This window comes from Lynx rufus, unplaced genomic scaffold (genome assembly GCF_022079265.1).
Source record: "Lynx rufus isolate CCGP_SWC_20201006 ecotype Redwood Valley unplaced genomic scaffold, mLynRuf1.p SCAF_4, whole genome shotgun sequence".
NCBI classification, from domain to species: Eukaryota; Metazoa; Chordata; class Mammalia; order Carnivora; family Felidae; genus Lynx; species Lynx rufus.
Window position 1 is genome coordinate 110,667,546 of NW_025814856.1, and position 144,179 is coordinate 110,811,724.

Here is a 144,179-nt window from a genome sequence, read left to right on the forward strand (position 1 = left end):
TTAGTTATGGATGTCCTTTGGGCATTGCACTACTCTGGAGAGGGAACTCAGACCATCTTCCCCAGAGTCTAAGCTCTGTCTTCCTCTCCTCGGTTCCCCTGTTAGCACAGTGCCTTAAAAAGAGTGGATGTTTGATGAAAGGTGAAAATTGATTCAGAGAGAATTAAATTTTTTTAGTATATGTTACTCCTCTTTTCTGCTAATATTCATATACTGGAAGTCTCCTTTTCTAATCTCCCCACCCAAAAGTGCTCCTTCCTCCTCTGATTTCACCAAATTTTTTTCCTCTCACAACATGTATCATGATCTGCTTTGGTTTGGGTATCTTATCTCCTTTGCTGTCCATGACTTGTGAGAACAGTGACCATACCCTTTCCTCCTGCTACTCTCTACAGAACGTGCTCAGGGTTTGGTTCCTAAGTATATTTGAAAGATTTGTCGAATTAGATATTTAAGTAGAAAAGACCTGGGAAAAGTCTTGGTTTTGTACTTGAGATCAGCTGAACTGACTATCTGATGTCCCTCACTTGCTTAAATAATTTCATGAGCTTCATTATTTATAGAAGGAATAAAAAACAGCCCCAATTCACAAGACTCAATCATTCTTTAAGGCTTCCAGAATGATGCAGCATATGCCACCCATTGAATCAGTTGCTGCTCATAAAAGCACAACAGTGGAGGGTTTGCATCGCCACTTCAGAGTTGAGCAAACTGAAGCTACGTGAGCGACAGGTTCAAGAATAGAGCTCAGAGTTTGATTCCAAGACTTTTAAATCCGACTCCAGTGTCCTTCCTATCCATACCACAGGTTCCTGAGTGTAAATGATAGCAGATTGAGTTCCTCTAATATGTCTTACCCATTACAGGTCTTTTGAGAAGCATTACAACATAGAGAGCTAGGAGGAAACCTCTGTTGCCAGGCTGTGTTTCCATCCTGGCTCTACTGAGCCACATGACCTTGGGCCAGCCAGCAGTCACTCTGGAAAGGGAAAAATGTGCTTTATAAAGTGGAGCACTGTGCTTAGTGAGGGAAACGCAGATGCGCTGCTGTAGATGCTTCTTTCCTTCTAATATGCTTACTCTCTGCCTCAGTTTCCACATCAGTAAATTAAGGAGGCTAATAATCCCTATGTGATAAGGTTATGCAGAAGATTAGAGGAGTTAATAATTCACATAAAGCATGTAAAAAAACAGTTCCTGGCACATAGAAAGCACTATATGTAATGGTTTGTTTTGTCACTACTTTGATCACTTATTTTAAAATACAGCATGTGCAATACATTTTGTACAGTATGAAAGGCAAAAATATTAAGTGACTTTTTGGGGTCAAGTTTTGAGACCAGTCCCAAGATATTTGTGGCATTAGCATCTAAAATCTCTTTCATATTCTCTACAACTTTTCCAAACATACTTAGTTTGCAAAATCAGATTGGACATTGTACAGGAATAGCTTTTCTCATAATATTCCAGTACTTTTAGTTCTATTCCAGCTGGAGCTGGAAATACTGTTGCATGCAGAAATTTAAAAGTATGTGAAAACAACACGATCCCAATCTTATTTTTTTTTACTCATTTTCAGGAAAATTGATGGTTCACATGTGAAATATAAGCAAAATTGCTAGTTATTTGCTATCACCAGAGTAAAAATTAGTCACCTTCTCACCATCTTGGGAGCTATTCTGGTGTGTGGTTGTAAAAGAAAAACTAGAAAAATTATTAAAAATATGATGTATTTAATCATTGACCCTTTAAATATCAGTTGTGTACTCTCTTATGTCAGGCAGTATTCTAGAAAAAGGACTCACAGCCTATGTCCTGCAGAGGAAGCTTACTTACAGGTGTGAAGGAGACAGAAAAATAAGTAAACAAATAAAATAATTACAGATTTTATGGTGGGAATTATGGAAGAAATGTACAGGGTGATAGCTACTAGATTAGTAGACATGTGGAGAGAGAGCATTAGGGTGATATGTGAAGGTTTGAGCAGAAACCAGAAAGACCAGAAGGCACAGAATTTGGTGACATGATATTATGAAAAGCAGAGTATAGAAATATCAACCATAGAGAGTTAAATTACCAACAGTATTTTTTTGTGTGTGTGGCTCACCTTACATATATACATTTTTCCCACCAGTAAATGTGATTTGGTTTAAAGGTAGTTAAAATAGCTTAGACAAAGGTCAGCTGTTACCCACAATGCATATTTCTTTCTGTCTTCCCTTTTAATATACAAGTAATACTCATTATAAAAAAATTTGGAAAATAAAAATTATAAATAAAATTTACCCACAATTCAAAAACTTAAATGTAAATGTTACAAATATGTTAGTCCATTCCTAAAGCAGAGTTTTAAAAAAATTCTGTTTGTGGTTATCTAACCTTTGTGAAATGAGGTTAAATAAAGTAGGTAGCCCACTCTGATTAGAAAAAAGAGAAGCAGAAGCAGAGGTCATGTTGATATTCACATGGTAATAAGCATGTTTTGGTTTAAAAATTAGAATTGACCACAAAAAAATGTTGTAGTGGTCAGATCAATAGGGACAGGTCAATGTTTTGATTTCAAATATTGTCAAATCTTATCTCCCTAAGCAACTGAGCAAACAAACAAACAAACCAAAAAGGCTATAGTCCCACCCCATTTTGGAAGTAGTAGCCTTGAAGGTAAGGGACCATTGAGAAACTAGCCTCATTCTCATAAACAGAAGCTGGAGTGGGAGGTGACAGTGGTGGCAGTGAAATTGGTGGCCTGGACCTGCCATAGTCCCAGCTGAGCCCCAGTCAATGAGAAGACCACACTGGTGAATATCTTACTCATTCCACACCATTTGAGACTGAGTTTCTTCTTACCTGTCAATATATTTTCTTCCTTCTCCTCTCTCTCCTTCTCGCAGATGGATGAGCCTAGAGGTCACAGCCTGCTTTTCAAGGTGATAATGAACTCACAGACTTCAGTACCACCTTCTGCTGGACAGTGTCAGGTTTGTGCTTTAGGGGAAGAGTACACGATACTTTCTCCACTTATAATAAACAAAGAAATAGAAAATAAAGGTGCAGCAGCAGTGAAGTCTTCAAACAAGAAGAGCCCATGCATACCCACTGAAAAAAGAATATACTGATTTAGAGAATCTTCCCCTGGGAACCAGGGATGGGAAACTAGAAGAGAAATGATTGGGCTATTGTTAATTTTTTTCTTATTTTTCACTTTACACAATAAGGAGATTTTCACTTTTTCAGTACCTACTGTCAAAAAAACAAATTAGGCTGAAGCATTGATACAGGCTAGAGAAGATTAAAGTACATTGTTTTACCTCCATTGCCAGGAGTCACTGGCAATTATTTCCTTCCTTTCAAATATAGGTCAGTAGGTAAGTAGGTAGTAGGCAGATAGATAGATACAAGTATTTATATATATATATACACACACATACATACTGCATGTGTGTGTATTCATTATTATAAATAAAATTCTGTATCTTTTTTGATAAATATAAGCATCTTCTCATGTCATGAATTCATCTTCAAAGATATTTTATTGCATAGATAATAATCTATTATCATACAGATGTATCATAGTTTGTTTATCCAAAAGTACCCTATTGCTGGCCCTATTGCTGGAATTTTAGTTTGCCTGTGATGTTGTAAATGATCCTATGATGAATATAATAGGATATTAATTTTCATCTAGCTGCAGTTTTTTTTAGGATAAATGCCTAGACATAGATCCAGTGTGAGCAATTATATGAATATTTGTCAAGGTTCTTGCCCCACATTGTTAAATTGCTCTCCCCATAGCAGTATTTAGGAAGACCCTTCTCACTTCCCACCAGTATTAACTATCTCCCAAAAAATCTTTACTGGCATTAATTTTAATACAATTTAAGCTCTGAGTCACAGTTGTTTTTTATTTTCCTTTCTATTTTTCCTTATTTCTATCTTTTTTGGGCATGAGGAGATCAAAATAGGATTCCTGGTAGAGCTCAAACATACACAAAATGACCAGGAACAGTTAAAAAAGAACATGTAGTTCTAAAAATGTGCATAAGATTGGTCTATATGTTTACACTTAGGAAAATTGTTTTCTTAGGGCCATTTCAGTGACCTTGGGTTAATATTGCTTTTGAATCCCTCATGGTCAACATTGGCTAATTTTGAGCAGAGAAATTCCTAGAACTTATTTAGGCACTAAATACACTTAAAATAATATGGACCATGGGTTAACATTATGTTTTAAGCTACAAAGAAGAACATTTGGATAAAAAGTTTGCCTCCAGCGATACCACAGAAATGGCATGATTTAAATATTTTGATTTGCACTATAAATCATGCTTATTTCATTTAACTATTTTGAAATGAAATCATTTACCCTTTGGAGTATTTTGAAAACATTTTATTTTACTAAAACAGAAAAAATTAAAACTGCTTGAGTCTGTAGGATTTTAGCTGAACTCGTAAAACAAACTCATCCCCACAGTTGTCAAATCAGATAGCTGTTTTATTTCCAATAACATTTGATCTTCATATTTGTCATTTCCTTTGTAGAAATTGTGGATTTATCACCTTTTCCCCACAATGATTTTTTTTTTTACTTATCTACCTACTTATAACCTATCCATTTTTAGATATCGTTATTTCAACTTTAAGTATTATCTACAGTGCTAAAATACCTATGATAGTAATATTAAATTCTAGTCCCCCTCTACACGGCCCACGATTGCCATCAGGTTAATGTGGGTATTTTAGACTTTGTTTTATGCATTTGTAAAAATTGATAATTGTAGAGAAAATGTATTGTTTTGGTCTTTTTTTAAATAAAAATTGTATCATAATATACCTACCATGATACCAAAACCTGATTTTTTTTCCCTTTATCAGTGCCTCTTTCCTTTAAATTGATGTCTTATTTTCCATACCACAGATTAGGAGTCCCTCTATACAGAGACGTTGAGTTCACTTCCAATTCTTCCCTGTTAGAAATTTTTTATTTAAGAATACTTTCCAGGGGCACCTCGGCGGCTCACTCAGTTGAGCATCTGACTTCAGCTCACATCATGAATTCACAGTTCATAAGATCGAGTCCCACATTGGGCTCTCTGCTGTCAGCATGGAACCCGCTTCAGATCCTTTGCTCCGCTCTTGCTGCCCCTCTCCTGCTTGTGCTCTCTCTCTTTCAAAAATAAATAAACATTAAGAAAAATAAAAGAATACCTTCCATATCCAAACAGGAAAAAAAATTACACTATTAGTGTAATACTCTTATAATGTTATGCTTAGATTATAATCATTTGAAATTTGTCTTTATGAATATGAGATATGAGCTAACTTTCTAAACATCTTTCTAAATAAGTAGATAATTCTCCCAAGAACTCATATTAAAAAATGAACCTCTTACTCCATTTATTTAAAATGCCACTTCTATGGTATCTTAAATTAGCATATGCTTTTCTCTATTTTTAAACTCCTCTTCCACTGATGTAGTTATCAATTCCTATCCCACTAATATAATATTTTTTAAAGGTTTTTTTTTTTAATTTTTTAAATGTTCATCCATTTTTGAGAGAGAGAGCATGAGCAGAGGAGGGGCAGAGAGAGGGAGACACAGAATCCAAAGAAGGCTCCAGGGTCTTAGCTGTCAGCACAGAGCTCGACGTGGGACTCTAACTCAAAAACCACGAGATCATTGCCTGAACTGAAGTCAGACACTCAACCGACTGAGCCACCCAGGCACCCCTATAATATTTTTATTACTATAATCCTATAATATGTTTTATATGTAGCAGTCAAGGCCATCCCTTCATTTTCTTTTATACATTTATCTTGTTTTTTTTTTTTTTTCCTCAGAGGCCATACTCATCTTCTCTGTATAGTTCTAATTTTAGTATATGTGCTGCCCAAGCAAGCACTTGGTGATTTTTAAATATTCAATCTTCTTTGTGGATTTTAGAACAGGTTTTACATTTTGGTTAAAAAAATTCTCTTTTTTATTAGTCTTATGCTAAATTCATAGTTTGTTTTGAGAGAACAGACATCATTAAATATTAAACCTTCTCATTCATGAACAAAATATTTTTCCCCTTTTATGCCTTCCAGTAAAGTCATCGTAGGATTATTCCCAAGTATTTGATGTGATTATTATATTATAAATAGACCTCTTGTTCTCTTTTATTTTCTCATTGGCTTACTGTTATGAATAAAAGCTACAGGTTATCATATGGTGAACTTGTATTTGGCCATCTTGATTAAATTCCCTTATCTACCCCACTGAGGTTTTCATAATAATGCTTGTATTATCTGCATATTGTCACAGTTTTATAACTTCCTTTCCAATATATGAGTTGTTTTCTCTGTTTTGTTACACTGGCTGGGACCTCAAGTTAAAAGTTGAACAGTTTTCTTCTTCTTGTCCATATAAACCTATTTCATCACTAGGGATAGGGCTTGATGAGGGACTTGGGTAGATCCTTTTATAAATCAAGGAAATTACTTTACATATTTTTTTATTTTACAAAAAGCTTTTAAAAATTGTTGTAAACATCTTGAATTAATTTAGAATAACTTTTCAAAATCAAATGTGATGATCCAATGATTTTTCCTCCTTTAATATACTAATAGAGTACATTCCACTGAACGAGTTTAGTGGTAAGCCATTTTTGTATTCCCAAGAGAAAGCCCTACTTGGTCATGCTGCGTTATTTTTACAGTGCATTGTTGGATTCAATGTGTTACCACTTGATTATTTTTTAAGTTTCTTTGAGAGGGAGAATGAGGCACGCCTGAGTTGGGGAGAGGCAGAGAGAGAGAATCCCAAATAAGCTCAACCTGGAGAATGTGGAGCCCAAGGCAGGGCTCTACTTCATGAACCGCAGGATCATGACCTGAGCTGAGATCAAGAGTTGGGCGCGTAATGAACTGAACCACACACACACACCCATTTTATTATTTATTTATTATTTATTATGATCTGCTTGTTTAAAAAAGAAATTTCCTGTTTCAAGAAGATTTGTCCATGTTCGCTTATAAAATAACCTGTGTCTGGAGCTATTAGTGAGGACCAGTAGGGAGCAAGTCATTATTTCATTACCATTTCAATATCTGTTACTGTTTTTTGTCTTTTTAGATTTCCAGGTCTTCTTTTGCCAATTTTAGTAATTTTTAAATCTTGTGTAGATATAATTGAATATAGTCTTATTTTTAAAATCTATGCCTTTTTTCTTAATTGTAATTGTCAAAGGTTTGCCTGTTTCATATGACCTTTCATGGAATTATTTTTAGTTTTTGAATTATGTCAATTATTTCAGTTTGCTTGATGCATCAATTATATGTATCTTAAATCCTTTCTTGGCTTTATTTTTGTTCTTCTTTTAGATTGTTGGACTGATTGCTTAGTTCTTTGATTTTAAATATAATTTTCTAATAAATACATTTAAGATGAAAAAGTTTTCTCTAAATACAGCTTTAGCTACATATCACAGGTTTTGATATGTTAGGCTCTAATTTGAATCAATTCTAAACATACTTGTTTCAGACTTCGCTAATGTTACAACTTTCATTTTCTTCACTTATTTACTTTGCTGATTAGTTACCCTTTTATTCCTTTGATACTCAGGAGAGGTAGAATATTTATTCCCTGAAAATAGAAAAGCCTTGAAGACTAACTAGAGTGATCACACAATGACTAGAGACTGAACAATACACAGCACCTCATTCTTATGAATATGAATCCTTAACCTATTACCTGGAACAAATGTTATACATTTAATGGCCTCTCTTCTTTGAAAAAGACTTAACACACTCCTTTGAGAAAGAAAAGAATAAGAGTCACTTGACACTGGAATTGAATTCAAAGGGGTGACACTAAGCAAGGTCACATTACTATTATTATTATTAATTATTATTATTATTAATTATTTTCATTTATAGGCTTTAGAAAAAGGCTGTTCTGGGGCTTGTGGGTGACTCAGTTCAGCTCAGGTCATGATCTCACAGTTTGTGAGTTAGAGCCCCGTGTCAGGCTCTGTGCTGACAGCTCAGAGCCTGGAAACAGCTTCACATTCTGTGTCTCCCTTTCTCTCTGCCCCTCCCCCATTCATGCTCCTTCTCTGCCTCTTAAAAATAAAAATGTTAAAAAATGAAAAAAAAGAAAGAAAAAGACTGTTTCTAATTATCTCCAAAGTCCAGTATCATCCATCCGTTTCACTGATTTTTTTGTTTTGTTTTGTTTTGTTTTGTTTTGTTTTGTTTTAGGATATTAATTGTTCCCTCCCATAGCCCTGAATGAATACAAAGCCCTAAATTGGTAAGGAAGTCTATTGGACTGGTAGGAAATATTTCTCATTGCCTGGGAAAGGAAGAATTGGTTAGATGGTGTGAAATTCAACCGTGGGACTCATATCTCTGGTAGGTTATGCTGTTTCTAACAAAACCATTGTGCACACTCATATCCTCTTTTACACCACCTTAACACAGAATTCTGCTAATGTAACTTACTAAGGTAAATGTTTCACACAAAACCCAGTTTTGCAGACATTTTATTTTTTGATGTTTTGATTATCACCTTTCACCTCACAGGGTTTTAGAGAGCTAGAAACTCTTTTTTTTTTTCTTTTTTTTGCAGTGCACAGACTTTCTGTTTCCCTCACTTTTCATATACATTTTTGAAGATGATTGGCTATGAATCTAATCTTGTTAGTACCATGACCTTTCCACCACCAAGTTGTAAGAACTACCTGTTAGACCACTGCATAATACCATTAGGAAGTAAAAGGCATGGGGTATATGAAGTTATCAGGCAAAATAGTATTTGTTCCCTTTTGATATATATCTAACAAAACATTATATAAAATACTTTCTACCTGCTTTAAACAGTTTGTATTCTCCTTTTCATTTTAAGATAAATAATATTTACACTTCAATTAAAATTTAACTAAATTTGGCAAGCTGTGGAGGTTCAAAAGTTCGTGAAAGTCCAGAAACCTTCATATTTTACTTGAACACTCATTTTTTAACCTTAGCTGTAAAGCTACTTTGGTCTGGTTATTTCCTACTTAAAATTGCTAATCCTTGTGCATTATAAAGGAATTGATAAAGTAAATATGACATTGGAGTTGTTGATATGGCATTTCCCTAAATAAAGAGAAAGTATGGTTTTTTGCTGGCTTATAAGAATTGAGCAGGCTTAATTTGTAACCTTTAGTGGCCAGTAAAAATTTAAACAAAAAAATGTTCAATGTAAGAGTAAATTCTAGATAAGAAGTAATAGCCATCATTTGACAAATAATAAAGCTCTGACAATGAAATACGAAGAAGTCTAAGGAAAGATATCTATAAGAATTTTTACTATAAATTATATATTTGTATCTACTTTTATTTTATCAGAAAAACAGAGATTCCTGTATTTGATTCTTAATTAGTAATCATTATGGAATATTAAGTTAAAGAGGTATTTTTTTTTATTTCCACTTCTATAAAACATTTTGCTCACTTAAATCAAGACAGTAAGTAAAGATCAAAATCCAAATACAGTTTTTGCCATTTCTTGGTCCAAGTTAGAGAACATGATCTTCTTTATCTTAAGGGGAATTTTCAATGTGAAAGCAAATTATCTTCAGCACAATCATGTCCTCTTATCATGGTAAGATTAGCCTTGTTCCGAGGAGAAAGGTTTCTGTGGTATCTTAGGAAACTTTTAAGTATGGATTAAAAAGTCTTAACTTCTTTAATTTAAATACTTCCTCATATTTTTCTATTGTCAACTTACTAATAGAAGTAGTATTTTTCAAAAACTAATTTTATAATTAAAATTTTAGTTAGTCCATCTGATCTCTCAACTTGTTTGTTTTTAAGAGATAACTAAAACCCCACCATGGAAAATAAAATGTGAAAAAGACTTTATTTCTATCCCTGGCACGATGAAATTGGGCTTACGTACAGAAAGTAGTTCAGTTACTTTGGTTAAAAAAAGTTTAGGTCTCGCCATGAAGATAGTGCTGTGTCAGTTGAAAAGGTGGTGCTGTTGATGATGGATATCATCTGTACAAGCAGGTGTCACAGGAAAGATGAATGTGGTCATAACAGTCCTTTCCATGATCTTTGTGCATATAGATTGTCCTTTGATTGTTGTGGTTATTATTCACAGTGCCTGGAGCTACTTGTAACCCAGTCCTGGAAATGCGCAATGGCTCCAGTCTTCCCTCTTTTCCTATGGCTGCCTGCCAGCTGGTCTGTAGGCTGCAGTGGTTTCTCCCAGAACTGCATTTCTCTTAAAGCTCACCCCAGAGCAGCAAAAAAAAGTGTATTTTTTCTACCTCCAAACTTACGTCTTTTCCTCTTGAGTTCACTAAGCAACCATCTGGACAGCCTGTTGCTATGCATTTACTGCTTTTAGCCATTAAATCAAAAGTGAAGTATTTAGCATTCTTTCACTGATAAATCTAACTTCTTCACAGTGAGTAAATCATGGGATAGATCACCAATTAATGACAAGCCATTCACTCACTCTGGTAACCTTAAAATCATTCAGTCAACATTTCTGTTTTGTGTTCTTTTTGGATTTAAGTTACTATCTGTGGGAAACCCTCATTCAGGATTGCTAGAATGCAGGAAATTTAGGTTATAGTTTTCTTCCCCCTCCCTTTTTTTCTTACTTTATTTTGGAATAGACCATAAATAATTTGTGATCCATTTACATGATTCCATCTACTTTTTTGAAAATACCTCACCACCAATCCTAAAAGAAAAGCTAGTATTGATTGTATGTGCTAATTGCTTCATATACACTATTTCATGGCAACTCTATGAGGAATGAGTGCTATTATTATGAGTCCTGTTTTGCTAATAGACATGAAGAGGTTAATTAACTACACCAGGTCATATAAATAGTAAGTAGTAAAACCAGGCTTCAAACCTACTCATCTAACCCCAGAGCTTCAGCTCCTTCTCTCTCTTTTTCTCTCTGTCTCTGCCTCTGTCTCTCTCTCTCTCTCTCTCTCATTCTGTGTGTGTGTGTGTGTGTATATATATATATATATATATATATATATATATATATATATACAAGCAACTATCTACAAGCAACTCTTCTAATGTTCTATACATATTAACTCAATCTTCATAATAACTTTAAAGTAAGTACAAGTATTATATGTTCTGTATAGATAAGAAAATTGAGGCCTAGAGAGGTTAACTTACTCATGTCAACACAACTGGTAGGTAGACAAACTAGGAGCCCAAGCATTTTAGTTCCAGAATCTGTGTTCTCAACCTCTGTGAAAAATGCTCATGGTAAAAACATGCAAAAATCTCTAGTAATAGAAGTCTACCTGTATGAGGATATACTTGCTGAAATAGAATATGTTATTTTTATTCAAGCATATCTTTGTTTTCCACATCTATTGTCAATATTTATTAATTATCAATTTCCCACAAGTGACAATCTCATGAATATTTATATTTTACAAAAACCACATTATGTTTCAGATTCATCTCAGTTAATCATGATTAATGTTTTTCTAGGCCTTGTATTTATATTTGGCTTATTAATTCTAAACAGGGATCAAGTAAAAAGAGGGGAGATACATGAGAATGGAATTAAGGTGGATAGTAACTTCAGTTTGGGGAAGGATAAAGAAATCTCAGCTGGAAACATAAAGATGAGTTAAAAAACCCAAGGCCTATCCATACCCAGGGTCACATTCACAGTATTAGGTTCTAACTGATATAAACAAGCCACTGATGACCAAAGAGTTATTCCAAACATAGTCCTCACAATGCTATGATTAATAATACCTCATAATAGTAGGATTAATAATAAACTTGTCATTGTTACTGTGCAGTAGAAAGAAACATCATAGTTTCGCCCAGTGTGACCATTTGATTAATGCTTTTCATCTCCTCTCTTAGATAAATTCTGTAATTTCAGACATGGCCTGTTTTAAATGACTAGTATATATTAATCATGAGTATGTGCTCAATGTTGAGCCCAGAGATGCCTCTCAGTAACTACTGAAGGAGTGAATGTATGAATGCAGATACAATAATGACTGATGTTAAAGTGCCCATAAGCCTGAATATAACCCCTTGTGTACCAGATACAAAGCCTACAGTACCAAGAGTGAGTTTGTCTCACCAGATAATGGGCCAGGGATGCCATTGTGTTTCCTACATTGGTGGAATGGCTGAGTCATGAGTAGGACAAACTGACCATATAGAGTCTGGGGACATTTGTCTGTGTGTACTCCTTGATTCGAACTAAACCAATCACTCTCCCTTAGTATATTTGACCCAGTGGATCGCCCCTTCCTTCTTGATACCATTTCTTTACTTCCTTTTCAGGACACTCTCCTGAGTTTTCCTATTGCATTAGCCATTTGTAAGTAGACTCCTTGGCTGATTCTGTCTCTTCTTCTCAGCTTCATATATATATATATATATATATATATATATATATATATATATATGTATGTATATGTATATGTATGTATGTATATGTACATATATGTATATATGTATATGTACATATATGTATATGTATGTGTATATGTATGTATATGTGTGTATATATGTATGTATATATGTATGTATATATATGTGTGTGTGTATATATATATATTTTTTAAAGTGTTTTTCTTTAGAAGAGCAGACTTGTAAATTTTTGATCAGATCCAGTTTATCAGTTTTTTAACAGAGTATGCTTTTAGTGTCTCATCTAAGAAGTCTTTACCTAATGTCAGATCACACACATTTTCTCCATTGTTGTCTTCAATATGTTTATAGTTTCAATTTAGCAGTTAGGTTTCTGATGTCTTTTGAGTTAACTTTTGTACATGGGTTGAGATAGGAATCAAAGTTCATTTTTGCATGTGGGTGTCCATTTACTCCAGGGCTGTTTCTTGAGAAGATTGTCTTTTCTCTACTACATTGCCTTTGAATCTGTCAGAAATCAGTTAACTAATAGAATGAAAGGACAAGATACCAAGTGAGAGAAAATGTTTGAAAATCACATATTTGACAAGGACTTGCCCCACAGTAAAAAAAGGAACTCTCAAAATACCACAGTAAGAAAACAACCCAATTAAAACATGGTAAAAAAAAAAAAAAAAAAAAAAAAAAAGAAAAGAAAGAAAAGAAAGAAAAAACAACAACCTACCAGAGACTTCAGCAGACAGAATATTTGGAAGGCAAAGAAACACAGGAAAAGATGTTCAACATCATTAACCACTGGGGAAATGCAAATTAAAACCATGCTGAGTTACCATCACACCCAAGTTAAAATGGCTAACACTGGTGAAGATGTGGAATAACCCATACGTTGCTGGTGGGAATACAAAGATAAAAATAAATGGTTGGTTGGTTACTGGTTTCTGTCCAATTGAATCCTGTAACATTAGACTTGCATGTTTGTATGACCTGGAAATTCCCAAGTAATCACTTTTGAGTAGCAGATGTTTAGATAAGTTAACAAGTTCTTAAGGAAATAAATCCTTTTATGATTATTTCAGAAAAGAAAAAGGATATTGAGACCAAGATAAAATTTTCCTGCTTTAATTTCCTAAGACAACAAGGATCTATCATTTTCAAAACAACTTTAACTTTATAGCCTGTATTGCCTTATTTGCAGGATTAGGTTATGAAGATAATCTTTTAAATAGATATAACACATATTAAGATGTATATAAAAAACAATATTTTGGATGTGATGTAAAATATAATAATATAAGGGGAGGTATCTAGAAAAAATGAGATTGATTTTTTTTCTTTGTGCCTTACTTACTGGAATTATTGAGGAATAAATAGTTCTTTAGAACTAGCAAGACAAACAAGATCCCCCTCACTGCCAAATCATTGAGCTTCTCAAGTTCAAAAGCACTTTTCAGCTATTGCCTAGAGCCATTTCCTTGTTGTTGATGACAGCAAAAGAGTGGTTCATTTTCTCTTTTACAGTGTTATGCCCTTTAGCTAATTCTGATTAAAACTGCTACACTTGTTTGGTGAGAATTTTTTCAACATTCCGTGCTGAACATATCCACTGTTCACACCCAGACCACATAAGTTCAGAGCCTAGAGACAGCTTCCAAAACACAAATGCAAAAGAAAAAGAAAACACGATGATGTGAGACCTTAACATTAATTTGCCAATCTGTCTTGAGTTGTTTATAAACCTGACTTTAACTTTCAAGTTCCAGCTCAGGCTTTGTAATGAGACATTTAGGGTGACGACTCTGAACAGTTCACTTGTTTCTCAGGCCAAAGGTCAACTCATAGTTGAAAACTTTTACCTGAGACCTCAGAGAATTAAGTAATGCTTTTCACAGGTCAAAACATCTACTGGCTGTGCTGTTCACTTTCTGGTAAACATTGGCCTAATGTGTGAAGAAAAAGGTATATAACACAAGAGTCATGACATAACGTTCAGCACTGTGAGCATGAATAGTCAACAGTCACCGTTTCGCCTCACTGTACTTGGTGCTGTTTCTGTTAAACAAAATACTTTCCAGACATAAAGCCCTGCTACTTAAAATTCAGGCATAAAAACATTTTCCTGAGACTGGTTTATATCTAAACTTTCTACAAATGCCCATGTGTCAGTGCCCAACCATGACTTCAGTTTAATGTCAACACACAGATAGGAAAACTCATGCATAGACCATATTTATTGAATTATTTCCTATCATAGCCTCATTGAAATGCAAAATGCCTACTGCTTAGAAAAACATATAAATCAATTACCCTAATCTGGAACTTGCAGGCAGGATATCAAATGAAATTTTAGGGCCTTATTTCATCTGTATATGAAATTGATAGCTGAGAAATACGAGTTTATCAAGGACATTTTTAGCTTGTTATAGAAACCATTGCACGCTCATGTCAAAAAATTTCATATTTTTTTAGGGATAAGTAACTTCTGTAGGCTTTCTCCTTTTAGCTCATTTACAGTGACTCTTAATTCCTGACTCAGAGCATAAAGTAGGAAAGAAGGTGTGGGAAAAGAGTAGAACATTTCAGGTTTGAAGAGTCTCAGTGTGAGATGCTGTAGGGACTTTAATCAGAAGGACTTGAGCCTGTGGATATGGCAGTATTGCAGAGAAACCTGAGCTAAAAATGCAGATTTGTGTCAAAGCATATTGGTGCTACAAGAAGCTACATAAATGAGGAGACAAAACCCACTGAGTTTGAGTTGTGAGGAAGGCCACCTTGGGTACTGCAACATTTATGGGATGGGTAGAAGAAAACTCCATGAATAGAAGGGAAAGTAGAGGGCAAAAATAAGATACGGTGCAAATAAAAGCCAAAGGAGGAGAGAGCTCAAGGACGAATGAATTGCCCATAGTATCATTAGACAATGCTGAGACATCAGGTAAGATAAGCATCCCAAAGTCATCTGTTTTAGAAATTAAGAGATCATGTGTGCAGTAGACTGGTAGATTTCAGCAGCATGGTGTGACTGGGCCATGAGCAATAGGAGGCAGTTTTTCAGTTAGCCTGGCGGTGTAGAGAAAGTAATGCCATAATCACAAGGGATAAAATGCAGGGGGGAGGATTTTTTTTTTCCTTTTAAGAACAGAGAACCCTAAGCTTATTCTCTTAGCAAGAGTCAAAGGTAAGGGAACAGTGATATCCCAGGTTCTTTCCTTGTGATCAAAGAGTAACATCTTTTGTCCAGGAAAACAACTCAGGCCCCCCTTAAGAAAGCTTCTATAGATAATACAGGAGGAATCAAACTAAAAGAAGGCATAAAAGAGCAACCTATAGTCTCTCCCTAAGAAAGTGGTGTGACCTTACTGGAAAGGGGGAAATTCTGTCAGAGGCCTAATTTGGAAAGGCAAAATGGTGAGAAAGGCCAGCTTGGAAATATTCCACGCAGATCTTCGTTGTCAGTGTTGAGTAACATCTAAATGTGGTGGCCACGAGAAGCCCAAGAATAGGCAAAAACTCCACAAAGTAAAGTAAATAAACCTGACATAAGTCAATATTTCTTCCCTAATTTTTACCACTGCCTCCACTAACAAAAAATACTTTCATCTATTCTTATATTTTTATTTGACATAGTTTTCAACTGGATTTATGCTCAACATACCATATTTCCCAAAAGTTTTTTAAAAATATTTAAATTTAAAGTAGATACCCATCAAAAAAAAAATACTCCTGACTCAGGTAATTTAGGTCCCTGTGATATGGCACAGTATTTGATAATATTCATGTTGTAAAAACAGATCATTGACAAAAATAATTTTTCCTTTGAGCAGTTGCAGTATAAACATAATGTTTAAAAGACTATAATTTTATATTATTTTATCTTATCGTATGTTCAGTTGCTTGAATTACTGATAGATATCTTCTAAATTAGTTGTTGCTCCAAATGCTCAGCTACAGTTTCAAATGCCCAAATTTATGATATGCTTGTTTAGAATATATGTATATCAATAACTATAATCCAACAGAAATCGAAGTCATCACAATAAAATATATAGTGAGTCTTTGTTATTTGTTGTGCCTTTTGTTTTTAAAAGCCTTTTGTATTTGTTATGCCTTTTGTTTTTAAAAGCAGAAAGAGTTGAGTTTTCTTTGTCAGGAGTGGTGTACATTCGGAATAATTTTCAGTAGTTAGAAGGTGCTACAAGATATGTTCTTTCTTAACAGACAGCCATTTAGATGTTTTCATAATGGCAAAGAAAGATAGAGAAGGTTAGGATGTGCCCATCTCTTGCTCAAGAGGACAGTTTTAAAACAGGAGTCCCCATTAAGCAGAAGACTTAAACCTTGTAAGGAAAGCTGGTTTTCCCCAGGTGAGCTGACCCTTATCAGTAAACGTAGGGTGTTCCTGATGGCGAGATTGATTTCTCGGATTTTTCTGTGCTTCTGACTTGAAACTGTAAATATAACCATGAACATGACAGGTCTATAGCACAATAAGGACATTTACCCTAGTGTTTTCTCATGGCAGTAGGAAAGTTTGTTTATTCATTGCCTCTTAGTGGGGTAACGTATCTCTGATCAACTAGAAAATATTTTTTTTTTAATTTTTATTTTTTAAATCGTGGTGAAATACAGGGGCGCCTGGGTGGCTCAGTCAGTTAAGCGGCCGACTTCAGCTCAGGTCATGATCTCACAGTCCGTGAGTTCGAGCCTCGCGTCGGGCTCTGTGCTGACAGCTCAGAGCCTGGAGCCTGTTTCAGATTCTGTGTCTCCCTCTCTCTGACCCTCCCCCATTCATGCTCTCTCTCTCTCTGTCTCAAAAATAAATAAATATTAAAAAAATAAATAAATAAATTGTGGTAAAATACACATAACATAAAATTTGCCATTTCAACTATTTTAAAGTGTACAATTCATTGGCATTAAGTATGTTCATATTGTGCAGCTAGCATCATCATTTATCTCTAGAACTTTTTTATCTTCCCAAACTGAAACTCTGTACATATTAAATAAAAATTCCCCTCCCCACCTTCTCCCAGACCCAGGCAATCACCCTTCTATTTCTTGTCTCTATGAATTTGACTAAGTACCTCACAGAAGTGAAATCAGACAATATTTGTCCTTTTGTGACCGGCTTATTTCTCTTAGCCTAATATCCTCAAGATTCATCCATGTTGTAGCATTTGTCAGGATATCTTTCCCTTTAAAGGCTGAATGATATTCCATATACATATATGCCATGAATAAAAATGTTCATGTGCACCTTATAACCTAAGCTATATGGACATAATGTCTAAAAAATTATTAAAAACTGAAAATTGAATTGATGAATTGTGTGAAACAATCTGAAGGTATGGAGTCCCAAAAATACAGATTTAATTTAAATAAGGCAAATTGAATTTCTAACAAATAAAATTAGACATTTCTTTAGCATGGACCAATTAATAGGACAGACAGATGATAATGACTTTAAACTTTATATGATCACTCAGGTAATTTTAATCTTTCCTATAATGGCTTTGAAATGAGAAAGATAGCTGATGGTTGCACAGCATTGTGAATGAACTGTGTGCAGCTAAATGGTACATTTTATTTATTTATTTATTTTAATCTTAAATATTTTGAGAGAGAGCAAATGAGCAGGGGAGGGGCAGAGAGAGAGGGAGAGAGAGAATCCCAAGCAGACTCCGCACTGTTACCACAGAGCCCTATGTTGAGCTCCATCTCACAAACCGAACCTTAAGATCATGATATGAGCCGAAATCAAGAGTCAGATGCTTAACCAATGGAGCCACCCAGGCACCTCTAAATGGTATAATTTAAAATGGTCAATTATATGTTAAATTTACCTCAGTAAAGAAAAATGCTATAATGATGGAAATTTCCTTTAACTTTCTACTGTGATTGCATTTTTAATATAAATACACATGTTGGTAGACAGTGTTGATACACATTTGTATTACAATTTAGAGGATTAACTTAATATTAAAAAGCAAAGAGGCAGGAAAAAGCTCTATGGAAATGCCTTTGTACATAGGATTCTCTCTGCTCAGAATATTTCTCAAGGTCTGCCCATCTGCAGAGTCCAACTCATTGGCCATTTCCTCAGAGAAACTTTCCCCATTTCCTAAAAATAAAGTTTCCCCCTTTTTGTACTTCTGTATAGCCTTAGGTTCTGCCTAATTCCCCCTGCTAAACTTAAAGTTCTTTGAGGCCAGAATCATGCTTTCTTCTTCTTCGTATTTACCAATCATACAGTACATGCCCAGTCAATGCTGGTTATGTGGAAACTCTTTGAGTTGAATTAATTAAAATTGATTTTCTAGCTCACTGGGTTTTACAAGCCATTGTTTTACTTTAATTGTTTTCTCAACTGCTCTATCCATTTGAAAGAAAGAACATGAACAAAGAAACTTACAATTAGACCTGACTACTTCATGAGGTCATATGCAACTTAAGTGGTTAAACAGGTATTTGCCCATTCTCTTTAAGAAGCATGCATTTCTTATTGCTTTACTTTTAAATTAGTTGCTACCCATGTGTTTTGTTTCTATTTTAAAACAAAATGTTTCTTGACTTCTCTTATATGTCTCCTTGGTCTACTCATCATAACCAAAGCAGTTCAGTTTTCTAATAAATACCTATGCTATGTAAAGCACTGCACAATATCCTGTTGATGACAGTCACTGTTCTTGAAAGACTGAAATAGCGTCAGTATAGATAAGCCATATACACATGAACTCATTTAAAGACGAGGGTGAAACAATTATCCAATACAAATCTATAGACGATAGAACAAATTGATCATAACACAGTTATTTATAAAATACTTTCCTCCATGCTGGATATGAAACTATTTCCCATGAAACAAAAGATCAAACAGAATGAATCAGTATGTGATACTGAAACATGAGCCTTGAGAAGTGGCTAAGTTTTAAAGATCTGCAGATAAAGACATACAAAACAAGGCATCCTAGATAGACAGGAAAAGACAAAGAAGGTCAATGTCATGATAGCCAAGGAAGGAGATTCTTGTTTGGAAAATGGGCAGTGATAATCTAGGTCTCCAGGAAAAGATTAGAAAGCTCTGAAGGAGTAAATAATAATAAGATGGTTGTAATGGAGTTGCAAATTTACTCACATCCTCAGATTTGAAAAGAAACCATGGCCTGTTTATTTCTTGGTGACACCTGGATTGTTTTCATCATATGCACCTACAAGGTAGGAAGAACTAAAAGAAAAAGTAACAGTTTAGTCTCAGCCCCAAACTAAATCCTCTATAATAATAATCTATGGTAAGATGAACAGTATCTTAGATAAGGCTTTCTCCTGAGCCCTTTTCTAACAAGGCTTCTACAGTTTGGAAGTGTGTGGTTTAGTTGATCATTGTAGAAGCTGTGGGAAGGGGTCACCTCTGGTGTGAAGTATCTGGTTTAGTTTGCTGCCTCAGCCCAGTGGCAATGGAAGGTCTTCCAGAGCATCTGAGCAGTGTTCAGGCATCTGCTATGGAAACGTGAGCTAATGAAACTCACATCTGGACACCCTGGATTTGCTCGGGGCACAGTCCACTTCCTGCTGACTCAGCCCCTCTGTAACCTTCACAGGCACTTGATTACTCATCCACTGAGCCTTGACTTCTGAGCTTCCCTGGGGCAGCCCCCAACCTGACTCTCAACTTACTTGTGCATGTCCTCGTCAGGGAACACAGGCACTGTAGATCCTATCTGTGACACAGAAGAATCAGGTGAAAGAGGAAGCCAGACTCAGGTTGTCTCTCCAACACCAAGTTCACCTGATCCATCTGGCCCGGATTAATGAGAGACTTTGGGGCATCTTGTTTTATTTCACACACTTTCCCCATTAGGACTTCAGCCTGGAAAAGAGATATCTAGCCATGTGTGTCTCTGCCTTCTTCTACCTGCCCCTCCTTTTCTCTTCCCATCAACCCTTGGCACCACAGGGTAAGATTTTCTTTCTTCTTCTTTCTTTATGGCTAAAACCTTTTTTTCCCCCCAAAACTCTATGATCAATCTTGCTAAGCCAGTTTCTAGAAATTTTAAAGGGAGATACGAGGGATTTTAGGAAATCCTCTCAAAGTCTGGCTGTCAAGACTACTGTCTGTCTGCATACTGCCTTTGGGAAGTTCTCACTCTTTCTTGACTTCTCTGCTGTGGCTTTCATAATCACCCCCAAGATCCCAAGTCTGCCTAAGGAAACAACTATTCACAAGGAAATGCGAAGACATAAGCATATTACATTTCTCAAAATAGTATATTTGTTTACTTTCTTATAATGCTATTCTTTCTCTAACAGGAAAATACTTAAATGATACTTCTGTGCTCTTTCAAATTTTCCTGAAGAGAAAACTGAAGCTTGTTTCATTTCTGAACTTCTAATGCCCCCCCTTTTTAAAAGACTTTGTATTTTTAGAGCAGTTTTAGCTTTACACAAATAATGAAAGGGAGGTAATCACATTTTCCAAATACTCCTGGCTCCCACACATGCAGAGCTTCCCCCATTATCAATGTCACTCACCACAATGGTGCATTTTCTACCAGGATGAACCTTTACTGACACAGTTACCCAAATTCCACAGTTTACCTTCGGATTCACACTTGGTGTTGGACATTCTAAGGGTTTGATAAATGTACAATGACCCGTATGATCACAATCACCTCACAGAGTATTTTCGCTGCCCTAAAATGCCCTTTTTAAAAAACATGTTTTCCATGTTTACATATATATTTTTTCTTGGTAACTATTGTTACATTCCCTAGCTTTCTAATGTTCTAAAAACATAATGTTTACATTTACTTATTAATTTGTTCAGATTAATTTCTGCATCTTAAAACCTAATTCAGTTTGTGTAAATTTTGAACCAAATGCATTAGCACCACTGTGTACCATACCTCTTCAGAGAACAGTGCTTGCTGTTCTCTGCAAACTTCAAAAGGATTCCTTATATTTTCCAGTGGTGGTTGATTATACTTGCCTGTTAACCTTTTGAGTGTGAGACAAATTCCATGAATGTAGATAGTAATGTGTGTTTCATTTTTCTGAACTTTTAGTAGAGTTGGTAGTTCTTTTCTAGCTGTTTTTAAACGTCTCAATTGTAGATGCATTTTGACAGAAAAATTAAATCTGAGGATATATATATTTGCAAGCTTCAGAGTAAGTGAAATTCAGAGGTGTGATTTAATCAGTGAAAAAGTGGTAGACACTATTTTGACCACAAGTACCAATCATATCAGTGGGAAAGGATGTTTGCACTAGAAGGGTAGAGACATAAACTCATTTTAATTTCTCTCCATCTTCCTTGAGTATTTTATCAGATTACCATGCATAGAAACTTGCTATTCTGTGGTTACTCACTTCTAACATTGTAAATGTCGAGAAATGCCAGACTATCACCGTGGACTAAAGTGTGATTGTTTGGTGTGCATGTGGTTTCATACCCAAGTGAGTCATTCTGCCAAGAACCTTGAGAATATCAGTCCAGTCTAGACATTTCAATCTTAATGATTGACACACCAGCACTGGCATAAGATCATGTATCATCAGAAGGAGGATGTAGGTGTAAAACGATTCTGTGCAAATACAAACATCATATATTTAAACCCACAAAATCTTGACTAGTCATTTCCTCTACTAAACCTTTCCATTCCCGCCACTTCCATTTATTATCACTTGTATCAACAACTGTTCATCAGGAAACCTCATATCTGTAGAATAATCTCTTCCTGTCCTACTTGTATTTCCAGCCTGCCTTAGTAGCTTCAGTAAAAATCTGTTGAATGAATCCTGACTTCAAGGGACTTACAGGAAAGCCACTGCAAAATATGCACCTCTGATGCTCGTATCCAACTGTTTGTCTCCTCAGTTTCTTCCCTAAGTATTTCTTAATGGCTTGCAGAAATTCTTCACTGATTTTCATAGTGTTCTCTTATTTTTACCAACTAGCAGATATGACTATACCTATGAATGATCATATAAATGTGACTGTTACCAGATATTGTTTTATAGAAGAATCTAATTTAATTGCAAGATATTATTTAAGTTGAGAGAGTATCTATGGGAACATCAGTCACTTTAGCATGAATAAATATGCTAGTGATAGTCATAGCAATTAAAGTGGAAGTTTGGAAAACTGGATCTTAATTTCATCCCACACTATTCCTTTGGGCCTCAATCTTTAAAAGGTTTTAAGATGTTGGAATCAACTGGTAAATATATTATGAATCCTATAAATCTCTTATGAAATATTTTGATAAGCATGATATAAACGGATATATACTGAAGGCATAGCCTACCAAATATTATCAGTATGTATTGTTTTCTTTATTGAGAAAAGGCATAATTCTTCATGGTATAAAAACAGAATATTCTTTTAGAATTACCAAGGATAGCATGCTTTAGAAGGATAGACATGATGAGAAGTTCCCATTTGTCTAGGGAGGGTACCCTTTAGGTTTTAAAAATTGAAGAGAAAACTACCCAGTGTTTTGGCTGAATCCAGATCAGGGCTGCTGTTCAGATGATATGCCCACATCAGTTGCTAAATTATAAATATTTCTGTACTAGTTGGTATACAGCTTCCTCCCTGATTTATTTGCCCTATTCCTTTCCAGAAACAGTGGACCTCCTTACAAACAAGCCACTGCCTGATGAATGATCTCCAGGATCCTTCTTGGGTTCTAGGGCCAGCTTCAGTCATAATTCCCCTGAATTCATACAACATCACCTGCTGGGTCATTGTGAGTTTAGGCCCACCGTACATGATGCATTGGAATCTCCATAGCAAACCTGAATGAATGTTCAGGCAGCACTGAAGATAACAGGCAGAGCAGAGGACATACTACAAGCCACTCTGCCAAAGGCCATGCCTGAGGTACAGCTACACCTCTCACAACTCAAATGCTCCACTAGAGAGGTTCCACTGCTACCCAGCTATTCAGACCTAACTGCCATCATGCTGTAAAGCTGCCTGCTCCCAGAAAGCAGCACCTTGCCCATGGTATTCGCCTACCACATACAAATCCAATAGATTATGTTCTATTTTTCTCATCCATGAGCAACAGGAAGTAGCAAAATCTTCAACCTGAATAGTTGTGGTAATGTTGGGGAATGTTCCAGCATGCATAATGCTAGGGAGATATCTGCCCCAACCAAGAGTAAGTAGTGCTGATAACTTGGCCCACAATTTGCTAAGGCCAATATTTTTTCTCCCACCAGAGCATCTCTTTAGCAGACAGGCTACTGACGCAGGAACAAGCTAATCTGGATTGCCCAGTGAAATATACAAAAGCAGCAGATACTGTGGACAATAAAGGCAAATTCTTTTTTCCTGAACTGAACTTAAATAAAATACTGAAAAATAAACATGCTCTCATTTGGGAGAAATGTTTTTACACTCTACTCTAACATTGTACCAACTTTCCTTTTGATTAATGGTATCAAGAACCTGTTGCCTTTTTTGGGCAGGGATGGGGCGCTTTTTTGGTCCAGTTTTCACTATAATGCCTATGTCTTCCTGATTTTAGCTCCTTGTCTTTAACCAACCATAGTAGACACAACAATGACTCCCAAAGATGTCCTAGTCCTAATTCCTGGAAGCTATGAATATATTATGTTACAAGGTAGAAGGGAATTATGGTTACAGAGGGAATTAAGGTCACTTCTCAGCTGATTTTAAAATAGGGAGATTATTTTGGATTGTTTGGGTAGACCCAGTCTAATTATAGTCCTTAGCAGAGAACCTTTCCTGGCTTTAAATCACAAAGAGAGAAATGATGATGAAAGAAGTGCTAGAAAGATTCTACTTCAAAAGGGGTTGACCTGCCATTGCTGGCCTTAGTGATGGAGACAGGGGCCATGAACTAAAGAACGTGAACAGCCTCCAGAAATTCCAGAAATGAATATGGCCCTGCTGATGCCTTCATTTTTAGCCCCGTGAAACCCAAGGTGCACTTCTAACCTATAGAACTATACGTTATTATGTTTGTATTTTTTAAGCTATTGGAAGTGGTAATTTGATACAGAAGCAGTAGAAAACTAGTACACCAACCTTCCCCACACCCCACATTAAAAAAAGAGAAAATAAAACTACATAAGAGAAGTTTACGATAATGACACAACTCTCTTGGGCCACATGCTCTTGGAGCCAAGAAAGGAGAAAACTCCTCCTCAATTTCCTTTCATTTTGACAGACTTTTTCTCAGTTACTGGCATCTGTCTGGGCTTTCATGTACACTTTTCTGAAGTTACTGAGAAAACTGTCAGGGTGAGGCATGCTTTGGCACACAGCAGAAAAATAGGAGACCTTTTGATGTTTTACAAGTCATAGGGCGAAAGCCAAACTTCTTAAAAGATAAATTCACACGCTTTATCTCCCTGTTCCTGTTCTAAACATCTGTCAGTTTGAATTTGTCCCATCATTAGTGAAACTCATCTGGGGCCTTCCTAGAAGTGGGGTGAACTGTGTTTGTAATGGAGTCTGGACCTGATGGGTACCTGAGCAAGGCTATGTATGGAAGCAATAGTTATAAAGTATACATTTTTCTCTCCCATCATCTCTGATCCTTTTTGCTCAGCATCTCAGTCTTGTGTCAGGTGTCAGAAGAGGGCCAGTCTGGCCATCTTCACAGAAAGCCAAAAGGAGAGTACCAGCCAAGACTAGAGTGATGGTAGCTGCAACCAGTGAAGGACATTTTCACTAGGAGAAAGTTCAGGGTGGGAGAAGATGAAGGATAATTTTTAGTACATATAAATGTATCCTTGGGATTTGGGGAAATACTTGGGAATGGGGTGTCAGGGTTGGGGCTGCTAACTTCCTACATTCAACCAACGGACATTTATTTAAGCAACTCTTGTCCAGGTGTTTAAGGAAAATCTAAATTTATTTTGTGGTCCACAATGTAGGAAAGTGTAGATATTGGTTATAGTGTCTGAGACACAGGAGGGTTACTTTGCCTGGTAAAATGTGCATCCTTATTACAAACTCTGGAATGGAATATTTGGAATGTTGTACTGATATGGATAGAGGACATCATATGGATAGTGGATTCTCAAATACCACTTCTGCTTTCAAGGAACCAGAAAACTGTGATGAGATTGCAATTATAGAAATCTAAAGCGTTTGATCCACCATCACTGGCTTTAATGATGGAGGAAGGGGGCCATGAACTGCAGAATGTGGACAGCCTCCAGAAGTTCCAGAAATGAGTGCAGCCCTGCTGATGTCTTGATTTTTAGTTTAGTGAAACTCACGATGCACCAGCCAAAACGCTGGTTTCATACCCTGACTTGGTATAGAGAGAGCTTAGGAAGATTGTCAGAGGAAGAAAATTAAGACTGCAGTCGTACTAAAGCTTGCTGAACAAATTAATTACTTGAAATCATTAGGAAGATGCTAGCAACAGTGATCTGTAAGTGCCCTACCATATACATTAATATTTTAAAGGACTAAATATTTTTTTAGAGACTGGAAAGTGGGTACTATGATGTATGACATGAATCTAGACCTAATAGTATCCCTGTAAATCCAAAGTTGAGCATGCCTTCTATTACAGAAACCATGCTAAAATCATTAACCTCCTTTTCATCCCCGCTGCCTCTGCACTGGTCACAGACCTCCTAGGCCCCCTCCTGGATCAAGTGGTGAGAGCTGCCGCCTGGTTTCAATGCTTTCATACCTCTCAGTAGCCTACCTGTGGCCATCAAGCTCTTTTCCTAAACAGAGATCTGACCTTGTCTTTCCCCTGCTCAAAATCCTTCAGTTAGCTCCCAATACATAAATAACAACACTTAACATCTTAGGATTGAGATGTAAAGTCCTCTAATAAGTGGTTCCTGCCTAGCTTTCTGGCATTATATCCTTCAGTAATGCCCCCTGCTGTTTCACCCCCATAAATCTAGTCCAAACATTTTTTGTATCCAACTGCTTTCATATACAGGAGAAAGAGCTTGATATTTTGAAAGGGAAGATGTAGGTTTCAATCCGTCAGTCACTAATGTCATTGACTTGGGGCAAGTTCCTTTCACTCTTTTCCTTGATGCATCAACTGTAAGATAGGAAACTAAGATGGATGCTTACCTTACAGAGTGGTCAGGGTAATACAAGAATAACGGTGAAAGCACATTTTAATCTGTAAGATGGCATCTGGATGTAAGTAATAAAGATGGCCATTCTTTCCTGTTAGATACTTAGCTCCTATACCTAACTACCCCAACTTCATTTTGATATCTCCAAAATCTCATGGCATTAGGCCCTTAACAAATGTGCCATGAATTGAAAAATGGCATATTTTAGGCTCCAACATTTATAATATGCATCCTTAGAAGTTTGCACAATACAGGGATCCCCTGGGGTGGAGGGGGGAAGTAGAATTCTCCGTGAGTGAGTAAGTTAGAAGCCTACAGATGAGAAAATATATTTTAATAATACACATTCTGTTCTCAGAATTTAATTAGGACAAAGAAATTAACATCACAAGGGCAAGTTTTATTATTACAACTTTTCTGACATACGGCTGATAGTAATACTATTTACAAGAATTCTAGGAGCCACATGATAGGTAAAATGTATAAAGTCAATGATGGCTTTGTAGAAATTTTCATTCCTTTTAATATTTATAAGATCCATAATGCATGGCGCTTTCAGGATGCACTTTTTTAAGTCGAAGGGGGCAAAATGAAAGGGAAATGGAGATAAGAGAAAAAGAAGAGAGAAGCTTCCTGTGTTCTTTCTTAATTATGGCATTTTGCATTATGGATACCCTTTCTTTCCTTATAGGTAATGGTGTCTGAGGAGGAAATGAATTAAAGAACATAGAATTTGAAAGCCAGAAGTTTGTTGTTGTTTTTTTAAGTAGATTATCAACTCCAAATTCCTTGTTTTATAGGTGAAGAAACTGGGCATGACGATGACACAGGAGTAGTCTAGTGTTATAAAACCTGATAGTGGTAGACTAATTTTTTGCTAAAGGATTTGACAGTTATCTTTAAATTTATCTTCCTTCTAGAAAAGCAGACACTGCTGCTTCTGTTTCTTATAATGGTATCTTTATTTCGTAGGGAGTCTCTCCAGTGTGACAGGAAGTGCTTGTCCTAAAGCTATGAATAATAACCTCTCTGCTTTGTCAGGCACTGCAATACAATGCAGGGAACAATACCCTGGTGCCCTCACAAAGTTAATGAGCCTCTCAAGGCTACTAATTTACTTTGAGGGAGTAGCTTAGAATTCAGGAAGATTAGATTCGTCTTTATTATATCAGTGCCCTTTTATTTTGTTAACCTAATGCCCTTAACATTTCCCACCATTATACTTCTTTCCTTCCTTTTATACCCAAAGCCCTTACATGAGTAGTGTGTGCGGACCATCTCCCTTTACCTCTCACCCCTTAATTTGCTTTTTGGCAGCTTTCCATAAACCAATACACATTCGGTGTTTCAGGGACTTTGCTTCTCAACAAATTGAAATGTCTTTTCTTAATCTTCTCCTTCTTGATTCCTTTGTCATATTAAACAAGTTTGACTATCGCCCTTCTTAAAACTCTTTCATCACTGGAATCCATAATCCTAAAACAACAAACTTCCTGACCACCCCTGACCACCCCTCTAATTACACTTCATCCTTTGGTCCATTTTCAGTGGGTATTCCTAAGGCTAACTGGTTTTCTTGCTCTCCTCCTGAGACCAATTTACCTAAGTGGATGGACTCATGGTCACATCCATGTGATAACCCCACATCTTGGTCTCTAATGAGCATTCTAATCTTGTGATTCCAGCCGTTCTTCTCTGAGATCTTGCCACATCCTAATTTATTATATCTAAAACCAAACTCATCATCCCCCTAACTAAATTGCAGCCCTTTCCAACACACCATTCAAAAGAAATAAAACTAAAATTGTCTAAGCTTTTGCACTTCAAACATAGTTATTTTTGTTCCTCCATTAAAAACATATTTGCAGAATTACGGAATTGCTTTGATTATTGTGTTTTCTTTTTTAAAAACTACTTTTTTTGAAAAATATTTATTTTGAGAGACAGAGAGAGTGAGCAGGGGAAGGGCAGAGAGAGAGAGGGAATCAGGAGCAGTGCAGAGCCTGATGTGGGGCTCCAACCCAGAACCCTGAGATCATGACCTGAGTCGAAACCACAAGTCGATCACTTAACAGACTGAGCCACCCAGGCGACTCTTTTGTGTTTTCTTAGCGAATGCTTTCATTTCTCTACCTGCTGTCATCACCTGAATCCATCCATCCACCTACCCGCCATCACATCTCGGTTAACCTTGTTCGTGACAAACCTAATTTTAAATGGTCTGTACGAAGAAACCTCAGTGCCACTTTTCGCTGAACTAAGTGTATTAAGTGTTCCTGAGGCTATGGAACAGCTCCACTTGGTAGAACTGCTGGTCCTCACCTGCCTTTAGCCAGACTTCGCTCTAATTAAGCACCAGGAACCTAACTTCTCTGTTACAAAAGGGTGGGATCAGTACAGCAGAAATCAGCCTATCCTTTGTTCTTATTTGGGTGGGAAGAAACTCCACGAGGACTGGGTGGGGAAAAACATCTCCCACCATGATAGTTTATTTAATAAGGTCCTGATGCCAAGGTCATCTTCGCTTATAAGAACTATTACCTCAACATCTCTAGTTGTCATTTTTAGCTTTTGCCAGCTACTTGCCTTCATGCTCTAACAGCATAGCCCTTGGCTGCTCTACTTAGCGAGGCCATTTGCTGTGCCATATATACATATCACTCTGGATTTTACAGCTGAGATCTTTTTTAAATGCCAAGTGTGGGTAACCGTCTCAGGGAATAGGCATCTAAACTGTAACCCTTGAAGAATGTTAGTAATCTATTGTTTTTCTCTATAATTTTTAAGTCCTCTTGTTCCAGAAGTTTGTTGATTCTTCAACTATGGTTTCATTCATTTGACTTATAGGATGGGGCCCACTGCTACTGGGTGTCAGGTTCTTTGGTTCTGAGAAGAAAATGTTTAGTATCATAGACCAGACTCTGCCTTCACAGAGTGGGGAAGACAGATACAAACTAGGCAGTTATGAAGAAATTTCTGGAGTATCATGATAAAGGAAGTCCAACATTCTGTGGAAGCATGTGGTATTAATATTACCACCTCAGTTCCACTACCTGTTGGCAATGAGATCATAAGAAAGTTACTTAAGCTCTCAAAGGCTCATTTCCTCATAGGTAAAATTGCGGCCAATAATAACAGCTGCTTCACAGATTTGTTATGAGGATTAAATTTTTAAAAACACTCAGTACAGTGTTTGGCACATAGTAAGCACCCAATAAATGTTAACTGCAATAATAACATTAATTTTATGTTACAACACTATTTTACTATGTTCACTTTTATTTCTACAACTTAAGATTCTTTTTTTTTCCCTTCTCAGCAGCCCTATTTTTCATTTCTGACTCAAAGCTTATAAAGCTTCTATATGTTTGTCCATTTATTCAGTTTCTCAGGCATTCTGTTATTCAACCCATATTTATTGGGAGCCCAGTCTAAAAAAAAAATGTTAATGTTGATTTATTTTTGAGACAGAGGGAGAGAGAGCACAAGTGGGGGAGGGGCAGAGAGAGAGGGAGACACAGAATCTGAAACAGGCTCCAGGCTCTGAGCTGTCAGCACAGAGCCCGATGTGGGGCTCGAACCCATGAACTGTGAGATCATGACCTGAGCCGAAGTCGGACGCTTAACGAACTGAGCCACCCAGGTGCCCCAGGAGCCCAGTCTAAACTAAACTCTGTGCTAGACACTGATAGTAACATACTGAGCACAGCATATAGGATCCTCTCCCTGAGGGAGTTTACAGTCTCGATGAACAGATCACCCCTTCAAGAAGTACAGGATGGCAAGCTGTCTCAGTATGTGCAAAATACATTTAAAGGTATAAGATAATCGTCTTTTATCTGAGCAAAAGCAAACAAGATTCAAGCTATAAGATTAGAACAAACTAGTCCCAATATGGAAATGATTGCTTCCTTCTAGAACCTTAGATCCTAACAGAAGCAAAGATTATTATTATTAAAACCCAGAACATTGTATTTTGAGTAATTTTTTGTTTCCTTGTTCTATGAGATAGCTGGAATAATAATACTTATTATAGCTTAAAAATGGGCTATATTAAACAAATAATGAAAATTTAGATATGGTCATTTTCCTGAGAATGTTACTTATGCTAAATACTCTGTTAGCCTTAGAAAAGCACATTCTATTTCAGTCTAACAGCACAATACCCAGCATACATTTTTGTTTGGCCGGTGAAAAAAATAGGCATACCAAGGAATATACTGATATTCCTTTGCTTGTTTAATTTGTGTCTAGGCCCTAGAATTGCTTAAGGATGTAAGCACTGGAATTTATCTTAGTCGGGAGACCTGGACCAGTTACTTAAATTCTCAATGCATAGTTTCTTCATTAGTAAAGTGGGGTTAATAATAGTATCTTCCTCAAACGGTTACACTCTGGCACCTACGAGAACCCAGTAATACTGTGATTGGATGTTAGTTGCAGGTTTTGGCTGAGTTAAAAAAAAATGAATTATTTGGGGCCATTTAGGACAGGATTTAGAGTGCCCCGCTTTCCTGCTTTGCCAGAGAGTTAGTTTCACCTGACACAGGACTTGCAGTGCTAGTGGGACAGTCCAAGGCAAAAAGGGACAGTTGGTTATACTACTCTAAATTCACATGTGTGGAAGGCAGAGTTCAAACCCACAGGGGCCGTCCCCTGTTTATATGACACCATTGATCTGACAGAGGAATGACCAATACTTTTTCTATCAACTAAATTGCAAGGACTGATGAAGAAAGCATCAAGAAAGTGAATCAAGGATCATGATAAATCTAATATGGGGTACCTGGTTCTTGAATTTTAGTTCTTGAATTTTGATTGGTTAGCATGCTTCAATGTTTTCCATATCCCACAGCTGAAAGCCAGGGGAAAATGAATGGTTCTTCAAGCAGACCTGAGCTAGTTAGGAAGGAGAATTGTTACTTGCAAGTTTTGTTAAGTATGTTGCCTTCTGCTTCCTACAATAGATTATAAAGGTCAGAATTTAGCACCTGTGCCTTAACAGGTGCTTAAATAATAACAATAATCTTAGCCCAGGACAGTTGAAACTGAGAGAAGGACCACAGGTCTGACCCTTAGGTATGTCCTAAGGGCAGCAGCATCACAGTATGTTGAGGAACAACGCTCACATAAGCGCCTGAATTCTGGCATTCTGCTGATCTTTCTCCTTATTTTTTTTTTCTTATTCTTCCCATGGAAGGTCTACATGTTATCTTAAATGTCCTACTTCTCTCGTAAACCTGAATGTCTTAATATGGTGTCTAGCCACAGTTAGGTTTTCAACAACAAAAAAAGTTTAATTGAATTTTCATTAAGGCTGGAGAATTGTTTTTGCATATTTTTCCCTCAGTACCTATTGCAGTACCTATTGCAAATCAGTACCTCCTGCAAATTTACAGACCTTTTTAAGGAGAATAGGAAAGTTGCAGATTTGATTGTCATACAGATGAATTTCCAGGTTGGCATTTATTTGCTCTGACACCACTTTGGCGCCCTTTAAAAATCTAGCTTTGGAACATGACATTGGCAGTTTCCTGAGCTCATGCTTCACTGTGAACCCAGTTATTACCAATTGTTATGATGTTGATATGGAAAAGGCGGTACTGTATTTAGCAACTGTTACAGTGAATCATTCTCCAGCTGTATGAGAGTCACAATCCATAGTCTTAAATAGATATAGCTGTTGTCAGTTTTATGAGCTTCAGGTTATATGAATCATTTCTTGGTTTTGAGTATAGTAACTGGTGTGGGCAAATGTTTTTCTCAAAATGATTTTTTTTTAAAGACACACAATTACCAATTCAGTTTTGTTTGACAAATACAGAATTCACAAACAGTTTTGTATTTTAACTATATAATCCATCACTATATTTTCATTTTGGATCTCAGAGTCCAACTGAAACTATTAGAGATGTATTGAGGTCTGTTTATCCTAAATCATCATCTACTGACTTCCTACCATATGCTCTATGGAAACCTGCTATGGAGGATGAGAAAGACTCTAAAGTTGGGGAAACTAACTCAGAGTCTATTTCCATCAAGTTGAGAAATTAAATACTGGGCTTATGTATATACAATCAATCTAATGGAATTAAAGTGTTTTCACAGCACCTTCAAGCACAGATATACTAACTTTAAATAATTACAGAGAACAAAGGAGAGAGGGGAAATGGTGTATTAAGATATTTCACTCTAGGAAATACATAAGAAAAGACAAATCTTGGTTCTGAGCCTCCCACTTCACAAGGGAAAAAGGGAAACATGATGATTACTTCACTTTCATGGTTTGGAGCAATGAATATCAAATTAGTACTCCCTAAGGAAGGTTAAAGACAAGTGTTAGGACCTAGGCCTCTTAGGTCTGAGTTGATCACAGTAGTTCAATGTTCATCTGTTTTCCATATTGGGATAAAGCACAGGCTTTAGATTGACCACAGTTTGTATGTTTTTTTTTTTTTAATGTGATAAATGACTCATATAACTTGAGCAACCATATAGTTCAGAAGGAGAAATATATTTTTTTTTCAGAGTTGTGGGAGTAATTTCCTTTCTTCCTCTTTTTTTTTTTTTTTTTTTAAATTCTGTTTTGAGAGACAGGGACAGTACAAGTAGGCAAGGACCAGAGGTAGAGGGAGAGAGAGAATCTTAAGCAGGCTCCACACTCAGTTCAGAGCCCAATGCTGGGCTTGATCCCACAATCCTGAGATCATGACCTGAACTAAAATCAAGAGTGAAGAGCTTAACCAACTGAGCCACCGAGGTGTCCCTATGAGTAATTTTCAAGCTATGGACTATTAAAAAAGTACCAGTTCTTCAGAAAAATACAGAGGCATATACAGTAACTAATGTTCATTTTTAAAATTGTTTCTCAGTAAAAGTCCAAGGCATAATAAAGTATGGTCCCATAAGACAATTCCAAATGGAGTTGGGTTGATATTATACAGGTATGCAGTTTCTAATGATCAAACAATAGCTTGTAGAAGATTGTAATAAAGTTTTATTTTACATTTTTTATTAGTCTGAGAGTTTATTCTCTTAATACATTTGTTTTTGAAAAGATAATATGTCAGACAACTCCAGAATCTTTAAAAGGCATACTGAAGTCTCTCTCTTACCACCATGTTCTTTAGCCTCTTGTGACAGAACCACTCTTACTAGTTATTTGTGTACCCTTCTAGAGGCATGAGAAGAAACAATGGATCCATTTCTACTTAAGGGGTTAGATGTATGCATGCATAAATAAAGTAGTATATTGTAAGTTCTGGGTGAGTTATTCAAAATGAACTCTTCAACAGTTGAACAGGAAGAGAAAAGATTTGGCTGGTCTGCCTAGGGAAGTCTTCACACAGAGGAAGTGATAGTGGGGCAGTCTCAAAGTATGTACAAGTTGTTGGACTTTTAGGGGGTTATTTAAAGTTTTAAATTCTTTCCTTCCTCTGTTGATAATGAAGATGTCAGAGACAGACAAATATCTAAGTGTCAGTTATATGCTTGATAAATCAATTGGAGAACTTGGCTTTAGGTCTGCAGCAAAACAGCTTGCACACTCACTTCCCTCCAAACCGCTTCCCTAGTTTGGTTTTGGGACAGCCCAAGGAGCTTAAGTTTGGGTGTTTAGCACAGACTATCCTAGAAATCCTTCCTCTCATTGGTCCATAGCAGAGAAGCAAGGATAAAAGGGTGAAGTTTCCTAGTACTACGCCTCTTTGAGAAACACGGGTCAACAGATGCTATGTTGTCATATAACTCATTCTCCATCTTTCACTATAAGTGACAAGGAGGCAGAGCAGGAAGCCAGGAGTGTTGCTCAGATGGTGTTCCGTCTTCATGGGAACAGTAAATGAGAAGAAAAAAAGTCTTTTCTCACAAGTCAAAAACAGGAAGAGAAAGGCATCACCATAATCTTTAGTGGTAGTACTACCCAAGGGGGAAAAAATGAATCTAGAGAAAGTATATGGTCAGTTCAGGGGCACAAAGATAAAAGTTTTCTCGTTTGTCCTATATTTCCAGAATTGAGAAGTGATGGCATGAGGAAAGAGAGAAGGAGAGAGAGACAGAGAGGAAGAGAGAAAGAAAAGGAGAGGGAGAAAGGTATTAGTAATTATTTAACAGCTCTGGGGGAAGGAGAGCTCTCATTTGTAGGGCTTGCTGATTTCTATGGTAAAAATACTTCCACTGTGGCTAATTTCAAGCTATCAACATGACATAAATGAACACAAAATTGGGAAGAGGTGCACCACCAGCTCACACAGGTAGGTCCAAGCCAGTTCTCATGCACCCTTGGAGGAGGAAACACTGAAATGTGAAGACGGGAGCAGTTCGGTAATGACAAAGGTGTTTTGGGCAGCAGGGTGGGAATGGTTAACCTCCATATATGTCATTGTTTCCAAAATATGTTCTAGTAAGACCTAAATGTTTATAGAAGACCACTTGATAGCCACATTGGGCAGTCTCAGCCTTCAATGAGCCAGAGAAGCTGCATTTTCATCTGTCTTATACATTGTCTAAAAATGTTCTGAAAACCACAGGTTTTAATTTGTGCTGTTGTAAGAACCTTCCTAGGATATAATGCTCATTGTGTAATGTTTTAAAAAATGATTTGCTTATCATCGCGATTCCAGGTGTGGTAGAGCTGGCGTCTGTACCCCGCAAAGCTGATCTTGTAACTGGCAGACTGTCCAAGGGTATATGAATGAATAAAGTGTGGAAGTATTGCCAGAAAAAATAAAGAAAAATTGTAGTAGTCGAGGCAATCCTAGAAGCTCCCCTGGCCTCTCCAGACTGAGTTTACAGTGTTCATGCATGTAGAGTGTAGCCCTTCCTGGAAAGGACCCTTCTAAATACATTGGGACTGCTAGAGCTGCTGAGGATGAGATAGACCCAGATGAGTCAAAGCCTGGCATGGGGCCTTGAGAAAGTGGGAGAGAACCAGGAGCTTAGCCTCAGGCCACCCTGGAGATCTCCCATAGGAAGAGGAAGTCATATGTTTTAACCCAATCCTGTTTCTCCAATGTACCCACTTTACCATGGAAAATTCCAGGACTTGACCACACCCTCTGGCCAAGCTCCCTCAGGCTGTGTTGTTGTCCGTTCACCCACAGCCCAGTGGTCTATGCCATGGCACAGCATGAAGTCGACCTTCTTGATTCCCTTCCATCTGTATTCCTGTTCATTTCACAGAGTACAATGATATACATGGCATTTTTGTTGGGGGTGGGGGGTGAACCAGTTGATTCTCGGGACTCTGAGGACTGTCACTCAAGTTTCCTGTTCAGTGACCAAGCCCCACCCAGAAATAGAAATGGAATTTGGAACTGGTATCAGAAGAAATCATTCTCAAATGTATTTTAGGTGAATTTTTGCCTCCTCCCCACCACACACACATATGCACACCCCACACCTTTCCCATGGTAAATTTGTGACAATCTTGCCGAAACCAACCCTACCACTGTGAACCTGCTATTGTGACCTTGGTTCTGTTAGGATAGGGCCAAAACTTTACCTGGCCCCTCTACATCCCAGAACATCAAATGCTTTGTTAGGGTCCAAAGATAAAGCCAACTCCAAATAATACCTCTAGGACACCTCCAAGGGCTTAGGCTCTATGGTGGTGTTCTTTCGCCCCCTGAGCTATGATTTCACCAGCCATCCCCAACCTGTGTATAGTCTGTACAGAAGGCATCATTCCTGAAACTACTGGAGGTGAACCATCCAAATTTATATCTCCAAAATATTTAGCTTTTTTACATGCCATGAATTGAGATGACATGCTCAACTTACAAGTAAATCTTTCTATACATTAAAAAGGTAAATATTTAATAAAATCATTCGCTTTTTTTTTTTTTCAACGTTTTTTTATTTTTGGGACAGAGAGAGACAGAGCATGAACGGGGGAGGGGCAGAGAGAGAGGGAGACACAGAATCGGAAACAGGCTCCAGGCTCCGAGCCATCAGCCCAGAGCCTGACGCGGGGCTCGAACTCACGGACCGCGAGATCGTGACCTGGCTGAAGTCGGACGCTCAACCGACTGTGCCACCCAGGCGCCCCCAAAATGGAATGTTTTTAAAGCTCCAGTGAAGAAATCAACTGGCTGCAAAGCAGTACTATTCTTAGTACTTAGTACTTAATTACTCAGTAGTACTATTCTTCCCCTACCCCCGCTCTGTCTTTTTTCTTCCATTTGGAAAATTTTCTTTTTTTTTTTTTTAAATTTTTTTTTTCAACGTTTATTTATTTTTGGGACAGAGAGAGACAGAGCATGAACGGGGGAGGGGCAGAGAGAGAGGGAGACACAGAATCAGAAACAGGCTCCAGGCTCTGAGCCATCAGCCCAGAGCCTGACGCGGGGCTCGAACTCACGGACCGCGAGATCGTGACCTCGCTGAAGTCGGACGCTTAACCGACTGCGCCACCCAGGCGCCCCAAAATCATTTGCTTTTAAGGAGACTTTAATAGGGAAAAATACTCCATGATGATAGGATGCAATTATATCATTTATATAGATTATTTATTCCTGGGGGGGGGTCCTAAAAAACTGTGAAGCAATAACAACTTTTCTGGTTCTTCATAGTTAAAAATAAAACAGGGATCTGTGATGGGGAATATAAAGCCACTCTTTAAATCTTTGTCTTGGTGACCAGTTGGCTTTTTTAGTGTATGCCTTCTGCACAATAGGATAACCTGGTAGCTGTGTTCTAAGGACCCCAAGTATGTATTCCTGGAACTTTCCTCTTAGCCATCAGAATCATTTTTCAGATGCCTATCATATATCTTTCTTTTTATGTCCAACCTGAAATTTATACTCAGGATGTCCAACACCAAACTGATCCACCTCCCACCATATACTCTTTAATTCCCCGTCTCCTTAATGGCATCATTATCTGCCCAATGACTAGGAAGGAAACATGGGAGTCATTCTAGAAAACTTCTCTCTCCACATCTGTCAAGTATCAAATACTATTTACCCAAGAAATACTTGTCAAATCCAGCCTGTTCTCTCCTTTCTCATGCCTTTAGTTCAGGCCTTCATTTTTGTGTTATAATAACCACTTCACTCGTCTTATTTTTTTTCCTGTTGATTTCAAAATTGCTACCAGTAATTTTTCCAAATAAAGTTTGCACAACATCACATTCATTAATAATTACTCAAGGAAAACCTATGGACCTGTGAACGAAAACCGCTCTAAAAATAGCCTTATTAAAACCAAGTCCATGGACCTCTTAGGCACAAAATAGCTTTGCCATAATTTTTAAGGCTCTTTATGCTCTGCTCCGGCCAATTTTTCCAGTTTCCTTTGCCAGTGATTTCCCCAGAACAAGTAAAGATTTTCTTTTCTTTGAGCAAGAATGCCCCTTCTAGACTACAAGCCCAAGGCAGACATCACAAAGTAATCACAGCAAACTTTCACATGAATGAGATACAGCTTCAGAAATTTGATGAATCAACTCTGGCCTTCAAGCAGCTGCTCACTGAAATTTTTTCATAAGATGCAGGATACTTGGCAGCTCATTTATTCTCTCTCCCACCTTTTACATGTAACATAACTGAACACCTTGTAATTCAAGAAACACACTGCTTATTTTTGCCACCCTGCCTTTGAACATGCTGTTCTCCTTCCCTGGAATCTCTTCCCCTTCCCCTTCACCTTTCAGGTAAATTCATATTTCATCTATGAGATTTTTTTCTCAAGTGTCACCTTTTCTTTGTGATTTCCGTGACAAGATCCCATTCTCCCAAACTCCAGGGAAGCTAAATTCATTCTCTGCTGTGCATTATAATTATTTATATGTTGGTTCCTCAAATAGATTAAGAGTGAACTTTTGAAGAAAGGGAAAGTGTCATACTTATCTTTTTTTCTTTAGCACCTAAAATATTTTCTAGGACACAGTAGGTTCTTAATAAATGATTGCATAATTATTGAAATACACAAGGAAATACACACCTGCCTCTAGTCTATCCTCCTACCCCCAGTCTTGCTTCCTAGAATAGTTTTAGTCGTTTATGAAGGATAGAACAAAAATCAGGTCTAGCCTTAATCCTCATGCTTACCACCAGTTAAAATAAGATGACTAATTCTCACAATGGATGAAACGTGTTAATTACTAAAGCATTCTGGTTCAAAGAGATGAGGACACTCCAATTAATCAATAAGAATAACCTCCTTCATCAATAGGACTTGGTTATGAATATAATTCTAAGGACCTTTAAATCTTTATTCCCTTTTTTTTAAGAGATAAAGAAATTGGGACTCTGAAACATGGAAAATGTATTTAAATTAGGAAGAAAAAAACATACACATTTTATGAAGATTTTTCTACCACTCTATCTACATAAACCACTTTGTCTAAATAGGATTTTCCTAAACTTGAGAATTAGAAAACATCATTATCTGGGCATCCTATGGGCTTGTCATTTTGGTGGTGTTAGAAACACACATGTGAAAAACAACATGGATACAGTATACTCTGCCTGATGTCTACCCGCAGTATTTTACTAATGTACTTGGAGGAAATCCATAAAATGTTTAACCATAAAGTTGTCCCACTGCAAGAGGCTTTTCTTTGCCCAGATACTTGGTTTGAACTTGGTTACATGGATAAGTAAGGATCTAATCCTGATGCTAAACAATTGTTGTTCTTGATTTCCTAGCCCATGTCACCAGCAAAGATCCCAGGTTCTTGGAGCATCTGGGTGGCTCAGTCAGTTAAGTGGCCAACTTCAGATCAGGTCATGATCTCACAGTTTGTGGGTTTGAGCCCTGCATTGGGCTCTGTACTGACAGCTCAGAATGTGGAGCCTGCTTTGGATTCTGTGTCTCCCTCTCTCTCTGCTCCTCCCCCACTCCTGCTCTGTCACTATCTCTGAAAATTAAATAAACATTAGAAATAATTAAAAAAAAAGATCCTAGGTTCTTAAATAGTCACCATAGATACAGTCTAAATTTATATGTATTCTTTTATGGATTTTTCTTGATCTTTTTTAGAAGTCTTATGTTTTTATTCTTTATTATTTCCTTATTTTTAGAGGTTCTTGGGATGAGTTCATGATGTCTGTGAATCCCTAAAACTCCATACAAAACATTCTATGTATGTGAATATTCTCTGTGGAAAAGAACTGAGTTCTCATAATTGCACACAGGTTGCGTGCCCCGAAACCATGAGAATATTCTGTCTTTATTTTCTGCTCTCTCTTGTGAAGCTCTACAACTATTCCCCATTCTTTATGTTTGATTCTTTATTTATGTTTGGGTAATAGCCCAATTTATAGCCAATAACAACATGCCTAAACTCATTCTTACACTCTAGACCTATATTTCCAAATGCTGTGGGACTAAACACTTAAATTCATTATGTCATTATAAAATCCTCATTAGAGTCCTACGGACTGCATTGGCACTAGATAGACAAGGAAGCCTTCAAAGATATTTTTATACTAACTATCATTTACTGAGCATGTCATATGTTCCAGGAACAGTGCTAAATATTTTACCTGTATTATCTCATTTAATTCTTACATCTGTGAGGTTTACAGAAAAGGAAACAGAGCCTTAGAGATTATATAACTTACTTAAAACTGCATAAATGTACAGGTCAGATGACTCAGTTTGAACTGACATTTGTGTCTCTGGTGTCCAAGTTTTTGACCACTGTGTTATACTGTCTCTCTTATAGTATAATAGAAAGTTAGAATTGAAAACATGTTGCTACAATAACATATAAACTATGATAAACAATGGATCATCTCCATCTTAAAAACCCTCATGATTTCCAGTGGCCTAGAGGATCAAGTACATACTCTTGAAGCCAATCTATAATCTGGCCTCAACCCACCTCTCAGTCCTCAGTTGCCAGCATATTTCCCATATACATTCTAGTGTCGAGTCACAAAACCACAGTTCGTTTGCTCAATACCTCCTGTTCTCTTCTCATACTTCTCTGCCTTGTATATGTCATCCAGTGGGCTGGAAATCATTTGCCTTCTCCTTTTCTTGGAAGAGTTTATTTGCAAGATCTATTCAATGTGTATCACCTACTAAGTAACTCCCTGAGGCAAAATTAGTTGTTCCCAGTTCTATAATACTTGTGCCCCTACCATAAAGCTTAAATGTGATCACATATTTAGTGATCTTGCTCCATTCCTAGGTAATTACTAGAGGAAAAGCTTTCTAGTTTTCCTAGAATTAGTATTAATGGGAGGTATTCAATCATAAATTACATTCAATCAGTGTAATGGCAGTTATTTAATACATGCCTATATAATGAATTGTATTCAGTCTTTATCTGTCTTTGAAGTTTAGTATCTTTATATAGAGAGACAACCTCAACAGAATATATCTTTGATATGGCCATTTTCCCTACACATTTTAAATTTAAGTGATTTTTAAATATTATGTAAATGCTCCAAAATATATTTAAATTTTTAAAATTTATATTACCTATCTTATTGAAGTTTGTCTTTCACTTTTGACAAGCTAACACAAATCTGAAGGGAAAATTGTTACAAGAAGATATGAATAAAGTGACATTTTCTAACTTGATCCCTTGGTACAAACATCATTTGGGGCAAGAAATGAGATTTAAGAAATGCCAAAATAAAAAGATAAGAGAAGGCTTGGAAGTGATATAAAAAAGTCCATGAAAGTCTGTTTAAAAAGAAGACAATGATTAATATTGGAGGGAAGATGCCCACATAATTCAATAAGAGCAAGAATAGCCATTTTTAATTAAATTAAATTAAATTAAATTAATTGATTAATTAATTTATTTATTTATTTTTGAGAGACAAAGACAGAGCATGATCAGGGGAGGGGCAGAGAGAGGGAGACAGAGTATCCAAAGCAGGCTTCAGGCTCTGAGCTGTCAGCACAGAGCCCGACAGGGGCTCGAACCCACAAACTGTGAGATAATGACCTGAGTCAAAGTCGGATGCTTATCTGACTGAGCCACCCAGGCACCTGCGAATAGTCTTTTAAACAAAAATACTGGGATGCCTGAATATCCAGATGCAAAAGAATGAAGTTAGACTTTACCTCACATTATGTACAAAAATTAACTCAAAGTGGATCAAATTTTAAATGCAATAACTAAAACTATAAAATTCTCAAAACTAATTTTCATTTTCAAAAGTACCTGTTTCATAGGGTTGTAAGTTTGAGAGAAAGTACATAAAATGCACAGGGTCTGTATTCCCTAAACACTAATTTTCATTTTTTTTTATTTAAAAAAAAGGACTGAACGAAAAACTTTAGACTTTATTCACTTTAACTTTAGACTATAGACTTTAGACTTTATTCATTTTGAGAATCGAAAATTTATATAAGTATGTAACTATAAAACTATAAAGCTCTCAAAAAGAAAATCTGCAGGCAAATCTTTTTGACCTCAGATTTGATTATGATTTCTTAGATGTGACACCAAAAGTGCAAGCAGCCAAAAGAAAAAAAGAGACTAACTGGACTTCATTAAAAGTTAAAACTTTGTGTATTAAAGGTCACTACCAAGAAAAAAAGTTGACCCACAGAAGAGAATATTTGCAACTCATATTATTTGTTAAGAGTCTAGAAGTCAGAATATATAAAAAAAAACTCCTATAAGACACTAAGATAAACTAATTAAAAATGGGCAAAGCATTTGAGTAGGTATTTCTCCAAAGAAGATACACGAATGTGTAATAAACACGTTAAAAGATGTACGGCATCATTAGTTATTAGAAAAATGAAAAAAAACCTTAACCAAGTGGCTACCAAGATGGCTATAATAAAAAAAGAACAACAATAACAAGTATGGCAAGGATATGAAGAAATGGGAACCCTCATAGCTTGTCAGTGGGAACGTAAAATGTTGAAGCCACTGGAGAAACAGTTTGGCATTTCCTCAAAAATTTTAATATAAAGTTATCATATGCCCCAGAATTGTACATCTAGATTTATGCCCAAGAGAAATGAAAACATGTCCACACAAAAACTTGGACATGAATGTTCATAATAGTATTATTCAAAATAGCCAACAAGTGGAAACAACCCACTTGTCCATCAACTGATGAACTGGGAGGACAAAATATACTCTGTCAACAGAATGATATGTCATTTAGCCATAAAAAAGAAATACTGATACATACTGCAACATGGGTGAACCTTGAAAACATTATGGGAAATGAAAGTAGCTAATCTCAAAGACTATATATTGTATGATTTGATTTATATTAAATGTCGGGAACAGATAGAGCCCGAGAGACAGAGAGTAGATTAGTGGTTTTCTAAGAGCTGGTAGAAGGGAGAATAGAGAGTGACTGTGAATGACTACAGGGTTTTTTTTGGGGGGGTGGGGTGATGAAAACGTTCTGGAATTATATAATATTGATGGTTTCATAAATTAATGAATACACAAAAAATACGCAATTGTACACCTTAAAGTGGTGAATTTTATAGTTTGTGAATTTATTTCATTTTTTTTAAAGAATTATCTGTTTCATAGCATTGTTGTTAAGATTAAGTTCAAGAAAGTATATAAAATGCACAGGGCCTATATTCGGTAAACACTAATTTTCATTTTTCTTTTTGAAAAAGAACTGAATGGAAAAGGTAGATTTTATTCAGATTGAGAATTGAAAATCTACATAAATAATATGCATTGTACATAACCTATATGGGAATTGAATGCAAATGTGTTAAAACTGTTTGAGAATACTTCTTACAGTGCTTATGAATCAAAAGGAAGACAATGGACTTTATCCACATGATCCCGACTAGTGCAGTTTGTGCTAATATGAGTGCACCAAGCTGTTTGTGCTTCTGCCCAGTGTCACCACAATAATAAGGACAGGTTATTGGCTTAGGGATACACACAGCACCCCTTCCAACAATTGAGTAAACCAATGACTGAACTGCCATTGTGATTAGTATTCTGGTTGCTATGTAGCACAACAGATATTCACAAAATACAGCACAATCACAATTACGTCAGAGTTTCATATCATCATCAACAGAGCCACTAAACCAACAAAGCCATTAAAAAATGCTTTAAATTATTAGTGCTAAATTATGTCAGCCTATAGTCTTGGATTCAGTTAGTTCAATTCCTGGGTGCAGTTAGTTCTGATGCGCATTTAATTTTCAACAGTAACACTGCACATTGTAAAAGTCACCTTATGTCATAACTATATACAACTAATTGTTTATGGTTCTACATTCCTGAAAGTTGTGCATGCTGCACTAAATGTTTACTGTGTCCTTGACCAAAAAATAATGCAATATTAATTATGTTTTAATGACAAGTTGACTTCATACAAACATAGATAAATAACTTAGCTAAGCACAACAGTTTCAGGAAATCCTTGATCCCTGGGTTGCAGGATCTCTCAAGAACTTCTTTCTCAAGAATGTCATTTCAAAGAACATTCTCTAAATTCACCAAAGTTTAATGATGAAGAAATACAATAAATAAATGTTATTTAATTTGTTGGAAGGTGGTTTGGAAGTGAATGTCCAAGACTAAAATTCAGAGATCACAATCATGAAATGGTTCAAAAAGTTTTAAGTGAATTAATAAGAAAAACAAACAAACAAAAACAAGCACATCCAAATTCCTGAAACAATTTGTTTCTTCTCAGCTCCAGGTTGAGCTTTAGTTATCCTATGACAGGAAGTTCACAACACTGGGAAAAGAAAGAAAAAAAAGGGAGGGGTAGAAGGCAGGGAGAGAGAAAAGAGAGGAATGCGAAAAAATAAAAAGAGGGAAAAAAGAACTAAGACGCAAAGAAAAATTGTAGGGAGAAAATTTAAGGAAAGAAATGGAGGCTTTGCCTAAAACAAAACCAGCAAAGCAATAAAACAATAAATCATCATCACAGTGTGACTCTTATTTTCCAAACTGATGGCTAATGTCTGTTTGGGCAGTTTTCTAGTATATGATAAAACTTAGAAGCAATGATCGTAACCTCACTAAGACTGAATTCATCATGTCAGATAGATGTGTCTTAGGCTAAATGTATAGTATATAACTTCTATATTCTCTAAATTACTTACTTTTCTAAAAATCAACAAAGCCAGTTAAGTTTCATTATACATGAAACTATAGTAGACATTTGAACAAACAAGCATTATTTGGTTGGCATTCAAAATCCTGAAAATGGAATAAGCATGCTTTAGGGGGTCCTGTTAGTTTCCCACCCAAATCCCGTTTACCACCTGCTGTGCCCAGCTGCACCCATCCCCCAGATGCTCTGAGTGTTGGCTGACCAGGCTCACTGCTTCCCCTTTTTCCTTAAAATTTCCCTCTGCTCTGTGGAAGTCACTGCATTCTGCATCCAGGAGGTTATCCTCCCTTTCCTCCTCCCTAACACAAGCCAGACCTCTTGCCTCAATGTGGGACCAACTCTGGATTCAGTTGAGCTCCAGAGTCACCCATAGGACCAAACTGAAGCTGGGCCCCATGGTGGCTCACGTGCCTCCTTAACTCCTTCTCCTACCCCATCCTACTTCTCACATGTTCTTCTCTTGAGAACACTCCCTCTGTAAAGCTCTTTAGAAATGTGACCTGAGGGGTGCCTGGGTGACTCAGTTGGTTGAGCCTCTGACTTTGGCTCAGGTCTTGATACTGTGTTTTGTGAGTTTCACTCCTACATCAGGCTCACTGCTGTCAGCCTGTCACGCTGTCAGCCTGTCACACTGTCAGCCTGAGACTGTCAGCTTCAGACTGTGAGTGCAGAGCCTGCTTCAGATCCTCTGTCCTCTTCTGTCTCTCTCTCTCTCTGCCCCTCCCTTGCTTGTGCTCTCTCTCTCTCAAAAAATAAATAAAACTTAAAAAAAGTGTGACCTGAAACAGAAGGAAAAGAATTTTCCCCTTGTAGACATTTTAGGAATAATAATTGTTTATGAAATATTATTTTAAAAAATGTATTATTCCCAGCATGTTCTTGTGACTGGATGTAATTTTGTTAAGTTTCAAGGTAGAAACTAGAGCTCAAATCATGAAATCTGAATCAGAACTAAATATACCAGCAGAAAAATTTAATTAAGTCATTTTTCCTATATCTTAAACCTTCACCTGCCAAGCAAGAATTTCTTTCACTGTCATTAGACCTTGGTCTGGGTTTCCTCTGACTTTCTCAAGCCTGTTTGCTGGAGTAATGCCTACTCCTTGTCACTTCAGAATCCCCGAGGTTAGACGTCTTTTTTTTGGGGGGGGGGTCATTTTTATGTACTTTCAGAGTACATCATAACCATAATCTTCAAGTTCATCATGCTCCATAGTGATATCCTGTTCACACTGCTCGCCCTGTACACCCGGTAAATTTTCTGAAAGCAATGCAAGGGCCGTGTTTTATTCTTTATGCCCTCCCCATTACTGAGTACCTTGCAGATACTTGAACAGTTGTTGAATGAATGCATCCTTTACGCCTATCAAATGAGTATTATACTGTACAAATAGTGAAATTAACTGGCTTCAGCATATAAATTACTATACAGATTCTCTTGAACTACAAGTAATATACCACACTTGTTACTGACATATGAAAAAAAGAGTCACTGTAGATGAGAAAACTTGTGACTAAACCAACAATTAAAAAAACATGAATGTAATTTTTAGGATGTTTAATGTCAACAATAAAATGTCTAGGCTATGTTGTATTAAGTGTATAAATTAAACTCAAACACATACTGATTAAGCACTTGACATTTCACCAGCACAATCATCAATTACATGGGAAATATAGCTTGTTAATGAAAAATATCATAAATAATATAAGATACAGTATAAATTAATGTGAAGAACACATGACACAAGCCAGTAATTTATGAAATTAATGGGTTCAATTTGAGTACATGGGCAGTAGGTTTTCCAACAAACATGATGCTAAAGAGACAAGTATAAATTTGACATATTTAGAAAATCATAAGAAAATTGGTCTGACTGCAATGGAGGACATGTATTAGGGAATGGGGAAGATACAATTAGATAAGAAAGTAAAGTTAGACGCATTGATGAGATTTCTTAGGATGGCTATTTAAAGTTGGTTTGATGGGGACACCTGCGTGGCTCAGTTAGTTGAATATCCAACTCCTGATTTTGGCTCAGGTCATGAGCTCACGGTTCATGGGTTCGAGCCCTGCTTCAGTCTCTGCTCTGACAGTGTGGAGTCTGCTTGGGATTCTCCCTATCCCTCTCTCTCTGCCCCTGCTTGTGCGTACACTCTCTCTCAAAATAAATAAACTTAAAAAAAAAACAGTAAAAAAATAAGTTGACTTGCTGAACAAGGAGAAACTACAGGTTCTTCAGAAGGGAAGTGGAGTATGTATTCAGAACAAAGTATTTTCAGAACAAAGCTCATGACAGTATCTAAGATGAAATAGGTATTTATTAGGTAAATCTAAATATTAGGAACCAATTAAGGTTAAAATTAGAAAGTAAGATTATAATTGGCTTAGAAATGATAGATTTAATCATGAACATAGGGTTGTATGGTGGAATTTTATATATGTGGAAGTAAATAAACTTTTATTCACAGAGCACTAGAAAATTAAATGTAGTTTATTCTGTCTATATTTAAAATTAGATAAGAAAGTAATGAGTACTCACTGTAAATCTCTTATTTTCTGAATTCACCTATTGAGGGGAAATAGAGGGTATTTATCATGAGGTCCAACTGAATTTAAGTCTTGAAAGGACCAAGATCAATATAATAAGACCAGTATAATAAGACTCTCTCCATATTTATCATAAGATAGATATGATACATATTTTCTAAGAAAGTCTCAAGGGGGAAAAAAAAGTCAATGTAATAAGATCTTTTAGAAGAGAGAAAATAACTCATTGGAAGCCTAAGGGGCACAGAATAAGACAAACAGAAATGGAGACAGGGGTCAGGAGCCAAGTTGAAACTGAAGAGCAATGAAGTAACGTCAGTAAATTAATCTGAAGTGGATTGGTGTGTTAATGGTAGTTGGGCATATAAGCTAGTTGAAAGGTAAAATGTGTCTTAGCTCCACATATGCAACTACAAATGTTTCTGAAAAACAAGGATTTTATTTTTATTCTCTTTATTTAGAAAGTATGAGACCCTGAGGCAAAATGTTTCCAAACCTTCTCAACATCTTGACAGACTTGCATGTCTGTCAGTACATTTCCACTTATGGAATTGGCCATAGTGCTTCTAATTACTGCCGTCATAAAAATGAAACATTACCAGGAAAATATAAAATTGAAGTGAAAACTATCCATTCCAGTTACAAGAAAGGTATCATTCAAACACATGGACATTCTTAGGAATCAGAGATTTATAATACCTAGCTACCTATTAAATACACAATTGCTTTTTCTATGATATTCACCCAACAGAACCAATACTTCACAAAACATGTTTAGATAAATATTATCTGAGTAAAATTAATGACATGAAAATACCACAAGACAATTTTAATAGCTGTTTATCATGACTACCCATCTTTCAAAAAAGAGGAAACGATATGGAGTACACTTAGGTGGTACAGTTTGGTCTTCATGACTGCCCTGTGCTGTATGAATGAAATTTGCTTATGTGTGTGTCAGCTAGGGTTCAGTTCAGGAAAATGAATAAGCTCCAGATACTTGAGGTAGACTGAAATTCAATATAGGGAATTAAAAGCTTACAAAGTAATTGGAAAGTCTAGAGATAGAGGCTCCAGGCTAGGCATCAAGAAATGTTTCCAGAACGCAGCAGAACTGACCTATTAGGGGAACTACTACTTCTGCTTCAATCAGAAAGGTGAGGAATCCAGAAGTCACTATGGAATTTATTGAGTTCAAAAACACCCAACTGGAGCTACATGTAAGGGCTCAAGAAATCACCACTGCTGCCACCGCAACAGCGTCTCACAACCCATGAAACAAGAACTTGGACGCTGGAAACTATCACACAAAATCATGTCTTCACAATCTCGCTTATTGGCAGAAAACAATGCAAGCGGCAGGAAGATGACCTTCACTTGACTTCTGCCTTCCAAATCTCAACAAGTACGTTTAATTGGCTGAACCTAATTTGCATCTGCAACCTCAGTTGCCCAGAAATCTGGGGTGACTGCAGTCCAGAAACGCACACTATAAAATGGAGAATGGTTGCCAATTGGCCACATCCACAATACTGCAATTCAAAAACTTTAGAAATTTCTCATCCAAGGTCACAGAACTTGTGAGTGCTAAAGCAACAAACTTGAATTCAAAGATTTTGGCTACTTGCCCAGTGCTCTTTCCACTACATCAGTCTACAGCACTGATTACTCTCTGAAGACATTTGCCAAAGGAGACATATTTTCAAATCTTGTGCTAATTATATTTTTCACTGAAGCATTAATTCAGGCATCTGTGAATATTGTTACCTTTTAGTCTTATGTCAAATCCAGTTCTTCTTCCAAACTCAGACTTAATCTTATTTTACAGTACTTACAGTTAAACCAACACTGCAAGGGTTTAATACCTTTGAGTATTTTTCTCAGCAGGCTTGCTGCTTAATCCATTTAATGTCAGAACAACACAAACCTTCTTATTAAAATGGGGGGAAGGACATTACTAGAGACTACATTCGTGGCTTTCTTTCTGCAGGGTAAAACCTGCCAATATGGTGCTATTTGTACCTTACGTTTATTTGTGTTTTCTGCTAACCATATTAAAAAAAAAAAAAACATTGAAAAAGGAAAGATTTGGGATGTCAAGTCCTCTTGAATTTTAATGATACATAAAAGAAAATTAGAATGAAAATTCTCTTAGAAGAGATCTTCCAGTTTGTATTTTAATATTAAAATTAAAAATACAGTATATGTAAATAAAATATTTGGATAAATGTTAATTTTGTAGTGTATTAGTAATACCTCATTAATATCAATTAGACCATAATTTTCATTCCAAATGATGATTTTTAAAGGAACTTTGGAAACATATTTTTATATGCACATTTAATGATCTAAGCACAGAAATTCCTTAAGTAAACATTAAAAGAATATAAATTATTAGATATGTGTCTATTTAGACCTAACAATACTATATTAAAATGAAAAAAAGGAGTTAAATCTATGTTACTACATAAAAAATTCAGTTCTTGCAAAGTTAACATGTAACTCTGAGATGTTTGAGAATAAAAAGTCAAAGTTTGTACTTTATATCTTTCATCTACTTTCTGTATACAGTGAAAGCACTTTAGGAGATTCAGATTACTGTTTTTACTAATGTGCGTGTTGACTAATTATTTTTGGTGATGGTGGTGATTTGCTTCAAAAATCATGTGAAAAGTTGGTTAGAAAGCTGAGCACTCATAAAATCTTAGTTTAATATGGAAAAACAATAATAAATATTTGAAAATCCTGGTTTCTGAAGAGTTTAGATAAGGATTGTTTACATTATAATCTAGTTGGCATTTCTTTAAATACTAATGTACTCCAAAATAATTGTTTGCTCTCCATGCTCTTTTTTAGAGACACATTTACTTTATGTGATTCTTTATTGATTCAGATAACCAGCAAGGATTCAACCCAAAGCAGGGACTGAAAGAATGTAAGGGATTTATTCAAAACTGGGAATGAATTGAATCCTTCCAATCCATTTCCATCAGGACTCCTCGCCTCTGTAAAGGCATATGGGAAGTCGATCTGTGTTCAGTCAGGAAAGCAACTCAACCTAAATTTTTAGTTTTACAAGGGAAATTCTTCCACCCTGCCTTAGAAGGGAAGGGTGGAGAACCTGGTGTTATACAGGACACTCCACCCTTAGTTATATCCCCTTGATTAATTATGCAACCAGATCTCCATTGTCATTATCAATTTACCAATCAGGTAATGGGATATTTTTACAACACTTGGTGCAGGGTTTGATTGATAGGGTCCTAGGACCCTTATCATTCTTGTTCTGCATAGTACTAATGTGAAAAGATTTAATGTGGTGTGCAAGTTAACATTTTTCCCAAAATATTTTTTTGAAAACCTGTTATTTTAACATGTAAGCCTTACAGATATAAATCCTGACTATTGATGCATTATAAAGTTTTATACAATCCAGGGAGAATATGCAAGAAAATGGATAAAGAAGAAATTTCAAATTTATAGTGTAAGAACAAGTAGAAGAATATTTGTAACGTATTAGAAACTATTAGCATTTTAGTATATATAACTAATGGTAGAATGGTAGAATGAATGATTTGTAGTCAGTATAAACCAGCTAAATTCTTGAAATGTGCAACTAATAACACATATATTCCTCAGCCCACAGATGCTGCAAAATGGGGACCTAGACTTCTCGGTTTGTTCTCATACTACAGAAGTGCAGAAATTTCATGTGAGTCTTTTAAATTATCTTCCATCTGTTTCTTAGAATATCAAGGGTTAGAGAAAGGTCTAAAGCTTTATCTTAGCAAGTGCCGTATGATTAATATATCAGTCCTGGCTTCATCTCTCACTGACACAGTTATTAGGTTTCAAATAATTATTTTGTTTCTAAATTTTAAACTTGAGGGGAAAAGGTTATTTGCTTTTGCTATTAGTTTTTCTTTTTATTGTGAAAATTTCAACATATGGAAAAGTTGAAAGCATAATACAAATACCTATATACTTTTCACAGTGGTATATATGTTTGTACCAACATGCATATATGCGCATGTTGGTGTGTATTTTTTTTTTTTTTGCTAGATCATTCTTAGATTAAGTTACAGACACAAGGCTATTTCACACTTAAATGTGACAGCAAACATTTCCTGAGAATAAGGATCTTCTGCATTACCACCGTACAACTGTTAGTCCTGAAAATGTTTATGCCCAGGCTACAACCTACATCACGAAATCAAAATCTTTGTAAAGAAACCCTAGACATAAGTATTTTTTTTTTTAGCATTTTTTTTTAATTTTTTTTTTCTTCAATGTTTATTTATTTTTGGGACAGAGAGAGACAGAGCATGAACGGGAGAGGGGCAGAGAGAGAGGGAGACACAGAATCGGAAACAGGCTCCAGGCTCCGAGCCATCAGCCCAGAGCCCGACGCGGGGCTCGAACTCACGGACCGCGAGATCGTGACCTGGCTGAAGTCGGACGCTTAACCGACTGCGCCACCCAGGCGCCCCATAAGTATTTTTTAAAGCTCCCAAGTGATTACAATGTACAACAGTAGAGAACCACTGTTTACAGATCTAGTAAATCCAAGTTAAACATTTTCAAGAAAGAAAACATTGTTTTTGCTTTTTAATATGCATAAGAATGTGGTAATCTTTAGCAGGTCTACCTTACAGATTTTAAATCAAAATGTCACAATAATTTACATTTCCTTATGTTTTCTGTACATGTTTAATATGATTTTTAAAAATATCTCTTTCATATAAATATATTTGATCTTCCTTTCAATTTCTTCTATATGATCGTTTAAAGTGCATAAACTATGTATCGTTATGGGAATCTCAAATACATTTATCTTTAAAGTTAAATAACTTTAAACAAAAATATTTATACATGTGTAATTTAATAAATGTTTAATAAATCATATATGAATCTTAGCATGTAAAACATAAAGCTTCTTCATAATCTATCATGTCATAAAATTTCACATTTACAAGAATAAAAGTTCCAGCAAGCAAAAGTCAAAATCTAAATGGAATACATGTTAATATTTTAAGAATGTTCTTTCATGTGTTAAAACTCTTGATGTTTCTTATAACAAAACATTAACCCTAAGTAAACAAATATAATTTTGACTAATAAATTATTCCTACATTTTATTGTAGTTGACTTGTTCATGTTAAGATTAGTATTAGCCTAAGAGATATTTCCAAAAGTTTTCAACACCTATTAATCACTTTTTATTTTTGGCTTCTGCCTATGACATTGTCATAGATTATCCAAGAAGGTAAAAAGGTATTAAGCACTTAGAAATAGCCATTAGATATTTATGTCTGATCTTTAGTGTTAGAGTCAAAGCAAGTGATGTATAAACTGATTATTTTTTAAGAAATGAATCAAACCAGTACACAGATAAATAAAATATTTTTGCCTGGAATAGAAGTCCTAAGACCTGACTTCTAGGCTATCATAAGCAGGCCACTTTATCTCCCTGGGCCTGAAGCTTCTCATCTATTAAAGGAAGGGTTTAGCTATGTCACAGATTCCCAGACTTTCCCAGTTCATGGTACTCTTAGTGTCTCAGTAATTTTTTTCACAACATCACAGGGTAAAAGAAATTACTTTACAATTCCCATTATTAAATAGTTAGGGCCAAAATTACATATGTCTTTTTTAACCACTTTGTAGCTATTTAAAAAAATAATACACATTTAAAAAAATGTATTTCATTCTTAATAAGATGTGCACATCTATTGGCACTTTACAAATTCTCAAATCTTGGAATTGGATTAGAATCACTACCCTCATTTTCCGTTCCACCGTCATTTTCTCATGGTCCTTGTGTTTTATAACTACAACTTAACAAAACCCAGCATCACAAAGGTATGATGTCATCAAAAGGAAGAAGTACGATTTAATGTTGAAGCTCTGAACTACATGGAGCTGGTGGTTTGCATAGTGTCCAACTGATGTCATTGTGTCGGCTAAGTGAAATGGATGAATACATGTACTGTGACAGAATAGGGTTAGTGTTCAATTTAGTTATTTCCCTTTATTCTAAAACAGCTACTATTTATAATAGCATTCCTAAAACCTACTTCTTTTTCTCACAATATGTAGCAGGAAAAAGGAACACACAGACCTATAGCTGCATCTGAAACCTTAAAAAGCCATCCCACATAAATGAAATAAGAAGGTAACATTGCTTTGATAAGGCAGTAATGTATTCATAAACTCCTAAAGGCATTTTTTTATTATAAGAAAGAAAGAATGTTATTACATAAAAATTGCTCACAGAAAAAATTTTAAATTTTAGTGATGGCCAGAAACCACACTTTGAGAATCATGTTCAACAGTGATCATGTTAGAAGTAGCAAGTGATAGTTTTTAGAAAGTGACAACATTTTTTTTTAAGGGCATTATACTACAAAGACTGATTTCATTGACATACTAAGCAAAATTTGTCAGGGAAGTGCACGATGTCACTATTAAAATAAATCCTGGAAATCATATTACTGGTATACAAAAATCAATTACTAAGACTGTAATATAGTATAGCATCATAGGATTTCTGGATAATGAAAATAGTCCTGAAGTCAAGCAGAAAATTAGGGTATGGAAGTAGGAGAAAAGACAGAGAATGACTGTACCAAGTAACTAACAACCTTAAAAAGGGTGGACATTTTGACAAATCAAAACCACACTGAGATACTAGGTCACATTAGAATCAGAGTGGCTAAAACTGACAACTCAGGAAACAACAGATGTTGGCGAGGATGTAGAGAAATGGGAACCCCCTTGTACTGTTGGTGGGAATGCAAATTGGTGCAGTCACTTTGAAAAGCAGTGTGGAGGTCCCTCAGAAAATTAAAAATAGAACTACCCCACAACCCAGCAATAGCACTACTAGGAATTTATCCAAAGGATACAGGAGTGCTGTTTCTAGGGGCACATGTACCCCAATGTTTACAGCAGCACTCTCAACAACAGCCAAATTATGAAAAGAACCCAAATGTCCATCAACTGATGAATGGATAAAGAAGATGTGGTTTATATGTGTACATACAATGGTATACTACTGGGCAATGAGAAAGAATGAAATCTTGCATTTGTAACAACGTGGATGGAACTGGAGGGTACTACGCTAAGTGAAAAAATCAGAGAAAGACAGATGTCATATGTTTTTGCTCTATGTGGAATTTGAAAAACTTAAGACCATGGAGGAAGGGAGTGGGGAAAAATAGTTTCAAACAAAGAGGCAGGCAAACCATAAGAGACTCTTGAGTATGAAGAACAAGCTGAGGGTTGGTGCGAGGGAGTGGGGGAGAGGGGAAAATGGGTGATGGGCATTGAGGAGGCCACTTGTTGGGATGAGCACTGGGTGTTGTATGTAAGCGATGAATCATGAGAATCTACTCCTGAAGCCAAGAACACACTGTATATACTGTATGTTGGCTAACTTGACAAGAAATTATATATTGTTTTTAAAGGTGGACATTTTGTAAAACAAACAAACAAACAAAAAAACCCTAAGATTGCTTCATGGGATTTAATTCATTTCATATACTTCTTTTCTAAAAGGAGCTTCAAGTTACACAATCAATAAATTAAGTTTCAAAATGCATTTTTCACCCCAGAAGTTCCTCTGCTAGGAGGAAATTATTTGTTTACACTTTATACATTTTACATAGAATGGTGATAGACAGGAATGCAGAGATGGAGAAATAAAAGAGAAGGTCAAATAGAGACAGCAAAGTCTGTCATTTTTGGGAACTTGCTCCCTCTTTTGCCTTAAGCTGAAAGCTAGCTTTCCCTGAGGCTGGACATCTCCCAAATGGTGCCTAATTATTTTCTCTCATCACACATCCAGGGCATGGGGTCTGTGTCCACTTCCTTCCCTGTTGTCATTTCCCAGATCACTTTTATTTTTATCAACTTGTAAAACTAAAACAAAATCATCAACCACAAAACAGACCTGGTTTCCTTTTAGGTCATGCTAGAATACCCTCCTCATCACATCTTTATCTTTCTGACCAAAAATTACCAGCTACTGCATCTCACCCATTGTCCTTTCCTCCAGCTTCTGTGGTGTAGTGCTCCTCAAACTTTATGTACACTTCAGTTATCAAAATTCAGAATTCTAATTCTGACTCAAATTCTATTCAAAATTCAGATTCTGATTCTGTAGAGACCCCCAAGTGAACTCTCCATTTCTTATAACTTCCCAAGAAGCCATGGACCACCATGAAGAGTAAAGCACTAGAGGAGATTTTTCTGCCATTACCTAATCTACTATAATCCTAATTCTCCTGTCCTGCTTTGGAACTCATTCTTCCCTGCCCTTACTATTTTTAATATCTATTGTTCCTTCACCGCTCCCTGTCTTTCTTAACTGCTTAAGTAGCACCCATTAAAGCATGCATGCTCACACACACACACTCACACACACACACACACACACACACACACCTACCTCAATTTAACCTTTTACTCCCCACTAGCTACTAGTGGTAGCTACCATCGCAGGTCCCTCCCTTTCACAGCCAAACTTTTTAAAAAAAAGAAATTGTTAGAAAGAAAGAACTGTGTTTGCTTATGCCATTTCTTCACCCCCAATACAGAAGTGGATTGGATTCTGTATCTGCATCAATCTTACTTGCAGGTCATTAGTCCATCAACATAATGTTCACTTAAGTCACCAATGGTTGCATGTTGAGAAGCCAACAAAGACATTTTCAGTTCGCATCTTATTTGAACCTATCAACAGCATTCATTTCTGTGAACCACACCTGATATTTTTCCACATTGTTCCCTATGACATGATGGTCTTATTTTCCTGTTATCCTGTTATTTTCCTGTTTCTAGTGACTTTTTCACTTGGTTTTATAAGACCACAATCTTCTATCCAGCTATTAGATATTATATATTGAAGTTCTTTGGGACATAGTCCTTTTCCAGTATATATTTTCTAGTATATATTTGTACCGTATAAACTCCATGCTCTGTCAACCAAACACTTTTTTTTTTTGAGAGAGAGAGAGAGAGAGAGAGAGAGAGAGAGTGTGCATGCATGAGCAGGGGAGAGGGGCAGAGGGAGAGAGAGAAGAGAATTGCTCTTCTCCATGCTGAGCATGGAGCCTGATGCTGGGCTGGATCCTGCGATCCTAGGACCCTGGCATCATGACCTGAGCTAAAATCAAGAGTCAGACACTCAACTGAATGAGCCACCTAGGTGCCCTTAAATGCAAATGACTTCTAAATTTATGTCTCCAGCTTACACATCTTCTTTGAATTACAAACTTGTATGTCCTATCACCTACTTGACATCTTCTCTTAGATGAATCAAAGGCACTTCAAACATACGAGATCCGAGCTATATTAGTGATTTCCCAAAAGTACATGCCAGTATCACACAGCCAGGTACATAGTCCAGAAAATTATTAAGTTTTTGATACATCCTCTTCTCTGTCATATATCCACTCTATCTTCTGAGGCCTCCCAAATGTCTATAGAATGTAGTCTACTTACTTCATCTCCACCATCATCTCCATCCTAGTATCAATGATTGTCATCTCTGGGCTGGGCTACTACAAATGATTTCCTAAGGAGTATTACTTCCATCCATTCTACTCTGCTCTTCCTTCTTTAATCTATTCTACACCCTGCAGATATGGTATTATTTTTGAAACACAAATTTCACCATTTATGCCCTGAACTTGTTTTGATCCCTTGTATCAGTCAAGCTTTTTCCCACTAAAGCGATGTTGCTTGTACTGTTTCAATGGCTTGGGATGTTCTTCCCTCCTTTCTCCTAGGTAACCCTGCTTATCCTTCAGACCTCAAGTCAATTGCCATTTTTTTTGTTTTTGTTTTTATTTTATTTTATTTTATTTTATTTTATTTTATTTTATTTTATTTTATTTTATTTTATTTTATTTTATTTTATTTATTTATTTATTTATTTTTTTTTTGGAAAGCCTATCTTTGCCTGCATGACTTGGTCAAATTCATTTACTAGATCACCATATTCCCATATTCCTTGACAGGCTGTTATATTTCTGGTTTTGTTCACCATTATCTTCCCAGTACTAGAACAATTCCTGACACATAGGTGTTACTCTCAAAATATCTCTTGATGAATTAATGTATGGAGAAGATAATATCACTTGAAGAATCCCAAATGGTATGGGATTTGAGCTGGGCACTCTCTGTAATTATTGAAGAATAAGGTAGAGGGAGATGAATAGGGATATTGCAAAGAACAAAATGTAATAGCACTTTCTTTAATAATTAGGAAGGAAGTCGAAGAGGAGTTGAAGATATTTCATAAGTTGATCTAGAGAATGGTAAGGCCAATGATAAAGCAGTTTCAGCTAAATAAAATGATAAGCTCAATTTATCCATCAATGACACTTGAGGTAAGAAACTTACCAGTTTGGAAAGGGCTTGAAGACATGTTAAAATGTAGGATAGAATATGGTGTGAGATGTCATCTAGGCATCCTGGTCTAGATGCACTTTGTTGCTGACAAGCAAATAAACTTCTCTGTGTTCACTATCTTGGTTACCAGCACAGAGTAAGAAATCATGGGCCATTTGAGTGTGCTCTCTTCTATTTTCTTATCCCTTTTTATCATCATCTATTTGTTCTTTTCTGTCCCACGGCCACTTCCTTGGACTTTCACCTGAACTATTTCAACAACTCTCTTACTACTCCCCTTGCATCCAGCCTTGCTCTCCTGTAATACAGTTTGCACTTTTCTCACAGAGTGACTTTTCTAGGACACCACAATGTCACTTTCATGCTGCGTATCTTTAAAAGGTTTCCACTGACTACAAAATAAAATCTAGACTCTTCATCAAGGCTTTCTGATTTGATCCTAGAAGTCCTGAAGTTCTCTTCCAATGCGTCTCTCCAATCATACCAGACCACTTCTTATCTCTAAGTGCCTCCTTTCCTTCTTCGTTGTTTCCTTTCCGTCCTATCGAAATCTGGCTGGAGAGTAACAAAGTTATTCTGACTGGTAAGGAAACAACAACAACAAAAGACCAAGGAAACTTAGTCTTCCAGTTCAACTCAGATGTCGCCTCCTGAATGAAGCTTTCCCCTCTAGGAAAATATTTAGAGTCCCATTGGTTATCTGCCAGCTCACTGTAACTCTTAGCCAAAAGTTAGCTGAGTCACTGTCTCTCACATAGGTGAAGTTAAGCTCACTATTTGGCATGTCTCCTTGAGCTAGTCTAGCTACAGAGTTTGGCTCTACGTAATCCGTTGTCACACCTCCCTTCTAGAGGTGTGGAAATGTTTCCACAGAATCCTCCCCTTGACCTAAAGAAGACGGCTACGCGGAGGGGGAGGGCGTCGTTACGTTTTACGTCATCACGCGCAGGGAGGGTGGGGCCCTCAAGGGAATGTAATGAGGGGCGTGGCCAAGTGGCATAGGGCGGGGCTACAACGAGCTGGGCGGGGCCGCAGTGGAGTCGGGGCGCTTCTGCTCTTCAGCCGCTGTGCACTGAGTCCAGAGGCAACGCTGGGAGATTCCCCTCGACGCTCGGTCCCGAAAACGTGATCAGGACCACCGGCTCAAAGCAGAGGGAGCTGCGTAGTCTAGCGGAAGCTGGTGGTACGGGAGTGCGGCCGAAGTCTGAGCTCTGCAGGCGGGAAGCACCCGGGATAGGGGAAGCCCCAGGAGCAGCGGAGCTGCGCCTCCCTTACCCGAGGGGCCGCGGCGACGGTCACGGGGCGCGGCGCCACAGCGCGCGACCCAGGCCGGTATTGCAAACAGGCTGCCCAGGCTCCTCCTCCACCCGGGCCGCCTACCTGCGGACAGCGCTACGCCGCCTCTGCCGGTGTTGAAGGCACCTGCGCCGCCTTGCTCTCCGGTCTCCGCCCCTCGCCCCTCAGCGCCAGGCCCGGGCGGCGCACCTGGACGCGCGGGGCTGCGGGAGCCAGGGTTCGGGGCGCGCGGCGTCCTCGCGAGGACGCAGGTGGAGCGGGCGCGACTTCGTGGAATCCGGCGCCGGCCGCTGCAGTCGTCCGGGTCGCTCCGGGTCCCGGGAACCTGGCCGTCTGCGCCCGCTCCTGGGGAGGAGCCGCCGCCGGCTGGGCACCATGAACAGCAGCAGCTCTCACATCACCTACGCCAGTCGCAAGCGGCGGAAGCCGGTGCAGAAAACGTGAGTGTGCAGAGCTAGTCTTCCGCGCGGAGTGTGCGCCACTGCACCCCGGTGCGGGAGGCGGCCCCACCCCGCCTCCAAATCCTCGCCGTGCAGAGATTAGGTTCATTCGCGATACAGTCCGTGGAATCGAGATTTAGAGGCCGGCCGACAGACCCAGGCCTTGGATTTTTAGTTTTTAATGATCGCGTTTAAAAAAATGCACCCCCTCCCACTTCGCGGTGCACACGCACCCTCCCGCACCCCCACCCATCTGCACCTCTCTTTTCTGTGGTCTTAATTTGTTAACTGGTCTAGCCTGCCCAGTGGGACTGGTGGATTAATTAACACAAAACCGCCTTGAAATACTCTTCGATTTTTAATATTCTCATTGGTTGGGTTAGAGGACGGTTATTATTTTCATCCTGGTAGGGCCAGATGTTTTAAAGAGCTAAACACGTGCCGTCTGCAAAAAAGGGTCTGAGTTCCTCTGAAGGTATTTTTTGGTCTCTGCAACCGGCTTTCTCTTAGCTCTTATTTACTTATTTGGCAGTAATTTTATAGCGCTCAACGTGATCATATCGGTAAAATGTATATACAGGGGAGCAGGGATGAATTGAGTGTAGTGGACAGGATACAGCGGGGGATTTGTATTTTCAGCCACCCTTTTGGGGAATTTTCTTACCACTTTTGAAGTGATTTTAGGGTCTGTAAAGTGAAAGATTTAAAGCTGGAATTACTGAAACACGTTTGCATTCTTAGCATTTTTCTCTTTTTCCCTTCCTTCAAAGTTTTATCGATTCCAATAGATTAATTAGAAACTTAGATATTTGTTTTGGTGATATATATTTGTGTGAGATGGTAAATACATTAAAATAATGTTTCAGGAAAAAAAATGCTTGACACAGATTGCTGAGATCGTTATATTCACGTGTTTATTACTAATTTGATCTTTGAGCTACTTAACATTTTTTCAAATCTTCATAAACCATTTTAAGAACAGAAACGTTTACTCAGAACAAGTCAGAAGTGTACACTTTGCTTAAAACTCAGTTTAGATCACTAATCCAGATCAGAAAAATCACAATTCAGAATTTGTGTTTGGAACCAGTAACAGGTTTAAAAATTTCATTATTCTGAAGTTTTAATTTCCTTTTAGAATTTCAATTATAGTTCTTCAGGTCTAGACTTGGCCTTAAGAGGAGATACTAACCTATAAGTAGACTGATTAAAATTTGGAAGTCTTATCCTGCAGTGTGGCTGGCATTAGGAATACTGCCTAGTCAGCAGTTTTCTGCCTTGCCAATTCTGTGGCATTGGCTTAAAATACTTATATTTTATAAAGGAGTTCCTTATATAAAAATGTATTTGTCTAACTCGGCCTTGTGTTTGGTGGTTATTTAAAATAACCAGAGGCATCCCAAATGCCTCTTCTATGTATTTGTTAATACAGTAGTATACTTAGCCTAATATAAAGGCAGTATCATGGATTTTATGTGTATGGTCAGAAAACTTGAAGATCTCCGTGATGAATTTTTAGGTTTTAATCATTGTCATAGCAAAGCATCTAGATGACTTTTTTTTTTTTTAATCAAAAGCCTTAATGTTGTATTCATTATAAAGTTTAACATCTTTGGCTTTTAGTTAGCATTTTATTTATGTAAGATCTATCTTTCGTTGTTTTAGCGTTTTAATATACTTCAGAAAACTTGTAAATACATTTGTATTTAACAATCTCTTGTAATACACGTTCACGTTCATTTTATTTTAGTATAGATTTTATCAGATCTTTATTGAGCACTTTGTGTTGCTTGTAGTCATATAAATGCCTTAACATGTCACCATATCGCTCCCTTAAGGAAAGCCTAGTGCTGGCATTTGCAGAATCACATGAAATTGATTATAAGTTGTTTTTACCTGAATGAAAAACGGATTACTTTATAATGCAGTTAGTCAAGGTTTATTTTAGGAATGTGGCCATTAAACCTAATGCTACGTTTAACATGCATTTAAATTACTAGTTTTTAGCTAATGAGGTCTAAAATACGCCAGCATTATCAGAAAAACACTAGTCTGAGCTGAAAATGGTATTTAACTTTGATCCCTTAAGTGAGAGTCATTTTATTTTACTTAAAAAAAAAAACATATGTTGTATCTTAATTATAGGACAGTTAACAATACAGTCAATTTAATATTCAGTTTCATAAAATTTTATAATCAAGTATGTGACAACTTTAATCTGAAGCTCTTCCAGTCCCTCTTCAATTGACTGTATTAAACAAGATAATCTCCCCCTAGTGGCAAGTCTAACATTGAAAATTATCTAATTGGCACCAAATACAACTTAAATGTGTTAAATTTAATCCCACTAAAGTATCTTGTACATAGTAGATGCTCAGTAAATGTTTCCCTTCTTTTTGCAATAATTAAGTTAGGAAATTAAAGGATCCTAATCAACCTTGCGCCAGACCCATGTTCCTAAAGGAAATTTCCAAAGATACCCTTAGGAATGGATTCTACCATTGCTTTCCTTTCCTTAAGGTGTTGCTCTATATGTAATCACTCTGCTTAGAACACAAACAAATGAAATTCTTCTTTTTAATTTAAATTATGTTCCTGTTTTATTTTCTTTGGAGATGAAAATATTGTTCATTTGTTTAGTTACTTTGTCTCATGAAGGTAGTTGAAAAGGATACCATTGAATTAAATAGAATCTTTTTTTCCTGTTGATAATAACTTTGTATATATTTTTACATTTTTTAAAGTTTTGTTACTACTGGAAAAGTCCAGCGGTACTTCAATTTACTGTTTTTCTACAAAGTTATTACTGATTGTTGGTAAATAATAGGTGTTGAGTAAATGACATCTACACTTAAAAATGATAGTCACAGCAGTGGTGATCAAGACAGCCATCATGAAATGCCTGTATGGGTAATAACTCCTCAGTATTAGATGATCCTGGCTACCTTAATATACTAGTTATATAATATAAAAGCATGGTCTTTGTTGCTGTATTTGCTAAGTTACTGTTTATTTAAGCTTCATAAGCCTCATTTATATATAGTAGTGGAATACAATTATACATTGTTTTACTGAAAGTATTTCATATAAATGTACTATCGTATCATTTCCCAAATAGCTTTTAAAATAAAGGGATAGGTCTTTTCACTTCCATAATTATTGTTTTATCATATTTTTCAGATAGCTTTCCTTAGTTTATGCATAATGACTACAGAGATCCTTACATATTGGAACTATGAAATGAATAAGTGAAAGTGTTTAGTTATCAGCATTTATGAAAAATAACTGGCAAAAAGAGGGAAAAATGAGAAATAAATGGAAAGAGCATTAGGTCTAAACTAAAGGATGAGGTCTAGTTTCCTTGCTCTTGTAGATCCAAGCAAGTGATTGACCAGTAAAGGAGCACAGTCAATACCTATACAGTCAGTCTCACAACTAAAATGAGAAGAAGAAAACTTTTTATAAACTGTAAAGACTGTAAGTCATTGTTTAATGATATAAATGAAATGGAAAATTCTATTCTATAAATAATTATAGCTTACATTATCACAGAACAATCAGTTCTCCTGTAAGAGGCAGTATATGATTATGTTCTCAATTATGATTATGGCTGAAATGTGGTACTTCACTGACATCTAAACTTATATATTGCATGCTTAGCATTGTATATAATTAGGACAGTTACTTAGAAATAAATACCATGCAAATCTCTAACAACAGTACCTTTCTACTTCCGCAGTTGTTTTTTAAATGGATTTTTTTTGCCCAAAAGTTTATCAAAAAGCTACTGTTCATTAGTACTTATTGTGATAGATATGTGCACAATGTTTTACATTTTATTTTATTTTTATGATGGTAGCATGAAAAGGTATTACTATTTATTTTATAGATAGGGATCTGGGATTCAGATTCAGAATTGTTAGGTAGCAAATGAGAAAGCTGAGTTTGAATATCAGATTTCAGGTCTTATGGCTACAAAGCTTATGTTATTACCAACTTCACAATAATGCTCAGGTAAGTAAGTTTAGTGATTTTTATGGCACACCCATATACTAGGGATTTCCTTAATGCTCCCTGTTTCTCCTTAAATAATTAGTGTTATTTGCAATAATAACATTAATTAGTGTTATATGAAATAAATGATTTACTGTTTGCCAGACTTGTGCTTACCTCCGTACTTGCATTCATGGTCTTTCCTCTTGGTCTTTCTTATGATTTACTACCTGCCTCCCTTCCTTTATAATTCCTATATGGTTTTCAGTGGCTGCATAGTACTCCATTCTGTAAATGTTCCATGGTTTATTTAACTATTTTTGTTTTGGGGAGAAATTCTGTTACTTCCAACTTCTTAATATTTTATCTGGTATTTCAGAGAATATCCTTGAGATACATGAGTTTCTATGCAGATTCTTAGTTGTTTCCTTAGGAAAAATTCCTTTACGTGGAATTTGGAGGTACAAAGGTGTGTATGCATACTTTCAAGGTTGAGCCAAATATACTTTGAAATAGTATCAAATTACTCTACAAAAAAAATTTATTCCTGTGGATAGTATGGGAGAGTGCCTGTGTCCTTGCATTTTTGCTTTAAAATGTGAATTGTCAATTTCATAGGCAAAAAAGAGAGGAGGGGTAGGTAATTCAACTTAAATGTTGGGTTTGTGAGTGTGTGTGTGTGCGCGCACGCGTACGTGTATGAAGTTGTAATACTAGTAGTAATAGTTTATTTGCAGATTTTTCTACTTGAAGTGTATTGTTTGCTTTGTCTTATATTTTTCATTTTGCTCTTTTCCCTTTGATTGAAATACTTTTTTGGGACAGTATTCCTATTAAATAACACATGTATGGTTAAACAAGTCAAGGGTATGTGTATCATGCTATCTTTTCAGCATATTAGGTATTTTCTGTTGATGTTTTATTGTCATAGTTAAAGTGATTGTTACTTCTATCTCCTCCCCCCCCTCACCTTCTTCACTCTCCCAATATAACTTTTTCACTGTTACGGATTAAATTAACTTTGGGTGTTTCCGTATTTTTTAACTGTAAATATTGTTTACTGCTGAGCTAAGTAATATACTGTGAGTACATTTTCCTTCCTGTTCTATGTTATCATTGATTTTGTTTGTACCTATTTTTCATCTCCATATTATTTATATCTGGGTTTAGCTATCTTTTAGGTTTATTGGATACAGATTGTTTCTGTCTGTTGTTTTCCTTTCTAGCATGAATTATCTGAAGAGAAGGATCTTTTTAGAGAGCTGTGTACTTGGCTGTCACAAAACCAGAAGTGACTTACCTGTCTTTTTAGACCTGGTTTAGATGCCAGATCTTCATGAACCTTCCCCTATTGCTCTACCTGCTCTTACTTTCCTGAACTCCTGAGCATCACTTTTATGGCAACTGTAGGGCACATTTGTTTGATATTGCCTTCTTATAATGCATCTCCTCCTAGTAAGAAAGATAAGTTCTTCAAGGTTAGCTCAGGCTTTTATTTGCGTTTGTAGCCACCAGAGCTTCTTAATACCATGCACACGGTCAATATTTACAATTATTTACTAAACAATTGACCACCACTTAAAATTGTCATGTTTTAGTGATTTTAGTATAGGAAATACTTTTTATATGGGTTCAAAGGACATACTGAAAAAAAAATGTACATTCATATAAGAAAGGAAAAAGGAAACACTTTCGGTGACTTTTTTCAGGATTTTGGAAGTAACCGTGATTTCTAGGGCATCTTTCATGTTCCAGGTTTTCACTGTTAAAGTCTTGTGCTAGAGATTATGTGCTGTTTGAACCTTATTGCCTATCCTTAGGTATAGCAAAAAGGGGGAAAGGGAAGGACTCATCACAACTATACAGTGGCAGCAGCAGGTGATTGAAGAATTCTGGCTCATTAAAAGTGACTTTCAGCTAGAATTCTCAGAAGTTTCTGTAGATTTTTTTCCCCCTTCATCTGGGAAAGTAAAATATCCAGCCGTATTCACCCTGCCAATGAAATATGACTTTATTTGTGTCACAGATCACCTGTCCAATGTTACATTAATCATATAATTTATGACTTGAAATATTTAACATTTACTTTCAGAGATAAATAAGTACACACTGAAGCCATTGAGGTGGAAATGGTGAATGAATGGCTTGAGTAAAGTCAGTATGGGGCAGAGATTTATTGAGGATTATTTCAGTTTCATAGCCATTGGCTAAAGTGAAGAGTAGTACCATATCACATGCTAAGAAGGGCGTGCCTAAATTCTGGAAAATATAAATGAGAAGACATCGAGGTACAGGAGCTGGAAATAAAGATTAGCAATTTATTGGTAAATTGACAGAAGCAGTGGGAATAGATTAAATCACTGAGAGGAAAAAGCTGATAGAGCAGACTCAGTACTGCGATAGGTAATCTGTTAGAAAACGTTGCTTTAATCTCATAGGATTACTGAAACTGTGTTTTTGCGTGAGATTTGAGGTTTTATGATAAATGTCATATGAAAACATAAACATTTACAGTTGTAGTAACTTATAGTAACCCAGATTAAACTGGGTTAGACATTTAACTTGTTTTCAACACTGGGCGCAAGTGAGGAGTCTAATAGACACTCTACACTGGGATATTGAAAAGGCTTTAAAGATGGCACTCATACTAGCATTGGATGTGGCGTTGGGCTTGTCAATAGCAGTACTTACAGCATGCAGGGCTTTGAAAACAGAAGCATGGCACACAGTCAGCTAGAGTCTTGATTTCACAACACTTTTGATTTGCAGGTTGGGACAAGGTTTTGAGGTAAGGCTTTAAGAAAATAATAAATTGCTTCTTCGCTTTATCAACATCAGTGGTCTCTCTATGTCAAGAGATATCTTAACTTCAGATCTCCCAAGTCTAAGGTTACAGGGATGTTTGTTTATATTTCAAATATAGCCTCTCATTTAAATAGGTAGTTGGCAGTATATATTTTGGCATAGATTTAAAGGCGATACGAAAGTAAAAGTACTAGCATAACCCAAGTCAGGTGTAACTGATGTAAGTTTACTTTTTCTATCTAATTATTATGCGCATCTTTAAGATGTGTAGATAAGAATGAAATACTTTCACAAAATAGTTGTAAACATTTCTCACAAAATCAGTGACAGAATATGCCATGTCGGTTGCTTTAGTTTTAACAGTAGTGCATTTGAAATGCCACATCCAGTGGGTACTTCTCATTTAATTTTTCTGTGTATTTGATTTTGTTTTGTAATATCCAGAATATTCCAACCTGGTTCTTTTCCTGTCTTCTTGTAATTCCTCCTCTGTTGTCTTTGCCTGTGCCTCTTCCCCAATGTTATGCCTAAATGTCTGTATCATCAAGCTCTGTCCTCTCGTCTTGTTCTCTTTGTTTGGTGTACCTTCCATTAGGAAGTATAGTCCTTACCCCAACCTGCTTCTTCCTCACTCCATGTTTTCCTCTTCCGTACTTCCTGTGCCCCATCAGCAAACATTGGAGTCTTGCTATATAGCAAGCTTTATGATGGGCATAAAGTGCCTGTGTTGAAGTATCTCATACCAGGCCTTACTTACTTTCTTTCCTATCACTGCCTTTGGTCAGGTCCTGATAACTCTTTTTCCAGATACTTTTGATCAGCAAACATTAATTGAAGGTCCACTCTGTGGATAGTACTATGTTGAGCACTGGGGATACAAAAACGATCAAGTTTACAGGCATAAGAGCAATAAACAAGTCTAAGTATTACCAGTTACATAACACTTAAGAAATTTGATCTCATGCTAAATATTCCATAATGTGTATGATAGATAACACATTAGAGCTGTGGAAAGTTTTATGTTGTGCAAAGAAGTAGGTTCATCGAGCTCCTGGTTGAGCACTGCAGAGAGACAGCACAAGATGGACAGCAGGACTTCATGGAGCAATAACTTGAATGATTTTTTTTTCTTTTTTTGTATCGTGATTGTTATTTCTCTGCGTCCTCTTAGTTTGTCTTGGTTCATTGTGTTACTGTCTTGTCCCCAATGTTTTATAATCATTACTGGAAAGCTACCAAGAGTGCGAGACGAAATGCGTTTCCAGTTTATTGGAAATACTATCTGCACAGGATATTCCTTAATGGAATGGTTGTATAAGACATTTGCTTAAGATGCATAAGGTACAGAAGTAGTACAAGAGGGATCCATTGTGAGTAGGTCAGGGAGGACTTTACAGAAGTCATCTAATTGAGCACAGCTTTGTAGCGGATGAGACAGAACAAGAGGATTCCGGAGAGTAACATGTATGAAAGCACCAAAGTATATATTGATAACTAAGTACTTTCTTCTGTCTGGAGTATAATGGACAAGAAAGGCTTTGGCTGCAGGAAATGAGGCCAGAGGAATAGTTAGGGGGCTATAAAAGATCAAGAGGTGTTTTGCTTCTAGGCTAAGGAACATGGACTGTCCAGAGCGACTGAAATTTTTAAATCCGAGGAGTGTTGTAGATTTGTATTTTAGAAACAAGTGCTAGCTTCACTGAGAGTTGCCCTACATTTCATGCTCGTCATCGCCAGAGTCAGCTTAGTAAAACACAAGACTGGTCATGTAAACCCCAGCTCAGAGCTTAAGATGACTCCCAGATACCAGACTCTAATTTTACACCATTTCTGTGAGGAAATTGTCTGTTTGCTCTATCTTGAGCATTTTTTTTTTCATCAGATACCCGCACAGCTCACTCCTTTGTTGTATTTATGTCTGTGCTGAAATGTAACATCAGAGACCCTTCCTGGCTATCAAAACCAGCATGCTTGTCACTCTTTAGTTCCTTATCTTGCTTTATTTTTCTTTTTAACACTTAGCAGCTCTGAAAGTTATATGTTTATTTATTCACTCAACTAGTTATTTATGTTTCCTGCCACTGGAATGTAAGCTTCATGAGAACAGGAACATTAGTACATGTAATATAGTTCACTGCTGAGTCTTCTGTGCCTTGCCCATGGTAGGTGGTTACTATTTGTTGCATGAATGTGGCCACAACCACTTTCCCCTTTCTCTTCTCTCTTGTATTCTATGCTTCACACTCCGGACAGGGGACTTTTCACAGGCCACCGTTTCTCAGCCCTGCCTCCTCCTGAAATCCCGTTCATCTTTAAAGGTCCATATCAGATACTACCTTGTCTATAAAGATCTTAATTCAAGTAGTTAGTTGCTCACATACTTTGCTCCCATAACACTTTTTGAATATGTAGGAGAGGAATGTTTTCCTAGACTACCCTGGACATGATAACTGCAAGTAAATATTTGTGTCAACAAGAGATTAATCAGAATTATTCAGGGAGGTAGACATGCATTATAGGTAACTTTTGAAAATCATTTGATTAATTGAAGAAATTTAGAGATGACTTGAATTTGATTACAAATGCAGTATGATTAAGGAAAAATAGAGAAAGAATCATCTGTTTCTGTTAAGTATGCAATTACACAGTCTGGAGAAAGTACCTGATTTATTTTGTATGTATGCCATATACTTTATCAATTTATTAATTCTTACTTTTGTAGAAATAACATGAACTGGGGGCGCCTGGGTGGCTCAGTTGGTTAAGCGTCCGACTTCGGCTCAGGTCATGATCTCAGTTCGTGAGTTCAAGCCCCGCGTTGGGCTCTGTGATAACAGCTCAGAGCCTGGAGCCTGCTTCGGATTCTGTGTCTCCCTCTGTCTCTGCCCTATCCCCACTTATGCTCTGTCTCTCTCTGTTTTAAAAAGTAAAACATTAAAAAAATAAATAAATAACATGAACTGTAATAAAAACAGAAATAGATAAGTTCTGAAGAAATTACTTGTTGGGAACAATATATAACAAACATTAAAATTTTTATTGACTTTATAAAAAGATTTTTTAATATTTATTAATTTCTGAGAGAGAGAGAGAGAGAGAGAGAGAGAGTGGGGGAGGGGCAGAGGGAGAGGGAGACACAGAATCCGAAGCAGGCTCCAGGCTCCCACCTGTCAGCACAGAGCCCAACATGGGGCTTGAACAAGGGAACCGTGAGATCGTGACCTGAGCCGAAGTCAGATGCTTAACTGACTGAGCCACCCAGGTGCCCCTTTATTGACTTTTTATTAATTTTTAAATAAAGTATTACTTCTCCACATACAACATTGAAAACATAAAGTATCTAGAAATATTTCGATTAAATCAGCACTATATTCAGGCCAATTTCTACTTTTGAAGATGCCATCATTTGAATTGTTGAAAATGCCTTTGTCTTCTCAATAAAGGCTGGAGGGAAATGTCTTTGTTGTAAGAATGCCCTGCATAAGATTTTATTTTTCTGGCAAATGGAAAGGTGAAGAGGCATGATCTTTGTTTTTTTTTTTTTTTTTTAATATCTTGTCTATATTTCATTGTGTGTATGATGATCTGTCAGTTCATTTTAAATAATGAATTTCTGCTGTGAAATCCTGGCTAAGACCTTTCTGTGAAGTTATGCAGTTTCTCATATCTGAACTCAGGTTCTACTCTTAACTATAAATATCTTTTCTCTCAGATGAAAATCATGCTACATGTTGGGGATTCATTGAATTTTCTAAGACATAAGCTATGAAAGCTAATAATTAAGTAGAACTATTGACCAGCCCTAAATGCAAAATTTGCAAGGAATTACAGTTAACCTCTAATATCTGTCACTCAACAAATATAAATAACCAAAGCCAATTTTTTTTAAATATTGGAGGACCCCATTAAATGCCTAGATGACCATATAGAGGTGCCAGAAGGACTTTGAATAGTTGTCACTGACAGGATGAAAGTGTTAAATATAGGAAGCTGGGGTGATTAGGGTAGCTCCTATTTATCTACATCATAAATGATGCCAAGATGCTTCTTGAGGAAGATAGCAAAGGAAGCATAATCTTCACATAATTAATTGCAGATTTCTTTTTCATTTCTTTCTGGAACAGTGTCTGGGTTTGAAAAAATAATCCTAGTGGATTTGTTACTGGGAATCACTGTACCACAAATGTATGAAGTGAAGGAAGTATGAAGTATATAAGATGCACTCAGCATTTTCTTGAGTTCATAAGCTTTTAATAAAACATTATGAAGAATTTTACCAATTTTTTTTGTTTTTCTTAATTACGATACAAAGGAGCCTTTTGAAGGGATTTACGTAAACTTGAGTAGACTTTTTGGTGTGTGTTTCATTAGAGAAATACCTGAAGGGCTATAATGCAATAGAAATTTTTACTTTATCTTATTTTGTGGTATTTTGTTTGTTTTTCAGTGTCAAGCCAATCCCACCTGAAGGAATCAAGTCCAATCCTTCCAAGCGACATAGAGACCGGCTTAATACAGAGTTGGACCGTTTGGCTAGCCTGCTGCCTTTTCCACAAGATGTTATTAATAAGCTGGACAAACTTTCAGTTCTCAGGCTCAGTGTCAGTTACCTAAGAGCCAAGAGCTTCTTTGATGGTAAGAAGAAGTTTTGTTTATTGCTATGTATTAAAATTTAAGTAGCAGAGCCAAACTTGTAGTATTTCTAAAAATACGTGTTCCAGGTTCAATCATCAGAAAGATGCTTCCACTTGCCTGATTTGTAGTGTCATTCTGTGAAAATCATAGGTTTGAAAGTTATGTCCATATAGTTTCCAGTTCCACTACTCCTTCCAATGCAGTTTTTTAAAGTCTCTGTCCCTCCCCGCCCATTCTCTCAATGAAGGGAATAAAACACATACACTATGACATATTTTTGCTTATTTCCTTCAATATGTTTGGGTAGATATTTATTCTTTAAAAAAATTATGTACACTTCTACTACTATATATTAACCATGTGTTTACTCCAGGAAAATGTAAATAATTTTTTTCCACCAGAAGAAGTATTACATTACAGGAGTCAGAATTGGATTTCAATCTCATTGTGCCATGATAAACTATTTGATTTTAACCAAACCATTTAGCATCCCTGTACCTCAGTTTACTCAGCCATGAAGTTACTTACTAATCATATATGATTTCATAGCAATTAAGTATTTTATTGGAAATTTTTGTTGGAAAATAAAGTTTCATTGTATATTCTTATGTAAAATAATTCCTCAGTTTCTCTTTTTATCTGTTTATATGTCAGAAATAGATTTTTTTTTCGGGAAATGTTGATTCTTTTAAATATATCATGCTATTTAACAAATAGTAGTAAAGAATTAGTGATAAAATCTGAGTGCCCTAGTCAGTGCTTCTCAAACTTTGAGTATCTACAAATCACATAGGGATCTTACTAAGATGGGAGTTCTTATTTAGTAGGTTTAGGTGGTAGTCAGAGATTTTGCATTTTTTTTTAACATTTATTTCGTTTTGAGAGACAGAAGTGAGACAGAACACCAGTGGGGGAGGGCAGAGAGAGATAAGGGACACAGCATCTGAAGCAGACTCCAGGCTCTGAGCTGTGAGCATAGAGCCCGATGTGGGGCTCAAACTCACAAGCTGTAAGATCATGACCTGAGCCGAAGTCAGACCCTTAACCGACTGAGCCACCCAAGCGGGCCAAGATTTTGCATTTCTCACAGGATCTCAGATGCTGCTGCTGCTGCTGCCCTAGACCCATTTACAGATACTTGAATTTATAATATGTGTTTAGAATATTGGAAAACAGTTATTCCCCTGCAGGTTTATATTTAAATGGTTTGCTGTGTTTAGTCTGGGCATTTTTTTATTTGCTTGCTGTGTATGATCTTTATTTTGGATAAAAACTATGTAGTTTAACAGTTGTGATTTGAGCAATGCACACTGATTATGAGGATAATCATTTCAGGTCAGATTATATGTTTAAAGGTTGATAGTAGACACTTAAAATTGTTTCTTATCTATAAAGTCTTTGAATTTTCCTTTACACCAGATCCTTCATCTCTAGGATGGGTTATGTGGGATTCGGTGTGTGTGTGTGTGTGTGTGTGTGTGTGTGTGTGTGTGTGTTTATGAACTAAACAGTAATTCTTTGATAGAGTTGGAACTAGAACCCTGGTTTCTGGATGCCCTGTGTTGTTTTTCCTAACCATCTTCCAATTACTTCTCTTTTCTGGGAACCATTTATATAGTACACTCCTGAGGACTTTCCCCTGATCTGTGGTTCTCAAAGCGTAGTCCCCAGATAAGCAGCAGTAGTGTCACCTGGGAACTTGTTACAAATGCCAGATCTTGGGCCCACCCTAGACCTGCAGAATAAAACTCTGGTAGAGTGGTGGGGCTGGATGTACGTGGAAGTTTGGGAGCCCCTATCATAGACTGTAACCACTCCCAGCTTTGTGGAATAGCTGTCCTAATCCTCAGCATTAGTTCACATGCAGTGCTTACTGCTTGACCTTGTGGCAAGGGGTTCTATGACAAACAGGATCTGGTTTCTGCCCTTAGAAAGTTGACTGACTAGAAACCAGAGAGATGTTATTCCTTGACTTTGGTAAAGATGCATTGATGTTAGTCATTTTTGCCTTTTTGTTTCTTGCTCCTATATGATAGGAAATCAAACTATAAATGTTAAAAAGAGAAAAGGGGCACCTGGGTGGCTCAGTTAAGCATCTGCCTCTAGATTACCACTAAGGTTATGATCTCACCGTTCCTGGGATTAAGCCCCATGTAGGGCTCTGCCCTTTAAGCATAGAGCCTGCTTGGGATTCTCTCTCTCTCTCTCTCTCTCTCTGTCTCTGTCTCTGTCTCTCTCCCTCTCTCCCTCTCTCCCTCTCCCCCTCTCCCTCTCCCCCACTCATTTGTGCATGTGTGAGCACAAGTGCCCCCTCTCCCTCTCTCTCTGTCTCTCTCTCTCTCTCAAAATAAATAAATACACTTAAAAAAAAAAAAAAGAAAAAATGTATAGATTGTGCCCTGTTTAGAAGTAGTGGGTAAGGGGCTCTTGGGTGGCTCAGTCAGTTAAGCATTGGACCAATCTCAGTCAGGTCATGATCCCACGGTTCGTCAGTTTGAGCTCTGAATCGGGGTCTGTGCTGAAGGTGCAGAGCCTGCTTGGGATTCTCTCTCTCTCTCTCTCTCTCTCTCTCTCTCTCTCCCTCCCTTCCTCCCTCCCTCTCTCCCTCTCTCCCTCTCCCTCTCCCTTTCTCTGCCCCTTCTACACACTGATTCTCCCTTTCTCTCTCAAAAAAAAATTAAAAGAAAAGAAATAGTGGGTTAGCATTGAACCTACTTAGCGAGTAGCCAGGTACCATTTAAGCGCTAACATAATTACCGTTTTCTAGGCAGTGTGTGTGTTTATATCTATGCACACACACATATGCTAATTAAAGTAATATATGTATGTTTAATGTATAAATTTATATAGATAGATAGATATATTTTTTTCATGAGACACATGTGTCCTGTTGAATACCACAAGTAAGGTAGATTTCAAACCTACCTTACAAAGAATGTTATTATAGCATAGCTGGGCTCCTTTTGGAGATCTTACATATTAACAGTTATTTTCTTAGCTCTTCATTAATGAGTTAATTTTTCATTCTGGTTCAGTGTATTTAACAATAGGATCTTATTATCTTTCATCATTCCTTCATCAGTTACATTACCTTTAATTTTAGGTCCTTTGCATTACAGTTTTTAAACTTCAGTGTGTATCAGAATAATCTGGAAAGGTTATTAAAAGGCACATTCTAGGGCATGCCCCTCTTATTGCTGATTCTGAGTGGCTTCAGTGTAGAACCAAGGAATCTGTATTTTTATTATGGATCCTAGATGAGTCTGAGGCATTGATTTAACTTGGTTTTGATTACGCCTGAATTACTTAAAAAATTTTCTCTTTGCCTTCAGAAAAACAAATCTAAACGTACAAAATTTTAAGAAGAATATAAATGTGTTTGCTTAGGTTTTAGTGGAATGTATACCCTAAGTAGTTTCTTAAGTTGTTCACGGAATTAGATGGAAACTGAGAGATACAATCAGTAGAAAAGATTCCAGTCTTTTCCAGGCCTCCAGTGATGTAGGATGGCAATTCAATATTTTGAAAGGACACAGACAATTCATTTTTCAAGGTAATGTTTAAGATCTGAACAGATGCTAAATGCTACAAACCAGGAGACTTGGAGCATGCGGACAGTTTAGGATTCTAATGTGCAGTAAAACCACTCTCCTACTAGGGAAAACAGTATAGCGAAGTGAGGGGAAGCTCTAAGTGAATAACAGGATGCAAACAGGGGGTGTGTGATTCCTGCGGAAAGAACAATATAAACGAGTAATCATACAATCTTGTTAAAAAGGAAACTCAAGTTTTACTGTAACAATAGATATTTTTCCAAGAAAATACATCTATTTATTGCAAGTTTAAATAATCCAGCTTGGGTGGATCTTCTTAAACTTTGGAGCCATGACTCTAATACTGCTCTGACTGTCTGAAAAGCAGCACTTAGGATTTAAGTACACTACTACTTATCCATTTCTAATTGATCAAAACATTCTGAAATACAACTTTGAACAAAATATTTATTTTTCAAGTATGATAAAGTTAGCACTTTCTTTGACACTATTAGATTAAAATTATTATATAATACATTTGTAATTCAGGATTGCACTTTATTCTAAACCCTGTGCAGGTGCTGAATTCACAAAAAAGAAAAAGAGGTAGAAAAAGATTTCTGCTAATAGCTCAAGGTCTAGTGTTTCAGCAACTGTGACAAATATAGTATGTGAAATCCTTTAAAAATGTACCTATTCAGTATTTATAATGCACTACTTAGGGAATATTTCAAAGGAAGTAAGAAGATTAGAAGTTTTGTTAGTTATTTTGGTTTGAACTGAAGAAATAATTGAGGGAATCTTTGAATACTGAATCCTTGAAAACTTGTAAACTATATTCTAGAAAATAAAGCTCAGACAATTATTTTTCAGTTTGTATTCTGTTTATGCCACAAATGAAGTAATCATTACAAACATTTTCATTTCTATATTATAGTGCTTTGGTTTTTCTGGTACACTTACAATTTCTATATATCGCCTGTTTCACTAACTAGAATGGAAACTCCTTGAGGGTATTATGTGTACTATTGTACCTTAACACACTTAGAACAATGTCCGTCCCATAGTAGGCATTCAGTAAATATTTATTAACTCAGTTTCACTAACTTATACCTGAAAAACAATGTAAATTTCATGTTGAAATTTTAGATTATGGATTTAAGTGTACAGTTGTGGGACTTAGTTTCAGATGTTAATATTTTGCTTTTGCAAATATTATTCTCTCTGCTAGTAGCCAATTACAGTTTTTGGTTCTATCGGTTATTTTATTTTCTATCTATAAATATGCAAATATGGGAAATATTTTATGGAATTGTAGCAGTAAATTTTTTTTACATGGTCTCTGATTGGCCGGGTCATACAGTGAAGTGTGTACAAGAATTTAAAGATGCAAATGTGAAAGCTACATACATCTTTTTAGGATGAACTAGTCTCAACTGTATCCTTCTCCAATCAGTACTTCCCTTTGCATTCCTTGCCTGTCTCTCTGCTCCTTTGCCTTCTCTTTATGAGTATTGTTCCTGATTCGCTGGTTCTTTGCTTCTCTGTTGGATGCTCCTTTTGTACCTGCCAGCAGTCTGGCAGTCTTGGGACTTAAAAAAAAATTTTTTTTGGGGCGCCTGGGTGGCGCAGTCGGTTAAGCGTCCGACTTCAGCCAGGTCACGATCTCGCGGTCCGTGAGTTCGAGCCCCGCGTCAGGCTCTGGGCTGATGGCTCGGAGCCTGGAGCCTGTTTCCGATTCTGTGTCTCCCTCTCTCTCTGCCCCTCCCCTGTTCATGCTCTGTCTCTCTCTGTCCCAAAAATAAATAAAAAACGTTGAAAAAAAATTAAAAAAAAAATTTTTATTAGTGTAGACGGAATGTGCAAATAGAGCTAAGTATTTTAAAAAAAAACTCCCTTTTGTAAATTTGATAAGAATAAGGTGATACTTTATTTTTAATTTATGCACAATGGACACACGTAGACATATTTAAAGGATTAATAACAATATATTAATAATGATAGATTAAAATAGTAAAAGCTGTTGAAGTTCTATTCAGTTTCCTCAGTAACATTGCTCTTCTGGGTTCTCTTTTATTTTTCCGTGCCTATTTCTTTTTATAAAGACTCCTCTAAATTATGTATCTTTGAAGTTTCTTTGTAGAGTCTTTTCTGTCTTTAGAAAATTAATACCCAGGGGCGCCTGGGTGGCTCAGTTGGTTAAGCGTCTGACTTTTGATTTTGGCTCAAGTCATGATCTTGCAGTTCTTGGGATCGAAACCCGCATGGGGCATCTGCTAAACAGCAGATTCTCTCTCTCCCTCTCTCTCTGCTCCTCCCCACTGACTGCACGCACACTCTCTCTCAAATAAATAAACATAAATAAATATTGAAAAAAAGAAAAAAATACCCACAATCCAAAATTGATGTTTTCTGATGTTGGTGATTAAACACAGTAAAGTGCCATTTTTGCCTGTCAAGGCAAATTAAATCAGACCAGAGGGGAGCCTGAGGACAGTTATAGGATCACATAGAGCTGTGACCTGACAAGTCAGTGTGGACTTAGGTCCTGGAAATACAGAATGGAAGACTAAAGTCTTTAACGTTATATTTAAACTTTTTTCACCAAATTCTAGAATGTTAAGATTAAACCATACTTTTTTAATTAAAAAGAAAAGAGGAGCATAAAAGGAAGACCCAAGTTACAAAATGAGTATTAAATATCATGTTACCTCTGAGAGGGAAGATATCTAAGAAGTTTAAATAATTTACTGACTATGACCAGTAATAGTTTATTCAGGGAGACTAGAATTTGGGTGGTTATAACCCAGCCTTTAAAATTGGGTGGTATTAAGGGAAAGGCTTGTTTCCTCTTGTATTGTGTCTATTAGTTCCAAGTCTAACAGTGGACATTGGGTTTGTTGACTGATTGGAATCAGTATGGTTATGTCATATTCTTGGTAAGAGTAATTGTAGCATCTAAAAAATTTGAGTTAGATTTCATTGTCTCTTTTTAAAATATTCATTATTATGTCAGTGTTGCATTTAAATTACTTTACTTTTGGACAGTATTCCCAAAATTACAATTCATATGTCTGCTGAGGCACAAGTATCTAATGAGGTAGAAAAGGCAGAAAAGTTTTCTTTCAGTGAGGCAATAGTACGGATCAGTGGCATGTAGTATTATGTCAATAAAATATTCATAGTATATATTACACCATTAAAATATAATTATTAACTGTGAAGTCTTTTACATACTCCATTATATATGTCATGGGTTATATTTTGTGACATCTTTATAATTGAGATACATAAATTTAACCTGTGGAAAGGAAAACTTAAACACAAGAAAGAGATGATTTTGTCTAGGTTTCAGTAAGCCTGACAAGTTTGAGGACCTGAGATCTAATTCCCAACTCCTGCATAGGCAGCTATTATAGGGAGTAGTTTCTGGTTATTTTAAAAACTAAGTAACATAGGGGAAAATCATTCTGAACCATTACATGTACTTAAAATAATCACCATTTTATAAAGTGTAGTATTATTTACATAGTGGAATGTTCTAAATTCATGAAGTCTAAAAAATGCTCTAAGAGGGGAGGATAACAATAGTTAACTTACATGATGTGGTGATCTAACATTTAGTCAACCTCATTGTCGAATATGGATCTTTGTTGACTTTATTTTAAATTAAAAAATTGCCCGTGCTCTTTTCTTGGTCTTCCTTTTGTCTTTAGTTAACAGTTCATTTCCAGTTCATTAGGTTTTCAAAAGAGAGCTATTGTGTTTATTCATCTTGAGCTTGTGTGTTTCTCTGGATTTCAATCCTGTTTTGGTGTCTGAGTAACCCAGAACACTGTCTTGAGAAACATGTGCAGAGAATGAGCTTGAACAGGCAGAGAAATGAATTAAATAAAAAGCCCTTTCAGGGGTTGAAATTTTATAAAGTTTAAGGGTTTATTATATGTGTGCTTTTCATTCATGGGATTTGTATGCTAATTTCATCTACATTATATAATTTTGAAGTTACTGTATAGCAAGTAGTTTGCAAAAGTTTCAGCAATGTGGTACCACAGCAAATGTGATTTCTTAATTCCAGAAAGTTCTATGGTAGGTTTGCGTAAATGATGAGCATGTTTGAAATCATCATATAGGATTCAGTTTCACTTATGTGTGGTGTTATCTACCTTACTATAATTGAACTATATATTTTTTTTCCAGAATTCATATTCTAAATGTGAAACTAATTATAACATTCATGATAGCTACATAATTAAAGCTATAAAATGTAAAGATTTAAAAATGTAAAGGTTCTTTTAAATTTTAATGTATGGACTTTCTATAATCTAATCGATGTAAACTGAAACAGGGACAAATAAAAGGAATAGTAGAATATTTTTATTGAGTCCAGTTGAAGTTGTATTAAATCCTGGCTCTTACATTTAATAATATGATCTCTTTGGATAAGGAATATACTTTCTCTTTTCTTCAGATATTGTAACTTACAAGATTCATTAGATTCTGTGAATAAATTTAACATTTTATGATATTTTATATAGGATACTTTCATCACTGAGTATTCATTTGCTTTGATAGGTATTTTCAAAAAAGACAACAAGTGCATATTAAAGATTCAGACTGAACCTGAACTTGCTATATCTTTTATTATGTTTTGCTTTTTTTCCTCTTGTAAATTTACTGCTTTTTAAATGGGTTTTCTCTTTGATCATACTTAGCGTTATATGTCTGTAGGATCCTTAATTGCTTGGCCATGAGCAGGTCCAGGTGGTCATAAATTGATGCGTTTAGCTTTTTTTTTTTTTTTTTTTTTAGGAAGATTACCATTGGGGTAATATTAAAAACAATTTTTTAATGTTTATTTTATTTTTGAGAGAGAGAGACAGAACATGAGCAGGGGAAGGGCAGAGAGAGAGGGAGACACAGAATCTGAAGCAGGCTCCAGGCTCCGAGCTGCCAGCACAGAGCCGGATGTGGGGCTCAAACCCACAAATCATGAGATCATGACCTGAGCTGAAGTCAGACGCATAACCTACTGAGGCACCCGGGCACACCCATTGGGGTAATATTAAAGCCCTCCAACTTGCAATTTTTCCTTTTTTCCCCCAAATAAAGATTTTAAATGTCTGTAGTTAATTTGATATTTTTTGTGTGTGTTAATTTGATTTTTGTGTGTGTGTGTGATCTGGTTAATGCAAATCTACAGCATCATCTTGTTGTGGTGTTTTAGAAATTGTATTTATGTATAGTAGAAAATTAATCGCTTTAAGGCCTGATATAGTTACATTATTTAATCGCTTTAAGGCCTGAAATATAGTTACATTACCATTAATCATTTTTAGTTAGTAATCATATTTATGTCGTATTTTGAAATCATGCTTTTACAGCTTTTCTACTTTTTGATCAACGATTTTTTTAAAAAAATTTTAACGTTTATTCATTTTTGAGAGACAAACACAGAACATGAGTGGAGGAGGGGCAGAGAGAGAGGGAGACACAGAATCCGAAGCAGGCTCCAGGCTCCCTGCTCCCAGCTGTCAGCACAGAGCCTGATGCAGGGCTCGAACCCACCAACCGTGAAGTTATGACCTGAGCCAAAGTCAGACACTTAACTGACTGAGCCACCCAGGCACCCCATAGCTCAAATTCTTGTTTGTTCAATAGCTGGTGATTTAGATTTTGGAACCATTATGATACAGTTGAAATAATATTTTAAACCGTGAAAGTGAATAAAATATTCCAGAGGAGAGCATATAGAATAAGACGAAAAATACCAGAGATGAGATGTTTTAAGGAGCAGTGAAGGAGAGCAAATCTGTGTGTACATGGAGTATGAAACTGTGCTGAGGTGAGACTTTGCTTAAAGATGCCTTCATTTGGATGTATTACTTGGCAGTCAAAAAGAATGAAATCTTGCCTTTTGCAACAAGGTGGATGGAACTAGAGTGTATTATGCTAAGCGAGATTAGAGAAGTGTCAGAGAAAGACAAATATCATGACTTCACTCATATGCGGAATTTAAGATATAAAACAGATGAACATAAGGGAAGGGAAGCAAAATAATATAAAAACAGAGGGGGACAAAACATAAGAAACTTAAATATAGAGAACAAACTGAGGGTTGGTGGAGAGGTTGTGGGTGGTGGGATGGGCTCAATGGGAGGAGCATTAAGGAGGATACTGGATGTTATATGTAGGGGACGAATCCCCGGATTCTACTCCTGAAATCATTATAGCATTATATACTAACTAACTTGGATGTAAATTTGAAGATGTATATCCATGAAAAAAAAAAGATACCTTCTTTTGCTATTTCAAGTTCTTAGAGGCTCAAAAGAAAATTGCACATGAAAGTGTAAACTAAAACGACATCAGAGTCCAGAGAGAAAATTATATTACTGCAGGAGATCATTTCTGGTCCCTGACTGTCCATAGAAGCCAGAAAGCCATTCAGGTGCTTGCCGTAGAGGTTGGGAAGGGAAACAAGCAAGTCACTTCAAATCAATCTAACCTAAAATTGTATTGAATTATTCTGCTTTCTTCTAGCCTTAAATTTTCTCATATGATGTGGCGTGCCTCTTATGGTCACTTTTACAGATATTGTTGTCAACTGGAGTGTTAATTGTGTCTAGTGTCATTACGTCTGGTCTCTCTCTTATGGAGTCAGCCTCCTGTCTCTTTATCTTAGGATGGCAGAGGCGGATTGTCACGGAACAAAAGCACTGGCAGGCAGGAGACATAGAGGCTAAGCCTTTGGCCTTAGATAAGACCTTTAACCTCACTGTTGCCCAGAGCCTTCATCGTCTCAGCATGGACAATAAGAATGTTTGCCTCCCTCATGTGCTAAGTTTATGGTGGATTTATCCTAAAAGTATGAGCTGTATGAAGTAAATTTTACAACTAAAATTTTATATAAATTATAATTATTAATTACAGAACACTGATATTTTACTTCTTTTAATGGGCAATTTTGTTGTCATTGTTGGATATGCGTAGAGGCCTTTCAGACCTGGTGTTAATATTCTCTGACAATCTCTTGAGTTAATTTTATATTTTGATTTAGAGATAGAAATTTGCTAGTAAACTTTTTAGCGTTTAAGCATAATATGTAATTATTTATTTCCCCATATTGTTTCCTCTTCAGAAGTGGCACACACTGAAATCTAGACACTTTGTTCAGGGAAAAGTGATATGGCTTGCTTTGGTGAGGAATACACTGTGGGCTATGTGCTACTTGCTGTATTTGTATATATACAGAATTTTTTGTTACTGCTTTATATTTTAGTCTTAAATTATGTGCTTCTGTTTTGATCTTTATAAAAGTGGCATTGAGTCATTTACTGAAGACATTCATATTAATGAAAGCACTCTTTAAGCAGAGGAATAATAATTTTAAAAAAATAATAAGAGAATGAGATTCAGAACATTTAAAAGTTTGTGAATTTCTAGAGTCACTGGTTCTCAAAATGTGGCACCTGGTCCCAGCATCACTTGGGAACTTGTTAGCAACGCAAACTATAAGGCCCCATCCTAGATCTCCTAAATCAGAAATGTTAGAGGGTGAGGTCCCGCAGTGTCTTTTAATAGCCGTAGCCTTGTAAGTAATTGTACTGTCTATGAACGTTTGAGAATCACTGCTTTAATTGGTTAAATTCTGCTACTTGGAATGCAGTTTGAATTCCAGTCTTGAATATGTAGAAAGCTCAGTGCAACTCGTTCCCCACTACAAAGGTAAACTAACTGCTCTTGTTGGTTCCATGACCTCAGGGCCCTAACACAGTTACAGTAGAATTATCACTAAATGGAAAACTGGGGAAACGTTAAATAACATCTAGTCAATTTCCACTTAATTGAGAGCAGGAATAGGTCTAACTTTTAAGGACTTACTTGGCTTTAAAATAATGTGTTTTAGGTTGGCTAAAAAGATAGACTACCAGTCATGCAACCTACATTCATTCTTAAAGATAGAAGCATGCATTTGCATTTTCAAAACCTGAATTTCCTTTTTTCTGCCTTTGGTGATTAGAAATTTCTAGGTAGAAAAAAAAATCTGTCAATATCATAGGGGAAAGTATGGTGTAAACTATATAGACCTAGTCTTTGTGTCCTAGGAACTCAGCATGTAGAATAGTTTTCTTGAATTTCAGTTTCTTCCTTCTTTCCCTCAAAAGAAGAACACTTCATTTACAAACAAAAACTTAGAGTTGAAATATTTCTTTTACCCCAAAGTATGTAGAAGAAGCTCTCCTTAGGTACAGTTAATATATTATTTGGAAATTATTTATAAATACTTATCCATATTGGACTAAACTAGGAATGTTTTGTTTATATTTAAGAATTACTGCATTACTTAACTCTTCCTAATTTATAGAAGTTTATGTGGTTGAATTTTATAGTGATAGCTTTGCTCTCTCTTATGCTTATATCAGTGTGCAAATGGAATTTAACTTTTTCTGCCAGAAGTAATAAAGGGGATAATAATTATTATAAATTGAATTTAAATCAATAAGTAGAGATTTAAAAATCTTATGCTTTTTCCTGGCAAGATACTTACCATGTCATCTTTCTGTTTAATTACAAATACAGTAGCCTACAAAATATAATTTACCATATGCAATATTTCTTCCTCATGAATTTCTCTGTTGAACACTTCAGAGCATGCTTTCAAAGAGGAAATATTTAGTTTATAGGAGAAATGGAAATCCAAGCTTAGATGTATAAGGAAGGAAGGTGTCATATAGGAAATGGATATGGTTAAATACACGTGGGAGTTAAGACTTGAATCACTTGTTTAAATGACCATTTGATAATGCTCCGATGATATTTACCCTCTAGATTCATTCATCCATTAGATTAAATTCTTGTATAATGGCTTCAGTGACTTATCAATGAAGAATTAGGTGAAATATTTTGATGCTATAAAATCTTAATATTCCTCAGACTGTTCAAAGTCACATCTTTATATTTTAGAAAGTGTATTCTTGCAGATGGGGAGGATTTTAACAAGTGTCTGTTTATTATAGCAAATGCTTCTCATGTAACAGAATTGGCTGTGACTTACTTTCAGATGCTACATTTTGTTTCTGTGAAATATTGTATATTTCATTCCAGTGATGTAATGTGTAAGTGTCCTATGCATCTGATTATTCATATAACTTTTATAACAATTCATCATTGTGAAGTGCTTTCAAATCTATAATGTATAGGCATCATAGCAGTCCTAATAGATGATATTCATTAATACTCCCTGTTTAGAAATGAAAATATGCTCAGTTATCTCTGGTGTGCATTAAAAAAATTTTTTTAAGTTTATTTATTTTGAGAGACAGTATGAGTGGTGGAGGGGCAGAAAGAAGGAGAGAGAGAATCCTAAGCAGACTCCATACTGCCAGTGCAGAGCCTGATGTGAGGCTTGAACTCATGAAATCTCGAGATTATGACCTGAGCTGAAACCAAGAGTCAGATGCTTAACCGACTGAACCACCTAGGTGCCCCCCTGATGTGCATTTTCAGTGTCGATTTTCATAATGATTTGAGGGTATATCAATGCAACATATAGCCCATTATCTCAATTATCTCAATCCTGGGCTGTAAATTGTGATTCTAGGTATTACTTAGGTACTCCACATCTTACTTTAGCCCTAACAAGAATTTGTCTCCAGAAGTATCCTTGTCCTCACTTAAAGATGAAGACACTAAAGGTCAAAGGTGGTTGGCGTAGGTGAGGAGTCCAGCATGTGGTTAATAATAGCTTGCACGAGTAGGCTACCTGGGTTTGATCTAGACTTCACTGCTTTAAGCCCTCTGACCTGGAGACGGTTTCCTAACCTCTCTAAGTCTCAGTTTCATTGAAAGGACAAAATAATACCAATCTCCCAGGATACTGTTTGGAAGACTGGTAAGATCTAGTGTATGGAAACTGCTTGGCATACAGTGTGTGCTCAGTTACGTATCACATCTTGTTACTAAGGAAATTATTTTAGGCCACTTCAATGGTAGGAAGTACACTGGTGCCAGTACCCCAAGTCATCTCACTCTTCTGTGGCTTTCTAATCAAGGGGAGAAATGCATACATGAAAATGACTAGTATTAAAGTAGCTCAAGCAGTTTTAAGAGGGAGAGGTGGTAGGTATGAGGTCAGGAAACAGAGGACAAACTTCATGGAGGGGCATAGTTTGGGACTGGAGGCCCAGATGTAAAGTAAGATCTCTAAAAAGTCACATTAGTATATTTGTAAAACGAGAATGCGAAGGGAATGCATCTTTCCTGGACTCATCTTTGCACAGTATTTATTTAAATCCTTATTAGCCTTATTAACTAGTTATTAACTAGTTATTAACCTTAAACCTAAGAGCAACAGAAATATCTTTGGAAGAACTCTCCAGTGATCCTTCCCTAATATGTAGTTGTCACTTTTCCTACTTAAGCAGTTATACGTATTAAACATAAACCTTCCAACATTTAGAATTGTAAGCCCTGTTGTTTAAAAAGGGTTTGTTTTCTTTTTTCTTCCAAGATCCTGTAAAACTTTAATTAAATCCCATTTTGCTACTTAATCATTTCTGACATTCTTAGTTCTTTATTTCTATAACTTCCTTTCCCAGCTAAGGGCAGAGTCTGATTTCTAATTACATCGGCTAATATCCCTAATACAAAGCCAGAAACAAATTGTAACTTGTTCTGAGTTGAATAGTGTCAGTGGTCCAGTAGCTCTGGTTGGAACTGACACCAGTTGTTTTAATTGAAAATTAATTTTAAGAGATTCCTGATAATTTAGACATTTTAAAATTTGATACTAGTAATATCTATCCATTTTTATAATTACATACTTTGCTTTTTGCAATGTGTAGGTTTTGGTTTTGTTGTTTTCTTTTTAACAGTAAACCTTTTTTTCTTTAATATGAAATTTATTGTCAAATTGCTTTCCATACAACACCCATTGCTCATCCCAACAGGTGCCCTCTTCAATGCCCATCACCCATTTTCCCCTCTCCCCCACCCTCCATCAACCCTCAGTTTATTCTCAGTTTTTAACAGTCTCTTATATTTTGGCTCCCTCCCTCTCTAACTTTTTTTTTTTTTTCCCTTCCCCTCCCCCATGGTCTTCTGTTAAGTTTCTCAGGATCCACATAAGAGTGAAAACATATGGTATCTGTCTTTCTCTGTATGGCTTATTTCACTTAGCATAACACTCTCCAGTTCCATCCACGTTGCTACAAAAGGCCATATTTCATTCTTTTTCATTGCCACGTAGTATTCCATTGTGTATATAACCCACAATTTCTTTATCCATTCATCAGTTGATGGACATTCAGGCTCTTTCCATAATTTGGCTGTTGTTGAAAGTGCTGCTATAAACATTGGGGTACAAGTGCCCCTATGCATCAGCACTCCTGTATCTCTTGGGTAAATTCCTAGCACTGTTATTGCTGGGAACCCTCTTGCGATGTTGGTGAGAATGCAAACTGGTGTAGCCACTCTGGAAAACAGTGTGGAGGTTCCTCAAAAAATTAATAATAGATCTACCCTATGACCCAGCACTAGCACCGCTCGGAAGTTAACAGTAAATCTTACTGATTTTTGGTGTAACTCTTTTTTTTTTTTTTTAATGTTTATTTACCTTTGAGAGAGAGAGAGACACAGAGCACAAGTGGGGGAGGGGCAGACAGAGAGGGAGACAGAGAGGGAGACACAGAATCCCAAGCAAGCTCCAGGCTCCAAGCTGTCAGCACAGAGCCTGATGTGGGGCTTGAACTCACAAATGGTGAGATCATGACCTGAGCCGAAGTCAGACGCTCAACCCACTGAGCCACCCAGGCACCCCTGGTGTAACTCTTAAATGGTGCCTTGCACTGGAGCTTTTGGAAAAGTGAGAGTATAGTTAACCCTGACATTGTGAGGTTTTAATGCACTCAGTCAAATTTGACTGTTAGAAAGCAAGCAGCAACAGAACAGGAAAGGAGAAAAAGCCTTTTTCTCTTCTACTTACATTGAGAAAGGTTAACCATTTCCTTTGGTCTTGATTAACTGTTAGATCAATTTATGTACCTCAACCTATTTTTTTGGCCCAAGGAAATATGTTCTTTGGCCTCTTGAAATTGTTACATTCAGAGGCCAAACTTTTGGCCTCTTCTTTCAAAGTGGTATGTTTCAAGTTCTGCAAAAGCAAGAACTTGGCATAAGATTCCAGTGTGACACATGCACTGATTTACCAGAAAATATACTTCAGCGTGAAAATGTTTTATATGTGAGGCTTTGCTCAACTGGAGAGAAAATCTGGTTATTAGTAAATCTTGTTTTTTGCCAAGCCAGATTATCTTTGGTGCAATAAAAATCTAATGAAATGAGTCTTAAAAGGAATGTCAAAGTCAGTTTCACTTAATGATTTCTCTTATTTGACATTGAAGGTTAAAAATAGATCAGAAAAATGGAAATACTGTATTGTAATTGTATCTAAAAGGTTGCATATTATAACAAGATAATCTATAGGATCTGGGAAACACTGCTAATAATTTACCATTTATTGAATTACTATTGAGCTGCTGAATGCCAGGAACTTCACATATATTCTCATTACTCTTCACAATAACCCTGCAAAATTGTTTTTTTGTTTGTTTGTTTTTGATTACCAGTTCACATATTAGGACAGAGGCTCAAAGACCCTACACATTTTAATAAATGGCAAAGCTAAGATTTGAACTTAATTCTGCCAGATACTACTATTAAATAATATTTGAGAGTGCTTGGAAAAATTCTAAGAACATAGCAGCTATTATTAGTACCCTCAGCTGTGGTGCCTCCCAAGCTACACACACACACACACACACACACTATGAAGAAGAGAGATGGGAGGGGAGGAGAGAGAGCATTATAACATGCTACCTCCAGAAGTAAGCATCCCACCATGGCAACAGACTTCCCCTTCAATCCATAATCCACAAGCAGTTAGGAAGGGGAAGGCATTTTACAGGATGGAATACATAGGAATAAACATAAAAATGTACAAATCTTTTTTTGTGGAAACTTTAAAATATTCTAGTGAGACAAAAAAATGCAGATATGAACAAAAGGAAGAAAATGCATGTTCTTGGATAGAATGATTCAAAATCACAACGATGTTAATTCTCCATGAGTTGATTTATAAATTTAGCAAGACTCTGCTAACAATACTAATCCCTTTTTTACCCAAAAGTTAGACAAGAAGATTCTAAACTTTATGGAAATATATTTCTTAATAAAGCATATGGTTGATTCTTTCTCCTCACCACTACTAGTTCACTGTTTAGATAAGTGTATATTAGTATGAAAATCATTTATTTTCATGAGTAAAGAGAAATGGGAGGCATAGTTATAGAGGTACCATGCAGGTCTTTAAAACTCTTAAGTTATGTGCCAGAAATCATAATGAGCTCATCAGAAGTTGTTTCTATTAATTTAAATAAATTATTTATTTGTAATTAATAATTTTTAGCAATCTGTCCATTGACTTGGAAACCGTTCGTTGACAAAGGAATATTTGGTTAGTCGTTATAGTAGCAGTAGACACCGGTATTTCAAATTGTGTCTTTGTTAGGTATATAGAGACTTTTCCATTATAGCCCTTTGAAATCGCTCACTCTATCGTTGCTTTTTCCTTTTCTCCACAGTTGCATTACAGGCCTCCCCAGCTGACAGAAATGGAATTCAGGAAAACTGTAGAACAAAATTCAGAGAAGGCCTGAGTCTGCAAGAAGGAGAATTCTTATTACAGGTGAATTTTAGTAAATATAGCTTCTCCTAATAAAAAACATTGTAAATGGAAGACTAATTGATCAGTCTTTCAGTTACTCCCGTTTACTTAGAACTCACCCAGGGTGCTTCATGCCACGTTTACTGGGACTGCAACAGTGGTATAATGCTACTATATGAAAAAGTGTAATGGTATCGAGTAGATTAGAAGTCTACCTATCAGTTTCCCTATTGTATTTCTTTAAATAGCAAAACTCCTCCATTATTTTAAAGGTTCTCATTTAAGACACCGAATTTATATGTACCTTCTCAGGACTATAGCTTCATTAAAGCAGTTAATTGTATTTACTTAACAGTTCAAAAATGTTCTTACCTGAATTTTATTTTTCACTATGTTCTTAACTCTTAGCTATGGGGTATGTCTTATCAACACGCTACAGATTTTCTTAACAGCTGTAAGTCCTAATTTTTGTTTTAGAACTTAGTTTCTAGATTTATCTGTGAAAATATTTTAATTTAATTTTCTTTTTTTAAACTCTATTTCTTGGAATTGATAGGATGCTTGATTGTCAGCTAAAATTCTCAGGTATTTATTTTGTTAAAAAAAGATAGAATGAGGATGTGTGCTTTGATATGTTATTACTATTAAGTGATCATCTTCAATTCTACCTGGTGAACCGAGTGAAGAACTTAGTTTGCCATTGTAACAGAAAGTAGCCACAACTTTTGATAGCTCCCTTAATTCTTTCTGAAAATGCTTATGTGTAACCCAACAATTTATAACATTTTTTATTATAATTTTGTAATTACGAAAATTAAGTTTTGCACCCATTAGGTTAAACAAATTAAATATATTCAAGCATGAGTACTCAACCTGTCCCTGGCTGAGGATGTTTATGTGTATAATAGCTTGAAACGTAAAGACTCCTTCAGGTTATAGGAAAACATTCTAATAATTGTTGCTTCATGTGATTAAACACACACCATGGGTTATGTAGTAAAGTAATAAGGAAGTCCTTTATTTCAAATTAAAATAATCACATATGGAATGCTTAACATTTGGTAAAACTGTTTAAATTATGGGCCAATGATTTTTTTTTTCCCTCATAGAATATTTAGGCAAATTGTAAACATATTCTATGTCAACGACAAAGAATAAAAATAATACTAATGAAAAACTAGTCTCATTTTTTTAATTATCTGAAAATTGAAAACATTTAGGTCTTTAAAATAAATGCATCTGTTATGAATTATATTGCATATCAGTAGTAGATTTTCCATTTGGAAGCATCACACGTTATCTGATTTGCTAGTATCATGCTTGGCTGTTATCTCTTCTGAAATAGCTGACCAAAAACTTGTAGACACGTGAAAATGGCATACTTCATTATATACAGTTGCCATAAAGGCATCTAACTTTATACTTTCAACATGTGATTATCAACCAATTATCCCTCAGACATAGAGAATGTTTCCAGAGGTAGAGTATACCCTCTGGCATGAAACTTTTTAATGAGAAATCTTTTCCTTTGGTTTTAACTAAGGAGATACATAAAGAAAATGTTACATAATAGTTTATTAGCAAAAATTTTAAATAATTACTTTTAAACTTAGCTTAAATTTATTACTGTTTTACCAGGAATAAAAATGAAGAAAAAATGACTTTTTGTATCTTCTCATTAGCCATTATTTATTTCAGACATTTATTTTCATTTATTTCATCACGTTCTGTCTGGTGCTATTTACTGTGGTGCTGATTATAATCAACAGCTTTGTTGTTGAGTTAAGAGCCATTGAAACAATAATTAACACTACTGATTGCAGTTTATTTGTCTTACGTTAAATAGTAAGTGAACCTCAACATGACTTTCAGATAGGTAGGGCAAATTTTTGTAAGTCTAAAGAATGATAATTTCTTTCATTAATATGTAATTACCATATTTTTATTGACTCTTTCCGTATAATAACTTTCTTCCATATAGTATTTAAGATCATTTGAGATATACATAAAATCAGGATGCATATATTCTTTTTAAAGGTTTTTTATTTCTGACAATTCACCGTCTAAGAGAGTGTGATATTATAACTTAAATTATCTTTGTGTCTTCTGGCATAATGAGCTCATTGGAAAGTACTAAATTCGTTTCACTGTTTGAGAAAGCAGGACACTCTACAAAATAAAATGCATATGATAAGTGGATACTCCTATCTAAAAAGAAGATATTTTTGGAAGGAAAAAATACAAAAACAGTATATCTATTATTACTGCCGACTGAAATTTAAGAATAATTTGTAGGGTGTTAATGAGTAAATATTTAAGTTCCTGGTGGGTGCCAGCCCCATTCCTTCTGGGGAAATCACCAGGCATTGTAGCCATAATCTCTGAAATCAAGAACTTTAGAGCCCAGTTGGGATTAAAAGTGTAACAGCCCTGCCACAGCTGGCGAGCAATACTCCTAGAGGAGGCAGACCATGATAGGTACGTGGACAGACTTCATTGAGCAAGGCTAGTTGTTTCCTGGCTCAGCTTCGCTCTGTGACCTTCAGCAAGTTGTTCTGCAGTTCACCTCGTTTACCTGATTGCAATACTGGAATATGGCACCTACCTCAATGGAATGTTGACGAATAAACAAAAACGTTTAGAAAAGTGGCTGTTAAATAGTAGATGCTGTTTATTGTCTTTGCAGTCAGTTTTGCAGGCGTATATTAGAGATCAAGAATCTTGAAGATGAAAAAATTAGAGTGAAAAGAAAGACAGCTGCTGTTCATCTACTGTATCTAATAATTAAGTTAGATACTTACCTGACTTTGCTAGCATTCTAAGCACAGTGGCAATGTCTTGGTAATTCTCTAGTTCCAGTACTTGATAGCTGTCCTCTTCAGTTTGTCATCATTGATTAAGTGTTGAATTAGCTAATTGTTGTCATTATATACCTCAACAGTTCACAAAGCATGGTCATGTAAATATTTGCTCATTTCCACAACCTTATAGTAATGGTGCCTTATGTTAATTGAGTGCCGACTCTGTGCCAGGCGCTAAGATGAAATAGGCTCTTAACCAAATTGCCTGTTTTTCAAATGATGACACTAAAATTTGAAGGCATAAATAACCAAAGCCGCAGAGATAATAAGAGACTGGGAAAGCAATCCAGTTCAAATCTGACTCCAAACTGTATGGTTCTCACCAAACCACACCATTTCTCCTTTTACATGAAGAAGAGGAGAGTCTCAGAAGGGTTTAGCCATGATAAAATAGCAAAGAACACACTGAACTCTGCTGAGCTGAACTGAAGCAGGAAACAGTGAAGTCTTATAGAGATAAAATATGTGATAACCATAAATGTTTAAAGTGATCCAAATAAATACTCTTTCTTTTATCCAAGAGTATAGAAATATTAACAGTGGACTTGAGTAATGATTGAAAGAATAGAAAAGAATATAAATTTCTAAGCTGAAAGTAGGGGAGCAAAGGGAATAATAAAAATAAAAATTGGCCAAAAGCAGGTAAAATTGAAAGAAAAAGAAGTATAATATAGATGGAAATAATAGAAATAGCACATATAAAATGATAGCTTTAAACTTGACTATATTAGTAATTAGATGGACATTTGTCTTATATAAAATGACAGCTTTAAACTTGAATATATTAGTAATTAAAGTGTATATTTGTATTACATGTATATTATGTGTATTTTATGTGCAGTCCATATATGTGATTATATTGCCAATAAAAGTTTTTAAATTGTTTTAATGCTTTGGGAGTATTCAGATTTCAAATTGCTTCAATGTGTGAATGGTCTGTGCAAAGATGTTCTATCAAATTTCTCTTCAGAAAATAATAAGCATCTTTACAGACTTTCTTTCTCTAAAAAGCAATGTGATAGATTATAATACATGTTTATACAATTTAAAAAACATGTACAGTAAAAATATACAGTATATTTAAAGCAATATCTGAAGCATGAGGAAGACGAAACCAATTTTACTGAAGTTACTGTGACTGAGCATTAAATTTAGCTGTAAGCTTTTCCTTACCTAAATCAAAAGGTATGAATAGATTCCACTCATCCCACAGTATACAGTGTATCTGTGTTTATGAGGTGTGATTTTAGCCATTTAAAAGAGAAAAATTTTCAGCAATAAAGTAACAGTCTTAAGCAACCTCATTATTTATGAGTGACCATATTGTTATTTAGTCACATTACTAATTTTAGAATCTTTTTCTAATTACTAATCTTTTTCTTTGTAGGCTCTGAATGGCTTCGTGCTGGTTGTCACTACAGATGCTTTGGTCTTTTATGCTTCTTCTACTATACAAGATTACTTAGGGTTCCAGCAGGTAAATATTTTTTTCTTGAGTCATTTAAAATCTTTTTAGAAATTAACTCTATGTATCATACATTTTAGGGATGTAATTGATACTTTATATATAGAAAATGTCAATTAAAATATGCTTATAAAATAAAAATCATCTTTTTGCAGCTAATAATTTCTATACTATTAATAATTTACTGCATTATAATTTTCTTAAATGTTTTATGAGATTCATGGATATTGTGTTTCATCTTTCACTTATTAAGGAATCTCTTATATATTAGAAACATTGGATGGGGGGCAGACAGGAGATTATTTGCCATCAAATTAGTTATGGATACTATGGAGGGCATGCGGCAGCTCTGAAATGAATGAGGTGATATGTAAAGGTACAGGCAAAATATCATGGTTTATATCTTTAATTCTGACTTAATGCTGATAATGGAAGCTTTCCTGATGCAAATGGTATTTAAGCATAAGATTCAGAGGGTGGACTTTAGTGTAGGAGGAGCACAGGAAAGAAGAGATAGAAGCACTACTATAAGCAGTAGACTGGAAGTGCTTAAAGAGATGAATGTATTTGGTTTGTTTAATGTTCTTGAATAAATGGTGCATAAATGGAGTGGTGTTTGTCATATTTGAGGGACAAGAGCATCTGATATGATGTGAGAACAGTTTGTAAGTACACTTGACTGCTAGCTTTTCTTATGTATCACTAGGTCTTAAATTCTAATGTGTTAAGACTCACTGGAAGAACTTGATGCAAAACTAAAATCTTTGGTCCCCACTCCGACATACTCTGATTTAGTGCGTCAGAGTGGGGCCTATGAATTTGTATGTCAAACAATCTCACAGGTGATGCTGAGACTGCTGGCTTGAATAACAGTGTCTACACTGTTAAACCGACTGAAGTTTAAACTATGTTAAGTACACAGTGGAAGCCTCTAAGCTTTTTTTGTTAAGGGAACCTGTGCTACAGTCTGTGTTTCCGAGAAGAACTGTGGTAATCGGGTAATGGACTGCATAGAGATGGTTTAATGCTAGTTACGTTCACAAGGAGGTTTAAGTCTAGATAGCTAAACCAGCGGAACCTGGCTCTGCGACAAAGCCTATCTTGTGGAGAGTCAAGTGGTAGAAGAAGGATTCTGACCTGGTAAAGGTATAATCCCTTTTTCTTCCAGAGTGGACCGGAAATAAAAATTTAACATTAAAGAAAGTCATTAGAGGACAGTGAAAGAAATAATTTAATACTCTTAAGCTTAGAAAAGTCTAAGACAACTGGATTTTCAGACAAGCGTTTGTGAAAGAAATAGGATTTAAAAGATCAAGAAGTGGCTAAAAAGACACAGAACTTAATGTGTTGCCATGAAGGAGTGAAGAGTTCACTTGTATAATTGAAGAGCATTCAGCTAGGGAAGTGATGGCAAGGAACTCTTGCTCACCAGTGACAGTGCTCCCCTCTCTCTAGCTTTTCCTATCTTGGATGACTGGACAGCTCTGTGATCATCTGTCTGATTCATGTGCATTCATCACCATTAACGATCACCCCGTAATGTAGCTACATTTTGAAACTAACTTAGTAAGACACATTTTTTTAATCACGGCTTTAAAAAAATTTCCCTGTGTGTTTTTTCTTTAGTCTGATGTCATACACCAGAGTGTGTATGAACTTATTCACACTGAAGATCGACCTGAATTTCAGCGTCAGCTGCACTGGACATTAAACCCTACGCAGTGTGCAGACTCTGGACAAAGAATTGATGGTAAGAATGTTTACCGAAAGATAGTGTTGGGGAGTTTTTAATGTAAGTCTGTGAAAAGAGGCAGAGAACCTTTGGAGGCATATAACTCCTTGGTTAAGGTTGGGAAGAAGTGGAAAGACAGGAGTCTGCAGTTGGATGTCACAGCCAAGTCACAGACTGAAGACCTAAGGAATATTTTGACAAATGACCACCATTGATGAATTTCAAGCAAAGAAGTGTTACCATACTTGGTAATATATTTTATACAAATAACTTTTGAAAGATTGGAAGGAATGTATAAGGTTGATCCTGGAGTGTGTAGAAGTTGTTCTGTCTGTAAAATGCACCAAATAAAAATCCAAAGGTAAAATCTTTTCTCAATCAATGCTTTTAGAAATGTGTGAGGGGGCGCCTGGGTGGCGCAGTCGGTTAAGCGTCCGACTTCAGCCAGGTCACGATCTCGCGGTCCGGGAGTTCGAGCCCCGCGTCAGGCTCTGGGCTGATGGCTCGGAGCCTGGAGCCTGTTTCCGATGCTGTGTGTCTCCCTCTCTCTCTGCCCCTCCCCCGTTCATGCTCTGTCTCTCTCTGTCCCAAAAATAAATAAAAAACGTTGAAAAAAAATTAAAAAAAAAAAAAAAAAAAAAAGAAATGTGTGAAGGTGTTAAGAAGATAAAAAGTGTTAGAGAATATGAAGATTATTGACAATAGAAATAAAAACAAAACTGAGTAGGTGAAGTTCTGTGTAGTAAAAGTGATATTCTGTACGTGTATTTCTTTTCATTAGCTCCTCTTCTGAAAATGATTCTTCATTTCTGTATTCAGAATAGAATCTGGTTAAGAAATTAACACAAATTTTATCTACCCCAAAACACCTGATTGTACAGCAAAATGGGATGTAAATTTGTGTTGCTATTATTTCTCTAGAAGCTAATGGCCTCCCGCAGCCAGCAGTCTGTTATAACCCAGACCAGCTTCCTCCAGAAAACTCTTCCTTTATGGAGAGGAGCTTCGTGTGCCGACTAAGGTGTCTCCTGGATAATTCATCTGGTTTCCTGGTAAGGTGCAAAATCGTATGATACTGGCAATTGCAGTTCAGAAAGTAAGAAATAAATGTCGAAACCATTTTCTTCGGTTAGATTTGAGTTTGATTTTAAAAACCTCCTTTATAAAATAATTGCATGAAGGAAAGTAACTTTTGTTTTTTCAGATTTCTAGTATCTTCCCTAACTCCAAATCTCGATCTTTTAGGATATAGTAACAAAGACTGAGTGAAATAACATGGACTTTGTATCTTGGCAAAATATTTCTGGGACTTTTTTATGTAAAAGAGAACTTAGTAGCCATTTAGCAGCAGACTGCTGCTTTAAACCCTCTTTGCATTTAATTCCTGCTGAACAGAAAATTATCATGTCCTTTGCTACACAGCTACAGTAACTGCCATATAGAAAAATGGTTGTAGGGCCACCTGGGTAAATCAGTTAAGCGTCCGGCTTAGGCTCAGGTTATGGTCTCATGGTTTGTGGGTTTGAACCTCGTGTTGGGCTCTGTGCTGACAGCTTGGAGCCTGGAGCCTGCTCCAGATTGTGTCTCTCTCCAGACTGCTCTCTCTCTGCCCCTCCCCTGCTTGCAGTCTCTCTCTAAAAAATAAATAAAAACATTTAAAAAGAAAGAAAAATGGTTGTATATTCATGATTGCAAAGTAGTCATCTGGTATGAGATGCTGTTGTTCTGAACACCTGAACAGGATAATCAGGGAGCAGCTTTCGCAGGATGCTCAGATTCATACTGTCTTTGTCCTTAAGGAAATGCACTCCACTAGGCACAGAAGACAGTACAAAGCATAGTGCATATTACTCTTGTAAATTAGCAGGAATTTGAAGTAACCAGATCTTAAACATTATTAGCAAACAGTGATTTTTGTTAATGTGTTTATTTCTGAAGATAATTTTGCTGACCCAGAGTTAGAATTGTGCTTTGAGATAGCTTTCCTAGTACTGATGATCAGCTAATATGTATTTCTCAGGTGGAATTTGCATAATTGGGTCTTTGGTTCCTTGTGCTGCTACCATATCATACTGAGGTCAGAATCATCCCTCAGCCTGATTAATACTGTTTTAAGCAACTAAGTTGACCATGTTCACATTTAAATCATCTTTGTTTCCTCAATCTTCTTTCTAAAAGTACCCTTTATTGTTACTTTGAGTTCTGCATTCTTTATGTGATTTTATGATTAATTTTAGCATTTTAATGAAATTGCATTTTATCTGTATATGAAAGATCGCCATGAGTTATGAAATAGAGCATGAGCTGTGGAATATAGCTCATCTCTATTTGAAAATTAATGTGTACTTGATGACTTTAGCATTATTCGTTCATTCAGGAAACATGTATTGAATGCCATGGGGGGAAGGAGCTACCTCCTCTAGGTGTGAATGACAGGGCATTTATGAGCTCAGAAGATGATACGGGTATTTTTGTTGTGACAGTTAAAAAGGAGTACCTTATTGGGCTGCCCCTTTAGCATCTAATTCATATTGCCATTTGGGATAATTATAATGGACTTCTTGTGGAGAAAAGAATGGATGTAACATCAGTCAGCCTCAGGAACTTTTATGGAATTATCAACAACACTGGAAATGGCCATGATTGAGCCTTTGGAAATTAACAGTTTTAAAGGGTTAATTTTAATAAGCCGGTTTTGGTTTTTTAAAGGCAATGAATTTCCAGGGGAGGTTAAAGTATCTTCACGGACAGAACAAGAAAGGCAAAGATGGGTCAATCCTTCCACCTCAGTTGGCTTTGTTTGCAATAGCTACTCCACTGCAGCCACCCTCCATACTTGAAATTCGAACCAAAAATTTCATCTTTAGAACCAAACACAAATTGGACTTTACACCTACTGGTTGTGATGCCAAGTAAGTAAAACTTGTTCAGTTTTCTTTCATTAAATGTATATTTTGTTGTAGCAAATCTCTCTTAGTATGTAAAACATGTAGTGTAAATTATAATGTTTATTAAATTAGCTGTTATTTCATACTCTTTCAGTGTAGCCTTTTTAAATAATTTCATCAGGCTCACAAATCCTCTTGTAATTTTTTTTTACGATACTTGTCACAGTTTCTGTGTCATAAAGATGATTTGCTTGTATTAGTAAGATTCACTATCCTGATGACATTTGTTGGTTTGTTTTACATTTTTTAATGCACAGACTCTATTTGATTTTTAGCCCTAGAAGTTGAGTAACTTCCAGAAAATTATGAGGTAGACTGTGATATTAGCATTCATACTGTGTCAAAACCTATAATTGGTTTTCCCCTAATATGGGAATGCAGACAGATGTGAAAAGCTTTGCCCCTTGAAATGGAGTATATGCTTTCTAGGTTTTTATTAAAGATTCTGTTTTACCTACATAATCTACTCTGTTAGATTCATCTTTAGCCATGCTAATTTTCAACAGTTTTTTTTTTCAGAAGAAGAAAATAAAACTGATATTAACAGTCATAAACAAAAGAGAGCACTTGCATGAATATGGTTTTTTCTACTGCTCATATGAAATTCTGAATCAAGGAAAACAGTGCAGAAAATAGCATATAACTGATCAATTAGGTTGTTTATTTCATTTATGTTAAATTTTAATTTCTTATTTACCTTTTTTTTTTTTTTAAACAGAGGAAGACTTGTTTTAGGCTACACTGAAGCAGAGTTGTGCATGAGAGGATCAGGATATCAATTTATTCATGCTGCTGATATGCTTTATTGTGCAGAGTACCATATCCGGAGTAAGTTGTATTTTGTTATGAATGTGTCCAAAAAAACTGCATATATTCTAGTACATGTTTCCAATTTTACATAAGGTAATGAGTTTAAAGCAACTGGATAAACTTACAGTCGATGTTGAACCATTATGATTAACCTGAATTACACTCAATTTATTAACTGCCTTACACCTACCATGCAAGAGTCTAGTACTTTAATTACTATGAAAATGAACATTTTGCCCAATGTTTTGCTCAATTTTTAATGGCATTTTAAATGGTATCATTAATTTATAAATCTATGCTAATGTAGATTATGCTTTAAAATGGTTAAATAAATTCCTAAGTGGTAGAAACATTCCCTTTTTAAAATGAAATTAATTTTAATCGTTTTGTTTTCCCCAAATTGTGTACCCTCTCTGTAGTTAGATGTATTACCAGAATTTTCTGATTTAATCTTCCCTTTAATCTACTAAACAATAAATTTAGTCTTGGGGCGTCTGGGTGGCTCAGTCGGTTAAGCGACTGACTTCGGCTCAAGCCATGATCTCATGGTTTGGGAGTTCGAGCCCCATGTCGGGCTCTTTGCTGACAGCTCAGAGCCTGGAGCCTCCTTCAGATTCTGTGTCCCCACTCTCTCTCTGCCTCTCCCTACCTCGTGCTCTGTCTCTCTCTCTGAAAAATAAACATTAAGAAAAAAATTTTTTTAAATAATGTTTAGTCTGAAGTAGAAAATAAACAACTCTGAAGAACTGTTTCCATACATTTTAATATATTGTGTTTAAAAGTTATCAAGACATATATCATCTTTGGTGATAAAAGAAATATGTCCAAAAAATATGTCATAGGGGCTTTGTTTCAGAGGTTTTCTTTAAAATGTTGATTTCAGGGGCACTTGGGTGGCTCAGTCAGTTAAGCGACTGACTTCGTCTCAAATCATGATCTTATGGTTCTTGAGTTCGATCCCCACGTGGGGCTCTGTGCTGACAGCTCAGAGCCTGGAGCTTTCTTCAGATTCTGTGTCTTCCTGCCTCTCAGCCCTTCCCTCACTCCTGCTGTGTCTCTGTCTCTCAGAAATAAACAAGCATTAAAAAGAATTAAAATGTTGTTTTCAGGTTTGATTAATTTTTGGATTTTGTTTTAGTGATTAAGACTGGAGAAAGTGGCATGATAGTATTCAGGCTTCTCACCAAAGACAATCGATGGACCTGGGTTCAGTCTAATGCACGCTTAGTGTATAAAAATGGAAGACCAGATTATATCATTGCAACTCAGAGACCACTGACGTAAGTACAAAGACAAAATGTTTCATGTCTTCATTTCTTTTTTTTTTTAATAACACTTTGGTTTATAAATCCTCTTACATGAAAACCTCAAAATAAATTCTATGAGAATTTTCTCTGGAAGTAAAAACTGAAAATATGTAAAGAAACAAGGCATAAATGAAGGACATTGAGAAGACAGAATTGACAAACTTTATTGAACAACTAAATAGGTGGAATTACAGAAAGAGAATAACCAAAGAAAACTCCAGGTTTTTTCTTGATGTATGAAGGAAAGATGAAAAGCTAGTGCCATATATAAAATAAAATAAATGCATAACAGTCCTGTGCTTAGTACATGTTTTCTAAACAAGCAGAGGTTTTTGTGTTTCATATAGATTCTGTAAATAAGCATTTTGTCAGATATTTGTATTAGAAATGTTTTCTACGCTCTAGAGAGCTGATGTTTTGTTTGTATGTGACTTGAGGTAAGATCAACATTAATATTTTCCTTTATATGTATATCCAGTTGATCAGAATCACTTATTGACAAGGCTGCTTTTTTTCCCTGCTCCACTGCATTTTGATCAGGGGATTGTGTCTGTGGTTCTGTTTCTGGATTCCATTAGTCTACTTGTCTGTTTTCACCTCAATAGCACATTATTACTACATCTTTATAATAAATCTTGATATTTGTGTGTCAGCTTTCCATATTAGTTGAGGAATTTTTGTTCTCCTCTAGCATTGTCTCCTCTCTTCTTTATCCTTTGTATTTTAGAAATAAGTTGTCATCTTTCACCGGAGTATCTGTTGTGATTTTGAACGGAATAGCATTGAAACTGTAGCTTATTTTGGGATAATCAGTGTCTTTACAATACTGACTCTTCCAACCCTTGAACATGGTGAATACATGTATGTGCATATGGGTACATGAGTCTGTACCTATGTCTTTGTCTTAATAATGGGTTGTATTTTTCTTACCTGACTCTTACGTATCTTTTTCTTAATTTTATTTCTAGTCGTTTGATGTTTTGTGATGCTGTTTTTAAATGGTGTGCATGGTGTGGTGCCTGGGTGGCTCAGTCGGTTAAGTATCCAGCTCTTGATTTCAGCTCAGGTCATGATCTCATGGTTCATGAGATCGAGCCCCAAGTCAGGCTCTTGTACTGACATCATGGAGCCTACTTGAGATTCTCTGTCTGTCCTCCCCCTTCCACTCTTTTGCTCAAAAAAAAAAAAAAATAAAACATTAAAAAGAATAGTATGCATGTGTACACCAGTTTCTAATCGTTGAATTTTTTAATGCTGGCTTGTATTCAGTGAACTTATTGAAATACACTTATTCTCATAAGTGTCTGGGTCCTTCACAATTTACTACATAACATTTGCAATAATTTTTTTAATCTTTAGACATTTTTTAAAATCCCTTTATTGCACTGGTTAGGCCCTCAGTAAAATGTGAAAGAAATAATGATATCAGGTTTTGTTTTTGTCTTATTACCAGTCTCGGGGGAAATCTTTTAATATTTTACCATCAAGTATGATGTTGTGATAGTGCTTTTGCTATTAAATTTTATATATATACACACACACACACACACACACACGTGTGTGTGTGTATGTATACACACATACATATACAATATCTAGATACTACATGCATACATATATACACATATACATTCTGTACATTTATATACATTATATTCATATATCCATACAGATTATATACATTTTGCTACTAAATATATATTTTTATTTAAGTATATGTACACTCATGTATATATACATATAATATATATATTCATGTGTGTGTGTGTGTATATGTGTGTGTGTGTATATATATATATATATATATATATATATGTTTTTAATTTAAGAGCTTCCCTTCTCTTTAGTTTACTAAATGTTATCATCATGATGGGTGCTGAATTTTGTTAAATACTTCTGGATTCATTAACATGATGATGATTTTTCTCTTTTATGCTGTATTTCCTTTTCATTTTGTAGTATCTGTACTGACTTTTAAAGAAACACTGTTATTAGCAAATCGTGCCTTCTCAAATAATATTGCTACAAAGCCATTAGTTTCTAATCTTCTCAAGGATCCAACTTTTGGTTTGTTGATTTTTCCTATTGTTTGTTTGTTTTCTGCTGCGTTTATATCTGCTTATTACTTCTTTCCTTCTACCCTCTTTGGGTATATTTGCTGTTTTTCCAGCCTTTATCAATTCCCCCTTAAGCACAACTTTAACTACAGTCCTTGTGTTTTGATGTGTCTTGTTTTTTTTCTATTCATGATTTTGAAATATAGTAGTATGTACTTTTTACATTGGGGATTTTCTGGGTTTTTTGTTTTAAAAAAATTTTTCTTAATGTCTTCTAGAGCGAGTGCACTTGAGTGGGGGAGGGGCAGAGAGATAGGGAGACACAGATCCGAAGCAGGCTCCAGGCTCTGTTCTGTCAGCACAGAGCCCAATGCGGGATTTGAACCCATGAACCTTGAGATTGTGATCTGAGCCGAAGTTGGACACTCAACCGACTGAGTCACCCAGGTGCCCCTGGTGTTTTTGTTATTGAATTTTACATCAATTCCACTGAAGTTAGAAAACATTCTGTGTGTGTCAGTGTTTTGAAATTTGTATTTTTTGTATAATTTATGATCAAATGTTTTATGATCAAATATATAGTCAGTGTTAGTAACATATCCCATGTGCTCTGGTCAAGAATCTATGTTCTATTGCAGGTATAGTGCTCTTCATTTATCATTGGTTTCATTTGGGCTGTTCATATTTTTACTATTTGAGTTTGCTTGTTCTGTTAGTTATTAAAAGGTTATTGGTTGCATTTTCTCATTACCAATGAGGCAGGACATCTTTTGTATCTTTCTAGGGCATTTTCCTTCTATGAATTGTCCGTTCATCTTGTCTATTTTCTCCTATGTTGTTTGCCTCTCTCTGGGTCCTCATTGGAGCTCTTTACTTCCTATGGGCGTTAAGTTGGATATATTTTTACACACACATACTATATATAGTATACATGTGAAATTACAGACATGACACGTTTTATCCGTGCATTAACTTGATTTATGAATGCTTGTGCCATGTAAGATTTTTAATTTTTATGTCAATTATGCTAGTATTTTCCTATAGAGATTCTCCATTTTATTTACACATGACTCTTCCCACTCAGATTTCTAAGATTTTTTAAGTATAATTAACATACAATATTTTATTAGTTTCAGATGTACAACATAGTGATTCAACAATGATACACATTATGTAGTGCTTACCGTAAGTGTAGCTGGCATCTGTCAGCATATAAAGTTATTACAGTATTATTGACCATATTCCCTGCGTCGTACTTTTCATCCCCATAGTTTATTATAACTGGGAGTTTATACCTCTTAATCCCATTCATCTATTTAACCCATCCTCCCAGCACCTTCAGTCTGGCAACCACCAATTTGTTCTCTATTTATGAAACTGTATCTGTTTGTGTGTGTGTGTGTGTGTTTTGTTAGTTTTCTAGATTCCATGTAAGTGAAATCATATGGTATTCATCTTTCTCTAACTTTCACTTAGTGTAACACCTTGTAGGTCCATCCATGTTTTTATAGATAGCAGGATTTCATTCTTTTTTATGGCTGAGCAATATACCATATCTTCTTTATCCTCTCTTCTGTTTAATAGACAGGTTGCTTCCATATTTTGGCTATTGTAAGCAGTGTTGTAATAAACATAAGGGTGTCTCTATCCTTTTGAGTTAGTGTTTTCATTTTCTTTGGGTAAACACCCAGCAGTGAAATTACTGAATTGCGTGGTGGTTATTTTTTTAATTTTTTGAGGAGCTTCTATACTGTTTTCCACAGTGGCTGTGCCAGTTTACATTCCCACCAACAGTGCATGAGGGCTCCCTTTCCTCCACACCCTCGCTACCACTTGTTATTTCTTGTTTTTGATGGTAGCCATTCAGACTGGTGTGAGGTGATATCTCATTGTAGTTTTGATGTGCATTTCCCTGATAATTAGTGATGTTGAACATCTTTTCATCTGTTAGTCGTCTGTTATATTCCCTGGGAAAATGTCTGTCAGGTTCTCTTTTTAATCAGATTCTTTTTGGTAAGTTGTAGGAATATATATTTTGGATATTAACCCCTTATTAGATACATCATTTGCAAATATCATCTATTCAGTAAGTTGTCTTTTCATTTTGTTGATTGTTTTTTTCACTTTGCATAAGCTTTTTATTTTGGTGCAGTCCTAATCATTTGGTTTTGTTTTTGTTTTCCAATTTGTTGGCATACAATTTTTCATATAGTCTCTTATATTTCTGTAGGGGTGGTTGTTACTTCTCTTTTATTTCTGATTTTATTTATTTGCATTTTCTCTCTGTTTTTGTTGATCCTCGCTAAAGTTTTATTGATTATCTTTACAAAGGCTGTTTGTTTCATTAATCATTTCTTTGTAGTCTCTATTTCATGTATTTCTGCTCTGATCTTTAGTATTTCCTTCCTTCCAACTTTGTGTTTATTCTTTTTCTAGTTGCTTTAGGTGAAGGGTTAGATTTGTTTCAGATTTTCCTGGTTTCTTGAGATAGGCCTGTATTGGTTTCAACTACTTAGAACTACTTTGGCTGTGTCCCAAAGATTTGGACCGCTGTATTTCCATTTTCATTTGTGTCCAGGTATTTTCTGATTTCCTTTTTCATTTCTTTGTTGTTCCTTTGGTTTTTTAATACCCTGTTGTTCAGCCTCCATGTTTTTTTTTTTTTTTCCTTACAGTTGATTTCTAGTTTCATTTATCTGTGGTCAGAAAAAAATCCTTGTTTGGATTTCAGTCTCAAATTTACTGACACTAGTTTTGTGACTTAACATGATCTGTCTTAGAGAATGTTCTGTGTGCATTTGAATGTGCATTCTACTTCTTTTAGATGGAATTCCCTGTTATAGATTAACTCCATCTGGTCTAATGTATCATTCAAAGCCACTGTTTCCTCATTAATGTTTTGCTCAGATGATCTATCCACTGATGTAAGTGGGGTGCTCAAGTCCCCTACTACTGTTGTGTTACTGTCATTTTGTGTCCCTTTATGTCTTTCATTTAGGCTTCATGTATTTACTGATCCTCTACTAGGTGCATAGATATTTGCATTTGTTATATCCTTTTGTTGGATTGATCCCTTTATCATTATGCAATGCCCTTCCTTGTCTCTTGTTATAGTCTTTGTTTTAAAATGTATTTTGTCTTGTAAATATTGTTACGCCAGCTTATTTTATTTTGCTTTCATTTGCATGGAAAATATTTTCATATCCCTTCACTTTTAGTCTGAATTTGTCTTTAGTCTGAAGTTAGTCCCTTATAGGTAGCATATAGATGGGTCTTGTTTTTTATCCAGTCACCTTGTATCTTTTGATTGAAGCATTTAGACCATTTATATTTAATTAATACATTAATTGCCATTGTGTTCACTGTTCTGATTTTTTTTTTTTGTAGTTCTTCTCTTTTCCCTTATTTTCTTGCTTCCCTTCTGATGGGTATCTTTCTTCAGTGTCATACTTTGATTTCTTTCTCTTTATTTGATATTTTTTAAATCTTTTACATATTTTTGGTCTGCAGTAACCTTAAGGTTCATATATAACATCCCAAGTATATAGCAGTTTATATTAAGTTGATGGTTGCTTAAGTTTGAACACATTTCTAAAAGTACTATGTTTTTGCTGCCCTCTCCATTTTTTATATATTTGATGTTATGTTTTACCTTTGATTCCCTAAACTAATATTTAGATCTAATTCATTTTTACTACTTTTGTCTTTTCATCATCATAAGGTTAAATCATGATTTATAAATGATTGATCTCCTGCCTGTACTCTAAGAAAGGAAAATTGTCACTGGCAAACCTAATTTTCTCACTTCTTGTTGTGACCTATTTTTTCCTGAAAGAAGTCCCTTTACATTTCTTTTAAGTGGTTTAGTGGTGATGAATTCCCTTTAACTTTTGTGTGGGAAAGTTTTCATCTCTTCTTCAATTCTGAGTGATAGCCGTGCTGTAGGTTTGTTTCCTTTCAGTACTTGGAATATCTCATGACAGCCCCTTCTGGCCTGCAGAGTTTGGCTGCTTCCTGGACCAGAAAACCTGTTTCCTTCCCCAGTTTAAGGAATTTTTCAGCCCCTTTCCTTCTGTCTTCTTCTTCTAGGAGCCCTATAATGTGAATGTTTGTGTGTTTGATGTTGTCTCAGAGACCCCTTAACTTATCCTTTTTCTTTTTGCTGTTCTCCTTGCCTACTTTCCATTACCTGTGCTCCAGGTCACTGATCCATTCTTCTGCATTGTCTGACCTGTTGTTGATTCCTTCTGTATTTTTCATTTTAGTTATTGTATTCAACTCTGATTTTTTTTTTTTTATATTTTATGTCTCTTGGCTGAAGCCGTCACTGAGTTTGTCTACTCTTCTCCCAAGTCCAGTGAGCATTTCTTTGAACTCTTTATCAGGTAGATTGTTTATCTCCATTTTGTTTAGTTTTTCTCAAGTTTTGTCTTACTCTTTTGTTGGAAGTGTTATCCTATCTTCTCATTTTGACTTTCTCATTAGGTTTAACAGGTACTCCCAATCTTGAAGGAGCAGACTTGTGTAGAAGGATCTCCTATGTAGGTTGCATGGCTCTGGCACCTTTGGCTGAATGACTAGTGCTGTAGTGGGCAAGGAGTCCCCAGTTGCTCTGCAGAGGGGTTGCCTTGGCTGGGATGGTTAATTCCTAAGTGTTATAGTTTGTTTTTCTAGTTGGATCTTTATTCCACTTTGAATTTATTTTTTTCAGGAGAATTTCAGGGGTGGTAACTGAGAATGGATATAATGACTAAATTCTGGGATAAATTCTAAATCACTTAAATTTTTCTAAGAAGTTTTCTAACACTTGTTATCTGGAACATTTACGTCAAAGTAAAGTTCATGCTCCAGATCAAACTCAGTTACAATGTATTTTGCTTTTATATTGTTTTTCTATTACATTTTTCTAAGTGTTTGATATAACTTTTTTTTCTCATACCCAATTTTAGAGATGAAGAAGGAACAGACCATTTACGAAAACGAACTATGAAGTTTCCTTTTATGTTTACTTCTGGAGAAGCTGTGTTATACCAGGTAAACAACCCTTTTCCTCCCATGATGGATCCCTTACCAGTGAGGACTAAAACTACTGCTTGTGGAAGAGAGTCTGCTACCACATCAACTCTAAATAAGGAATCTTTCAATCCCAATTCCCTCCTGGGTGCCATGATGCAACAAGATGAGTCTATTTATCTCTATCCTGCTTCCAGTAACACAGCTTTTGAAAGGAATCTTTTTAACGAACCTATGAATGAATGCAGTAATTGGCAAGACAGTATGGCACCAGTGGGAAATAACAGTATCCTGAAACACGAGCAAATAGGTCAGTCTCAGGATATGAACTCAGCAATCTCTGGAGGTCAATCAGGGCCCTTTGCAGACAACAGAAATAGTGACTTGTACAGCATTATGAAACACCTAGGCATTGATTTTGAAGATATCAAAGACATGCAACAGAATGAGGAATTTTTCAGAACTGACTTTTCTGGTGAGGATGACTTTAGAGATATTGACCTCACAGATGAAATCCTGACATATGTCCAAGATTCTTTAAGCAAGCCTGCCTTCCAGTGTCCCGGTTACCAGCAGCAACAGGCCATGGCTGTGAACTCAAGTTGTATGGTACAGGAGCACCTGCAGCTAGAACAGCAGCAGCAGCAGCAGCTGCAGCACCAGCAAAACCTCGTAGCATCGGAGCAGCAGCAACAACTGTGTCAGAAAATGCAGCATATGCAAGTTAATGGCATGTTTGCCAATTGGAGCGCTAACCAGTCTGTGCCTTTTGGTTGTCCGCAGCAAGAGCTACAGCAGTATAATGTCCTTTCAGACTTACCTGGGACCAGTCAAGAGTGTCCCTACAAATCTGAGATGGATGCTATGCCTTATACACACAACTTTATCCCCTGTGATCAGTCTGTGCTACCACAACATTCCCAGGGGCCACAGTTAGACTTTCCCTTAGGGACCTTCGAACCATCCCCGTACCCTACTACTTCTAATTTAGAAGATTTCTTCACGTGTTTACAAGCTCCTGAGAACCAAACACACGGACTTACTCCAGAGCCGCCCATAGTAACTCCTCAGACGTGTTATGCCGGGGCTGTGTCCATGTACCAGTGCCAGCCGGAACCTCCGCACGGCCACGAGGCCCAGATGCAGTACAATCCAACCATGCCAGACCCACAGGCATTTTTAAACAAGGTAAGGGTTTTCTCAGGCTGGGTAAACCTTTTTAGTGATTCTTCTTATATTTATAGACATCAGTTATAAAATTTTTATGTGACTGTTTTTTAATAAGCCAGTACTTTTCCAGTAGTAGTGTGTTACTAATAGATCTTTTTTTAACTGAACAGCCAAGGAGAAAAAAAATCAAGGGCTACAGCAACAAGAATATGTCATATATTGTTTAGAATAGATCCTTTGGTCTATCTCCGTTCTTTGTAATTATAGGACCCTTTAAAAATTCAGACTTCAGAGGCGCCTGGCTCTGTTGTTGACCGCTCAGAGCCTGGAGCCTACTTCCAATTCTGTGTCTCCGTCCCCCACTCTCTGTCTCTCTCTCAAAAGTAAATAAACATTAAAAAAAAACTTTTTTTTAAAATATCAGACTTCAAATATATATTTGCATTTTTAAAAGTAATTTCTTAAAGCTCAATCTTTTTTGTATGTGTTAAAATCAGGTTAAAGTCAATACAGTTGTGCTTTTTTCAGACCCTTTGTCCTTGGTGATCCCTGAATTCAGTCTGAGGGTCCTCAGTGTTCTATGGCAATCCCTCCATGTTATCTGCCCAATCCTCATTTTATCCTTCAAGATGGAATGTTTTTTTTCTAGCATCTTGTAAAAAAGCATAACTTACTGGCTTTCTCTCATGTGGTCAAGCTGGGTACTGTGCTAAATTTTCTACTTGTCTAAAAGTTTTGTTTGTTTATTTGAGAGAGAGATCGAGCAGGGGAGGAGCCGAGAAAGAGGGAGAGAGAGAGAATCCCAAGCAGGCTCTGCACTGTCAGCACAGAACCCCATGGCGGGGCTTGTACTCATGAATTGTGAGATCCTGACCTGAGCCAAAATCTAGAGTCGGACACTTAACAGGCTGAGCCACCCAGGACCCCCCAGAATTTTTACTTATTTTTTAAGGGGCTTGAACTCACAACCCTGAGATCAGAACTCACATGCTTTACCAACTGAGCCAGCCAGGAGCCCTTATATTTTTAAACTATGTCATCAGAATACGTCTAGCAGCAAGCACACTTTAAATCTAAAAAAATTATATATATATGTGTATATATATACATATATATTTTTTAGATTTAAACATATATGTGTGTCTGTGTGTGTGTGTGTGTGTGTGTGTGTGTATATATTTTTAGATTTAAACAGTAATGGTAGCTGCTCTCTGTGGCCACTGGGGAATACATCATTTTTTCATTCATGCTTTTCTGTTAGAAAATATTGAGTTCATTTTATAGTATAATTAAATAGGCTTTTGAAGAAAATCTTGATTTAAACTAAGTTCAGTGGTTTCTGTTTTCTGTGTATTATAGATTAGCAACAAAGATTCAAATTAACATTTGTAATTGTCTTACATTTGGCTTGTATATGAGTTTTTTGATAGAAAATGGTAATGAAAGTTTTTCTTATCCTCATTTCTGACATCTTCAATTATATCAGAATTATTCAGTACACTCTCACAACATTGCTATGAAGTACCATGGATAGGTAACTTGAGTAAGTTGTTGACAACTTAATAATTTACATAACCTAAAATTTCATTACCAGGTTCTTTCGAGTTTTTTTTTTTTTTCTCCCCTCCCTGCCACTTTGTATTACTTCTTTATCAACAGTGAGTTAATAGCAAGTCTGTAGACCTATTTCCCCAGGGAGTTACTTTTAAAAATTGCCTATGTGGCTCACAGTATTATTTTATTGAATAGCATTGTTTTTGATAATATACTTCAAGACAATTGCTGACTTGCATTGTGTTAATGACTGGTAAGAGTAACTTACTCAAAGGCTACCATTCTCTGCATAATAACTTCCATTTGAAGCCTCCACAGCTGCCATTCACTGAAGACCTGGATTATATGACTTTCACTATATATTTAATGTGTGTTTTAGAGGATCTTTTAAATCTGTGTTTCAAGGAATTAAGGGTATGATTTTGATCTATATGAAAATTTCCATAACTTTCACTAACTATATCCAATACAAAGGCCCTATAATCTATAAAAGCGTACAGACTATGTATCTGTTTTTTTTTTAGTAGCAGTTATAGACTCATTAGACTATTTGCATTATAAGAGGACAAGAGCAAGCATTTTATTTGATAAAAATCTATAATTAGGATACTTTTTAATAGTACTTACTAAAAGCCTGTAACAAATAAAAATGGTTTAGGAAATCATACCCATGCTGTAATATTTTAGGAATATTAAGATGCTTCTATCAGAAATGACCTCTTATAGAAAAGTTCTACGTCTGCAGTCCAGTCTAGTCATTTTGAATGCAGTCAAGACTTTGGTACCCAGAACTTGCCTGAGATGAAATCTGGTCCAAGCCAACCTATGTATGACGGATATATCTAACTGTGATTCATAACTGGTACTCTCTGATCCATCATTTCCTATCCAGACCAAAGGCAATTTGTTAATCAAATACTCTCCTAATACCACTTCTGAACTGAGACCCATGTATCACACATCTGTACCATCTAATGGAGAAACCAAATTGTTATAAATGCAGCTAATACCTAATATTTGCTGTGTTGGTCTTCATTGAATGATGTAAAGGATCTGAAGTTTAACATGCAAGGCAAAGATTTTAAAAATACTTTTTAATATATCATTTAGTGGCTTAAGATACTTGAAAAATCTAATAAGTTGCATTGCTATTTTTGTTTGCAGTTTCAGAATGGAGGAGTTTTAAATGAAACCTATCCAGCTGAATTAAATAATATAAATAGCACTCAGACTCCCACACACCTTCAGCCCCTTCATCACACGTCAGAAGCCAGACCTTTCCCCGATTTGACATCCAGTGGATTCCTGTAATGCCAAGCCCATTTTCACCATGGATTAAAGAAGATTACAGAATAATTGAACTATCAGTGTTGGACATCAGCAACTTTACATGGAGGCATTGATGTATGTTGTTCGCACTATTATTCCAAACCAAATTTTAATGTTTTTAAGAGTTAAAAAAAATTACCAAAACTACATATACTATAGTCATTAAAAAAGAAAGTGTACTGCCAGAGAGAGGGAGATGCTATCTTTATTTCACTTTATAGTCTGAGTACTAGAGAATATACAAAATTTATTCAGGGGAACTTTATGACACTTTTAAATAAAAAATTTCTGTCAGAAAAAAATGGAATACTTTTGAGTTTTCAACTTATCTATTCTTAGTACACCAAATAAACTATTTCCTTTTATCTTCTGCTTTTATCTCAGATGTTAAAATAAGTGGTTTGGTGCTTTTATAAAAAGATAATCTCAGTGCTTTCCTCCTTTGTTGTGTAAGTGCCTCACAATTTTTTATACCTATAACACTGTAGGATGTATATTTGATAGAAAGTAAACTTTTTAATAACTTTCTGCACACAAATGTTATTTGTATTTCTTAAATTCAGTCATTTGTATTAGTCCAGGCATGTTTTAACTGCACTACTCACCCACTTTCTTCAGGAAAAGGGCAAGTTATGATTGAAAAAATATTTATTACCTAGTTGCTTCTACATATTAAATGTTGCTATGTGCCTTACATTGAAAAATTTTGAAAGTAAAATGTCTTTCCAAATTATTTTTTGATCATCAACTAAAGACTGCAGCACTAAAATGTCAACAGTGTTTTCGGGAGAAAGAGATACACTGCAACTTACCTTTACTGAAATCTCCACCCTGGTGGTTCAGTGTTGCAGGTGTGCAAAGATCTGCTTGAATGGGACCGTGTTTATCAACTTGCAACGAGGAGGAAGTAGCTTTATTTCTAGCTCTTTAATCACCATTTCACTGTGTATAAATTCTTTCAAAACTACTTTAGACCTAGAATGAACTTTAAGGTAGAATATGTTGACTTTATAACTTTCACTTACTAGTACAGTGGAAACTATTTGTTTTTTCTCATATTTGAGGAGCCTGAAGTTTGAACGTGGCAATGTTTGATGCAAAGTATTGTTATGAGTGACACGATTGGTGCATTTATATAGTTTATAATGAACAAAATTATATTTAAAGTATTTTCAAGCTTTCATTTGAAAATAGTCTATACCTTATATATGCACGTAATTTGAGTCTTACATATATTCTTGCATCTTTTCAAAATATCAAATAATGAATCCAACTGCTTTTACTTTGGTCTTAAGACACCCATGCCATTCTCTTAACTTCAAACATTACATTGTTTCTAGGATACAATGGCCTTTATTACTGGGAAGGCAAATGATCCCCCTGCTAACTTTACTGTCCTCAGGTAATTTTTAAAAAAGATGCATTTATTTAAATGTGACATCTGAAGGGCAGGCACATTTTTCATGTATTCTATAAAAAACATGACAGAATCTTAAACCAAGGTATAGTATTAAAGTGCACTATTTTCACTTAATTTTTTTTTTTAGTAAATTAATGTATATCAAAGTGGCTTCAGAAAAAATATGTCAGTTCTATGAATTTTCAGTTCATACTTTGAATCCATAGAATCAATTTAAGGAAAAAAAACAATTTGTCTAAAACATTTCATAATTTGTTTCCAGTATGAGGTATCACTAAAGATTTAGACCAGTGGTCTGGCTTAATATTCCATTTTTACATTTAAGCTTTTCATTAAAAACCTTCACAATAACCATTTTTGTTAGTGTCTTCCACATGCCGTTGGGTGAATTATTTAGTGGAAAAATAGGCTTTTTAAAGTGTGAATAGGATGACAGTTCTACACTTACAAAATTAAAAACTTTTAAAGCAATATTGTATATTTTTATCTATATAAAATAAAATGTATCTAAGAATAATAAAATCACATTAAACCAAATACACATTTGTCTGTATTGCTAAGTGCCAAACAGAGAATGCTCCATGTGCTGGTCTAATGAGGGACTCATGTCTTAGCTAATGTGCACTTCTGAGGATGTGGGTATGTCTAATTTGAACTTTTCCTAAACCAAGTTGTTCTTCCGGTACCAGGAGATTTGCCTGTGTTCCAGTGTATGAGGAAGCTTTCATTCATTACTCCGCACCAACTAGCGTTTTGCAGTATTACTAAATTTTTGGTAGATGTTTTCATGACTTTTTTCTTCAAAATATTACTGCATACCTATGTCATACATACATTTTTTGTTCAAAATATGATTTATAATATCCTTATCAAACAAAATTGTATACAATAATATATGGTAATAAAATAAAGTATAAATAACATGTTTTAATGTAAATTCTTTCTGGTTCATATAGAGGAAAAGAGCATGTTTAGTACAGTGTTTTAACGATATTAAAGGCAATCTATAATATTGAAGGAGACATGAAGCAATAATTTATAAAATTCTGCCCATGGATATTTTAGCCTTTACATGGATATAAAAAAGGCTCTTCAAGTAACGTCGCAGATTAAAATGCTTCTGAAATGGAGTACTCTTTTAAACTTTGTATTGGTGTTACAGATGTAGTGGTGTGTCTCAGATTAAATTTTAAAACTCCGCTTTTAATAATATTTGATGAGTTTTTAAAACAACTCATGTTGTATTTTGTTCTCAGATTAGAAAAACTATTGCTTAAGCCTATCCTCTAACAAATATAAATGATACGTTAGGCCTTTGGCATTAAACTGAGGAAAACATTCACTAAGGATGTTGCAATTAGAATTATTTGAAGAAAAAAATCCTAAAACAACGGTTTTCATTCTATTAACTTTTTTCACATTAGTCTTATGTTTAGCCATTACAATCATTACAATCATTAGATATTTCTTCTCAACACTCGACATATAAGCATGGCAAGTGACCAACACCATACCTAATTTGGACATTTTAGAAATACTGTGTCTTTTGTCTAAGAGTTCCATATTCAGCTTTAACCATTTGATCTGAAAATATCAAGTAAAAAAATCGAGATCATGATAATTGTCTTTGCTTTCACTCCAGTGGCTTCTATCAGCAGGAATGACTTCCAGTTGTGCCCCTTCACCGAGCCTGCCAAATACTGACCAGTGGTGTTAGTTACTCACAGGACTGGATACTACTCTCATGTTTGCCTCCCAGTGTCTGCGGATGACCTTGCTTCTAGTGTTACTAATACAATTGAAATCATCAGAAACCTGTAACGCATCCTTAGTGTGTCTGTACCTTGACCTCAACAGTGCCACTACCCTTGATCTCTTAGGCTCACCTACAGTATGTGAGGAGAGCTTCCCCTAACTTCCAGATGAATACCCTTCCTTTCCAAGTCTTGTGCACATGGTGTCTACGTTGCCCCTGTCCAGTCTTTGTTCTATAAACTTCTCTCTGTGCTGCTTCTCCCTCCAGCCTGGAAAATACTTACTTGACCCTGCATCCTTTTCTTACTAAATTCTTTACCTCCTTTCTCTAAAATAATTTTTTATCTTCTAAAATCTTGTTTTATTTTTCATCTTTCTATTAAAATGCTTTATGGACATTCACTTAACTTCCTTCCCACCAGAGGCTAATTCTCTATCCCTGCAGGCCAAATTGTACCATTAGTACCATCGATGAACTTTTTTCTTCCCTTAGCTTCCGTGACATCCATTGTCCTGAAACCTATTAGTCCTTGTCTTTCCTGTGTTAGCTACTCTCCCTTCTCCCACCTGGTGACAGACTTGGTTCTGACATTTTGTCTTTTTTTTTTTCCTATATACTCTACCTTTGGAAGCTCATCCATTCTGCAACTCCTGCCTTTATGATGAACTGCTGCAAAACCTGTTATCTCTTATCTTACCTCTGCTAATCACTGACTGACATTGTGGAACATCTTCTCCCTCTGAGAGCATAGCAAAGCTTAGCACACAGACTCTGGAGTGTGATTCCTGGCTTTGTACATACATGATATGGATCATTGGGAAGGTCTCTTACTCCGAGTCATAGTTTCTACAAAATAAGGATAACCATAATACCTGCCTCACTGGATTGTTGGAGGATTCAATAAATGATTTATGATAAACTGCTTAGTTCCCAATGGCCAAAACTGGAACAATTTGAATAACGTAATAACAGCATTGGATTAAAACCCAAAAAATAAAATAAATATTCTGAGTCCATCCTGATCTATATAAATGATTAAACACATAAATGAGCAAGAAGGGGTAAATTTTCTTCACAGAAGAATCCTAAGTGTTTGTAGATACTACACTCTCCAATAGATGGAGCTTAGTACCCCTTCCTTTTGAATGTGGGCCGAACTTAGTAACTTGCTTCCCAAGAACAGAGTCCAGAAAAGGGGAAAAAAAAACCATAATGACTTTACACTGTAGCAATCTGGCAAGCACTGCTTTAACCCAGTGATTGGGGTTGACATCACCAAGGGTAAGTCATGGCAGCGTGTTCTCCCTAAGTGATGCTCCGACAAGCACACTTCAGTTCTACTGAATCCCAGTCTAATTGTGTGAAAGTATCAGACAAACCTGAAGTGACAAACAATGCACAAAATTCCTGAGTATTCTGTAAAATGTCAAGGTCAAGAAAAACAGACCAAGACACTGTCACAGACCAAAGGAGACTAAGGAGGTAAATGGGCACTAAATATATTACGGCATCTTGGATTGCATCCTGCCGTTGAGAAAGGACACAGCTGCAAACAAGGGTCCAATTCGACAAAAAACAGCAACAGTTACAGAAATCCCAATAAAGTTTGCTTGACATTAATTTATTTCCTTGTTTCACCAATGTCCCACGGCTATGAAAGACACTGTATGGTGTTAGAGGAACCTGAATGAAGGGGATGAAAACTTGCTCTATTTTTTCGGGGTACTTGGGTGGCTCAGTCTGTTAAGCAGCCAACTTCAGCTCAGGTCATGATCTCGCAGTCTGTAAGTTTGAGCCCCACCTCAGGCTCTGTGCTGACAGCTCAGAGCCTATAGTCTGCTTCCCATTCTGTGTTTCCCTCTCTCCCTTTCCCTCCCCTGCTTGCTCTCCCTCAAAAATAATAAACATTAAAAAAAATGCTCTATTTTTGCATCTCTAATTTAAATCTAAAATTATTCCAAAATAGTTTACTTAAAAATCATTTTCTGGGGCACCTGGGTGGCTCAGTTGGTTAAGCGTCCGACTTTGGCTCAGTCACAGCTCATGATCTCACAGCTCGTGAGTTTGAGCCCCATGTCCAGCTCTGTGCTGACAACTCAGAGCCTAGAGTCTGCTGCAGATTCTGTGTCTCTCTCTCTCTCTACTCTGCTCGCACTCTGTCTCAAAAATAGACATTAACAAAGAAATCATTTTCATATTAAATAAACAGTTTGATGATAGCCACATAGCAACTACTCAATAACTATCTGCTTTTACTATTTCCCTGTGATATCCATGCAACCTCTTCTCAGTTGGAGGTAAATCTATGCCTGACACTAATCCTTTTTTTACATTGTTTTATTTTATATTTGAGAGAGAAAGAGAGAGAGAGAAACAGAGCATGAGCAGGGGAGGGACAGAGATGGAGACAGAATCTGAAGTAGGCTCCAGGCTCCACGCTGTCAGCACAGAGCCCGATGCAAGGCTTGAACCCACCAACTGCGAGATCATGACTCGAGCTGAAGTCAGACTCTTAACCAACTGAGCCACCCGGGCACTCCACGACACTAATCCTTCTCAATCTGTTCACTGTTGGTTTGATGAACATCTCGGTTTTTAGTCTCCAGGTCAATGTCCCTTTCCACTTTTATCTCCTGACATCATCATCCTCAAGGATCCTTCTGTAATTCCTACACATCAACTCTAATCATCTACTTTTCCATTCCAGATGAGTACAGCCACAGCTCAGACTTGGAGCACATGTAAATGCCTTCACTCTGCCAACTTGAAATTTGCTTTTCTAATCACACTATTTTCTCTCCTTTCCCAATCCTGTCTTCTTTGTTCAACCTGCTCTTCACCTTATTGTCCTCTCCAGTTCCTAGCGTGCAGTCCCTTCTTTTTCAGTCCCTCAGCCTGGACCTCAGTATCAGGATTTCAACAGTATTTTTGCTTGTATACTTGAATTGCTCACCACCTCCTTGGCAACTGCCACTCCCATCCATAGCCCAGGCCAAAACACCTTCTTTTCCTGGTCAGCTAGACAAAGTGACAGAACTGATGGCCTCACCAAAAACGTTTACCATGTCTGTGGCAGCGACTGGCAATAACATCTTCCCTTCTTTCGTTGTAGGAGAACTGTGACTTTCCTCTGGTCACAATGAGGGAAAAAGACTACGTTTTTCAGCCTCCTTCATGGATAAGTGTAGCTAATGTGAGTTTTGGCCAAATATATGAAAGGAAAATCTGTGTGGTAACTTCCAGAAAGGATGCCTCAATACACATGATGCAGCGGCACGGAACCTAGTTTGCGTTTGCCCTTTCCTCTGCTAGCCAGCACGTGTGCACATGATGAAGACAGAGCTAGAAGTTCCCTGGAGCCTGTAAAACAGAAGCTAGAAACTAGAAAGGTGAAGCCACAATAGGATGAGCCAAGGTTCCTCAGAACTTAGAGCCAGAAACCCAACCTTTGTCTGCCTACCTCTGTACCTCTTTTATCGAAAAGATAAGACTTCAGTCTCAGTTAACCCATCTAGTATCTATCCCCCACTCATCTAACCCCATCTTTCTAATATCTACCCCCCGGCCCCGTGGCCTCCTCATTTCTGGCTACAATAACATTCTAATTTGACTGGAAACAATCGGACATCAACTTCAGCATTCTACTCTTTGACTTTTACGTTTCTGTCAACCATCCTCTCAGATTTCCCTTACTCCACTTTCTCACATCTTCAGTGCAATGGTTTCTTCAGCATACAAGCATAGTCCATTCCCTTCTAAGGAAAAGAAATCAAACTATATCATTCTTCTGTTTTGTTTTCATTACTGAATAGAGCAGCTGGCGATGACTTGCTTGCTTTACTTCATCACTGGCCTCTTATTTAATCTTCACACTCTGAATTTCACTATTTCCAATTTTATGGGGTGCAAATATGCTATTAAGGGGAAAGTTTTTCTTCCTTAATATTTTCTTTCCTTGGCTTCCATATCATTGTCCTCAAATTTCTTGATCTCGGATCACTCTTTGTCCCTCTGTCCAACCTTCTGTAACTCTACAGATAGACATTTTTATAAGGTTTGGTCTGTCCCTTTTCCTCTTGTCTCTGTATGTTTCTGTCTTCATGATCTCACCTAATTATATCACTTATGTATGACTCTGTGTGTGGTCTAGACCTCTCCTCTGAGTTTCTGGCCCGGACTTCCCATGGTTTATTTTGTACAATATTTAGTACCGTTTTTAAATATCCTACAAGAACCTTAAATGGTCTTTGAACAAAACTGAATGAACCATTTTCCCTCATAAATCTAGTGATTCTCCCATCATTTTTGTCCACACCTCCATCTCTGTGCTTCCCTCTCCATTACCATAGGAGTCACTTCCACTGCACAGTGGCATCTTTTGCTTCTGTACTTCAATGATCTTACAAACTTCAGATTACAATCACAGCTAGAACTCAGCTAGAGTGATGTGCTGACCCACACCTCGGAAAAGGCAAACTAAGGGGCAAAACTCTTCCACATAAGATGGCAAAGGAGTGTGTAGGAGACAAACAATTATAGGGATTGAGAGAAGTTTTAAAATTAAAGACATGTTTTCAACAAGCAAGGATTTGGGAGTGGTTAGAGAGAGGGAGTAGGAAATCATTCATTCCATGAACATTTAGCCAACCAAGTGCAATAGGGTGCGGTTTGAGATTGATGTTCAAGAACCCAGTTGAATAGTTTCTATTTTACTCCCTCCCATCAGGAGGGAGTCCCTCACTAACAGTCCAGGTCCTTAAGGACATGGCGTCCATGAATAAACCAGAAATAGTCTATTTTCCTGGGTGTTCATGGGCCATCTTGCATCCATATCATAGGAGGAATGCTATAAAAGTTAGATTTCTGAAGACACTTCAAGCTCAAAAATCTTGAGAATCTTGTTTTTTTTAATTGTTTTTTTTACATTTATTTATTTTTGAGAGACAGAGAGAGACAGAACACAAGTTGCGGAGGGGCTGAGAGAGAAGGAGACACAGAATCCGAAGCAGGCTCCAGGCTCTGAGCCACCAGCACAGAGCCTGACCCGGGACTCGAACCCACAAACCACGAGATCATGACCTGAGCCGAAGTCGGACGCTCAACCAAGCCACTCAAGTGCCCCGAAAATCTTATTTTTAACAAGCATTTCTGACGATTCATATGTACATTAAAATGTGGAAAACAACACATTCTTATGATTTAATTATTAGAATGTGGAGGCCCGCCCTAGGCTACCCTGTCCTGGGGACCCTCTGACTCCCACCTGAGAAGCAAAATCACCTTCATTAGGTAAACTTGTCTGCTTTCCTAGTATATGATCTTTAAGATATCAACACTTGCTTGGATAGAATTTATGTCTGTCCAGTTTGCTTTCCTGTGCTGTTTCATTGAAACTTTTAAAACTTCACCCTAGGCAGAACAAGTTTTGGCCTCTTTCCCCACCTCCAATCTCACCACCAGCTTGGACAGGATCCACAGCTCCTAAGGATCAGCTTCTGAAACTAGGCCCTAGAAAGGCCCTAGGCCCTAGGCTCCAACGAAATTTTTCAGGAGGATGGATAGACAAAATTATATCTGTGGTATCTGGTGTATACAGCCTGCATGAAGCAACTCACATTTTAAAACCAATGAGAACCATGAGGGAATACAAATTCATACATAGAAGAATTAATAGGAATCAGGAACTAAGACATTGGAAAACAAAAGAATTGTCTGTGACATGATTGCTTCAGATAACTGGCATACTAACACGGGGGAAAAACATTCTTGTTTATGGTACAGAAGTTAATTGAGGATCAATGATAAAAGTTACAAGCTATTAGAGTTTACCTTAATGTAAAGAAGACTATCATTAAAAGATACTTGGAGATGAATTAGGCAGATATGAAATATAATGATCTGTCTTTAGAAATGATCATTTACAATTTATGAGAAAATTCAAAATGTGTATATATATCACATTTTCACTACTCAATTTCCTTCTACTTCTGACAATCTGTGATTACATAATTTCTGTGTTAGATATGATCTTTGGAATGATTTATTTCGTGTCCCCCCATTTTATGTTTGAAAAGAAAACAAAGACTATCCTGTACAAGTCTCTTTAGTTGGTGATACACTGACCTCATATATCTTGAGTTCTGGTCCAGTATATTTTCCCCAATACAAGAAGGTCACATTAGTCTCCACTTAGAAAAATCAAAATACTCAAATACCTTTTTTACCCTTGATACATGAAACTGCTTATTTTCTTTTATTCAGAATTATAGTTTCAGATAATGCTGGATATTGTAATGCTTGCAGAATATCTATACAGTTATTCTCAACTCCATTTTTCCATGATGCTGTATCTTTAAAATGTTTTCTAAACTACCTATTTATTGACATTTTAGGGTATTGACATCCAATTTGAGGACTCTGGCATAAAGACCTAGAAGAGAGACTGTAATCTGTGTTTTAGAATTAGGTTAACATAGTTAGAATTTAACAAATTCTAAGTGGGTATCTATTTTCTAGGGTATTAATTTCTATTCCCTTTCAAGATACTTCCCTTACTCTTAATTGTATCAACTGATTAGCATCTGTGTTGGTTCCCCACAAGGCAAGACAAACATCTTGACATGCACTTAAAAGAAAGGAACCCTAAACTGAGGGAACGCTCATCTTTTTTAATGGTGGTAGGCATGCCTGACCCTTTGCTGTGAAAGGAGACACTACCTGTTCTGAGGCTGTTCACTACGCAAACATCTTGAAAAGATTGTTTCCGAACAAAAGAAATTGGTACCTTCTGCAAAATTTGCAGAAAGCCCACAGAAAATTGCCTCCATCACTTATGACTGTTCTGCTTGCTCTTTCAAGCATACCGCTTTCCTTGCTGGACATGCTCCCCATTCTTGACCACAGAGATAACATGACAAACCAGAAATACTCTCTATCCTCAAAATACATTATTCTAAAGCTCCTTGGAAATTGTTCTGAAACTGTGTCTTTAACACTCTGCCCCAAGTCCTTGTCCCAACGCAACATGCCAGGTACATTATGTTTGAACTCTGGCTGTCCTCTCTTGTTAGACGTGTGATATGAGGATCTGATTTAAATTTTATGTGCCTTTAGTTCCCTTCTATGTAAAAAGAAGATAGGGACACCTGGGTGGCTCAGTCGATTAAGCCTCGGACTTCTGTGCAGGTCATGATGTCAGTTTGTGAGTTGGAGCCCCATGTTGGGCTCTATGCTGACAGCTCAGAGCCTGGAGCCTGCTTCAGGTTCTTTGTCCACCTCTCTCTCTCTGCCCCTCCCCCACTCATGCTGGCTCACTTGCTCTCTCTCTCAAAAATAAATGAAAAACATTTAAAAAAAAAAGAAGATAATATAATGAAGTTTACCTTATAGGATCTTCTGGAAAACTAATAGGATAATACATGTAAAGTGCTCAGCATAGTCACTAGCACGTGATAATAAATGTTAAAATTGCTAGCTCTTAAACTTTTTGTAAACTGTATTAGTTGGGGTAAAGGCCAATCTGGTAATAACGAAGAGACCAAAAGTGCATCGTGTCAAAAATAGACATTGGTCTATTATAAATAGGCTTTACTCCACAAAGCCACCCAGACAGGTCGGGCAACCCTTCCATCCTCAATATGTTCTAGCCACTGTCTTTTCCAACCAGGAGGAAGGAAAGGAAGGAACTCTCCCAGACCATGGATCTTTGAGAAAGTAAGTTAGAAATTACACATACTACACTTCTGCCCACATTCTGTACCCACGAAATTAGTCACGTGGTCACACCTGGTTGCAACCATCGGCCCAGCTAACATTATATTTCTATGGAAGAAGAAGAAATGGATTTTGGTTGATAGCATAAAGCATTTAACAAAAAACAAATAGCACTTCTCTTTTCCATTTGAATTTTGAAGCTATTGAGAAATAAGGAAGAAATATGAAAATTTGTCATCATTACAAATGGTAACTTAGCCCAAAAGTCAAACAGGGATCACCTGCTCTATTCCCCAGTCTTACATCTAGACCTTAGAGTGGACTATTGTGAGATGCTCTGAGCTGGCAGAGCCAGCCTAGTTTTCCATGTCACTGCCTCTTACACTTTCAGCCAAAGGAAAAAAATGGGAAAAAATCTCATCCCTTGTGCCCAGGACCACTGATGGATTTGTTTCCCATATTTGAAGAATGTGGACAGTGGCTGTCACCCACTTGGCCTTTCTCCTATGGAGGGATGAGCAAGATAAAATGTTGGCCAATAAAACTTAGGAGCATTTACAGCAGATAGACTGGCTCAGTGCAGAAGTAGTGCCTTAAGATAATGTGATGATGACTCTGAATACTGGTTTTAATCCTGTCTGCCTTTCCAGAGGCTATGGCAGTGTCTTCATTATCATTCTCTTTGACACTGCTTTTGTAAAATTATTTGCAATGTCCATGAAATTTTTTGTTTGTTGGCCCCTCTCATATTCCCAATCCTAGTTGTCTAACATATTGTACTGTTTCCTATCTTATAGATTCTCAGTTTTCTTGGCTGGACCAGAGAACCAAGAGGGCACCCAGTGTGATGACTTGAGAACTGATGTGTGGACACCAGAGAAACATTGCCCCAAATCTCTTATAAATAAGTGGGTGGGACTGTGGGAAGGTTGTTAAATCCTTTCTTTTGTAGGTGGGGTTATATTGACACTTATGTCAGGGCTACCAATCCTCATAGCCTGATCAGAAAACTCCACTTATGCATAGAGATGAGGAAACAGAGCCAAAAGGCAAAGCTGCCTGTTCAGGTCACAGAGGCAGTAGTGGGTACAGAATCCAAGCTTTGTACTTCTGAATTAACAACACTTTCAACGAGTAAATTTTCCCAAGGCCATCATTCAAGGGCTTTGCCATATTGCTTAATCCAGATTATCTCGCTGACTCATGATACATCCCATAAGGTAAATATAATTGTCCCAATTGACACATGATGAAAGTATTCTAAAAAAGCAATCAAAATGACCAAGATGATTGTGGTAGACAGACTAATGCCTCCCCCGCCCCAACTGCCAAAGATGTTCATATTTGAATCCCCAGACTAGATAGCAAAAGACTTCGTAGATGTTATTAAGATGGAGATAGGAAGGCTATCCTTGATTATCTTGGTGTATACCAAGTTCCTATGAGGAAGGCAGGAATGTCAGGGTCAGATAAAGAGATGTGATGACAGAAGCGTAGGTCAATGAGAGAGAGAGAGACAGAGAGATTTAAAGATACTCTGCTGCTTGCCTTGAAGATGGAGGGCCACAGGCCAAGGAATATAGGCAGCTTCCAGAAGCTGGAAAGGGCAAGGAAACCAAGCCTTCCCTAGTGCTTGAAGGCAGCTCTACCAACACCTTGATTTTAGGATTTCTGACCTGCAGTACTACAAAATTATACATTTGTATTGTTTGAAGCCACAAAATTTGTGGTTATTTGTTACAGCATCAATAGAAAACCAACACCATGGTTATAAATTTTCAGAAGGCAGGGGAGCCATTATGAGGAAAATATTTACTCTGCCATTATAATACTATATAGAGAAGAATAGACAAGCTGTTCTCCATATCTCTTCTTGGCCTTTCTGCAGGGGAGGATCAGGAAGGTCTGGCAGTGTTCCCCATCCTTCCTCTCCACCCTTAGACACATCTGGGCCTGCAAAAGGACCTCCACTTTATGAGGATGATAGTGGTGCCTGATGGGCTTCAGCCTTGCTTTGGCATTGCAAAGAAATGTGCAAGAACACAGCCAACTCACAGCTTCATTACAGCTTTGGCTTTTCCAGATGTTTAGCTCATGTCAGAAGCCAGGAAATACATTGCTTACAGCCCCACATGTGTTTCTGAAGAAGGTCCTGATAAATGTGTCTGATCTTTCCAAATAACCCAAAAAATTGGCTTAATTCCTAGAAGAAAAATTGCTTTATTTCAGTAAGTTAGACATTACACAAGTAGCGTCAGATATGCATCTTTAAGTGTTTGTTCTGCATTTAAAATTAACAAAACTATTTTGCACATCCTTTTACAGCCATGCATTTAAAGTGCTTGAGTATGAAAAGTTTTTGGTTTTGTTTTTTTACTGGTAGGTACCATGATGTGATCATGTACTCATGTCTAATAAAGATCATTAAAAAAGAATAAGTGGCAAGAAGCATATGCTTGAGAAATAGAATTTATAAAAAAGAGAGAGGAAGCCACCCAAAACTATCAGAAAAGCTTTTTTTGTTTTTTTCTGAAGATAGTACAGCATACATTTGTTCAATGCATTATTTGCACAGCAATTTCCTATCCATTTTCAGAATTAATTTTGACTACTCTAGTATAAGGGGAGTTTTTACTGAAAACAATCAAAAAAGATTATTCAGCACACATAGCGACTAACAGGTGGCATCAAAGACTCTGCTCAAGTCATCTGTCTTCCAAGTTCAAATTTTGATTATTTTTTTTCCAAGTTCTAACTTAAAAAAAAATATTTCAAGGTGGTCTCTGATTGGGTACAAGAGTTGAATCGTCGATTCAACTACATGCACCAAGCAGGTACAATTTCTCTTGAAGGTCAAGTGCTCAACTGGGTTAACTCTCAGATAGCAAGGCAGGATTACTACTTTGGAATCTACTGAGGTGTTACTATTGAAAAGTTATTATCACTATAGTTGAGGAAATTGAGGCTAGAATGGGAGATAATTAATGCTTATTCTACCTAAAATGCTCCTCATTTGTCTAGCAAATAAAACCAAATTTAAGATTTGGCCATTTGACTGACCAATCATTCAGAAATTTTCCCTCCTTTATTAAAGTGAAATATAAAATTAAATATCTCCCACTGAACATTCATCAGCTAAGATGTTCATGATGGCTCCTCGCTCTTGACAGAACCGAATCTTTCCTGGAAAATTAACGTGTGCCTCTCTGCACAAAGTCCATTTGTAAAATTTATACTCACATTTGTGTATTTATCAAAGTTCTTAATTGAAAAATAGACATTGCAAGACTTACATCAGTATCTGTTTAAAACAGAAGTATGACAACACTTAGATAATAGACTCCCATGCTTTCTTTGAAATCACAGCTATAGCATTTAAAAATTCATTTAGAAGTCATCTTACCAAACAGATTTAATAGTACAGAAAGGAACTCTGACTTCTGTTTTTCTTCCATGTTCCAAGTGTTCAATATACAATTTTTCACTAGCCTTTCGGTATTTTGAGGAAGCCACACTTTTTTTGAAATAGATTGACCAGAATTGTATTCTGGCTGTGGTATGCAAGAGCTTTGAATTAATGTCTATTGTTTCCTTTGCTAGAACTTTCTTCACGATGACATTTTTAAAGCTATTTTAATCTTAACAGCACATCAAGTCAATGTCTTCTGAAACTACAAAATGTTTTTAAATGCATGGTTTTATAGAATATTAGTCACACAAGATGTCAGCATGTGGATTTGATGATCAAATAAGTTTGGGAAAACTTAGGCAAAGAAAAGTTAATCAGATATCCTTTATTACAGGTCTCTAATGTGTTACTGCGTATCATGATTATCCAAGAGAGGGAACTGGTGTTTAATATTTTCCAAACTTACTTGACAATGGAACCATCTTCAGAGCTCATCCAATGATGTTACTTATTCCAAGGAAAATACTTTGAGAAAATTCTGAACTATGGTAAAAGATCCCAGGATCTTCTCTTGGACTGTTCCAATGGTTCAGAGTCCTATTATTTTATAGGTAAGATTAGAATAGCTATGGTATGCCCTTTTACATTAAACTTATCTGCCATTTCTCTACCTAAGCACATAGATTCCCCAATCCAGCTTTTTAATATGTGGAAGAGTTTAATGTTATTTTCACACCCAAAGTACTCGCTGTATGGTCTCTTAGCTGTATCACATATAAACATACTCGAAATTTTTCTTTTAGTCAAGATTAACCATCACAAAACTCTTTGTGGTTTAGGCATGTTATTTTCACCATCCTCGCAGAGAGTTTCATTGAGTTTTGTTTTGGTGTTTTTGATCTGAATTTTTATTGCGGGGTACTAGGAAAAGCAGTTTTAAGAAATTACGGCATTTACAGTGGGGGATGTATTTAAGTCCCTTAGAAAGGATCCATATGCTTTCTTAGTGTTAGAACTAGGAAAACAGCATGTTTTCTCCTCATCAAACTGTAATTGACTCTCTTTTTATTTTGAACACCAGGCAACTTAAAACCAAATCAGGGAACAACTAGTACAATGATTTATGCCTTTAGAGCTTGCACATTTGGGTTACATTTTTATCTCTCCCTAACTTGCATTAACCTCCTACTCCAGTTTCTATTGTTACTGCTTTATTTTGCATTTATTTTTCTTTTCACGCTATCCTATTTTATTTTATGTGTTCTCATTCTAACCAAATTCATTTTTAGTTCTTGGAATAATTTTTAAGAATGTAAAAAAAGAAAAAGAAAAATAATTCTGGTTCCAACCGTGATTACTACACGCTGTGGTATTGGCTATAACTGATGCTGTGAGATCATTTAACATTCATCGTTTAATTTGGAATACATTGTCAATGATGCTCATGACATGATTGTTTTCCTGGTTTTATAATGGTGCCAGTGTACACGTTAGAAGATTCAAATTCTTTCATCTTCCTTAATTGCTTCAGTTAAAAATCTACAAGTGCCTAAAAATTTGACACAAACCATCAAGATAGTTATGAATGAGGAGCTCAATCAAGCTGGAAATGTAGGAGGTTCCCGAATTCCCCTTCTCCCCCACACACATCAAATCTATAGTTACAAAGCAATTACCAATGAACGAAATCTAGAAACTAATGAACAACTCCTACACATCAGGCAAATGAGAAAATACCAACATCAAAATGGGCAGGAAAGGCTGAGGTACACTTTGCCATAAACCCTACCCCTGGCACAACACCACACATTTGGGAGGGAACTCCCAACTCTCAGCTTCTCCCTGAGGAGCACAGGGTTTGGACCTAACATTTAGTACTTAACTTTTAAGACTCTCAACTGAGGGACAGTCCCCCAAAACATAAAGCTAACAAAGACCGTGTCCATACCAACAGCAAACAAAGGAGCAGGTGTTAACATCGTGGAAGCACTTGCTGTTAAGGCTCTGCCCCTAGGATTCAGTGCAGAGAGAGCAGGCAAAAGTGCCCGTCATTTAGTCTTTGTCTGAAAGCGTACATCTGCAAACTTTGAAAGCTGCTGCCTCAGTCAGGCTTCTAACTTAGCATACATATAGGGGCTGGCTGCACTCATCCCTAAAAACCAAGGAAACTGACCAACACCTCTCCCACTGACTGCTGGTAGTCTTCGCCAAGCCACCAGTATCTCCCTGCAAGGAGCATGTATACATGTCCATGCCCCAGCTTTTGCAGCTTCTGCCCAAAGGGTGAATCCCTGGTATGCCTACTGTAGTAGCTAAGGGGCTTCCACTTACAAATCCAGTAAGACTATAGAAGTCAATCAGGATCACCTTCCTATGGCTATATACCTGAGCCCAGGATAGACAAAGAATGACAGAACATCCAACTCCTTGTTTTTCCCTGAAAGGGACTTAACTGCATACATTTTCAGCTGCTGCCTGAGCTTCCAGCTTCCGTTTAATCTACATCTGGCACTGAAGGCACTCCTTTCCTTTTGGACACTGATAGGTCTTGGCATGCCTTCAACTACTGGGATTCACGAAGAACAAAAAGGCAGCTTGGACAATCACAAAGGTTGAAAGAAAACTGAGAGCCCAGGCCAAACTGATAGATAAGGTTTATCTCCTACTTGAGGCAACTCTGTTAAGACCTAGAAGGTGGATGTTTTATCTAATGCACAGAAACCAACAAAAAGGCAGGCAAAATAAAGAAACAAAAGTATGTTTCAAACAAAAGAACAAGATCAATTTCCAGAAATAGATTTTTAATGAAAAAGATGTACATAATCTACTTGATAAATAACAATCATGAAGATATTCACCGAGATCCAGAGAGCAAAGTATGAACAAAGAATTTCAACAAGAACAAAAAAATAGAAAATATTAAAAATTACCAAACAGCAAGCACCTGAGTGACACAGTTGGTTGAAAGTATGACAGCTCAGGTCATGATCTTGCGATTTCTGAGTTTCAGCACCACCTCGGTTTCACTGCTGTCAGCCTGTGAATGGAGAACCTGTTTCTGATCCTCTGTCCCTCTCTCTCTGCCCCCCTCCCCCTTGCACTCTCTCAAAAATAAATAAATATTTTTAAAAAGTCTACCAAACAGAAACCATAGAATTGGAGAATAAATTAACTGAAAAATTCAATAGAGGGATTCAATAACAAACCCAATCAAATGAAAGAAACGATCAGTAAACTCAAAGACACAGCAGTGGGATTCATCCAATTAGAGTAACATGAAGAAAAATCAAGGAGAAACAGTGAAGATAACTGAAGGCACTTATTGGACACAATCAAGCAGACCAGACCAATATTCACATGATAGAGGCTCTACAAGGAGAAAAGAGAGACAAAGAGGCAAAAAGCTTATTCAAAGAAGTAGTGGCTGAAAACTTCCCTCATCTCAGGAAAGAAATGCACATCCAGGTGCAGATCCAGGAATCCTATAGAATTCCAAACAAGAAGAATCTAAAGATATCTACACCAAGACACATTATAATTAAACTGCCAACAGTTAAAGACAAGGAAATAATCTTAAAAGCAGCAGTAAAGAAGTAAGTTGTTACATACAAGGGAACCCTCAAAAGACTATCAGCAGATTTTTCAGCAGCTACTTTGCAGGCCAGAAGGGAATAATAAGATATATTCAAAATGCTGAAAGAAAAAAAGATACCAACATGAATACTCTACCTTGCAAAGTTGTCCTTAAGAAGTGAAGGATAAATCATTTCCCAAACAAAATCAGAAGGTATTCATCAACATGAGACTAGTCTTACAAGAAAGGTTAAAGAGGGTTCTTCAAGCTGAACCAAAAGGATGCCAATTAGCAAAAGGAAAAAGATGATATAAAATTCACTGGTAAACATAAATATATAATTAAATTCAGAATACTCTAATGTGGTTAATGTGGTAGGTAAATCACTTACAACTCTAGTATAAAGATAAAAATTATTAAAAAGAACCATAACTGTAATCATTTGTTAATGGATACACATGGTAAAAATGTATAAATTGTGACATCAAAACATAAAATGTTGGGAGAGTTAAAATTCAGAGCTTTTGTATACACTCAAAGTTAAGTTGTTACCAGATTAAAATAGACTGACATATATATATATATATATATACACACATGCATACATATATATATATACACATACACACATATATACATATATATGTGTATATATATATATGTATGCATATATGTATATATATGTATGCATATATGTATATATATGTATGCATATATGTGTATATATATATATATGCATATATGTGTATATATATATATATGTATGCATGTGTGTATATATATATATTTTATGTATATAGCATATATGCCTCATGATAACCACAGAGTAAATACACAAAGATAAAGCTAAGCACACCACCATAAAAAAATCTTCAAATCACAAAGGAAAAGAGGAACAATGGAACAAAGGATTTCTAAAATAACCAGGAAACAGTTAACAAAATGGCAATAGTATGATCATACCTATCAATAATTTTTTTTTTATTTTTTTATTTTTTTTTAACGTTTATTCGTTTTTGAGAGACAGAGACAGAGTATGAACAGGGAAGGGGCAGAGAGAGAGAGAGAGAGACAGAATCTGAAGCAGGCTCCAGGCTCTGAGCTGTCAGCACAGAGCCTGACGCGTGGCTCGAACTCACAAACGGTGAGATCATGACCTGAGCCGAAGTCGGACGCTTAACCGACTGAGCCACCCAGGCGCCCCTATCAATAATTACTTTAAATAAAAAGGAAGTAGGGGTGCCTGGGTGGCTCAATCAGTTAAGCATCTGACTCCAGCTCAGGTCACAATCTTGTGGTTTGTGAGTTTGAGCCCCACGTGGGGCTCTGTGCTGGCAGCTCAGAGCCTGAAGCCTGCTTCGGATTCTGTCTCTCCCTCCCTCTCTCTACCCCTCCCCCACCTCCTCTCTCTCTCCATGTATCTCTCAAAAATAAATAAACATTAAAAAAAAGGATTAAAATTCTCCAATCAAAAGACACAGAGTAGCAGAATGGATATAAAAATAAGACTGAATTATATATTGTCTACAAGAGACTCCCTTTAGCTTTAAGGACACACATAGGCTGAAACTAAAGGGAGAAAAAAGCTATCTAATGCAAATAGAAGCCAAAAGCAAGCAGGGGTAACTATACTTAATATCAGACAAAACAGACTTTAAGCCAAAACTGTAATAAGAGACCAAAAAGATCGTTATACAATGATAGAGTGGTCCTTTTATCTGGAGGATATACCACTAGTAAATATTTATGCACTCAGCATACGAGAACCTAAATATGTAAAACAAATTTAACATCTAAAGGAAGAAAAAATAATAATGGAGGGGTACTTTAAAATCTGACTTTCAACAATGGATAGATCATTTAGGCAGAAAACAAATTAAAAAATGAACTCAAACTATACTTTACAAAAGTTATACCTAACATATATTTATAGAAGTTTCCATTCAAAAACAGAACACATTCTTCTCAAATGTACACAGAATATTCTCCGGCCTAGAACTTATGTGAGGTCACAAAACAAGTCTTAATAAATTTAAGAAAATTGAAATATATCAAACATTTTTCCCAACCACAATGTTAAGAAACTAGAAATCAATTAAAAGAAGAAAACTGATGGGGCACCTGCGTGGCTCAGCTGGTTAAATGCCCAACTCTTGATTTCAGCTCACGTGATGATCTCATGGTTTGCAAAATTGAGTCCTGTATTTGCTCAGTGCTCATAGCACAGAAACTGCTTTGGATTCTCTCTCTTGCTCCCTCTCTGCCCCTTCCCCACTTGTGCTCTGCGCTCGCTCGCTCTCTCTCTCTCTCTCTCTCAAAATAAACATTACAAAAGAGAAGAAAACTGAAAAATTTAGAAATATGTATAAATAACAGACTCCTGAAACACCAGTGAGTCAAAGAAGAAATCAAAGTGCAATAAAAAAACATCTTGAGACAAATGTAAATGGAAGCACAGCATGCCAAATTTATGCATTGCAACAAAAGCAATTCTGAGAACAAAGTTAATAGCAATAAACATTTACACTATGAAACAAGAAAGATCTCAAATAAACAACGTAACTTTACAGCTCAAGAACTAGAAAAAGAACAATAAATAAGCTCAAAGTTATAGAGGAAAAGAAATGACAAAGATCAGAGTGGAAATAAATAAGATTGAGACTAAAAAGACCATAGGGAAAATTGATGAAGCCAAGAGCTGGGTTTTGAAAAGATAAACAAAGTAGACAAATCTTTAGCCAGGCTCAAGGAAAAAAAAAAAGAAAGAAATAAAGACAGAGAACAAGAAAGAGAGAGAGAGGATTCAAGTAAATACAATTAGAAATGAAAGAGGAAACACTTCAAACTGCTAAAACAACAAGTACAAAAAACTCTTAAGAGACTACCATGAACAATTGTGTGCCAATAAATTAGACAACATAGAAGAAATGAATAAATTCGTTGAAACATACAACCTACCAAGACTAAATCATGAAGAAATAGAAAATCTAAACAGACCAATTATTAGCAAGGAGACTGAATCAGTAATTAAAAACTCTTCAACAAATACAAGTCCAGGACCAGATGGTTTCACTGGTGAACTCTACCAAACATTCTTAGAAAAATTACTATCAATCTTTCTCAAACTCTTCCAAAAAAAAAAAAAAAACTGAAGAGAGAAAACTTCCAGACCCATTTTATGAGGGTAGCGATACTCTGATTCTGAAGCCAGGTAAGGACACTATGAGAAAAGAACATTACGAGCCAATATCCCTGATGAGCATAGATGCAAAAATCTTTGATAAATATTATCAAACTGAATTCAACAGTACATTAAAAGGATCACACACCAGAATAAAGTGGCATTTATTCCAGGGACGCAAAGACGTTTAACATTTATAAATCAATCAGTGTGAAACACCACATTCATAAAATGATGGCTACAAATTGTATGATCATTTCAATAGATGCAGGAAAAGCATTTTACAAAATAAAATATCCTTTCATGATAAAAATCACTCAACAATCTATGTATAAACAGAACATATCTTGACATAATAAAGGCTATATATGACAAGCCCACAGCCAACATGATACTTCATAGTAAAAAGCCAAAACTTTTCCTATAAGATCAGGAATAAATCAAGAATGCCCACTCTTGGTACTTACATTCATTGTAGCATTGCAAGTCCTAGCCAGAACAATAAGGCAAGAAAAATAAATAAAAGCCATTCAAATTAGAAAATATGAAGTAATAATTTTCTCTATTTTAAGATGACAGGATATTCCATATAGAAAACCCTGAAGATAACACTCAAAAATTGTTAGAATAAATGAATTTAGTAAAGTTGCAGGATACAAAAATAAACAAAAATCAGATGAATTTCTGTATACTAACAATGAATTATCAAAAAAAAAGAAATTAAGAAAACAATACCATTTGCAACTGCATCAAAAAGAGTAAAATACTTAGGAATAAATTTAACTAAGGAAGTGAAATATCTAAGCAGTGAAAACTATATTAATGAAAGAATTGAAAAATGGCATAAATAAATGTAAATCTATTCTATGTTCACGGATTTAAAGAATTAATATTTTAAAATGAAAATACATCCAACACAATCTACAGATTCAGTGCAATCCCCACCAAAATTCAAATGACATCTTTCACAGAAACAGAAAAAAAAACCCTAAAATATGTATGGAATCACAAGAGGTACTGAGTAGCCAAGTCATCTTAAGAAAAAGCTAGAGGCTTTCAAACTACATTACAAAACTATAGCCATTAAAACTGTATGGCATTGGTAAAAGAACAGCCTCATAGATCAATGGAGAAGAGTAAAGAGCCCAGAAATCAGTCTTTGCATAAATGATCAACTAACGTTTGATGAAGGTTCTAAGAATACTGAATGAGGAAAGGATAGTGTCTTCAATAAATGTTACTGGGAAAACTGTATATTCACAAGCAAATTAACGAAACTGTACTCCTATCTTATACTGTACATAAAAATAAAATAAAAGTGGATTAAAGATTAAAAGTGCAACCTGAAACCTTAAAACTCTTAGAAGAAAAACATAGGGAGTAAGCTCCTTAACTTTGGTCTTGGCAATGATTTTTTGGACTTGACACCAAAAGTAAAGGCAACAAAAGTAAAACTAAGCAAGTGGGACTACATTGAACTGAAAACATTCTTCTCAGCAAAGGAAACAATCGACAAAATCCCAAGGCAACCTATACCATGGGAGAAAATATCTGCAAACCCATATCAAATAAGGAGATAACATCCAAAATACACAAGGAACTCATAAAACTCAATAGCAAAAAAGCAAAGAACCAAAATAAAAAATGGACCTGAATAGACTTTTTCCAAAGAAGATATACAGCTGGCCAACAGGTACATGAAAACATGCTTAACATCACTAATCATCAGGAAAATGCACATCAAAAGCATAATGAGCTATCACCTCACACCTGTTAGGATGGTTGTTATCAAAAAGCCAAGAGGTAACAAATGCAGGCAACAATGTGGGAAAAAAAAGTCACCTTTACACACTGTGGGAATATGAATTGGTATAGCCAGTATGGAAAGTAGTATGGAGGTTCCTCAACCAATTAAAAATGGAAATATCCTATGATTCCAAATCCTACTTCTGGGTATATATACAAAAGATATAAAACCATTATCTTGAAGAAGTATCTGTACTCCCTTGTTCATTGCAGAATTGATCACAACAACTAAGGTATGAAAACAACCTAAGTGTTTGCTGAAGGATAAATGGATCAAGAAAATGTGTTATATAAATACAATGGAATATTATTCAACCTTAAAAAAGAAGGAAATCCTGTCATTTGAAACAATTTGGATGACCTGGAAAGCATGACCTGGGGAAAAAAAAGCCAGACAGAGAAAGACAAATATTTCAATATGTTGACTAAAAAAAAAAAAGTCAAACTCAAAAACCAAAGAGTAGAAAAGTAGATGCCAGTGGCTGCAGTGTGGGAGAAATAGGGAGAAGTTGGTAAAAGGGCATAAACTTTCAGCTATAAGATGAATAAGGTCTGAAGATTGAATGTATGACATGCTGACTAGAGGTGATCATACTCTATTTTATAGTTGAAATTTTCTAATAGTAGAACTTAAATGTTCTCATCAAAAAAGGGAGGATTGGGGTCAATGTATGAGGTCACATATGTGTTAATTAAGTCAATGAGGGGAATCCTTTCACAATCCATCCGTCCTTCAAATCCTAACATTGTACACTTGAAATATAATTTTATTGGTAAATTTCACCTCAATAAACTTTTTAAAAAAGTTAGCCATCAATAGTAGACACTGTCTTTATGAGGGTAGCATAGAGTTTCCCCAACAGCTTAAAAGAAATGCCCCCTCTGTCCTGATGTGGAGCATGGTTTCTCTCTGGGGCATCAGTGACATTTTGGAACAGCTAATTCTTCCTTGTCAGGACAGCTGGTCTGTGCATTGTCAGATGCTTAGCAGCAACCCTGGCCTCTATCTAGGAGATGCCAATTACAGCCCTACCAGGAGTATGACAACCAAAAATTTCTCCAAATATAGCCAAGTGCTCCCTGGGAGTCAGGGGAAAGGGTAGGAAATTGCCCTTAAAACCAGTAATAGAAGAAGGAGCATTTCAGAAGGATGCAGTTTTATGTGATGGTAATGGCCCAGGAAATCGAATTAAATGGTAGAATTTTCTGAGAGGTCCTATGTAACTCCTATAAAAGTCTCTTTTCCAAGTGGCCCCATGAAATTAGTAAAGTGCTCTTTGTTCTGTTGATCCTGGCTAGAATAGATCACCTGGCAGAGTCAGTTCAAAGGGAGACAATTATTCACAAGACCAAGAAGAGAAGCCTTGATGCAGTAAATTATGCACAATGATAATATGTTTATTATCAAACAGTAGGATTAATAATATCAACATTGTTCATCTTCATTATTTGCTTCAGCTTAGAAAATATATGTCCGATGTAAAAGACCAAACATGAATCATGTTTGCAAAAGTTGTACCTGCTGTTGTAAAAACATCAGAGTAAAGGAATGCATACAACAGTGAAAGTAGCATCTCCCCTCACCGCTCTGCTTCCTAATGGCCTGCTGTTTTTATCTATATATATATATATATATATTTTTAATTTTCTATTCATAAGCAATCACATCCATGTATTGTGATGTTTGCATGTGTGTGAAGCTTTTTCGCTTCATATAATTCAATTTTTTTTCTTTCTAGGAATTTGGGTAGTCATTTATTGTATGCATATGCCACAAATTATCCAATCTGTTCCCTATTAGTGGGAATTTAGGTTATCATTTTTACTATTTTACTAAAATGTGGAAATAATCATCTTTATGTTTACATCCTTGTATGCTTTTGGAGATATTACTGTTTGCTAAATTCTTAGTATTGCAATATTAGCATCAGAGGATATGTAGATGTAAAGTAATGAAAGGTAATTGCCAAATTGCTCTCAAAGATTGTAGCAATGCAAATCCTACTACAGTGTTTAAAAATGTACCAAGTATTAATAACTATTCTATGATTTTTACCATTATGATAAAAGACATACTGGGGTGTGTGTTTTTTTCCCCCCACAACAGATGGTACATGTTTAAAAAAAAAAAAAAAACAAAAACAGCCTCAGAGAGGTAGATATTTGCCTCAGTTTATAGAGATAGTAAGTGACAGAGCTGAACAGCTGGGTAGCTTGGTTCCCCAATTCATGCTCTCTTCCTCCCGCAGGGATTTTCAAGCCAGGCTGAGCACCTGAAACACCCACAGAGCTGTAAAAAAATTGAGATTTGCTTCTCCATAGATGCATCTTTGTTTTTTAAATTCCCTGGTTGACTCAGAAGAACAGGTGTTTCTCTGCTTACATATAGGAGATTTTTTCTGAAATTAACATTGTAAACAGAGCAGATGGCCTTCTGGGAATTTAACCTCCATTTGTCTTTTCTACATGTGCCCTGTTCACAGAGGGGCATGAGGTGACTCTTGTGCCTCATGAGCAAGGAATCAAAATAAACTTTGTCCTTCTTGGAGAACGCAAGGGCTAGTTTTTTCTAAGGTCCAACCTCCTCCTCATGGGACAGTAAGAATGGACTAACTAATCTGTGGAGAGTCCCATTGGCCCAAGCAGGAAACTGAACACATCTGGGCTGCAAGGCCAGCCAGAATGTGTGTGAGTAGCACCCGACATGAGCAACATCTCCAGGTCTGCAGTAGCCACTAGTCTGGATGCCCCCTCAGGTATCCCACCTCACCACCCGCCACGGAAGCAAGACAAAAGCCCTCTGAGATCTTGAATGAACTGGAAAGAGGAAGTAACACTTGCGTTTAGCTCACCTAGTGGTTGGCAGCTGGACCAAGTTCTAATTTGATTTGGGAGGTGAAGAAATGTTACATTATTTCCATCTCCAGATCATAGAGCAGTTTCTATCTGGCTACTTGCACCATAACAAACCTATTTTTTGTGGGAAATGGTTTACAGTAAAAACAAATTTTACTTTTATGCTTTAATTAATTCCCATTTCCAGAGAAAAAAATAACTTTGAGGGTCCTCCCAGTACTTCACAGGAACAGAGATGTGGCGGTGTCCATGATTTGGCTCACGGTTGTGATGCTACAGCCCCCTGAAATGTGCACACAGAAAAGCAAAAGATTATCTCCCCAAATTACTCTCTAGACGTAGCTCTTGAAAAAAGCTGAACTGCAGAACCTCTTCATCCTTGTCAGTTGTGCTGAAAGCTCTTCCTACACCTGTACCCAGCCTTTCTGGTTTCAAAGGATGCGGGCCACCTCTGCTTTGGGACTCAAGTGGGGGTGACCAGGACCAAGTAGGCATTGCCCAGGAGTCCCCAGGCAGAGCCTGCTTGTGCAGACAAGGGCAGTGCTTGGTAATGGATAATTTATACATGATGTTCAGGCAACCAAGGCAGCAAAGAATGTCCCTATAAAGAGTAGACCTGAGTGCCAAGCGAGAGGCACACCCCGGACTTGAGTAGGCTCATTTTCAAGGTTGGAGGTGGAATATTTTGCATAAGAATTCAGTGACTATTAATTAACACGGGGTAGTGCATCTATGACTAGAAATCCTCTTTTTCTCAAGTTTACACGCATCCGGACAACTCAGTTATAAGTTATGTGTGTAGTGAAGAAAAATACGATTTTCCCTCCATCGTCAGAAGCGGAAAAGAACTTTCAGATCCTCTCATCCCTCCCTCCTTCCTCCTACAAATGACAACACTAAAGCTGAAAAGGTAAACCAACTTGCCTAATGCAACACAACTAGTAATCAACAAATGCCCACCTATTTTGATAAGAGTAAAATCCATTTCACACTATCAAAACTTAGGCCTTCATTAGCACAGAATGAAGACATCTAGCAGTGCTTCTTAATCTTGAACACACATAACAAGAATTTCGCACTCTTAGATAATGTTAGAACGCAGATTCTGCTTCAGTAGGTCCGGGCTGGGCCTGAGACTCTACATTTCCAACAAGCTCCTAGGCAGCTCCCAAGCTGCTGGCCTATGCTTTTGAATACCAGGTGTTTACAGGCAACACCCTGGCCTGGTGTGTGTGGACCCGAGCCTCCAGCAGGAAGGTATGCAATACTTTCAATGGACAACTATTCTTTCCTGATATCGTAACAAGTTCTCCCATCAGAGAATTCTTTTGGTATGGCTAAGGTGAATGCAATTGCTCCTGAGAGCTTCTTTCAGAAAAAAAGTAAAACTAAGAAGATGAATCATTTCAATGTCTTCTATTTGTGTAAATGCACAAATTGGATTCCTGTGTGTCCTTGGCAGAGGAACCATCTCATAATTAAGACAGTTCACATCTGTATCTCCCACTCAGTCTGAGCATGCTTTGCTTCCTCTTAAGTAAAAATCAACATTGCAAAATCGCAACTAGGCAACTAGCAAAACGTTGCCAGGAAATACAAGTGCTAGATTTCTCTCCTAACAAGTTCCCATCCTTAACCCACGTCATTCTTTCCTACATGCATTCATTCATCACTCACGGGTTTCTCAACCTCGGCACTGTTGACATTTTGGGACCAGATATTTGTTGTGGAGAGCTGTCCTATGCATCATAGGATGTTCAGCAACATCTCTGGGCTCTAGTCATCTCTTAGTTTGGGTGCTATATCCTAGTATTATAGATTTGATGGCTTAAACACTACACACTTATTTCTCACAGTTGTGGAGGCTAGAAGACCATGACTAGGGTGCCAGCATGAACAAGGTTTTGGTCAAGGCCCTTTTCCTGATTTAGAGACTAGCATCTTCTCATTGTATCCTCCCTCATATGGCAAAAAGAGAGTAAGAGCTAGCTCTGCTTCTCTTCTTAGGAGGGCACTAATCGCATTATATAGGGGTTTCATGACCTAATTACCTCCCCAAGAACCCATCTCCAAACACCATTAACCTAATGTGAATGAATGAGGTATGTGAACATATGAATCTTGATGGGACAAAAATAATCAGTCCATGGCAACCCACTAGATGCCTATAGCACACCACCACCAGTTGTGACAACCTTAAATGTCTCCAGATATTGACAAATGTCCTCTAGAAGGCAAAATCACCCTGAATTGAAAACTGCTGCCTTAAAAAATAGTAATTATATGTTGGGAAAGACAATTAGCTTAAAACAGAGGTTTTAATTTTAGCATATAAAGTAATTTTAAACCTGAAAGGAGTCTCGGAGCTTTACTGCATTTTGGGGTCAAAACTGAAGTTAGGTTTGGGGCGACTGGGTGGCGCAGTTGGTTAAGCGTCCGACTTCAGCCAGGTCACGATCTCGCGGTCCGTGAGTTCGAGCCCCGCGTCAGACTCTGGGCTGATGGCTCAGAGCCTGGAGCCTGTTTCCGATTCTGTGTCTCCCTCTCTCTCTGCCCCTCGCCCGTTCATGCTCTGTCTCTCTCTGTCCCAAAAATAAATAAACGTTGAAAAAAAAATTAAAAAAAAAAAAACTGAAGTTAGGTTAAAAAAACATTATCATTAGGCACAATTCCTTCTGTTCAAATGGTAAATTCAAGGTATTCCATTTTTCAACAGCACCAATTCCAGCTAAATAAAATCCCATATTCTACGTCTAGATGGAGTTTTTGCTGATGTGGTAGGGCATGGAAAGAAATCAATACCATTCTCTGTTGTCATAAGTACAAGCTTAGAAAAGGTGAGCCCAGAGCTGTATGGAGGCTCCGACATGTTCCTAGATCAGGCACCATTCAGCTGGGTTGTGAAATGTCTTCATTGTACGTAAAGTGTGAAAATACAAACATCACTTCAAGATAAGTTCCCCACCCCCTACTCAGTGCTTGTGAGCCATCCAGCTAGCTAAATTCCAGAGTCCTTTGTATTTACTTTCAATGACAGTAGGTCAGCTTACAATATGCCCCATGTGATTTTGAAAGAGGCTTTCTCACTGCAATATTCGTGAAACATGTTTTACTAATACCCTATTGACAAAAGGGAAAGAGAAAGAAAGCACGTGACAGAGCGAGGGCAATTTATCAGTTTTTGCCTTTTGGCAAATGCTCAACAACAATGATTTACTAAAGTAACCACTTGTTATTAGATTTGTTATCTCACTGGTAAAAGAACTCTGAAGTCAAACATATACTAAGTACTTAAAAACTCATTTCATGTTCATACATTCTCTAACATTATTAAAACGTGATGGCCTGGAAGGATGTCAGTGTCAACCCAAGTTATTTATGGTAGCTAATAATAATAGCTCGAGGCCCTGGCACAGGGCCAGGGTAAAGGGGCCCTTTTCCCGCCATCTCCTCTGCTGGAAAAAAAGGGAAAGCCTGTCTCTCTCAGCTCTGTACTGGGGGTGACATCCTTCACCCCCCACTGAATACAGTCTGCTGGCCTGCAGCTAACCCCCACCTCTATTCACACTCAGCTAATATTTCTCATACACCCACCATGTGCCAGATACTGACTCAGGCACTTCTACATCATTTATCCATCTTAATTTTTGTAATACATTTTGACAGTGCTGCGGAATGTAAGGGAAAACTGACATTAATAGTGCCAAACCTATTTCAGAGTTCTTTGTGCACAAAAAAATTAAAATTCATTTTTTAACTTTGCAATTTTTATTTTATTTCATTAATTTGTATTTTAGCAAGAGAGAAAGAGAGCATGACAAGAGAGCCCGACGTGGTACTCGATCCCATAACCCTGGGATCATGACCTGAGCCTAAATCAAGAGTTGGATGCTCAACCAACTGAGCCACCCAGGGCCCTTTATTTTATTTGCTTTTTATCATTTACCTTCTTGCTTGATTTCTTTATGCAAAAAATATACTCCCAACATTTAGACGCAAGTATCTGTTTTCTAAGTTGACTCATTTTTGAAATATTCTAGCATGATTCAATATTTAAGACTCATGAAGTAAATTTGCCCTTGATAAACCAAGCATCCCTTGGTAAGATGACTAGCCACCTTTTATCTTCTTTTTAATTCTGAATCTTTAATTAGGTTTGTTACATAACAGTAGGAAAAAAACAGAAAAGTCATCAAGCTTGGCTAAAAATTAACGTAATAGGATGGGGAAGGACTTTTTGTGTTAACCACGAATTGCGGCTCATGCTATAAAGCTGGAAATGGGAGGTATTGTAAGTTTATCGATCCTAATGAGAAGTGCCAAAAAAAAAAAAAAAGTGGGGGGGAGGGAGCAGACTAAGCAGCTGTAGCAGCTGAATAGACCCTTCTGCAATCAGCCCAATCCCCAGTGTGTTTAAGGACCAGACTGAGACAGGATGGTGGGGGGTGGGGGGGTGGTGAGGAGGACAGAGGGAAGAACAGTGATGAATGCTTTGTAACAAGCAGCCTTCCGCTCCCTTTCCCACCATTCATCCCCAATGAACATGAGACAGGTGAAAGGTGCTTCTAAGAGAATCATTCCTAGATATTAATTAGCAATTTGTACCAAAAAGGAAGGTATACGACTGAATTAATTTCACTTATCTTAGCTCACTACCTGTATTTGGTGGCAGCAGAAGGGAACTGAGAAGGGGGAAAATTACGTCACATCCTGCAATGATAGCCCAGAAGATGAGGGTAAAGACACTTATTTTGCAAAATGTTATTTATCACTAAGAATAAAGAGGTGCTTGCTTCACCTCCGTAGATCCTCAACCTACAGACTTGTGTATTTTGAGAGAGAGCGAAAGAGTGCGCATAAGCACAGGAGGGGCAGGCAGAGAGAGACAGAGACAGAGACAGAGACAGAGAGAGAGAGAGAGAGAGAGAGAGAGAGAGAGAGAGAGAGAGAGAAACAGGAGAGAAAATCCCAAGCAGGCTCCACACTGTCAGCATAGAGCCCGACGCAGGGCTTGAACTCACAAACCGCGAGATCATGAGCTGAGCCAAAATCAAGAGTCACTTAACCAATTGAGCCCCCAGGCGCTCCAACCTCAAGTGATTTTAAAACATACCTGCTGCCAAGCCCCTCTCCAGAAAAACTGACATCAGGATCTTTGGGGGTGAAGCCAAAAAGTTTTTTTTTTTTTTAAGCCATCCAGGTGTTTCAAATATGGTAGCAGGTTTCAATAGAACTGCCAGAAAAAGCAGCTCAGGGAAGCTGTCCAAGGACTAGGCTGAACAGTATGGGCTAAAAATACTGGGATGAAATAACTTCTAGCCTTATGATGGGAGGGAATATGGCATCCTGGGGCTGCTCTTATGTCTACTAGTCCTATAAACTTGGCCTCTGGGCCTCCAATTTTTGTCCTTAAAACGGCACTAGCATTATCACCTGTCTTCTGTGATTGCAGTGAAGAAGATAACCCACATAAGCTGTGAACTCTTCCTGGTAATGTTCAAGTGCTACAGAATGAGCTGCTGTTAGTATAAGGTTATCTTGGAAATTTACACTGCTATACTGCCATGTATCAAGTTCTTTTGGGTTTTTTCGAGCACTTTATAAATGTATTTTATTTCAGCTATATTGCACTATCCAAACAACCATGCCAGACTGAAGTGCTGTTTATCAGATTTTTCTCAGTACCAGAAAAAGCTGTGCTTTGCCTGACCAACTAGTCTGTTTTCATTTTTCTTTTATTTCAGTTTGGCTACTATGAATCTTGCAGTCAGTTTCTCTTTGCGTTAGCAGTTAGAAAACTAATGTGACCCATATCTCAAAACTAAATAAAACTGGCTTTATTACGGTCTCTGTTGTTTCACTTCCTTAAAATCTGAGCTTTGATTTTATACTTTTACCTGACATCTATGTACATTTTACATAGAATATTTTAAATGCTTTTATAACATCTGTTTTTGTAAGTTGACTCAAGTACTTTGTACAATGAAACCAGCTTAAGTTAATGACATTAGAAGCACTTTTCTATGATGAGATCCAGACTAATAGGTAATTGGTTAAATGAAAAATGCAGTGAAATGCAGAAAGTCATGAAAACATGATGTAGATGTATATCTTCGGTTCTTTTTTAAACTTGAAACATGTAAATGTGCGACTTTTGATTGATCTTTTGATATGAAACCAAGTCCTGTCTTTAGACATAGAAATTTACCTTCTCAAAACGATGGCGCTTGTCACTTACTTCTACCATTATATCATCAGTTAGTTACTAGACCAATTTCTTTCTTCCTTCTTCCTCTCTCTTTCTCTTGGGTTCATGTGAGAGTGGGGAAGGGGCATAGAGAATAGGAGAAAGAAAATGCCAAGCAGGGTCCATGCTGTCACCACAGAGTCCAACTCAGGGCTTGGTCTCATGACCTTGAGATCCTGACCTGAGCCTAAACCAAGAGTTAGATGCTTAAACGACTGACCCACCCAGGCACCCTAGACCGATTTTATTGTTAATGGAATGAGAACCCAGAGACACTTGCAAAGAAAGCATAGTACGTGCAGAATCTCTCTACAAGTGTTACTATTTCCTCCCTGATCACTAACAACTTTCTTGCCTACACCTAATTCAAAGTATTTTTTTAATGACTCCCTTTCTCAAAAGGTTTTAAAAGTTTTAACTGAAATTTCATGTGTCCAGTATATCTCTTCCTTATTGCATTTATTTTTTGTAACATTTCTAATGACAGTTTGGGGAGAAATAAAATCAATCTCAGTCAAGATATAACTCAACTAACGGAAACAAGAGTGAAATGGATCTATTCATTGTGAGTGGTCTGTGTTCTGGAACTTTGATCTGGGTGTTTTAGACAGAATGAAGAGTCATGTATAAACTGTTGACATAGAGAAATAGCTAATTGAACAGTCCAGTATAAAATATATACCTAAATTTGTTAATGAGAACATTCCAAAATATCAGAATACACACACATGTGGAAGAACATGAGTGGATTATCATGCACTTGTGTGTGTACATGTCTAGATGTGTGGGTATGTGCATGGGTTTCCCCACTGAAGATTCTTTTCCTTCTCTCCCTCTCATTAGTATTGCTCTTGCAAGGACATGTCAACACCTTTCATTTGGTAGCTATTTCCAGCATTGATGCAACTTTAGTTTTAATTTTTTTTAATATTTGCCATATAGTTCAAAAGGTGTTTCTTCAGCTGATATTTGCTGTTTCTTAGTATTTCAGGGAATATTTCAGATTTTTCCCTGAAGTAAAAAAAAAAATGTTGTAACACATAATTTTAAGCAGAGCACATTCTTCATCTTCAGGGCTCTTTTTTAAATTTCTTGATCACTGTGCCTCAAATTGTACAGGAAGTAGTTCTTCACTTAGGGAATTAACTTCATAAAACAATTGATCTCCTCAAACTAGCGGGAAGATTTAACCTTGATTGAGTAATGAAAACTTTTACAGACTAAGAGGTCAAGTTCTACTTCTTTTGTGGTCAAGCAGTTCACATAGCAACATGTCCCCCGAGACTTTGCAGGACTCTCAGAGGAAAGGAAATTCATGGGAGGGTGGGAGAGATGGTCCTGGGGACAGGACAGAAATTCTCTCAGGTGAACTCACCAAGAAAATTGTACTTAAAATGAAAAGGATTTAAAGCTAAAGATTGTATCTAACGGCCGTTAATCCAACCAGGTTCTATCTGTAGAAATGTATAATGTTTATGTTTAAAATACGGAACTTGGACCAAGAATACGCACCTGTAGGACCATGGAACACCAACTGTCAAGTTTCAAAAGGTAATTTAAAATGAATTTACCCAGGGTTACCAGATATTGAAGCACTCTTACATTCTCTCTACCAAACATCAGCACATATACTCTCTAATGCCTATCTGCATCCACCACTGCTCATCTTAATGATTAACATGACAAACAGAAAAGGAAATGAGTGGAAATATTTATTAACTGTATTTATTTAACCAGTATTAACCATAATTTAGCCATATTTAATCATAGTAAGTTGAATCACAAAGTTCAACTGGATGAGAGCCAGTCCCTCCGCTCTGACTATGTGGTCACACTGATTATTTCAGGGTTCTCAGAATGACTGGGCAGCTGGTCTAACTGTGCTTTACTATTTTTAATCATATAGTTCTTAATTTAGAGGTTTTATGATCAATCCCAAGATTTAGCCCAAAGCACTTTCTTCCATTGCTGAAGAGTATGTGAATATTCTATGGGTGGTGGATTTCTATTAAGAATGTCTATTAATTTTA

General features: G+C 36.5%; 1 protein-coding gene and 1 pseudogene across 1 annotated transcript; one reads left to right on the top strand and one right to left on the bottom strand.

Moving 5' to 3' along the window:
* Positions 1–5,803: 5,803 nt before the first annotated feature.
* LOC124525229 (uncharacterized) lies at positions 5,804–5,900 on the bottom strand (annotated as a pseudogene).
* Positions 5,901–59,091: 53,191 nt separating this feature from the next.
* AHR (aryl hydrocarbon receptor) lies at positions 59,092–112,955 on the top strand. Its single transcript, XM_047094647.1, has 11 exons — positions 59,092–59,249; positions 70,495–70,682; positions 87,859–87,962; positions 92,190–92,279; positions 93,894–94,017; positions 94,921–95,051; positions 96,709–96,911; positions 97,666–97,775; positions 98,896–99,037; positions 106,071–107,322; positions 110,023–112,955. Exons 1-11 carry the CDS (start codon positions 59,185–59,187, stop codon positions 110,167–110,169), a joined length of 2,556 nt encoding a protein of 851 aa, XP_046950603.1. The 5' UTR covers positions 59,092–59,184; the 3' UTR covers positions 110,170–112,955.
* Positions 112,956–144,179: the final 31,224 nt, after the last annotated feature.

Excerpts from the sequence above, each read along its gene's own strand:
- AHR (XM_047094647.1), top strand. The coding sequence starts at position 59,185 with ATGAACAGCAGCAGCTCTCACATCACCTACGCCAGTCGCAAGCGGCGG. Across the intron at positions 59,250-70,494 it reads CGGAAGCCGGTGCAGAAAAC|TGTCAAGCCAATCCCACCTG; the intron begins GTGAGTGTGCAG and ends TTTGTTTTTCAG. Across the intron at positions 99,038-106,070 it reads GCAACTCAGAGACCACTGAC|AGATGAAGAAGGAACAGACC; the intron begins GTAAGTACAAAG and ends ACCCAATTTTAG.